At 36.7% G+C, this 133,210-nt stretch overlaps 14 protein-coding genes and 1 pseudogene across 40 annotated transcripts; 5 read left to right on the top strand and 10 right to left on the bottom strand.

Annotated features, from left to right (window-relative positions):
* Positions 599-5,669, bottom strand: LOC109707302 (acetylornithine deacetylase-like). The gene is made up of 10 exons (XM_020228471.1): positions 5,116-5,669; positions 4,775-5,019; positions 4,540-4,648; positions 3,345-3,483; positions 3,155-3,212; positions 2,263-2,280; positions 2,004-2,126; positions 1,708-1,864; positions 1,587-1,620; positions 599-992 (listed from the first exon to the last, which is right to left on the bottom strand). The coding sequence occupies exons 1-10, from the start codon at positions 5,491-5,493 to the stop codon at positions 871-873; spliced, it is 1,383 nt and encodes a 460-aa protein (XP_020084060.1). The 5' UTR covers positions 5,494-5,669; the 3' UTR covers positions 599-870.
* On the bottom strand, positions 8,841-9,278 carry LOC109707867 (transcriptional regulator TAC1-like). The gene has a single exon (XM_020229393.1). It carries the CDS (start codon positions 9,276-9,278, stop codon positions 8,841-8,843), a length of 438 nt encoding a protein of 145 aa, XP_020084982.1.
* LOC109707303 (AP-2 complex subunit mu-like) lies at positions 11,177-19,067 on the bottom strand. Of its 2 annotated transcripts, XR_002215461.1 has the most exons (15): positions 18,795-19,067; positions 17,782-17,959; positions 17,203-17,293; positions 16,452-16,546; positions 16,195-16,284; positions 16,071-16,119; positions 15,795-15,933; positions 15,254-15,370; positions 13,663-13,753; positions 13,448-13,590; positions 13,095-13,209; positions 12,911-12,955; positions 12,744-12,826; positions 11,857-11,939; positions 11,177-11,369 (listed from the first exon to the last, which is right to left on the bottom strand). XR_002215461.1 is itself a non-coding variant. In XM_020228472.1 (14 exons), the coding sequence occupies exons 1-13, from the start codon at positions 18,875-18,877 to the stop codon at positions 12,746-12,748; spliced, it is 1,317 nt and encodes a 438-aa protein (XP_020084061.1). In that variant the 5' UTR covers positions 18,878-19,067; the 3' UTR covers positions 11,623-11,939; positions 12,744-12,745. The 2 variants fall into 2 exon arrangements, 1 of the variants encoding a protein (XP_020084061.1); XM_020228472.1 differs by lacking the exon at positions 11,177-11,369 and having other exon boundaries at positions 11,623-11,939.
* On the bottom strand, positions 21,349-23,139 carry LOC109707868 (BOI-related E3 ubiquitin-protein ligase 1-like). Its single transcript, XM_020229395.1, has 4 exons — positions 22,761-23,139; positions 22,530-22,618; positions 22,083-22,435; positions 21,349-21,984 (listed from the first exon to the last, which is right to left on the bottom strand). The coding sequence occupies exons 1-4, from the start codon at positions 22,808-22,810 to the stop codon at positions 21,349-21,351; spliced, it is 1,128 nt and encodes a 375-aa protein (XP_020084984.1). The 5' UTR covers positions 22,811-23,139.
* Positions 36,552-38,972, bottom strand: LOC109707869 (annotated as a pseudogene).
* Positions 44,421-46,726, top strand: LOC109708144 (E3 ubiquitin-protein ligase ATL4-like). 4 transcript variants are annotated; one of them, XM_020229765.1, is made up of 3 exons: positions 44,421-45,748; positions 45,865-45,967; positions 46,188-46,726. In XM_020229765.1, the coding sequence occupies exons 1-3, from the start codon at positions 44,696-44,698 to the stop codon at positions 46,217-46,219; spliced, it is 1,188 nt and encodes a 395-aa protein (XP_020085354.1). In that variant the 5' UTR covers positions 44,421-44,695; the 3' UTR covers positions 46,220-46,726. The 4 variants fall into 4 exon arrangements, with proteins under 4 accessions (XP_020085354.1, XP_020085353.1, XP_020085352.1 ...); XM_020229764.1 differs by having other exon boundaries at positions 44,421-44,716; positions 44,750-45,748; positions 45,865-46,726; XM_020229763.1 differs by having other exon boundaries at positions 45,865-46,726.
* Positions 50,138-64,799, bottom strand: LOC109707240. Of its 5 annotated transcripts, none has more exons than XM_020228378.1 (23): positions 64,660-64,799; positions 62,696-63,722; positions 62,288-62,403; positions 61,735-61,943; positions 60,881-61,000; positions 60,560-60,688; positions 60,336-60,461; positions 59,575-59,630; positions 59,381-59,480; positions 58,788-58,905; positions 58,463-58,675; positions 57,039-57,363; positions 56,193-56,286; positions 55,267-55,375; positions 54,844-55,112; positions 54,604-54,731; positions 54,126-54,360; positions 53,218-53,406; positions 52,559-52,839; positions 52,250-52,481; positions 51,549-51,788; positions 51,090-51,160; positions 50,138-50,864 (listed from the first exon to the last, which is right to left on the bottom strand). In XM_020228378.1, the coding sequence occupies exons 2-23, from the start codon at positions 63,517-63,519 to the stop codon at positions 50,717-50,719; spliced, it is 4,332 nt and encodes a 1,443-aa protein (XP_020083967.1). In that variant the 5' UTR covers positions 63,520-63,722; positions 64,660-64,799; the 3' UTR covers positions 50,138-50,716. The 5 variants fall into 5 exon arrangements, with proteins under 5 accessions (XP_020083967.1, XP_020083969.1, XP_020083966.1 ...); XM_020228380.1 differs by having other exon boundaries at positions 52,250-52,457; positions 62,696-63,778; XM_020228377.1 differs by having other exon boundaries at positions 62,696-63,778.
* On the bottom strand, positions 66,311-71,492 carry LOC109707963 (phosphatidylinositol glycan anchor biosynthesis class U protein). 2 transcript variants are annotated; one of them, XM_020229510.1, is made up of 14 exons: positions 71,244-71,492; positions 71,071-71,118; positions 70,537-70,597; positions 70,297-70,329; positions 69,816-69,940; positions 69,587-69,721; positions 68,586-68,662; positions 68,232-68,491; positions 67,778-67,834; positions 67,492-67,660; positions 67,242-67,299; positions 67,081-67,166; positions 66,945-67,001; positions 66,311-66,725 (listed from the first exon to the last, which is right to left on the bottom strand). In XM_020229510.1, exons 1-14 carry the CDS (start codon positions 71,383-71,385, stop codon positions 66,651-66,653), a joined length of 1,383 nt encoding a protein of 460 aa, XP_020085099.1. In that variant the 5' UTR covers positions 71,386-71,492; the 3' UTR covers positions 66,311-66,650. The 2 variants fall into 2 exon arrangements, with proteins under 2 accessions (XP_020085099.1, XP_020085100.1); XM_020229511.1 differs by having other exon boundaries at positions 69,816-69,920; positions 71,244-71,260.
* Positions 72,752-74,104, bottom strand: LOC109708217. The gene is made up of 4 exons (XM_020229864.1): positions 73,908-74,104; positions 73,331-73,434; positions 73,090-73,243; positions 72,752-72,953 (listed from the first exon to the last, which is right to left on the bottom strand). Exons 1-4 carry the CDS (start codon positions 74,073-74,075, stop codon positions 72,831-72,833), a joined length of 549 nt encoding a protein of 182 aa, XP_020085453.1. The 5' UTR covers positions 74,076-74,104; the 3' UTR covers positions 72,752-72,830.
* LOC109707268 (ras-related protein RABH1b) lies at positions 79,267-82,329 on the top strand. Its single transcript, XM_020228420.1, has 6 exons — positions 79,267-79,540; positions 79,872-79,942; positions 80,342-80,430; positions 80,840-80,951; positions 81,251-81,341; positions 81,801-82,329. The coding sequence occupies exons 1-6, from the start codon at positions 79,424-79,426 to the stop codon at positions 81,945-81,947; spliced, it is 627 nt and encodes a 208-aa protein (XP_020084009.1). The 5' UTR covers positions 79,267-79,423; the 3' UTR covers positions 81,948-82,329.
* Positions 82,735-84,527, bottom strand: LOC109707266 (probable purine permease 11). 2 transcript variants are annotated; one of them, XM_020228415.1, is made up of 2 exons: positions 84,316-84,527; positions 82,735-83,969 (listed from the first exon to the last, which is right to left on the bottom strand). In XM_020228415.1, exons 1-2 carry the CDS (start codon positions 84,359-84,361, stop codon positions 82,846-82,848), a joined length of 1,170 nt encoding a protein of 389 aa, XP_020084004.1. In that variant the 5' UTR covers positions 84,362-84,527; the 3' UTR covers positions 82,735-82,845. The 2 variants fall into 2 exon arrangements, with proteins under 2 accessions (XP_020084004.1, XP_020084005.1); XM_020228416.1 differs by having other exon boundaries at positions 82,735-83,957; positions 84,316-84,524.
* Positions 85,479-91,725, top strand: LOC109707267. Of its 2 annotated transcripts, none has more exons than XM_020228419.1 (4): positions 85,479-86,017; positions 86,104-86,157; positions 86,765-86,890; positions 88,361-88,621. In XM_020228419.1, the coding sequence occupies exons 1-4, from the start codon at positions 85,634-85,636 to the stop codon at positions 88,532-88,534; spliced, it is 738 nt and encodes a 245-aa protein (XP_020084008.1). In that variant the 5' UTR covers positions 85,479-85,633; the 3' UTR covers positions 88,535-88,621. The 2 variants fall into 2 exon arrangements, with proteins under 2 accessions (XP_020084008.1, XP_020084006.1); XM_020228417.1 differs by lacking the exon at positions 88,361-88,621 and adding an exon at positions 91,280-91,725 and having other exon boundaries at positions 85,481-86,017.
* Positions 96,151-100,091, bottom strand: LOC109707009. Of its 2 annotated transcripts, none has more exons than XM_020228039.1 (9): positions 99,655-100,091; positions 99,020-99,135; positions 98,825-98,896; positions 98,540-98,685; positions 97,991-98,105; positions 97,839-97,919; positions 97,127-97,264; positions 96,718-96,805; positions 96,151-96,459 (listed from the first exon to the last, which is right to left on the bottom strand). In XM_020228039.1, the coding sequence occupies exons 1-9, from the start codon at positions 99,899-99,901 to the stop codon at positions 96,332-96,334; spliced, it is 1,131 nt and encodes a 376-aa protein (XP_020083628.1). In that variant the 5' UTR covers positions 99,902-100,091; the 3' UTR covers positions 96,151-96,331. The 2 variants fall into 2 exon arrangements, with proteins under 2 accessions (XP_020083628.1, XP_020083627.1); XM_020228038.1 differs by having other exon boundaries at positions 99,008-99,135; positions 99,655-100,089.
* LOC109708319 (DNA replication ATP-dependent helicase/nuclease DNA2) lies at positions 100,649-117,166 on the top strand. Of its 5 annotated transcripts, none has more exons than XR_002215709.1 (35): positions 100,649-101,200; positions 101,327-101,497; positions 101,704-101,919; positions 102,046-102,108; positions 102,210-102,407; positions 102,496-102,549; positions 102,633-102,694; positions 103,913-104,045; positions 104,207-104,317; positions 104,410-104,506; positions 104,737-104,819; positions 105,348-105,413; positions 106,109-106,264; positions 107,394-107,449; positions 107,549-107,612; positions 107,685-107,795; positions 107,882-107,938; positions 108,984-109,118; positions 109,191-109,430; positions 109,883-109,957; positions 110,134-110,255; positions 110,373-110,445; positions 110,530-110,634; positions 110,767-110,934; positions 111,525-111,594; positions 111,673-111,824; positions 112,420-112,497; positions 112,592-112,684; positions 112,803-112,940; positions 114,168-114,207; positions 114,287-114,360; positions 115,418-115,552; positions 115,698-115,817; positions 116,333-116,554; positions 116,680-117,166. XR_002215709.1 is itself a non-coding variant. In XM_020230028.1 (35 exons), exons 1-35 carry the CDS (start codon positions 100,859-100,861, stop codon positions 116,752-116,754), a joined length of 4,005 nt encoding a protein of 1,334 aa, XP_020085617.1. In that variant the 5' UTR covers positions 100,649-100,858; the 3' UTR covers positions 116,755-117,166. The 5 variants fall into 5 exon arrangements, 2 of the variants coding, with proteins under 2 accessions (XP_020085617.1, XP_020085618.1); XM_020230028.1 differs by having other exon boundaries at positions 116,333-116,404; XM_020230029.1 differs by having other exon boundaries at positions 116,333-116,404; positions 116,755-117,166.
* Positions 124,168-129,663, top strand: LOC109707506 (two-component response regulator-like APRR2). 11 transcript variants are annotated; one of them, XM_020228812.1, is made up of 11 exons: positions 124,168-124,281; positions 124,617-124,905; positions 125,607-125,686; positions 125,764-125,830; positions 125,933-125,979; positions 126,115-126,192; positions 126,278-126,889; positions 126,983-127,126; positions 127,537-127,806; positions 127,936-128,079; positions 128,947-129,663. In XM_020228812.1, the coding sequence occupies exons 2-11, from the start codon at positions 124,776-124,778 to the stop codon at positions 129,115-129,117; spliced, it is 1,743 nt and encodes a 580-aa protein (XP_020084401.1). In that variant the 5' UTR covers positions 124,168-124,281; positions 124,617-124,775; the 3' UTR covers positions 129,118-129,663. The 11 variants fall into 11 exon arrangements, with proteins under 11 accessions (XP_020084401.1, XP_020084404.1, XP_020084398.1 ...); XM_020228815.1 differs by having other exon boundaries at positions 124,194-124,224; XM_020228809.1 differs by lacking the exon at positions 124,168-124,281 and adding an exon at positions 124,308-124,535.

Raw genomic sequence — 133,210 nt, forward strand, 5'->3', positions numbered from 1 at the left:
ATAAAGTTGAGAAAAAATATATGGAAATATACTTTTGCGTTCTCCAATAGGACCGTAGAAAATTCTCCGATTAATCGCAATATTACGTACAGAAACACAATCTCTCCTCAATTCCAAGCAAAGCCTTCGTAGGCTCGGCCAAATTCCAAATATATTTCCTTTTATGATATGAAGCCACAATGATACGGGGACTCGATCCCGGGTCTACAGGTTGGCACTCGTCGTACCTAACGACCATGCACGTAGGTGGTTGGGTTTACACCTTTTCTTAAGAGAAAGCGAGAACACACGTGTAAAAGTACAAAAAGTTTACTTAGCTTTTCATGTGATTTGGCCTGCACCTATTTAACCAGCAAAAACCACTAACCAATTTGTAAACCGAACTCTGTTGTATAGATTTTAATAAAAAGTTATTATTTTACGCTTCTTTCTAAAATTTAAACTAATTACTTATTTTAATGTGAAAATTATCTAAAATATACTAACAAAATTAAAAATACCGTTAACCGAGTCAAACTAAAATTTTGAAAGATTGAGTATCTAAATCTAAATGCCAACACCTCAGATAAGTTCCCTAAAGTTTTACCTTTCCTCAATGTACAACGACATTGTCAACTTATTTCACCAAATTTGTTCATACCATACTATCTCACAAGATTATGTTATTTTCCACAAGGTTTCAATAGTGTTTTCACAACTGGAATCAAATTACTAAATTACGAAAAAGGAAAAAAAAGAACTTACATTCCACAAGTTGATTCAAGGTGAAGATAAGAGTATTTTCCGAGTAGTAGTTAATTTATGCTGGACACATAAAACTTTATAATTCATGGAATGAGGCATTTGCAGTGTATCAGAGGATAAACCGAGTTAGTTTTGTCGGTTAATGTCCTCTTCCAACTGGGAGATGATGCTCACAAACACTTGAAAGCCCTGGCACATATCAGAGAATAAGCAGTGCTCGTTCTTCGCATGGTACGTGTTCATTATACCTGGTTTTGAACAAAAAGGGAAAAAAAAAAAAAGTATGTGTTTAACAGGATTACAATAGTTTAGGAAATGAGAAACATAACACTCAAAACTTTTCCTGAACAATGTAATCGGATCATCTTCAGCTAGGTCAAAACTGCACAACTTTTGACCTTCTCCTTCCAATTATGCAGATTTAGCCAATTCGGCATTTTGAAATTCGTTAAGTGAAAACACAATTTAAAATTTAGGAGTTGAGCTATTATACTATAGATAGTAGATGAGTAGTGTTTACTAAAGAATTTTTAGCCTCTGGGTCCATACTATTACCATAACTAAATAGTAAATTCTAGGACTAGAAAAATATATAGTAAACACTATTCCTCCATTATTTATAGTATAGTAGCTCAATTCTAAAATTTAGTTCCTCAATTTTGGGCGCTGTCCTTTTTTCTGTGGTTGTTGGAAAGAGAATGACTATATTAAAACTTTCTTTCATTGCGAGAATTAGTCCTTGCTGGTCGAAAAAAGAAAAAGAAAAAATCAATTTCCTAATTATGATGGTACAGATAAAGGAATCGATATATGATATTCGCTGTGGATGAGATGTTTCTTACCGTAACCAGTGGTCTGAACATCAAATCCTTCATCCTATAGAAATGACAAGAAAATAAAGGGATCAATTGATGAGCTAGGTTTATATACACCATCAATACAAGGAGATAAGCACTAATAAACCTGTAATTCTCGAATCAAGGGCAAACTTCCAGTGATTGAATAAGGCTCTACATGACCAACCACTTCCTTAGTCGCCTTGCATAACACTTGAAAGCCACGAGAATCAAGATTACAAGCAATTCCCGACATCAAATCTCCATCAAAATTAATTTCAAGCCTGAAAATCATCAAACACAATAAGCACCTTTAACTAGCAAAAAGTTAACAGCGTTCTAAGAAAACTGCACAATAGAGGAAAACAACAGAAATCTTAAAATAGAAAAGAAAATATTCCTTTCAAGCAAGGGAAGTGCTACCTTCCTCTAATATTTTCATCAGGAAGAACATATTTTGAAACTGGGCCGCGTGTATCTAGCTTCTCGATATTAGCGTTTATATCATCAACGTACTCTCGCAACTTTTTGACTACATCAGTAGGGCTGCATGAAGAGGAAATGGAACTTTAAATCTTCACTTGCTTATAGTTAAGGGCAGACAGGGGAAAGGTAATATATAGAAAATGAAAAAAAAAATAAGAAGAAGAAATTACATAACCATCAAGAGACGTGAACTCACCTATAGAAAGGAGTCAACCTGTAAGAAATAAAGAGTATACATTCAGTAAAAATCTTTAAGCAAATCAAGATTATGCCAAAGAAGTAACTTAATAATGCAGGAAACAGATTTACTGTCCACCCACTTTTCGAACAGAATCGGTCATTTTGATGGCTTGTCATGTCCAAGAGTCAATTCAAAGTAGTTGGAGACCAAAAGGATGAATTACATGAGTCAATACTTACAAAAAAAGCAAAAATGTGTGCCATAATTAGGTATGAGATAAGAAGTTCCTATCTAAGGCACAGATTTCATTAGATAAGGCCCTGATGAACAAACAAAACAGAATGCACACATTTGTCCCTGATTGGAATGTGCTTCGAATGAGTAATATAAGTTTAAGATCTACCTTGGATCGTCTGACTGACAAGAGAAGTAATGACTAACACCCTATTATCCTTTTGCTCTTAAAGAACCTTACGAAGTTCCAGCACACTCATATATACGCAGGAGAATTATGACAATTTCGCCATGAATGAGTACTAACTCCTCACTGCTACCAATGGAAAGCATCATACTTTTTATGCTCGATTAAGAACTTTTAAGGCACAGTTGACTACGAATGTCTACTGAAAGAAAGTAATTTCATGAAGAATGAACTGTACTGAATCAAAAACACAGAACTCGCGTATTTTATCCTTCAAAATAGGACAGCAGTAAATCAAATAAAACTGTTTTTCCGTTGTGGATGCTAATATGGAGTATACAATAGGGGCACTTTCAAGAGAACAAACAGAAAAGGCAGAAGTAGAAGAATGAAACAAAAGGAAACACTCACTGGCTCCCAAAAGAGAAAGAGAGTAAATTGTACCAGAGAATTTCTACGGATACTAAAATATGACAAACAGTGTACCTTATGTCCCCTGATATTGTACATTCACCTGGAATCTGGTTTATGCCACCACCAGGATCTGCAACACAGTGTACATCAGAACAGTGTTGAATAATTTTCAATAACTGAATTTTTTTGGTTGCTGCTTGATTCCAACAACTCTAATTTAGACTCGTATAAGGACATCAGAATACGTATGCATCAAACTTACAACTCCATTTAGTTGGTTTCATAGTTGATGGTGTAGCAAATTTGTAAACTGTTTCCTTGGGATGCGGAGGGAAGTCTTTGTAAAATCTTGTCTGAATCACTTTGAGTGCTTCCATTTCCAACTCCATAGCATTGATTGCCTGTAGTTTGACTCATCATATTTATACGAGTCAAGGAACTAAACAGCTATTTTGCTTATGCCACAACTAGAAAATGAGACTTATATGCACAATTAAAGTAACATAAGTTTCTGCAAAAATCTCCAGAACTAAATAGTACTTCAATATCTCCACAAAATGCCACCATGACGTAATCAGATAGAATTCTTCTACATTTCCTACAATTGCTTAGCAAAATATAGAAATGTGTCTCGTTTTATGCAGTGTATGTTCTCTTATCTTACCGCACAGAAGTTACAGTATTTTGATAATTTCATGAAAATACTGAAGCAGACTCCTTGCAATTTGTGTAAGAGATTTCCCTCTTTTATCAGAAATTCCAAAGTAGAAGCAGAAATTTTATACATTTGGGTTTAAATTTTGCTTCAGATGTTTCAGCTTCATTTCTGGAGCTCATAAAACGTCTATTTATTATTTCCCCCTCAATTAGATATACCTACCTTTCAGCCTTTTTTGGCCCTTGTTGCAGGATGTAACAACTATAATTACTTTCTCACCTAAGTAGTTTGTTAAGCGACAAGATTCTTCAGGAGGTTGGCTGGACAGCAAAATAGGCTCCCCGACAAATGTACTGGGAGAAGCGAAAAGCATTCGAGGAGAGACATTGTCGAGAAATCAGTTCCCATGAGAGAGGAGGAGAAAAAATTGAGCAAAGGCCGCGAAATATTCTTATTTATGAGATCTTATGTTTTGCTTAAGAGATGATTTAGTCTAGCCTCAATTCCTAAATATAACCAGAAAAGCATACTGGTTGACCAATCTTTTCCCTTAAACCATTACTAACCCTTACGAAGTTACGATCGTACATCGAGCATCAAAATTTAACCACTGACAGTATGATGAAAATGACTAAATACGTTTCAGAAACTGCTAACGACAACACTGCATATAGCAATTCAAACAACGCTCAGAAGAAAGGCATTTGCTATTGGTTCAATAAAAACTAAATTTGGCATAGCAACATGAACATTATTTTTTTTTTTTTGTGGGCAATACCAAAATGATTAAATTGAGTACCTTGTGAGCAAGACCACTATGGAATAGCTTCCCTGTAGCCTTCAGGGTCCACGGAATCATCCCTCCCGTGCCGATGCAAGGTTGCTTATCCGCTGTGTCAATCCAAAACCTAAATATGCAGCGCAAAGAAGAAACAAAACAGTTTCGTTTCAATTAAACAAATCTCCAGAATCCAATTGCAAAAACCTAACCATCCTACAAAAAGCAAGCAAGCCCCTGTATACAAATTGCTTACAAAGGTCCCGCCTTTAGCTTATCGAGCAACCCATTCTTCACCAACCCGTCCACACCGATCCCCACCACCGAGGAATTCTCCTCGTTGGCGATGAACACCGCGACCACCGAGTGCTTCAGCTTCGGCTTCGTCTCTCCCAGCCTCCGCATCAGCTCCGTCACGAGCGCCACATGTCCGAGGCAATCCGTCGTCCCCCGCCCCCGGAGCTCGTCCCCCTCCACGCCGAGCGAGAAGGGATCAAAAACCTGTCGAACGAGTAAACCCTAGATTAGATATCCCCCCATCGCACGGGCATCGGATTCGAGAGATAATGGAGGGGGTGAGAGATGCGGAGGGGGAACCCAATCACGGGGGTCGGCGGTGACGACGTCCATGTGCATGCCCACGAAGGAAACGACGCGGCCGGGGACGGTGCCCGGGTACTCGACGATGACGTTGCCCCGGCCCTCGGCGTAGCTAACATGGGAGACGATGAGCGGCCCTCCTGCGCCGGCGCCGGCACCAGCGCCGGAGGGGGTGGTGGAGAGGGGGAGGAGCGCGTCGAGCACGTGGCGGGCGACGCGATCCTCTTGCGGGACGAGGTCGGGGGGGTTGTTCTGGACGTAGCGGGACTCGCCGATGAGCTTGGAGAGGAGGGAGACGAAGGCGCCGCGGTCGAGGTCGCCGATCACGTCCTTGAGAGGCGAAGAGGGACAAGGGGAGGGAGACGACGACGCCATGGACGGGGGCTTCGCGTGTCGCCTTGGTGCTTGTAACGTTGCGTTAGCGCTTATAACTGCAGCGCCGAATCATTAAAGCAAAGGATTCTGAGTTCTAATGCAGTGCACGCAAAGAGTGCTTTGAAAAAAAAAGAAGCGCTTTTGGCTTCTTCGTGCAAGTGGCGTAGCATCATACGCACATATTTGTTTGGGAAACCTCAACAAATCAGCGAATTTTTTTTCAAAATGGGAAGTGATTTTAACATGAAATATTGAGTTTATTGTTTGGATAGGTTAAGATCCGGATGTTATAATAAACAAAAACAAAATGACAATAAATGAATCATTTTATTGACAAACGGGACAAGTTAATTACTATAAAAAGGATTTTAATATTTTTATGATTTGAGATTAATTAACGCGCAGAGAAAAGTATATGAACAAAATTGCAACATTTAGATGGTACGTGAGCTATTCACGCATTTTATCTTGTATTTTTTGGGTGATTTTATTGACAGAACTGATGTTAAGTTTAAGAGGTGCGTCGACGGAATATGATTAGTTTTCATCATAGGTGATCTAATAAATATCCCCAGAAGTATAATGAAAAGTTGATACAAATTTTGATTTGCTAATTTCCATTCTATTTTCTAGTTACTTTTGCATATTATTTCGAACAACTCTTTTAATTTTATTTTCGTAAGAAATTCTTGTCTCTTGGCATTTTATATATTCCGGGCACCAAGAAGCACTAAAATGTGCCGCATCTTATCTTCATGCGTGAATGAATAGATAGTTGTCAAATCCATCTAAGAAATATAGAATATCGTTATGATCTAGCAATAATAGCAAATACCACCTCACAATATCCTCTGATATAGAGCATTCACAACGCAAGGTTCATGACACAAAGTCTCACCCTATTGGTGGCAATTTGGTGAGTGATATGGACGGAGCGTAATAATACTATCTTCCGAGACGCGAGTCCCAATGCTTTCCGGGCTCTTGAACGTGTCAAGTGCTTGACCAAAGTTTGGAACGAGGTCCTTTGATCAAATTCTGTCTTCAGCATTCGTCTTTGATTTCTTTACTTCTTTTAGTTAGTTACTTCCTTAGTTTGTTCTGTACACTATACTGTTTTTTAGTGATTTTTTTGTTGCCTTCGGCTTTTAAGGAGGCTTCAGCTGCCTTCATCTTGTACGCTTAGTTCATTTTCCTTAATGAATAAAGCAGGTAGCTTGCTATCTATTTCTCAAAAAAAATATTCTCTGATATAGTTGCATTTGGTCGATTGTATCTTGAGACATAGATATATTATCACTAGCACAATTAATAGCTTCTGCAAAACAAAGTTCAAATTAAAAAACAAATCTTTACAAGGCGCATAACACAACTTTGAGAATTTTAAGTCTATTTAGCGTCCGTTTGGTGTTGCACTATCTAAACTATTTTCCGCGTGGTATATGTTTGGTAGAATTATTAAGACCTTGTGGTTGATATATATATGAACTTGCACTTTATTTCGGCCCTACCATCATCTGATTATTACTCAGCAGGTAAATATTATCACTGAGCTTTATACGAATTACAAATCAATGTAAATAGTAATACAACAGGAAGAATTAAAAACGCTAACAAGCCCATGATAAACTAAACATAAAAGAGAGAAGAAAATGGATAAATACCCAAATAATATAGGCACGATAGCCTGTATGTAATTTTAATAGCGATTTAGTCATCTTTCTCGCAAACGAAAAAAAAAAAAAAAAAAAAAAAAAAAACTGAATCCAACATTATAAGAAAATTTAAAAAGAATTCGGTAGGTCAACATTACGGAACATTAATCCTATTCATGCGCCAAAATCGTTTCACGTAGTACTGTAAGATCTCTGAATCTTGGGCCTAATTTAGGATTCCGGTATCTTAAAGTATCTGTTTTTGGCCCATTTGAGAAATGCTCGTAATCCTTTTTTCTCTAATGCTACAAAATAACAACGAAAATTATTGCTAAATTAATATTATAGCATTGAGCGAGAAAAAATTAAAAGCGTTTTTAAAATTTTTTAGGTATAACAAAATATGAAATAGGTATTTATAGATTTTGCATTTTCAAATTAGGCCTTCGGCTTTTTCTAAATCCATTTTTGAACTCTCCCAATTACCCCGACAGAGCTCTAGATAGTCAAACGGATCGAGCCAATTAATTTAGGCCTATGGACTTTTGAACCCCAAACGAAAACGATGCATTCCTCTCCATATCTCTTATAACTACTTTAAAGTATGTACGTAAGAATATGATGTAAGACCGACCGTCCCTAGAGCAAGTGGCGAAGGAGTTGGTGGTTAGTACCCGAGACCCAAGTTCGAATTCTAGTTGATTCATATTTCTAGCTAAGTTTATTTCTAAATGAAATAGACGAAGCGGGTAGCGTGCTATCTATCTGTCAAACAAAAAAAAAAAAAGAAAAAAAAGAAGAAAAGAATATGACGTAAGCATGTATGTATTTATGTGCAGAAATATGCGTACGTGCTAAACAAATGAGAAATTAATATTCCTTTCGCATGTGTATTTCAATCGATCGATCACGTACGAAAAAAAGATATCAAATCGATTAGGTCGGACGCTCAACATAATTATGTAAAAAAAAAAAACAAGAAAGAAAAAGTAAGCATAGATTATGCAGTAAACTAATGCAGTTTTTTAAATATCATAAAAACGAATCGTGATGGCGAAATCTAATTAAAACCACTCTACACACGAATTAAACATATATGCATCGCAGTATACAACAAGCTTACATGTATAAAGATTAAGGTAAAAAAGGAACATACAATAACTAAGTTACCTACATATATATATATCCATAATGCCTTACTAGCTAGGTAGGTACATAGTCCCTCATTAATTTCTTCGCAAGTTTCACCTTGGTCCCCAATCTTTTTACAATTTTCTTTTTTTAAAACACTTTCAAATGCATAAGATGTTAATAAGAGGACCAAGGTAAAACTTAGCAAATTAAGAGTTTGGGCCACAGTAGTTCATACAATTCACCCACATATATATATATATATGTATGTATGTATGACTACTATATATATTTTTTAAAGTATAAGAGAATCGGTGTTTTCGACTTTTTGATTTTTGAATTAAGAATTGTAAGATCAGAATGATAGTAGTTCTTTTTAAAATTGAGTCGTCTCCACAAAATAATAATATTAATTCAAAGATTAAAAAATAATCAAAAGAGTTGATCAAAGCATTAAAAAGTTAGAAGCACCAACTCTTTTATACTTTCGGAAGTACGATAGCTCTATTTTATATATAAATATATATATTGTGTTGAAAGTTTCTGAACGATGATCATCGATCACCATCCAAGTCGAAGCTCCAAATCAATCTCTTCTCCTTCTTTAACCCCGCCGTCGTCTTCGGCTCCTACTTCACCACGTACCAATTCAGTAAGATCGGGGCAGCGGAGGCGTCGGACGTCGGAGAAGACGCGAGGGTGCAGTGGCAGCGGTTGCGGCGGAGAAGGATTGATGTGGCATTGGTGGCGGAGCCTGGCGCGGTCGCGGCGGTGGACGTTCATGTGGCCGCCGAGGGCTTGCGCGGACCGGAACTCGCGGCGGCAGAAGGAGCAGGTGTAGGAGCGCGGGGGCCACGTCGCGGCGGCCATGCGGTCCTGCATGAAGGCTTTCACTTCCCACGAGTCGTCGGCGTCGGCGTCTTGTTCTACGGCGTTGTCGTGTCGGGGGAGTTTGTGGGGTTGGGTCGTGGAGAGGAGGTTGAGCTCGGCAGGCGCCATGCAGGACTGCATTAGTTTGTGTTGAGAGAGAGAGAGATCGAGAGAGAGGGATCGAGGATGATGTAGAGGGAGTAGGAGAATGAAGAAGTGTTTATATAGTGATGGGTTGTGTTGGGTTGGCGCATGAGGAGACAAAAGAGAGAGAGAGAGAGAGAGAGTGAGAGACAGAGAGAGAGGTGCTTGTTTCTGGAGTGAATAAACTAATTGAGACGAGAAGCAAGTTCACACACAAACTGAATCTTCATATTCTTGTCCTTACAGTAATAATTTCTATTTTTTGTTTGGAAAATGAATGCGATGAATACTGTTCATACTTATAATTTCTAAAAATTAAGCAAGATTGTGACATTCTAATGGAAAAAATTGACTCGATTTCCGCCTCTGATAAAGGTGTTCTTAGTTGGAATGATTTTTTTTTTTTTTTAGAGAAAGGTATTATGTTATTCATCGCATTCATTTTTTTTAAATGAATTTAGTAAGAAAATATAAAATAATTAAGTTTCAAATCTGAAATTTTGAATACCAACAATCAAATTTTTTACCAACTATACTAGATATGGTCGGTTGGACCGAAATATTAAGAAACATATTTTATTGAGTCCGGCTATAATGCTATCAATAGCACGAAATACTTGATGTTACTATGTTTTCTACCATTAAATCTACCATTTGATCATTTTTACTTTTTAGATCATACTATTCTACTAATAATCTAATCAATTCTAAAAAATTATTATCATTCTAACTGCACATTCCTGCATTCAAGGACTGAAAATATAATAAAACTAATAACTTGTGTTATTAATAAGATTCTAGTCTAGTTCTATTATATATAGATATGCGCGCGCGCCTCTATATATATATATATATATATATATATATATATATATATATATATATATATATATATATATATATATATATATATTCCGACAAATATTTCTAATAGCACCAAACCCTTAATGCTGACAACTTTTTCACCATTAAATCGACCGTACTATATATTTATACACTTTGGATCATACTATTTCACCAATATCACTTAATTTTAGGAGACCGTTATCATTTTTAACCCGACAACCCTTCAGTCAAGGGCCAAAAGCCCATAAGAAACAATAATTTGTGCTATTTGAAGCATTCTAATTCAGTTTTATATATAAATAGAGAGAGAGATTTTTTTCTTCTAATTAACTAAAAGTCACAATTTTTTTGTGTGGGTCCCCCAACATTTAGTTTCACTTTCACATGAAGTCCCCTTCATAAAACTTTGTTCAACTCAAAATTAACGCAACCAACTGCACGCAAAGCCTGAATTAGAGGACTCTTCCACTTAACCTCTAAATAGTTTAATGCCACACACATCAAAAGCGAGAGAAATTTCCATTAGCTTGGGTCCTAGAGAATAATTAACTACTCCCAGTGAAAAGGGCGTTTGAATTTTATATTAGAGATCGTTTAGAAAAATATAATTTTGAGGGATAGGCAATGGATGATACAGCTCTAATTAATGACTACCAGTTAGGTTTAACAGAGAGAGACACCCATGCATGTGGAATATCCCCCCAGCATGAGTACAAATCCATGCATTGCCATGAACGCCTCCTTTCTGGTTTATTAATTTTACTCTCTTTCTCACCGGAGATGGTGTTGATTGTTATAGCTGGTTTATAATTATAGCGTTCTACTATATTTTATTTATGAAAAAACTTCAAATACTCCCTCTGTGGTTTCGAATTTTTTCACTTTAGTACGCTATGATTTAGAGTATATCAAATTAGTATCATGTGATTTCGCACTTTCTCACTTTAATACCATATAGTTTAAAAGTATATCTAAATTAGTACCATATGTAATTGTGCATGTCTAATTTCTCTTGAGTTAAATATATTATTGATCACAGTGAGCATTTTAATTTTCCCGGATGGTTCATCCAAGGAAACAAACAAACATAGAGCGGAAATTAGTAATGTTGCTTGAAATAGTAGTATATCTCTGTGAAAGCAATACACTGATAATGCATAGGTTGTTGTTTCCCACTTTCCCCGAGTGGTGAGTAATGGAAGCCGTGATACTGTGGACAAGTGTGATAACCTAAGTAAACGTATAAAAATGAGAGAAAATAATATAATCAAATGCCCTGCTTTATATAATATAACAATTAAATCAAACATAATTGGTTAAGAGAAATAGAGAGAAATACTGTTTCAAACTGGATTGAATTAGCACTCTAATTGCTGTGTGCTATTTAAATGTGTTTCGGAATCATTTTTATAAATAACAAACTAGAAACAAATCGAAACAATAGACTCATACCACCGATAACTATTTCAATTTAAAATAAATATTTAAATTGAAAAATTTTTATCCCAGAAAATACCTAAAAAAGAGTTTTGTAACCAGACAACAGAGTGTAAGTTTATTTTTATACTACAATAATCACCCTGATGGAGCTGTTAAGAAGTGTCTCCGTTTTGATCCTTCAGAGGTTTTCTCTGAAAGAGTTTCGAACTAGCTACAAACATACCTCTTTCTCATCCAAAAAAATAATAAAATAAAATAAAATCCTAAGAGTGATTACCATGGGCTCATCTCCGAAATATTGCCGTGTTGGATAAGCCTCCTAATTCAAGTCCATTGTCTTTATTCACTGTCTGATAGTATCTGCAAAATCCATGAAAATGAGAGCATACAAATACACACAAACTAGGGGACAGTAGCAGCACCCTTTCTTTGATATAATGAAAATTGACTAGCAAGGATGAGTCTACCAGTCATGCAGGTAACATGGTCAAATTGAACTCCTCTAGTTGATAGAGGTGTTTCCTTATTAAGATATCGTATAATCAACCAAAAAAATAAAAATAAAAAATAAACCTACTACATTCTTAGGAGCCCTCACCAGTCCATAGGAATCTTTTATATTGTTGCTTATATTTTCAATTCATGTTTATCCGTTCATTGTCGATCGTGTATATATTATATGTTCTTCATGAACAAATTATGCACACTACATGCTCGACATCACCTACATCTGCTATTGATGCCCAAAATTTCAAGGTGCATTTGCTTTCATAACATGCGCAGGTACAGTTAGCAGAAGGCAAGTTGAAAAGAATCTCACACTTTTAGTAGCTCTATGTTTAAAAAAAAAAAAAAGGGAAAAAGTTCCACCAGCAAATTACAAATTATCCTAAGATTCAGAAATATACCATATAAGAGTATTTCTAAACATCTCATAAACAGAACAAGATATACTGTAGCAGACAGGCAACGGGACTTATTATAGCATTTATATACAAAAGTTTCACTATAACACACACAAAAGTTTCACTATAACACACACAAAGGGCAAAAGAACATCTTTATTAAGAAAAGTTTAAACATCTATTAAGAAAAGTTTAAACATCTATTAAGAAAAGCCAGCCCCCTTATTCTGGTAAAAATGTACAAGAATAATCTACTTACCCTTAACATCTGATCTCATATGATCCAGCTTTCGTAATGTAGCGAACCCATTCAACTGTGTTATATCCACTCTTCTCCCATACCTGAGTAACGTTTAGAGATAATTAATAAGAAATTCAGGCCCATTAACTGTGGGATAACCCCACTACAATAGTTTAACAACATACCTTCAGAAATCTGACACGTAAACCTGATGCAGTGAACATCGGCACCTACAAATATTAAGTATATGGACACCTTTGTTAATGGAAGCATTAGTTGAAAAGAACCAGCAGGAAAGAAGCACATTATTCAAGAAGACCATATTTATAAATGAATATAGTACTGCTAATGATTTCAAACAGGTAGAACCTGAAATTCCATTTGAATTGGTGGCCGGGTCAAAGGCTTCTTCTCACCCATTGTGGTAATCAACTCAACCTCTGCACTCATGGTTGCTTCAGTTTGTCCTGGAAATTTTCTTATCCTGCAAAGTCCAAAGCCCGTTACATTTTTCGAATTTCAAAACACCCAACATTACCAAGTTAAGCAAACAGTATAAACATATCTTCTAATAGTACCTTGTTTAATAATCTGCTAAGATGAAACAAGAACAGATTTCCAGTAAGCATGAAAAATGGCACATCTTGCCATTGAATATGAATAAAAGAAGAAAAAAGTAATCACTGAACTAATTCAGTTAGACCAAAAACAAAAGAACTTACTTCCAGACGATGGAATCATTTGGCGCATTATATCTGGCTTTACCAGATGTAACTTGAAAACTTGTCTTAGCTGTTTGCTTAGGAACCGGAACTTTGATGACTACGCCAAGCGCAAACATTTTAGCCCCAAAGACACTCTTCACCTGAAGAAAACATTCTTTAGCATCCGCATGCAGACATATAAGTTTGCACCCTCAAATATGTTGGTAACCAACCTTAACATTGACTTCCATGCGTGTTCTGCCCAGTTCCTTGATCGTTGGCAACACCCGAAATGGAAGATTTACACCCTCAGAGATACGATACCTAGAAAATCATATAACTTAGAAAGAGAGACGAAGTTTTCTTTCATGTTGATAGGTCTATATAGTTGCTGATACTACATGCCAACAATCAACTTTGCATTGATCATACTAATCTGAAACAATGCAAAAAAGAAAAGAAACAAAATGCAAGACTCTGCGAAATCTAATAAGACCTTATTTTTTTCACCCTTATGAGGAAATCTAAAAGAGCACCATTATTATTATTATTATTATTATTATTATTTTGAAAGAAAGGTAGCATACTATCTGCTTCATTCATTTCTTTTAGAAATGAACTTAGTTGGAAGTATGAAGCAACTAGATTTCGAACTTAAAACCTCAGTTACCAACCATCAAGCCCTTACAAGGAAATCTAAAAGAGCATTATTTTGTTTCCCTATCTTATTAGGAAAATCACAAAGTGCAAGCAGAAAATATCATGAGTTTAACCTGCTAATTATAGGTCAGAAGGCCTCTTTTGTTTTGAGATGGCTTCTGCTCCAATGGTAGAGAAACTTGCTGGAGGAGCAGTGAGCGGTGCTTAGTGGTAATATTATTTTATAACTTTCAGACATACTCAAGACTTGGCCTTTTGGTGTCTATCTTTACCGCACTACCGTTTCATTCAAAGTGCCTAAAAATGGGAATATATGGAGAATCAACTTTATGCATGGAAAATTTAGTTGCTAAAGGTTTGTGTATAACTAAATCTAAATTCTAGTATGCAGGATACAACTTATAGTTAGATATCAAAACAACAAAAAAAATTAAACACTGCCAACAAAGAAGTTCGTGAGCAAAAGCTTAATGAGATGAGATACGGCAAGTATTTAACTGCCCTAATTAGCTGGGGTATAAAGATCTCTTGAGGTTGTCATTGCTATTCTTTGATTTGTTAATTGTAAGCACCACAATAAGAGTTTGAATATTTAACCACGAAAGAGAGAGATTCTTTCATATAAAGCAATTCTACTTCTGGTTCCGCAACATGAAAAGCTTCTTTTCCTGTGACCTACAAAGGTCTGAAATGATTTAATGTTCATTCAGCTAGGTTCTTTAAATAGAATAAAGAACTGGATATAAATAAAGATTTTTCAAGCAAATTCTTCAGCACTTTTTGAGGAATAGGAATGCGATGTTGATAGAAAACTTTCACCCTTCAAACAAGTGAACATACCTGTCAAATTAGCATATGTCAAATAGAATATCACCAAAAAGGCAATGCTACAAACACAGGAATTTGCACACATTCGTAATGATTTATGTCATGTTTGTACATGATTCTTCCTTGGTTCACTCCAAATTGAGCATTATTTGACTGCCGTACCGAGTGATAATTACTAGGCCTAGACTTCATTATGCACTAAGCAGATGCAAACGAAAGTTACGAGTACTAATGTTTTCAATATGTTTAACCTCGCTTACACAAAAAATTTATAGCAATTAAAAGTTAAATCAAAAGGAAAGGGGAGAAAAAATTGTAAAGGAGCTGCAGAATTACTTCATCAGTTCAAATTCACCATCGGGTGGCACAAAACTGACCGTCTTTTCTGAGTTGAACCTCGTCAGATTTACACACTGATGAAAAGTGACATCATCAAGTTCTATAGTCTTTCCACTGAAAAGAAAAAAAGAACTAGCCAGCCAATTAGTTACAGAAGTTGAATACAACATATCATAAATAGTTTGTAACGAAAAATAAAGCGTGCAAAAGCACAGGAAACTGAACTGGAATCTGCGAAGAATAACCAAAATACAACTTTTCATAGTTATAATCATCACAGATGATAAGGAGGGAAGAGAAGAGGATATGATACATGGTCATAAACTTGTAATTGGATGCTATTGAAGAGTATTACCAGAATTAGAAGGCCAAGATGATGCAAAGAGAAAATTATGGGCTAATATATATCTTATGACAGAACATGATAGTCTAGTCCTCAAAGATAGTGATTTTGAGCACTTAGTGAAGGATTATCAGAGATGTGAACTAATTTGTTTGTATTTAGATTAACCACTACGTAAACAAGGCAGTATAGCACCTTTTTGTAGGCCTCGCCTTTAGTTGGGCTTCCTTTTCAAGACCAAGTTTATCGTTTAACCCAAGTTTCAAATCAGGCATCCCAGAAAGGAAGCACTTCATCAAAATCTTTCCAGTCACGTCACAACGTAAAACACTCCCTGTAAAAATGTCAAGAAATTTGCAGAAAACTAATTACATACTTCGGAGAAGGAAAAACAGAAAAAAAAAAAAGGAAAAAAAAAACATCGATAGATGCCCACCCATCAGAATGAATACATATCAAGAGACTATGTACCTTTAGAGGACATAAGAAGATTTACACTTTCAACTATATCCAGGAAAACCTGAGATGTATTACCATGAGTAAGCTTACTTTCTCATAAAATTCATAGAAAGAAGACTAATTAAAGAAGTAGCACCTCATTTTTCTTGTAAACAAGACCCTCACGCCTCCAACCAACAGCACCTGTAACTTGTAGAGTAGCATTGGGTACAGGCCTGTCTGAGGACTTCAATTGCAGAAAGAAAAGGTAGTAAAAACATGTTAATATATTCCTTAACTGCAGAACTAAGCCAATTAAGGTAAAAGTGTTAAACTGCGGATGGATGTGGTGTTATACAATGCAAGCTCATCTCCAGTGCAAAATTACAGAATCAAACATCCAATATATCTAACCTTGGAAGAAAATGGTGAACGGAATCCTTGTTGAGTGATGTAGAGCTTCAATATTTCAGGTGAAAGATTTTGTGGGTATCCAAAATCCATGATCTCTGCATATTAAGCAATGGTATCACATAGTGGAAGTTTTAAATTAAGTACACCAAATACACCCTAAAGAAATAGATTTCTTTTTGAATGTGCGAAGTGGGTAAGGGGGCAAGGAATACTTCAGACATTAAATAACATAAATTGCGAATTCACAAAAGACTCTTGAGGTACCCAAAATAATCTCTGCATATTAGGACAGTGCACATATTGAATGATTAAAACTGTACAAATTTTACCTACTTCTCAGAATTTTAAAACTAATAAAATAAAACAGACAAACAACAACGGGTATGTAAAATTAACAACAAATGAACCGGGCAAATTGGTGAAACATAGTATTATGCACTTAAATTAACTTAATTCAAAATTAATGTTACTCCACAAGAATGTTAGAAAGAAAAGCAGTGACTCTATAGTATCTCTCAACATAAAATATCCACAATTCCTCGCCTATTGGGTAGTTGAATATTGTTGCATTCCATATGCTCAATTTGGGTCCTAGATCTGGAGCCTGACAAGATCAACACCATGAAAAAAGAGGAAGACAAATTGTCCAAAGAAAACAAGCAACAACAATGAGCATCACTAGAAACAGAAAGAGGATCAAGCACTCAAACTATTACAGTACATCATGAGATTCATAAGAAAGAATGCATACCATCAAGAAGCTCATAAATTAGAACAAAGTTATTCTTGATGGCATCTTCATCAAAAGCCCCACCAAAGTAAGACTTAAACAGAGAGACAGCCTGGCCATGTAAAAGAAGTCTCAGAAATGAGAGTTGGAAAGGAAATAGAACATAGCTTCTTATTACAGAAATAGAAGGGTTCAACGTAAATCTCAGCAATAAGATTGAAATTTGAAATCACTATTGAAATAACAAACTACACAACAAGAAACAAAATAAAACAGAGAAGTATAGGTCAATATGCACACCGTCAAATGCATAAACCACTTATAAAATCATTAACTACAGATAACAAATCAGGTGAAACAATGAGAAATAATGGCTGTTGGGGTGTATAATTCTTCATGATCAAGCTGAAGAAAGGTTATGCCCTTGATTAAGTCAAGTGGTGAACATAGCTTCCTAGGTGTTCACGGATTAACCTTTCCAACCAGCTGGTAACTTAAGAAAACCAGCTTCTTGCCTTAAGTAGTTCGAATCGGAATCTTAGGGCTGATTAAAACATATAGTAAAGAAGAGAAATAAATTATATCGCATAAGTAACATACCTCAACGACAAACTTGAAAGCGCAAGCAACATTAGCATTGCTACTAACAACGATCACAATATATACATTGCTAATTCTCATGTAAAGAAATGAGCAACCTCCAATCTGACGAACAGGACATGTGCCGAGATCCTTTGTCTGCATTATATGATTTCTAAAAGCATCCACCATGTTTCCACTGTAAGAATACGAGTAGAAACATCACAAGATCATCAACATAAGATGTACATGAATTTCGATAAAATTATAAGCCTAAAATATTTACAATGTAAATTTAGATAAAAAGGATACAATAGCCAAACAACTCTTGTAAAACAAGAGTTCAAGAACCGAGAACTAGAGACACCTAGTTGAACATATAGGGAGGCTAGCAGCAAAACCTAAGAGGAAAGATTCATTTTTAAGAAGGGAAAACAGCGTAAACCTAAAGACAAAAGCGTCCAAGAAGAAATTATGGTTAGACGTTGGTAGATGGTTCTAAGACAGATCTATGGTCCTAACGATGAGGACAAACGAGATAAGTTGCATTGTTCCAAGCCGAACGCATGACACCGGGAGTAGGAACCTAACTTTGCTGATCTTGAGCAAAATATTCTTGTGGCCGCATGTGGGACGCATTCAACTTATCCACTAATACAAACTTATTCCAGTGATTAGAAATAGGAATGACACAACAATTAGCACATGATAATTAAACACCTGTTCTCGATAACTAGGATATGCGCTTTCAAGCAAGGTTCAAATGCAATAACAATAAAGTAATCCAACAAAATCAAAATTCCTGTAATCATAAAGCGCTTAGTAACCAATATTGATGTATAAAGAACCTTCACAGAGGATAGCTCATCAAACCCTAAACCTTCGATCTATCACCTTGCGACATGAATTTAAAGAACACAAGCATAACGATAGCATCAAACACTGAGATCATCCTCTCGGCGTTGCTAAAACTGTGATCCGGTGAAAGATTGGAATGAAGAGGAGGTCGGAGAGAGAACAAGAATCGATCATACCCGACATCGTCGCGATAGAGGCGATTGATGAGGACGTCGCCGCGGAGGTTCAAGAAGTATATCGCCGACGCCGCCAAAGGCATCTCTCACCGCGCCTCTCCAAAGAAGAAGAGGCTTCGAGCTCCGAAATCTAGGGTTTGTGGGCAGAGAATCGTCGTCGTCGTCGGAGGAGGTGAGGCGAAGCGAGGAGGAAGACGAAGTTCGCTCTCTCGAATGGTAATCTCTCCTACGTTGATTTCTTTCTCGTCGTCGTTGGACTCGTTATTTTCTTCTTCTCCCTTTTTTTTTTTAATCTCTTTTTCGTAAGCTGGTGATGGCCTTCAATAAGGCCCAAATCTGATTAGGCCCATAATTATTTTGGTCGATCTGGGCCTTAATGAGACAATGCTTAATGGGCCAAGCCCAGAATAGGCCCATCTTCCACAGTTGACAATTAATAGAAATCTTACTATTACCATTCATTAGTCTATTACTCGTCACTAATGACGTAGTAAAACACAATAAGAAAATATCTATTATAACAAGAAGTAATAACAGTAAATAAATAATAAGTCTAACAGTTGAGGTGGTATAATTAATAGTTTTCAACACGCAGTGCAATAGTTCTCTTGTGAAGAAGATATTTTGGGTGATATTAGCCAAAAAAAAAAGAAAAGAAAAAAGAAACAAGCAATTTCGCACTCCAAGCGAAATGGAAACTAGTTCCCTGGAGAGCCAACCACCACATCATCATGTAGTCATTGTCTCTTACTCTCTACTTTTATGTTCCATGCGGGGCAAGGCAACTTCGAATACACCACTTCAATTTCCTGGATTCGATTGATCTTTGGATGGTCCGGGAATTCCGATATTAGGTAGATGACGACTAATTAATGCGAAATTGGCGTATTATAACCTTTACTTGTGGGAAAGCTACCTAAGTAGAAAGAAGCGACGAGAGAGTATTTCGCTGTTACAATGAATAGTTTCTTCGAGCTAAAGATAACCACGATTCCCACTTATTATTAAGTTAAAAAAAATATCGAAAGAGATGGAACAATTCTGATATCCAATACGGAGTAATGGAGTACGATTGTAGGTGGGGGTTGCGCCTTTGAAATTTCGCGTAATTCAACTACGAGGAGTAGTTTTGAGTTCTAGCTTTGATTAGACACCCTCTCCTTGTCTAATCTAACACAATTAGCTGACTAGTCAATTGTTTTAATTTGTGGGCCCACTTTGACAACAGGCATAATCCATATCCAAAAGGAAAATGGAGGTTACTAGGTGACACACACAAGTATTCACTTGTCCCCACAAATGAGGGGAAACTTCTAACTTTTGAGTTCTTGTTGTTTGAAAGTTTCCCTTGCCTACTCCTCAATCTCTCTTGGTGAATCCACCAGAAATTTTAGGTGAGAATTGTAGATACGCATTTCCGTACTGAAGTGTTGGTTTAACTAGCACTAGAATATTTCTTGGTTCGGAGTATAAAAAATCATCACTGTTCAGAGCAGTTGACAAGTCCGTGACAATATTCATCTTCAAAGTTTGGAAGCAAGTAGATGTTTCGAGAAATTCTTGCTTCATGCTTGAACACGCGACCGACCGCGAAGTGAAACAAAAAAGCCCAGCCAAAATGCCCTCCAATATATATTGCTGCCCTGCAAATTTTTTTTTTTTTTAAAAAAAAAAAAAATGGTGGGGACGGGCGTCCATCAATAAACTGCCACATCCGTTGTTCACGCAACTTAAAATTTATGCTATTCATGAGATGGACGGTAATATAGCGTCCTCACCTTGTGAACTACCCCCACCAAATTTATGTTTTCTGCAACTTGTTTGGTTGCACCACAAATCCGTCCCACACAAACAGGATAGCAAAATCCACCCGTACCCGCTCAGCCTCCGAACCACATTAATATTTGATAGTAGCCTTACATGGGCCGGTCCGTTTCACCTGCCCAGCCCACGTAAACTTCTCAGACGCTGTTACAAACCGCTCCACATGTGAACGGACAACAACAGCAATGGGACGGTCCATACGGGCTCTCTGACCTCGCACGTGCCACCCAACGCACGCCGCGCGGCAAGGAGGCTGAGGCACGCACATGCCGAACCCCCGAGGCCGCTCGGGAATTGAGAACCGCAACCGCGGGTTAAAAAGCCGACGCGTCCTCCGGTCCACGCGCGCGCGCATCGTGCTCGGCTCAAATATCAACTCTACAGTACAGGTAAAGCCAAAAAAAAAAAAAAAAAAAAAAAACGAGATATCTTCGTTCGCCAGCCAAAATAAACGAGATATCTTTGTTCGCCGCGACGTACGCTTACCGCTGAGCAGTAATAATCCCATATTATTTATTTACAGCAACAAATAATAATAAATAAAATTATAATAAAAATAAAAGAATTCGATTAATATATTTAATTGAATTTTTTTCAAAAAAAAAAAAAAAAGAAAAACTGAAAAAATACTGATGATGGGTAACTTGCTAATACTTTATCCATCCCACCCCCCCAACCCCACCAAAAAAAGAAAAAAAAAAAAAAAAGACTTTTTTACTTGTATTTTTTTTCATATAATTTTTCTCATTTGGAGGGTGGGGATTGAGTGAGGAGGTGAGGGATCCGATGGGGGTGTGGTGCCGCGCGGGCGGGCGGCGCGCGCGCGCGGGCCGCGGCCGCGCCGCGGGGCGCCTTGGCGACGAGTTGTAGAAGAAAAGGGACTGCACGCTTCCCGGTCGGCCAAAGCCACAGGGGGGCAGGAGGAGGCGGCGAGGTCGCAGGCGTGGCAGAGGCAGAGGTGGCGGCAGGGGAGGAGCACCACGGAGGCCGGCCTGAGCCGGCAGGCCCGGCAGGCCCGGCCCGGTTCCGGTTCGGCCCGGTCCGGGTCGACGTGCGCCGACTCCGCGTCCTCCGCCCCGTCGCCGCCGCTGGGCAGCTCCGCCGGCGCGGCCGCCGCGGCGCGCTGGAGCTGGGCGTGGAGCGCGGCGGCCTCGGCCTGCTCGGCGAGGGCCTTGGCCTGCCACGCCATCGACTCGGCCCGGAGACGCGCGAGCCGGTCCTCGAGCTCGGCGCCTTGCCGCGCGGCGCGCTCCGCCTCGGCCTCCTTCTCCCGCAGGCGCCGCGCCGCCGCCGCCTCCGCCGTGGCCAGCAGCGCCCGCTGCTGCCTCCGCCACCTCTCGCCCACGGCCCGCCGCAGCTGCTCGGTCTGTATATGAATAAGAAGAACCGGCCATTTCGCATTTCAAGGACGAAACAGAGAACAAGGAGAGGGGCGGAGAGGATCGCCAATGCGCTGCTACCTACCTGGGCGCTAACGAACTGTTCGATCTCGTCCTTGTGCTGCTTAATTTGGGCCGCGACCTCGTCAGAGACGAGGGGGGAGGCGAACAAGGAAGAAGAGTTAGAGGACGAAGTGGAGAGGATCGGATTCGACGCTTGCTTCGCGCTCTGCTTCTGCTTCTGTTGTTGTTGTTGTTGTTGTTGTTGTTGTTGGTCCTCGAAGGCTAGGCGGAGCCCGGTGGAGACGAGCGGCGGGGGCGGCGCCTGGTTCTGAAGCTGCGCGAGGCTCATCATCGTCGCCGTCGCCGGAAAAGGAGGCGGAGCCGCGGCCCCGGCGGCGGCGGCGGCGTCGTCCCTCGCCCTCTTACGACCTCGCGCTGCCCAAAACAGCGAAACCCACCTCAATACATGAAACCGCAAGCAAGGAAGAGGGTTCTTCTGTGGGTTACGCTAGCAACATGGATTAATTACCTCCGTTGGAGAAGAAAACGGTGGGGGATGGGTCGAGGAAAGAAGAGGGGGGTTGGGGGAGTTCGACGCCGTTCTTCTCACGCTCGCCTCTGTGAATCGAGAACCCACATACCCCGACACACACACACACACACACACACACAGAGGCAGTGATTAATCGAACCCAACTCGCGAAATGAGGAGTGCGTTTGTATACAGTAGCAAAAAGGGAGAGGAGGCGATGTTACGTACCTGGTGAGGAAGAGAGCTTCGGATGGGTAACACTGGGCTTGAACCGCCATTAATGCGGAATATCCTAGAGAGAGAGAAGGAGAGGAGGAGGACGACGACGACGAGGGCGAGTAAATGGAGGGAGAGATAGATAGATAGAGAGAGAGAAGGGGAAAAGCCAAAGCTTATGCGGTGGCGACTTGGCCCGCTCCGCTTCTCCACAACGCACCAGAGATTTCGACGTCGAGGAGAGAGAGCGAGAGAGAGAGAGAGAGAGAGGAGGGGAAAAGAGAGAGAGACGCGCTCGAAACGAACGAAACAGTCCAAAGACGTCCCTTAAATGCTCTCTCTCTCTCTCTCCTTCTATTCTCGCACGCACTACTCAGGAGAGAGAAATGAAGGAAGGAGAGAGGAATTATTATTATTATTATTATTATTATTATTATTATTATTGCATATTTAATTTGTGGAAATTAATTAACTTGCCTTAAAAATGGTGGATTTGATTTAGTTCTGATGTAGTTTTCCTGATTCCAATAAAAGAAAATAGGACTATTTCACCGGCAAAAAAGAAAAAGGAAAAATGGGCCCATTTTCTTTCATTCTATAATAACACCTTAGTTATGTATTTTCCTACTCTTATTAAAGAGTTGTTGGATAAAAAAATTTAGCAAATATTTTGCTCAATTCCTTTATTACAAGATATGGTAGATTTTTATGGTTTATTATTATTATTATTGCCATAACTTTCATTCTTTGTTTGAATTGTGCTATATTCCTCCTAAATAGCACCAACTATCTAATTAAAATATTCCATCTCCAGCAAGTAAGTATAATAATACTGTAAAATTTGTCAATGACATTACTCTAAAATTTTATTTGATACATTTCATTCAGTCACGCCACAATCTGAATCTTGCATGATCACGTTTGAAATCTAAAATATTTGAATCATGCACACAGTTTAAGGCTCAGTTCATAGGATACTTAGCAACTTCTAAATAGGGCATTAGACCTACATAATTTCCTTTTTTCTCTTTTGTACAAGGGTGTGTAACCTTTACTCTGATCCTCAATATTCTTTTTTATAACAATTGGCCCCAATTATACCCATCGCCTCTAATGCAAGTAATAAACAACTTAATCGTTAATATGCGAGGTTCTAAAATTAAAAATTTAGTTATTTTACGTTTTCGGTTAAGTTCATTTTTTTAAAAAAATATTAATGAAGCGGTTCCAAATAATTAACCCTTTCTAACACAAGTGATAAAACGTTTGATAGTTAATACCGAATGTTTTAAATTAGAAACCTAATTTTTTACATTTTTTTGGCGCACTACCATTCTCTCCTTAGAAACAAAAACAAAAAACAATGGGCCCTAAATATAGTATTTTTATTGCAGTTGTATTTTGTCCACCAAATAATTAGCTTTCATTTTTTTCGTTATCAATCTCTATCTTCTGACTCCGTAATGAATTGGGTACAAAAACGAAGGAAACAAAGATAAGTAGTTAAAGAAAACAATATAAATTTGTAGATTTTTATCCTCTAACCTCTAAATGATATAAACAACTTGGACAAAACATTTTACTTTCACGTCAATATCAAAATTGAATTGTTATTCACACAAAAGAATAATCCTCCTACATTGATAACAATTTGAATTGCCAAATATTTTTGGTTGGATTTTTAATTAATTAGCGATAGTGTATTAAATGACCATTATGCCAAATTCGTATTCCTCGATTCCATTTCGTTACAAGGATTTTTTTTTTTTGTAGAATATTGTCTTTTCGATGTGTTATTGTTCTTCACGTTTCGAATTTATGAGTAGTAATTATTTTATGCTATTCAGAAAACAAATTAACGAGCTAGTGTTGTTGATGATGTGGAATATTCCTCATGCCGACGTGTCAAAATATGATCTTGTTCCATTTGCCATATTCTCGATCATTTGAGAGCATATGAAGCGTATATGTGTTCATATCAAATATCTTTTATAAAGTTCTATAATTTTCCACAGTCAAATATTCATTAGAGTCACTCACCCAATTAAAATTCTCCATTTTAATTAGAACAGTATCAGAAAATTACTTCCGCGCAAGCTTATTCGAAAATTTAATTTTTTCGCCATCGTTGCGGATCAAATTAATGAACCAAAATGATCGGTATTTGATTTCATTGTTACACAAATCATTAAATGATAATTGATAAGATGATTTTACATCTTGAAAGATGAAAGATGTACCAGGTATTCACATGAATAAATTCAAAAAGAAAAGGATTGAGTAGGAAACGTCTCATGCAAATTTTCAAAGTTTATGCAAGCAACATCATCCATAAACTTTTATATAAACTAAATAATAAACTGTTTCCAAGCATGTAGATTTTTTTTTTGCACACATATATGGCACACATATTCGAAAATCTTTTGGATTACGAACCATGATATATTCGAAAATCTGAGGACCTAATTGCACACACATATATATGGCACATATATAGGAGAGAGCAAAAGGAAGGACAAATGGGATCTATCTACATATGATTCCCACTCCCCTCCCCCTCCAACATTATAAAGTGTGGACAAAGGAAAAGGCAAATGGGTACAAATGGATCTCATCTCTTTGACAATTTCATAAGAAAGAGTTTATTTGCATTAAATAAATAAATAAATAAATATATATATATATATATAGNATATATATATAATGCTCCTTCCTGATTTATTACAAAATTGTTTTCAATAATGCGGCTTCCTGATCGATGATCGGATCCGTTAGATATGATCTACGCTATTGAAAATATTTAGAAACTAAATTTTATACTTTTTCGACATTATTTGACTAGTGTTCAAAAGGTCTCAAAATTGACAATTTTAATGACTGATGTAATGCGTTTGTAAATTTAACGGTGTAAAATAATTCAAATCTGATAAAATTCTTATAGAAAACTCTCTTTACTATTTAGAGTAAAATCAGATCTAGTATATCTGATCTTAAATTTAAAATTTTTTATCATTATTTTTTATAAAATCTTTATTTTCAGTTGTTCATTTTTAAATTACTCGTTTGATAGGTAAATGATGTCGAAAAATTATAAAATTTTGTTTTCTAATACTTTTAATAGTGCGAATTGAATCAAGTCTAACGGAGTCGATCGTCGATTTGAAAGTTGCATCATTAAAAATTATTTGGTAGCACAGAAGTCTCCATGCTACTAGTATACCAGTCGGACTCTCTCTCTCTGTATATAAGGGGGCCAATATTCTTGGCCATAATAACTTCAATTGAGCAATCCATTTTGAAAATTATGTATCTCTCTCTCTTATGCACTCAATAATGACTATGTTAGAAAAGGAAAGAAGAGTAGATAGAGAGAGAGAGATAGGTATATGGGGAAGGAAAAAAAAATGAATGGGTCACGCATTTCATGGGGAGTTAGGAGTTAGGACCCCATGAGGGGGAGCTCTCTCATTAAAAATCTCTAGAGTGTGATGGGTCACTGCGTCTCCTATTTATAACTTACCACTTCCAAACACCTTCTCTACATAGAAAATTTCCTCCTTTTGAAATTGTGTACGTCACTAATTAATACAAGGGCTAGCTAAGTTTTACTTCAAAAAGCCAAAAAACAAAAAAGAAAGAAATCAGATGAATCAAACTTGATTAGTTATTTGTGTTATAAACCGTATAAAATATTCTTTACTTTTCTATCCTGATTTACTTAACATATTTTTCCTATCAGAAGCAATATAAAAGTTAAAACCAAGGATTGTTTGTACGCAAGTGGTATGAAATGTGCAATTATTTCTATGCACGATAATACAGACAAAATTTGGAACAAAATCTGACGAGATAATGGATAATTTATAATCGATCATAGCACAGTATTAGAAAGTTTGACGCGGATAAACATAGACTTTTGCTTATATCGGCCCATTACACGTCAGTTTAGTGACAAATTAGGTCGGAAACCATGTGTGTATTAGGTCGGGTGTTCATTAATTCTAATCCAAATTGACCAGTTCTAAATTTTTAACAACATTTTCGACGCCAAATTAACAACACACGCATACACTGCTGGCCATGGCAAATTGCAGAATAAATTACGCATCGATCCATCATCAATTTCCTTCAATAATTTAGGTAGTGTAGTTCATGCATGTGTAACATCTTGGTTAATTACTTCGTCATGCTTTTTGAAAGATATGTTACCTTTTGAATTTTATTCCCTAACACGAGATTAAAATGTTATCCAGGCGAAACGTGGCGTGATTATTTATCATTTAGGTCGAAGAAAAAAAATATATATACATATATGCGGTGCTCTGAACTTGGCAATGCTTGTGATCCAATGGTCACAACAATTGTGATGTAGTTTGGTATTATCATTTAATGCACGAAGCATGATGACATGGGTTCCACATGAGCTCATCCATGATTCCATTAACATTCTATTTCATTTAGACTGAGCTTAAATTGATTCAAATCTCCATATATATATATATATATATATATATATATATATATATATATATATATATATATATATNTATTTTGTTTTAAAAATACCCTCAGGTCATTTTAATCTTAGTTATATAATGGTATATTAAAGGTTAAGAATAAAATTATCTATTTTGCCTCTAAATATAAAAAACTGGTGAGAGGCATATAAATGTATGTGGCCCATTTCTTTTTTTAAAAAATTTTTATCCATTCAAATTCCGTTTATTTGATTTTAAATATTGTAATAAGTTAAATAAAAAAATTCAATTAATATGTTAATTAGCTATTAATAATTAACTATTAAATAAATTTATGTTAGTTTCAATTGAAAATTAGTCAAAGATATTAAATTCAATGGAATAATTATTTTACTTTGTGAAATTTTTTCATTACCTAAAATTTTTATCTTTTCAATTTATTATTTAATACTATTATTGGTTCATGCAAAATCCATTGATTATAAAAATTTAGTTTGTATTTTCATAATACAACTAATTTTTTAATTTGAGGTTGGATTTTATACTAATATTGCTCTCAGTTATAATGTATTCACAACGACAAATTTTCTCTACATTAAGTAATCAAATAAAAGTTTTTTATTACTTTACAATCGGTGTAGTGAAAAAGTTGATAACTAAAATGAATTATCCTCTCATTTTGACAATAAAGCAAAATAAAATTTAATTTAACTACAATTTATTACAAATAAAAAAAATTATTTAATTCAATTGAATAATATTTAATTGATTTTACTAAATTTTTAGTCTAAATAATATTTAATTAATTTTGAAATATAATAAGGGAATTTATGAAATAGAATTAGTAATTGACCATTGAATACTTAAGAGGGGTAAAGTTGGAATATGAATACTATTAACTTGTTTAATATGGATGGGCACTTGATGACAAGATGATTTTTAAAATTTTCTTAAATTTGAAGGATCCACATGATATTTCAATTTTTAAAGGAGCATTTATGAAATTAAATGTTTTTAGAATAGCACAGAGGAAAATTTTCCTATGATCTATTTTTGTTATTTTTCTTTCCCTTTGACAATCTGATATTATATATCAGAGTGTCATTTTTTATTTATAAAGCAGATACATTATATCTAACTAGTAAATAACAAAATATACTAACAATAATCATCATCCTTATCATAATAATACACTAAATAATATTTGAAAATGTACTAATAATAGTATCAACTAATTTATTAAATCAATGTGATTGGGTTGCATACATTTGGATCCAAGCATTTGGTGGAGGTCACCTCAAAAGAGCCGCTCCTAATCCCTAAAAACAAAACCATGTAAAGTCAATGGCTCAGCATTTTTTTCTGGGTATTGGAGACCATCCTTGATATTAAATACAGAGAGAAACTAATAGTGTTAAGCACAAAAAGGAACAACTTTTTGGTACATCCACTATTCCAACAATTTAGATGGCAAATACACCTTTTTTTAATTGGTTAGGGAACTGGGCAAGCAAAAATGGAGAGGATACATCTCCTCACATCTGTAGATAGTAAATGGGGAAATAAAATTCCTCTCTTATTTTTCAAACCATAACTTTTCTTAGAAGGTAATGAAGATCCCCTCCCACTGCATCATCATTTTGCTTCAAATAAAAGAAGGAAACTATCTTAGGAAATTTCTAATATTCACATACTTCCTAAGAAAAGGGAATCATGAAATTTTATGGCTCTTTATTAATGTGGAGAAAAGATTAGGAAAATTGGAAGGGCCATTTAGATCAAAGCAGTTCACATGCAATGCACCCTCATCATGAAACCATTCATTGGGTATGAGAGAAATTGGAGATAGAGAGACAATAGTTTAGATTTAAATATTTTAAAACATGCAACTTAAAAACAAATATATTTCATCACACATTATCTAAGATGCTATGATGATAAAGACTTCAATAAGACACCACCACTCTTCATGTGCCATATTTTGCGCCAAATGCATAACTCACAATCTTCTATATAAACAAGGGCGAATATTATTTACTATTCAATTTTCATGATGTATATAGCTTGAATTGGACTTGAAGAGAAAGAGAGAGAAAATATACATATTACAAACACTGCTATATGATAATTTAAGTTAATAAAAAACAACAGTTTTTTCGTCTAGTTCCACAATTATTGGCATCTTAATGGAAACAACTACTTCAGTGAGCTAAACCCATTTTTTGTGCACTTTCACAAATTTCCAACCATTTTTACTCAGGGAGGGGCCTCCCCATGCACATGCCTCATGTGGTCATGTGACCTCTCTAAGTACTGAAAATTCAATTGCCATGGAGCCCAATTAATTTTCCCAACATCTGAATGCACCGCAGCTATAAATTTCCGAACAATTGGTCCAATTGGAGCTTCAAAGCAACTGTTGTTCGACTAAAATTGTTTAAGAATCGTTTGGACAGGGTGATAGATTATAGATATAAATAAGAATATCTCTTCTTATTTCAACTAAACACTCTTATAAAAATTAGAATTGTTACTTGAAAATAGACAGTTGAAAGACGCACAGGTAGCATTACTCTATCTCCATAGGCTATCCAATTCATGAAGATAACAATTCCATATATCCGTAATCTCTGCAGTTTCTGCTCCAACCAAACACTAAACCAATACTTAAATTCAAAAATAGAAAAAAATTTCCAAACACAATAAATGGTGACTTCAACTGTATATCCTCATTTCAAAATGGGTTGGAAAACATTTCCATCATTAGTTTATTTCCAGGATAGCAGCAATTCATAAGGCACAGTGGAAGTGTATATTATCCATGTAGCTACTAGCTTTATCTCAAATGATTTTCACTATCTTTTTGGCCAAACAGAGTTGACAACAACCTTAATTAATTCCACATCTTTTCTTAATTTTCCTTTAAAAAAAAAAAAAAAGATTTTGGGATTTAACATGGGTAGCTGAATTGTTAACATGGTGGTGTCAAATGCCAGTGGCTTTAATTAATATATATTTTTAGCTAGGCCACCAACACCAAGGCTCCAACTCCACCCATGACCCAACCAACATTAATCCAACATTATTAAGGAGACCATGCATCTCTTCTCTTCTTAAACAGTACAAAGGCCAAAGCAGGGCAAAGGGTGTATGGGTGTGTCAGATCCTCTTTTCCTTTGCCTCCACACTGCCTCACCAACTGTTCCATCCTCTCTCTCTCTCTCTCTTAATATTTATCATCATCATACTCTCCTCACCCACCTTGCAGCAGCAGTACAATACATACACACCTTCCCCTCTACCCTTTAACCTTTTTTTTTTTTTCCCCTCTGCCCCTCTTCAGTCCCCTCATCTTAATCATATAATCCTTTTTCATTTCTCCTCTTTTCCTTTGTCCTTTCTTGGTTGGTGTAACCATTCTTAGGATTAAGTTCTTGCTCTCTCTCTCTCTCTCTCTCTCTCTCTCTCTCTCTCTCTGTGCTCACATGGCTTACTCTATCCTATAAAGTTGAGGAGGAGAGATCATGTGAGTGAGGAGGCCAACTACATATGAGTCTCTTTTGGCTCACTCCCCGATTCTTACATGACATATAGATACCTGCAGGACCTGCACCCTTTATTAAGAAATGTGAAAATAAAATACCTTAGGTGTGATGCCTACACACTCAGACCAGAATGGGCCTCCCAAAGAATCAGAGACACAATAACTTAAGTGGGACCCACATTTCTTTTCCTAACCAATTTTTGGTTTTCATTTCTCATTTTCAGGTGTAAAATATTTTGCTAATTTACAAAAATTTTCCAATCTTCTGTGACTGTTAATATAGCTCCTGAACATTAACTCATTATCTGATACCAGTCACCTAGAAATTTTAAATTTTATAAACAAATTGAATCCCTCAACAAAAATCTAAATAGCAAATATATATATATATATATATATATATATATATATATATATATATATATATATATACACAAAATATTAGTGGTGCAACATTGTTGTCATGTTGTGTGCCCTAAACCCTCCTACATTGTTGTCATTGTTGTCATGTTGTGTGCCCTAAACCCTCCTACTATATATATATATATATATATATATATATATATATATATATATATATATTCACAATAATTAGGCATAGTTTCTCATGGAACATTCTTTGAAATGTGCTTCATTTGCAGGTATTAGTGAAAGGGTTGCTGACATCAAAACTCGTGCCCATGCGATGAAGTGCCTTACTGCTTTTGCCGAGGCAGTTAGTCCTGGATTTATATTTGACAGAGTAAGTTGATGGCTTTTGTTGTGTTTTCTGTAATTTTTTAAATTTTCTGCTTATGGAATGTAAATATGGTTTATGACTTTATGTTCTAAAATAACGAGTTGTTGGTGAAGCATCCTTATAAAACTTGCTATAACAAGTTTGGAAAGCTCTACAGAGTCAGGGAAGTCTGCAAAGTGCCACTGGTGGACAACTNGAAGAAAAGCCAACCATTTTAACATTCTCCTTTAATGGTGATTTGGAGAAGTTGATTCTCTCTCCCTTTTCCACCAAACAAATGAAAAGGGGCTGCTTTCATTTTCAATAAAATTTGAACTCGTTCACAATTAAACTTCCTTTTTCTTTTCTTTTTTTTTTTTAGAGAGAAATAGGTAGCACGCTACCTGTTTCGTTTTATTTCATTTTAGAAATAAACTTAGCTGGAAATGTGAATCAACTAGAATTCGAACTTGGGTCTCAGGTACCGACTAACAAATCCTTTGCCACTTGCTTTAGGGACGGTCGGTCGTTCACAATTAAACTTCCGAATTTCTTAAACTGAAGTTACTGTTATATATTTGACGCGTAAGTTCTAACCAAATAAACAACTTCAATCGTGATAAAACAAATATATAATAATAATAATGTAAAAGAAGGAAAGCAATAAAAGTTGTCCTCTATGTACAGAAGAGTAAGTTGGCAAATTCAACCAGTATAGATCAGTATTAGTCTTATCATCAATCACGATGGCATCAGGAAGATCCATCGAGGATCCGATAGAATTTGAAGCTGTTTTTCATGGAAAGATCCAAAATACACATATTAGTAGCTAGAATTAATAATAGCGGTGCTGTCGATGACAGATCTAATGTTTAAATCATCAGCTTTCTTTCGAACTGTTTATTTACAATTACATCTACTCGAACGCTCGAAGGAAAAGGAAATAGATGCTTGCGTGTTGCTTTTGGATGGGTTCTATTATGATCTTTCATATGCTCACAAATCCACACCCATTTTGTTGCTGTGCATGATGCTCGTCCTTTGTGTTGCTTTCTACAGCCTTCGGTGCAACCCGCCTTCCATTATTTGACTTGGTGAGCAAGACCAAGTCATGCTTAGCTTATGATGCTCTCTACTTAGATGCCCACCGCTCTTTTTGGGGTTTTTTTTTTTTTTTTTTTTTTTTTTTTTTTTTTTGGCATTTGCACCCCACCCCCCTTAAAAAAATTTCATAAGTAGTCCTATCAATTTTATAATTACAATTTTGATCCTATTCCCTCCACACAGGCGCTACAAAAGCACCATACAAGCTGGTTGTAGAGCGGTGTTAAGTTGAACACAGTGAATGGTTCACCGTATTTCATACTTATATTCCCCTTATATTCTCCTTTTCAATATTTATATTGCGTATTCTCCTTTTCAATACTTACATTTTTTCGCAATACATATATTTTTTCTAAACACTTAGACGCGACGAATGAATTACCATATTGAATTTATTCCAGCACCTCCATCCTTATTCGCGTGATGCTTACATAGCGCCTGCGTGGCAGGAATAGAATCAAAATTATAATTATAAATTTGATAAAATTATTTATAAAAATAAGTTTTTTTGAAGGGATCACATCCAAAAAAAAAGCCTCTCTTTTTTTTTCTCCTTTAGAAACATGAGAGAGAGAGAGAGAGAGAGAGAGAGAGAGAAAGAGGGGTGTGTTTGCAGATAGATGCCTGAGGTCGCCACCCNCCCCCCCCCCCTCATCTGATTCCTCTCTGTGCCTTAGACTAGCAAAAAGCTCTCTATCTCATTAATGCGAGTTTGGATTTAGCCAAAGGCAAGCCAACCACAACCCACCAAATTTAATTAATGTGTCATGAAATGGCAAATGGGCTCTTCAGTAATAAGCTTTTGGTTCTGTGGAAATTACACTTTGGTTATTAAAATTGCATGCTTAGACCCTGGCTGAAACTTCAATAACTATCTAAAAAAGTACTAGTATTTTTTTAAAAAAAAAATTACTATTATTGTATGTTGGAACTCTTCAATAGGGGATTAGAAACTCATTTCAACATGTCCTATAACATAAGTTTGTATTTTTTTACATACACATGCATATACTTATTTATTATTTTTTCCGACCAAAAAACGCTACTGAAACTCTTATTGCAAGAAGCGAACAACAAATCTATTCTTCTCTGTTTAGAGATGTGAATCAATTAGATTTTGAACTTAAACTTTCAGATACCAATTATCAAATCCTCTATCGCCTATGTTAGGAATGGTAGGTAACAAATCTATAGTCTATTCACGAACGATGATAAGCTTATCTCATTGACGGAGGATTGAAAGCACTGGCATAATTAAAAAAATTACCCGAGCTCTGCCACGTAGACAGCAGACATGGGGGGCTAGAACCTTGTCATGGTGACACCGTGACAAAGCTTGCTTTAATTTTAACAGCTACTTGAATAATGGATCATAAGCTAATTTAGTGAGCATCTTGTTAAATAGGAGGGTGGGGAAAGGACAAATGCCTCTTGGGCAAGTTTCATCAGATCGGATCATGGTATGAGGAGATACCATTTGCCATGTGGATGCATTGGAGTATTTAATGCGAGTAAGCTACTTATAAACACATGGATTTCCAACTCTCAAAGCATTACTCAACCAAACTACTACTACTACTAATAATAATAATAATAATAATAATAATAGGGTGAGATGCTCAAATTGACCCTAAATTCATAGGCTCAATAGGAAAAACACACACACACACATACAAATGTATCCTCAAAAAATTAAAAAAATAATAATAATCAAACTTGATACCAAAGTTTATGCTGGCCACTTAACCTCTCTGCTCATAAAAAAAGTTATAAATAAATAAAAAAGGGTCAAGATAGGACTGGCCAACTACAACTGCAAATAAAAGTTCTTTAGCTCCTAACTTACTTTACTTAGCCGCAGGATTGATACCAAGCTCTGATACCAAGCTCTGATAAAGAAAGAGGATTGCCTTAGATAGCTTCCACAACCAACATAGAGCTTTTATTTTTTAAATCAAAAAGTAATAAATTTATCTACAAAACTCAAAATTAAAATTTTTTTAAAATTCAGGGATGCCAAAAAGATATTTTGGATGAGTGAAAATAAATTTAGGAAAAACTTCAAAAAACCCCCCGTGGTTTCGCACTTTTTCATTTTAGTACCCCGTGGTTTAAAGTGTATCAAATTAGTACCCTGTGGTTTCTCACTTTATCACTTTAGTACCCTGTGGTTTAAAGTGTATCAAGTTAGTACTCTGTGGTTTTATTTATATCAAGTTAATACCCTGTAGTTTTATTTTTGTATCAAGTTAGTACCCTGTGGTTTTTAAACCACAGGATACTAAAGTGATAAAGTGCGAAACCATAGGGTACTAACTTGATATACTTTAAACCATAAGGTACTAAAGTGAAAAAGTGCAAAACCACAGGGTACAAACTTGATACACTTTAAACTGCAGGGTACTAAAGTGAGAAAAAGTGAAACCACAAGAGGGGTATTTGAAGTTTTCCTACAAATTTACATTAATTTAGGTTCACATAGAATGTTATTTTTCTTCTGTCTTGATCATCTTCTTTTTTATTTTTGTTTCCAGTCTCAGCATTCTACGAGTTAATTTTTTGTTTAATTTTTTAAAATTATTCAGAGTTTAGTAATCTAATGGTGCCAAACTTGGGATTCCACTGTTCCAGAGACAATTAGAAACTGGTTCAATTTGGTCTTGCTCAATTGTTGGAGTTTTTACCTCACATTTTCTCCGAATCAAACCGAATTATTATTCAATTTTCTCCAACACAGAGTTTAACCGAACTGCGCACATCCCTATTATTCACAAAAAGTTTACGAAATTATCAAGGCGGAATTTGGCAATTGTAATAATCTTAATCAGTAAGCTTCCCACACAGGGTTGGCAATCTCATAGTTGCTAATGAACAAGATAGATGTGAGAAAGGCATTATTAAGTCATAGCATGATTGAGTCTGAAGGAAGTAGGAATTAGATGTGGGAGAATAAAGCAGAGGAGACCAAGCACATGAAGAAGCAAGCAAAATGGTCTTAAAGGTAACTTTGATGCACTCAGCAACTTGGAAATGATTTCCTTTTACACAATTATTTGTCCCCCCTTTCAATAAATATTTGGGATTCTAGATGATGAGTGCACCACCAACTACTCAAATTTACTTTGCATGAAGCCACAAAAGAGAAAATTCAAGAAGAAAAAAAAAGGAAATTAAAGAGAGAAAAATGACTCCTGTGTAGCTTCCTAACAACTACTTGTTGCATCCTTTTTGATACCCAAACTTTGAAGCCATGAGGAGAAGTCTTTTTTCCTTTACCATTCAAAATGGCAGAGGATGTGGACATGCTTAATGCCTCATCACACCCACCTAATTAATTATGTCATCTTATCCCACTACTCTTATTACTGTAGGTTTTCTGATCATGACTCTACTGAGAGATCCATATCTTCTTTGTAAAGTAAGTTCTAATGTAAATGGTACAAGGACTACAACCCAATAAAGTTAGCACACAAAATATTTCTCCTTTCTGTAAGGAGATTCTTTGGTCAATAAAAACACAGTAGCTTACTCTGGTGACACCAAGTGCCATCATATTTCAGTGAACTCCATGTAGGACAGCAATAAACTGAAGAGTGCTGCTCAGAGCTCTCCTTTCAAACTAATATGAAAGGTGAGATTTCTGCGAACATCATTGAACTCTAAGAGTCCTTCAAATAACAGAGTCACCCTCATATAATACAAGTTTGATTTCCCATAAACTCCTAAGAATTTACTGTTCCCTATCCTCCCTCCCCGCTCTTAATATTCTCGAAACTGACAATAGGAACTGTGAGATAACAAGGAAGACCCAAAGCTAGCGCGAGATAAATTATATTGAAGTCATACAAACTTTTTCAATCAAATATGTAGAAAAATACCAATCTCTTTAATGAGAAAGTGAAAAACTCCACTACATTTGAGAATCACCAAATGTTAAAAGATGTGCACGATCACGCAAGTTTTAAGCACTTGTAAGCAGCTCAGAAACACGACTCCATTAATTTCATCTATTCGTACAAAGATACTACAGAAATGTACACCAAGCTCTTTGAGAGATATCTAAACAAGAAGAAACTTACCAGTCATGGAAAAGATTCATGCTTCAAAAACAAAAGAGAGGACAAATCATGATACTTCTAAACAAATGGCACAACTTACTTAACTTTCTTTACCCATCTTGTCTGGCTCGTGCTGAGTGGGTGTAAAGCATAAACAAAGTAAACCAGATAATGCAGTATTTAGTGCACTGTGAACATCTACGCTATTTGCACCTCAGCCTTCTCCAAGTCGGTCGTGGCAGTGCTAAGATTCTGAGTGGAATCGGCGAGATTCTCTTGAACCCAGCTGGGATCAATATGGTCCACAGGAAAGGCCTCGACTTGGCTACAGAGTTCCCATGGATGAAGGCGAACCTGCTGCTAACAAGGTACTTGTCGCTTCAGTTCTGCAATTGTGGCAACATGGCCATCCATTTTGACCCCTCGTTGCCGGTTTTATAACCATATCAATCTAAAAAAACATACTAAATTAGTATTATGAGTTAAAATGGAAGCTCTAGATTAGAACGTAACAGTATGTGTAGCCCAGCTTCAAATACAGCTTCTCTTTTCAAGAGAAGCAGAATCAATTGGCAAGCAAAAGGACGGTAGATTTTTTTTTTTGGGGAAAGGGAAGAAGCCAAAACATCCGAACGCTTTGAGATTCATCAAAGTTAAAATTTGCCAGTAGCATTGTTTAGGTGAGGCATGTATAGCACACAGTGAAAGGATAGAATAGTTTCAGAACTGGGACACTTAAAGACAACATTACGATCAAAGGCCAACAGGTGAGTCAGTTAATTTTTTTTTTTCTTTTTAGCAGTAAAATACGAAATCCAAACACAGTGCGGAACAATTGCCCAATTATAGACATTAAAACCTATATATAATGCCTTTGACCACCGCGAGGCAAATCACCTCGCTGTTTCGCCATGATTATGGCAGATGAAGTGCAGAGTAGCACCATTGGTGGAACAACTCGGCACGCCGAACATTTTTGGTTTCTTTTATGAGATTTTATGGCCTTTACAGTATCACATTTCTCTCGTCTATAGTGTTCTCACAAATCCACCAACTCTAAGGTTACCCATAGCTGTGGTGGATGTCTTATCTTAAGCTTAACCCATCAAGATGCAGCTTTACAACAATAATCTAAAAGAAAAACTCAATTATTTTGCTAACAGATCAATTCATGCATGAGAAGAATTTTGGTCGATAAATTCGAAAAGAATTACCACAACCGAATAAGAAACACAAGCAATGCTTAGTTTTTGGAGACAAACTTTTATCAATCCAAAGATCAAATTAATAATCTAGCATACACTTAACAACCACACCGCACCACCAAACATAGAAACAATAGATCGTATCGAAACGAACCAAGTCGAGCGATGGCAGAGCTAGGGCAAACAAAACCTAACCTCCTTGTTGGTGATCTCGGATTGGTAAGAGAGGACGAAGATGAGGGTGAGCTCGGAGGGAAACGAGGAGGAGCGGCTGGATGTTAGGGTTAGGTCAAACAAAACCTAACCTCCGAGAACGCCGACTCCTCCTCTGTCGCCGCCGACGCCGCCCGAGATTCGCCTTCGCCGGAGGAGAAGCGCCGGGATGCGGCGGTGGAGGAGCGGATCACGGGGGGCGGGGCTGGGCGGTGCATATCGCTCGCTTCGTAATTGAGAGTGGGGCGGAGTGAGCGAGCAACACCAGTGAATCTTAGCCGTCCAATAATGGACGGTAGAGATTGGACGATGCAAATTTGCATCGTCGATTAAAACATTGGGCCTTTGTGGGCTTTTTCTTTTCTCGTTAAGTCCAAATTTAGGCCTGTTACTGTTCCCACCTACAGGCCCATAAAAAGGCCACATATATATATATATATATATATATATATATATATAACTATTATATATATGAATTGAGCTCATATGCTTTTAAAAGTACTAAGTTATTGGTGCTTCTAGATTTTTAGCTATTGGATTAAGAGATGTGCCGGTTAGGATGATGTGGACCCCTAGGGTTGAGTGGGTGGTTGTTGAATAGTATAATCTAATGTTGAAAATGATATTGAAGAGTAAATCTAATAATTAAAAAACTACTAGCACTGAGTGCTTGGTGCTTTTACAAGCACCATAGCTGGACTATATATATATATATATATATATATATATATATATATATATAATTGAGCTAGAATACTTTTAAAAGTATCACTCCATTGGTGCTTTTTAGGTTTCTAGTCCTTGGATCATTCTTGATTGCTAATAGCCATTGGATCAAACACTATTCCACCTGACCACCACTACCACCGCCTATCACCATCATCACAACCTTACATTTCTCCATCCAATGGTTAAAAACTCAAAAGCACCATCTCATTGGTGCTTTGAGAGTATTCTAGCTCAACTGTTTATATGAACTAGGCTAATATACTATTAATAGCACCAAGTTATTGGTGCTAGCAAGTTTTTGGCCATTGAATTAAGAGATGTGGGGTAGAATGATGTGGGCCCCCTAGGGTTGGAGTGGGTGGTTGGTTGAATAGTATGATCTAACGGTGTGAAAATGATCAAAAGGGTAGATTTAACGGTAAAAAATTTGGTAGCACCCAAGTACTTCGTTGCTATTAATAGCATAGTAGCGATTCTAAATATATATATATAATATAATTATATTATCCTAATTTATGTTGTGGGCGTTTAATTCCCGGCCAGCCAAACTCCATTTACCTCAAAATTCACGAAATCGCAAATTCTAAATGCCTAATATGTAAAATCCAAATGCAAAATGTTTGTGAGGTTAAATCAATTAATGCCCCGTTCGCGGACACATGGCAAATTTTATGAAGAATAATGTATAGAAGATATAGAAGGTATAGATGTAGATATAGATATTGAAACCCATCAAACACAAAACTTAACACTATATATTTGAGCTGGGGCGGAACCAGAACTTTTGTGTAGGAGTAGGAGTGGTATAATGGATGGTCAATAGAATTTTACGCTCCTCAAATAGCTTTATTTTGTTTTAGATATTTATAAATTGAACTAAACTATAATTCTATCATATAATTTTATTATGAGATATAATATGAACTAAAATATAGTAAGAAAAACTATTAGTAATTTTTCTAACTAGTTGGTTAGCTAAAATATTTTTTCTCAAAATTTTTTTGACAAGGTGGGGTACTAAATAACAATTTACATTCTTTTCAGTATAGGGAAATTTGGAGGACATGCCTCTGCTTTAACTTGAGCATATTAGTATGTATAGATTCTTTGAAATATTGAATTTTCTATTATCTGCGAAACTACTCTTCTGAAAATATATCCAACATAATATGGTATATATAGGTTAATATGGCGATTCAGAAATGTTAGCTTAATTAAGGAATCTGTATACATTAGTTACTTTTTACATTATTGTCATGTTGATATAGGGAGGTTCTGATACCATTCTAAGTAAACAATTCAACAGCAAAACAGCTGTGCCTAGATTCTTTATTCCCTCCTAACTCATTATAGCATCTTTTCCCTCTAACCTATTGAAACACATTTTTTGTTTTGCATTGTCCATATTAGCTATATATATATATATATATATATATATCAAATATCTGAGTTCAAAGAACAGCTTTTACCTTTCAGGGTTCCATGCTGCCCCCTTGGTTGCTAGACAAATGGAAAGTTCTTATTCCATTTTGATTTTGACTTCAATCCAAGTTCCCTTTCCCTTTTGCTTTAATAGGCAAAGTTCAGATTCCTTTTTTTTTTCCCCTTTTTTTTGGTTGTGTGTCACGTTGAAGACAATCTTGTAAGTACCATGTTGGTGCTCACATGAATATCAAATCAACAAATGCAACGAGCATTAATGCTAAGCAACATCTGCATGGCTCTCTGGTCCTGCTAAGTCACATCGTTTCTATATACTTAATTTGCAACTCTATTTAAGAAAATAATGAGAGTTAGAGGAGAAGAGAAATTTCTTTATTTATATGAAAGAGCAAGAGAAAAAATGCACGATGAGAAACAAACTTGTCCTATCAATTGCACTTGAAATACACGCAGATGCTCTAAAATATTATCAAAGAGTATATATATATTTGTATTACATGCAATTTGGACCATCCCATTTGACCGTACGAAAAGATGAGGTAGGGGACAACTTTTAAGATTTAAAGTTCCTCTTGTGACTGTTTTGGTATATCCAACTATCAGCATAGTTTCAACAACAAAAAAGAGAAAAAGAGAAAAAGAAAAAAGAAAAGAAGCTAGAACAAGAAATAAAATAAAATAAAAGAAAGAGAGAAGAGAACACTATAATAATTCAAATTGAATTCTTTTGGCACCTTCCATTGCATTTCCGTATATAGGTAGGGGACCAACTAAAACAACCAACATGTACAAACACCAAGGCGTGTCCCAAATTCCCCTAAAAAGGACAAATTTGTAGGGCTGGTTTTGCATAGAAGCCCTTTTGTAGTGAGTGAGAGTGTGATATGCAATTGTCATTTGTTTTATTTTTAGGTCCTTAATTTATTAACTAGTCCCTGAAGAGTCAACAAAATTATCCATAAAAGGTGACTCAAATCACTAACTGTTCCTTCCCAACTCAATCAAACCCCAAGCTACTCAATCCAAGGATATATTACTTTAATTTGGTCTCCGGATTTAGTTAGTAGAATCAGACAATAATTTAAACAATATTATCTTATTTGATGAAAAAAAAATGCTTGGTAATAATCAAAAAGGGAATTGATCGATAGTAATATCACATTAATTATTAGCAAGCGCACTCTACCATGAAAGCAAATGAGTACTAATTATCCTAGAAAGTTATCTAACAGAATTTTAAAAATTTAACATCCGATGGGTTTTTTAAAAATTTAACATCTTATTAATTACTTTTCGAAAGATTTTTTTTTTTCTCATTTTAGCCAATTTTTATTAAAATTTTTCTAAACAAACTTTGCTCAAACAATGATGATGAGAGAAGATGCTTAAAAAATGACTTGATTAAGTTATGATGTTAATATTCGTTCTCAATTCATCATGAGTCGTAGATTGACGCACAAAAAGAAATGAGAGAAGGTGCTTCTCAATTTGAGAGACCCATAAAATAAATTAAAGCCATTAAAGAAAACAAGAATAAAGGGAGTTATGTGCTGGTCAATAAATGTATATATATATATATATATGTACAAGTTTTTTAAAAAAATTAAAAAACAAAAACCCACTAACAATCCCAAGGACATAAAAAAGCCTCTTCGGCAAAGTGCAGGGTAATGATGGGTTTCATTTGGTAATAACATGACATGCCATGTGTACAAGACAAGCAAAGGTGTTCATGGTTTCTTTTCAGAGTAATTTCCAAAAAATTCGTGATATTAGGCATGCAGCGTGTGTGCTCTGATCATATTTCTTCTTCTATAAATATACTTTGAAAATCAAAATATTGCACAGTTGGTGAAAAGTTAGTATAAGTTTTTGAACTTACTTGTCACTAGCTAAATAAAATCAAAAAATTATATTAAAATTTAATTTCTAAATAATTTTAATAGCGTAAATAATGTCTAACGAAGTCAATCGCCAAACCAGATGCTCCATCACTGAAAACAACTTATAAGTACGGAGACCTCCGTACTTTCGAAAGCATAGGAGCCTAGCTCTATTATATAATATAAAAGTATTTTATCATTCTAAACTTTCATAATACAAAATTAATAAAATTTTCATCATTATAGAGTTAATATTATAAAGATTATATATTTTTTAATTTAAAAAATATATATACGGGTATCAGTAGGCATCCATGAGTTGCCCAAATATCCATCACTTACCAAATACCCACCCATTTTATTCATAATTTTTGAATAAAAAAATTTAGTACCCATACCTGCAAATTTACGAATAACCCGCAAATATCCGTGTGCATGGATAGAAATTACTAGATTTATGTATAACCATGCATTTCTCTAATTATATAAATTTGGCGAGAAATTTACAAACAGCTCCTTACAAGAAGAAAGCCTTCTCTGTCAATATTATTTCCTACAAAAATTACAACATCAAATCAAATAATTTAATATTATATAAAAGTATAATAAATTCTTTTAAAAAATTTATTTCAATATTCAATTATCATAGGCTCTATTTTATATCATTTAGCACAAAATAATTAGTCTGGAATAAGTCCTGTACGGAGTAGTTGGTACAAGAAAACACTCTCTCTCTCTCTCTCTCTCTCTCTTCTAAGATGGTCAGCAGGTCAAGGTAGTTACGGGACATTTTTTTTAAAAATTTCTAAAATACCCACATTGGGATTCACCCTATTTTTATTTTTTTTTGACAAAAAAAAAATTAGTGGACTATCTAAGTCAACAGACTCATCCAACCTAATCCAATCAACCAAGTCACTACTCGAAAACTTAAATTATTAGAAACAATAGCTTGTTACTATTATATAATTTTGATTATTCGAGCGCTATTATATATTTTTATTTGTATTTTCTCAAGTAGAAGACAAAACAACAAAGACCGTACCTTGAGCTCACAAAATCTAGAGCCACTCCAATTTAATAATGTTCAAATCCAAGCTATATATGTAGCATTTAGTACTACGAACTAACATATATAACGAGATTAATAGTTAAGGTACTTTGTGTATATTCAACTTATAAATACGCGTAAATGGTGATCATCACTATTCAGTATAATTGATTGATATTTCGATCACCCATAACTTGTATTTACCGCTCGTCTTAGACCAGAGTAACAAAACCAACCACTTGCGACACTCATCATTTACAAACATTTGCCTCGTAAGTCGTGTTAATCTATATGTGTCGCCCTCATCCTCTGATTAAATGTACCCGTCGCATTAATTTTCACAAATCTAAAGGCCTCGGTACAAAATTAAGGACTCGCTTAAACCATATAAGAAGTTACGCAGCGTTACACTCACGGGGAGTTAAATATTTCGAGGGAGCCAAAAATTACTCTGCCCAATGTATTAAACATTCTTCTCTGCTAGCGTGAAAGCCTCCAAAAGCAATGCAGTTTCTGTTGTGTCCGTACATTCCTCTTTCACTCTCTCTCTCTCTCTCTCTCTCTCTCTCTCTCTCTCACTCACTATATATGCTTCTGACAAACTCTGCAGTACAGTTTCCCAGTGTGTGGATGCGTGGGATGGGTCCTCTTTTACCAACCTAGTGTGAATTAAGGAAAACAAAAAAAAAAAAAAAAAGGAAAAGAAAAGATATTTGTGTTTTCCTTTATTAAGGTTGTGGATCTTGATCTCTATCTTTAACGCCTAATAAATTTAAGATAAAAATATATAAAATTTATTTTAATTATTACTTATTTGGATATGATCGGTTAATCTTTTAAATTTTTTTTTTTATGTTCTAATTTTTTTTTTAAATTTTTATTATTTAATGTTATGTATTTGTTATTATATAAATAAATTAGGAATGCGAGTGAAGGTCCTAAACTTATTGTAATCAGAAACTTGTGTTTTTTAATTGGTTCAGTCATGTGTTAGAACCTTGTGACTTTGCCTTCTAATTGGGTCCAACAATAAGGGGACTGTAGGTACACTAGAGTATATTAACAGTAAATTAAAGGGCGATTTTCACTGCTCTCTTGTCACTATATTGCTAAACTACAAAGAAATGATTCGTATTATATATGTTGTTATTATTATTATAAAATCGACCTAGCAGTGCTCTTAAAAATATCCTATAAAACTATAATTAAAAAGAAAAAAAAAAAAGAGAGAGACAAGAACTGTGTGTGAAAGAGATAATATAAAAAGAAACAGTGGAGAGGACAAGAAAGGTTAATGCAAGAGAGACAAGGATCATACCAACCGAGAGAGACTGAGATACAGAGAGCGCTGGAGCGAGTGACTCAGCCGAGCAGTGAGACAAAAAAATTAAAAAAATTTAAAAATAAAAACCCCCACCTCAATCCCTCTTCTTCTATACATTCCAAAACCCCCCATCATTAACTTGAATATGTACTGAAAAAAAGAAAGAAGAGACGCGTAGAGCCCGATCGAAGCACCGCATGGCTTATTCTCCTCCTCCTCCGCCGCCGCCGCCGCCGCTGCCGCAAACCCTACCGCCGCCGCTCCAAACCACCACCCTCGCCGCGGCCTCCTCCGCCTCGGCACCGTCGTCGCTCACGCTCTCCCCGAGCGTCCTCATCATCCTCGCCATCCTCGCCATCGTCTTCCTCGCCTCCGTCGCCATCCACCTCTTCCTCCGCTTCCTCTCCCGCTCCCCGGCCTCCTTCCTCCGCCGCGGCAGCCGGAACCACCACCACCACCGCGCCGCAGCCGCAGCCTCCGCCGGCGGCGGCGAGGCGAAGGAGGTGTCGGAAGGGGAGAAGGCGACGCTGATCGAGAGGCTCCCGCTGTTCACCCTGGCGTCGGCGCTCTCCGCGCTCCCCAAGTCGTCCCCGGACTGCGCCGTGTGCCAGGAGCCCTTCCGCCCCGACGACGAGCTCCGGCTCCTCCCGGCCTGCCGCCACGCCTTCCACTCCCGCTGCGTCGACCCCTGGCTCCGATCCACCCTCCTCTGCCCCCTCTGCCGCTCCTCCATCGCCCTCCCCTTCCCCCCACTCATCCTCCCTCCCCTTCCCCCCACCACCGCCGCCGCTACTGCTGCTGCTGCTGCTGCTGCGCCGCGGATGATCGACGACGACGACGACGACGACGCTGCGCCCCGATCCGGAAGCTTCCGCATCGAGATGGGCACCGTGAGCCGGCGCCGAACCGCCCCCGAAGACGTCCCCGGGGCCCCGTCGCCGTCCCCGTCCCCGCACACGATGAGGTCCTACGCCATGGAGTCGTACGACTACGTGGTGGAGGAGGAGGTGGAGGCGGTGATCTCCGCGATCCCCCCGCGTCACGGCGTCGGCGTCGTCCTCCTTCAACTCCGTCCGCCACTCCGGCCGCTGGAGCTCGCGCTGGAGCAACCGCTACGACGACGGCGGCGGGTGGCGGGAGGCGTCGTGGTGGGATTTGGAAGGGAGCCTGCAGGCGCGGGAGGGCGACGACGGCGGCGGCGGCGGCGGCCTCTACGCCTTCTACCGCTGGATTACTGGCGTGTAGCTGCAGTATAATAACTCCTCCATTTAATTAATTAATTAAACTGTTTATTGTTTAACACGCGGCAGCTCCGAGGGCAAATCCGTCCCTCCGCAATTCTTTAACCAAACGCCTCCACCCGCAGGCGCTCCTTCCGAACCTTCCTTCTCGATCTCTTTCGATTCGAATAATAAAGCCAGCCAGCCAGCCAGCCAGCCGCGCCGGGAAATGCGGGACGACGTTCTTCGGTATAATTTTACCAAAAATTGACAGCTGGCTTACTACTACTACTACTACTCGCTCTTCTACTTCTACTTTTGTGTGGGCTATTAATTTGATAGAGATCGATAAATCGTTCTAAATTGGAGGCCTCTTCCCTTCTTTTTTCTCCCCTTTTTTTTTTTTTTTTTTCTGAATATGTTGTTGTTGTTGTTGTTGTTTCTTCTTGCTAATCCACGACGGGGCAAGTGATGATGATGGAACAGCTGAGAAGAGGATAATCCGGAGGAATGAATTAAAATGGGTGGTAGCAGCAAGAGAGAGGGGGAGGAGAGAATGCGAACAAAAATTCGAGCGTCGCAGCGTCATTGTCGTCATTAATAGTTGTTTAGCTGCCTAGTGGTGCAAGTCGCTCGCACTACACCGAAGTTTTGGACGCACGTACTCTTTGTTCGGATTGAAGTGTGGGCGATGATGTAAATAAATGTATGTTACGTTGTCGATTCTAAACATCAAGCCTCGTGCAACTAAAATAAGAGGAGGAAGCAAATTCTGTATAAATTCAACAAAATTTCATTGCTTTTGCTTCTTCTTCTTCTTTTTTTTCTCCTCCTTTTTTTTTTGTGTGCGTCTTTGGGTTCTCTCTTTAGATACAATATGTCGATCGTGGAAGTTTTCTTATTAGCTCCTGTGATTATTAACTAATTGTTTTGCGACCAATTTGGTCCTACTACTGTAAGCTTGAAAGCAGTTTAAGTGAAAAACTTGGTCCTTTCTCCTCGTATTAATTGCTGTCAGAACTCGGAAACATAGGCCCACTTATCTTTTACAAGCAAGACTGACATTTATTAAGGTTGTTAGTCAAATCAGGCTGGATATATCAAAGTGTAGGTTCGAGTCACAGACCTGACACCATATATATATACTTTATATTTAAGTCTGAGATCCCAGCCATGTTTAATTTCGCCAACTAAAAGGCCCGGTGGATCAGGTTTGCTCAGGCACGTTGCAGAACGGGACTAGGATGGATTTATTTACCTACAATAATCTAGTTCTTATTTAGGCTCCGGTATTAGTTGAAACTATTTAAGACCCCTATATATATCCAGCCCCAACTGTGCTCATGGTTTCTACTTCTAACCCAACACTTTAGTTCCCTGTTTACAAGGCCACTTTTCCAAAAGAGTCCCCACGAATTAAGAATTAAGATAGAGAAGATGCTTGATGATATGGTAGTACTAAACCGTATATAAAGAGAGCCTTCTTAGCCTCACATGATCACATCGTTTGTATGGATGGAGGATTATTGTAAGGTCCTAGTCATACATGCGCGGTGTGGCGTCGCTACCATACATACAAACAAAAATTCCCCTTGAATTACTCGCACTCAAAGAAAATAAATAAATAAATAAATGAACACGAGGCATTAGCTGTGCAAACACTCCGACGCAAAATTAAATATCATTTCACATGAACTTTTTACCTTTAAACTGAAGCCTAAAAATTCACATAAGCAGCACTTCACGAAAATATAGGCCCTTTTAAAAATATATAGAACAAACGTGTACAACCAAGAAACAGGAATGTCACCATAAATGTTTTGTGTCACGCTGCTTGCTATGAACAGAGGTAATACAACAGTAGTAGGTACAATAAATGTTTCTCATTTGATAAGCTATACTCCACATATTGATCGTGACCGTTTACTAATTAATGAGCAAACACATGATCGACACGGAATATTAGAATAAAGATTAGCGCAATTGGCTAAATACTTAATGGTTAATCCTTGATTTTTCAATTTCGAAATTTAGTTGCTTTATTTTTTCTAGTTGAGTTCATTTTTATAAGATTAACAAAGTGGGTACCTTTCTACCTTCCTGTCAATTTTTTTTGTTAAAAAAAAAAAATATCAAGATTGAAATGAAATCTCCGGACAGGACATCCCTTTCAGAGTGTCAAGGCCGAGTAAGTTTATTAGACCAATTCATACCTGATGCTTCAACACTATGCACTCAAGCAGTACCTGTCCTGCACTGGTGTCTATCCTTTTTCAATAAGATTATTGTGATTCTCCCATCAATCATCAATCTAATCTCCATGCTAAATCTAGGAAGCGATACTAAAATCGCGATTGAGTAGACGAAGACCAATCTCAGTCTTCGTTCAATGATAAAATAAGGATTCAGCAAAGGCGGCGCATGCGTCCACGTACTAATTCTACCATCTTTCGATAGGAATGCATAAGCTAAGCTAAACTAACAACAGTCAAATGCTTAAGCTCTAAGAAGTTGCTAACTGCTGATGCATTGGCTTACGTACTATGAGAGTAGAGTTAAACGGAAGATAGTGTGTTGCACAATCATCCACTTGTTTATGAATCAAATATAAACTTCATTGCTTTGTAGTCGGTGATGTGGCAGCTGCTTCATAATGGTACAAGTCAATTACAAGTCTCAATCCTTTCTTCTTCTTCTTTTCTGAGAGAGAGAGATAGATAGCACACTACCGGTTTCGTTTATTTTATTTAGAAATAAAATTTAGCGGAAAATAGAAGTCAACTAAGATTTAAACTTGAGACCTCGAATACCAACCACCAAGTCCTTTACCACTTGCTCTGGAGCCGATCGGTCTAAAAGTCTTAATCTTAACCCTACACACGCAAGAGTTACTTGCACCTCCCCAATCTAGGAGTCCGTACTTCTACTTAAGGTCGATTAAGGGATATTTCCGACTACAACAAAATTTTAGTTTATCAAAACAATTAATTACTTCCTTCTAATTTAGGGTGCACTTATTATATTACTCGTAATTGCCTATTTATTTGGTATTAGAGGTGTCGAGGCTGAGTAGACTCCAACAAATTTGAATCATCATTAATAAAAAAAAACTAGCAAGGTCACACTTGAAAAACCAAGTTAGCTAATTATGATGCTCAGATTTGTGGATGGGACAACAGCAGCAAAGGCGTAAGTTACTCACCAGTTGATCAAATGAGCGGTTTATTTCCCGAATGGTGCACATTAGCAACTCGTGATTCACGAATAGGATGAGGCAAATTTGGAAAGCTGAAATAAGCACATAAAGTTGGTAATAAATAAAATAAATATAAACAAAAGCTAAATACAGTCATAAGATCGCGTGCACAAAGAAAAGGCTCTTGAGCCAAATTTCCATACACAGCCATCAATTCAACTACTGATTTTAATCCGCTAAACAAAGCCCTTTAAGAAAATAAGTTCTGAATCAGAAAAGCAGTAGCAATTTTGACGGCTTGGATTGAAAGCACACATCTAGACAAGCTCCCCACAAAAATTTTCGCTCAGAGTTTAAAACCGGCCAGGAGTATAAAATATTGGTGAGGGCATTTGTGTTTTCTCACCGAAGACCATTGACTAGACCTTAAACCTGGAGTTAGTAACAAGGGTTCTATCTATTGTATGGCTAAACTCGCAGCAGGAAACTTCTAATTGCACAATAATTATACCTTCTTAGTATTCCGAAACCTTGCAATATGATACATGGCTCGTAATAATCTGATTGTAAGAAGCTTAAATTTGACTGTAAACATTACCAAAACTGCCGATATCACTCAGAACATCAAGATACCGAGTACAAAGAAGAATCAGATATGACACTCCGAGAGAGCAAGCAAGATATCTAAAACATGGCGCTTTAAAACTTTATCAAAACAATGTTCACAAGAGCATCAAAAAACGAATGAGGATTCCAACAAGCGTGTCTCCACAGGGGAAGGACCTATAGGCTAGAAGGTGTTCCCTATATGCAAACTTTCAGATGGTTCAGTATTTCCAATAAAATCCAAAAGGGCTTTGAAGTTCCGCTCATTCAATGCTACAAAGTAGCAGTCGAAACCTCCACTGGAGAAGCATCCAGCACGATGCCTGTGGAGGTTCTGACCGCTTTTTTAACACCAATGCAAGAACTAGAGAGCATTTTTTAACTTTTTGAGACTAAAGCATCTAGTGCCCGTGTTTGGAGAATGCACCTCCATACTAGGCCTTAGTAGTCTTAACTGCATTAACAGAGGCTGTTCTATAACTTGGAGCAGACAACTTGGGACGAACCTAAAGGTCAATCAGTTTTGATGGCATGAATATAATATTAAAGTAAAAAACAAAACAGTAATAATTACAATAATAGCAATAATAACTATTCAAAAGAAGAAAAAAAGGATATAAGAATAATACGGTATAAAGAATGGCCATCTTTAATTTCCAGGTAGCAACAATCATGAAAGAGCGCATTTCAGTGATGGCAAAGTCACTAAAAAGATAGCCCGATAGTAAAAAGATAGGGCATCATACTGCTACTTACCACATCACCTTCAAAAGTATCTGAAGTACGACTTCTGTACACATACATGGTCTGGAAATCAAGTTCCCTGCCTAGTAAACAACAAATACCGGAGAGAATACTAGAAGGTGGTAGGCACACAAAAGCCAAATACCTCTGCTATTCTAGATTAGCTATACTCCACAAAGATCATACCCAATTTGGCTGAAGATAGATCCCGAAAAATGGGGGGATCCCTCACCGCTCGGCAGCAACTTTAGACAGCTTTTGCTATTTCCTGCAACAGTTGCAATACAAGCAAAAAAAGCCCACGCTATCGAAGAATATACAATGAATCAACATATATACAGCTGACTGAGACTCTGACGATAATTGTACTCTCTCCAGTTTTGATCAACATTGCAAATTTCCAAGCTGTACTATTATGCACGAGTCCAGAATGCTTTTGTCTAATATGGATCTCACATGGCCCAGAATTTGTCCGGATTAGGGCTAAACAAAGATAGATCTTGAATCTCGATATTTGCTACGTGCCAGTTGACTAGGCCAGCTTGCAGTGACTTAACTAGAAGAAGGACGATTGGTAAAATCCACCACTCATTGTCTTCCCTATCCACGAAAACACAGCTCATGAAACTTTAATATCCATATTTATACTAGAAAAAGATGTAATAGATATATTAATGAGTCTTAGGACAATTGAGGAACTCTAAAGAGAATCAAGATCTTGACTTGGATCTTTTTCCAATCATCAACCTAGTTGCATTTTAAACAATGCAATAACAAAGAGCAAATAAGCACAAATCAGGCATCAGAAGGAACAAAGAGCCAAACCTTATCAAGTTTGAGGTCATCTCCGAGGAAGGAAGTCCACAGTAAATAAGTCCACAAACAATTGCCATGATCTGCAAGGAACCCAGAATCATTCAATGGTGCAAAAGAAATCATTTAAAATTTTTCAGAACTGGCCAATTAGACCTTCAATTGAATATGTGGAGACCAAGACAATCTTTCCTTATAAGATGCTGATAATATTAACATGAAAATTCCAAAAATACATAGTCACAACTTGTCACAAAAAATAACCACAAAACTCAGGGAGAAGGCAATACAAATATTATTAATTATTTCACATATGGGAGTTATACAAGTCTAGCAAGAAAGACATTACTTGTTGAACTAACATGTGGCTGGTGTAGAATTAACATGTTTCAATAGGTTCCCCAATTCTATAGCTACTCACATGAGAGATAAAGAAGACTTATTAAATAAGAAATAATAAGAAGAGCATACTATGTTAACAATGGAGGTGGCATTCCACAGTGCATATATACGAGAAAGTGAAGATCTTTTGGGTCCTCGACTGAAAAGTGCATTGAGACCAGCAAGAAAGGGAGAAAGCAATGACAGTGGAGGAATAAGGAGGACAACAAGAAAAGCGCCAAGAGAGATCCAATAGTACTGTACGAGTGTAAGAAGGGTGATTGCAAAATCACCCAACAGCATGATACATATGAGCAGCTGCAGTGTTTCCTAAAACAGAAAAAATACACTCAATAAGCAAGTATTATGTTTTGCAATATAGTCATATTGATACATACTTTTTTTAAAAAAAGGGTACACTTCAAATACCACCCATGTGGTTTCGTACTTTCTTACTTTAGTACCATGTGGTTTAAAGTGTATCAAGTTAGTGTCATGTGGTTTCATTTATATCTTTTCGTCAGCTTTTCCGTTAATATTTCGTTAAATTATATACAAAAAATTTCAGATACCCTACCTAGCTTTATCAAATACGCACTTTAGTACCCTTTAGTTTTTCACTTTGTCACGTTGATTTAACGAAAAAAATTAGTGGAATCGATAATAAAAAGATAAAAATGAAACCACAGGGCACTACATTGATACACTTTAAACTACAAGGTACTAAAGTGAGAAAGTGCGACACTACAGGGGTGGTATTTGAAATTTTCCCAAAAAAAAAAAAAGAATACCTCGAATCCAATAGGCCTAGTATTTTGCAATAAAAGAGAGAAAGGAAAGAGATAGTCCCTCTTATAATCCAACGACTTCAATGTTCCTTCATTAATGATTCCACCATTTACTCCTCCAGTCAATCGCTTCCTTGAAGTTGCATAGCTGATGCTAGCCTGAATATGCTGCAGCTGTTTAGGGCATCCATGTCGAACTGCAACATTTCTCCTGGAGAATTTTTCGAAGAGACATCTGAGCTATCAAAGATAACATAAGCAATACATTTCTCCAGAAGAATTTATCATTTAATTGAATTTATCTCACCATACCTTGAACGGTCACTTGAACTTGGATTTTCCGACTGGTTGGCATTGTTGAATAAGTATTCATTCACTGATACCACTATCCCAAGCTGGTAATAACCAGAAGCTGTAGCCTGGAACCAACCCAGTTCGACTCTGACACCATGGTACTCGAGCTGGGGATTCCCATGACTGTTGATCCAAGAAATAACAGGGACTAGCCCCGACTGGATGCTTCTTTGCGTTACTGTTCTTAACTGACCATTCAACCCAGCAACCAATCTCTTCCAGATTGCTGTGGAAACATACTAGGAAAGAGAACTCCCTGTCAATGTGGGTCATTAAACAACGGGAATTTTGCATCCCTGCAAAGCATATTTTTTTACATGTTTACCCTGTACAGCCTATATACTCATATATGGCCCTCAAAAATTCACTCACTCACAAAAATATTCAGACTTAAAGTAGGAGACTTCAAATTCATCAGGAGAAGTTTTAAAGAGGAGAATTGTTGTAAGTAGAAGGGTGTATACGTAAAGAAAATAAGTTTTTGAAGGGCACCAATGAAAATTCCGATTTTGCAGAGATATGTTTGTAAATAGATAGGTCTGCAGGGGTATATTTGTAAATGCATCTTTAAAAGATGTATTTAGGTAGAAAAAACTGCTTGTTGGTAACACAAGTACCTGGCCGAGAAGGTTTGTTAACAAAGTATCGCTGTGAAGATAGTATGGTGCCATATAACTTCCATCCCCACCAAAAATAATGCACATAGGAAACCTCTTCTGGATGGTGGATGCTACATCGAGCCGTTTCTCATCACCACCAAGAAAGAAATCAATGTATGCAACCATCAAATCAGGTGTTGAACCAACCTGGATATTCAGTAACCTTATATTAGTTATCTGATAAGATGCACCACATTTACCAGTCAGAAAACGTCTATAGATTAGTAAAGGAGCAGAAAAGGAAGAGCATTGGTTTTATTTTCAGAACATAAGACAAAGATTCCATGTACAAAGATTCCATGTACAACATTGAAAAGAAATCTCATTTTCAACTCAGGGAACAGAGGTCTGCGCTGCTAACTCTCTAGTTTGTCTAGTGATAGTTTGACAATGAACAGCATTTGAAGGTCAACAACTGACTAAGAATGGCTACAGAAAAGCATAGATTCAGGCAATAAAAGAGAAAGAGAAGGGAACTAATCATTTTGATTTTTTCAGCATATTCTGCAGGTGATTGCATAACTGCTTCAACAGCACACCTTCCCAATAGGAAAACAGTGATAGTAACGGAAACAGAAAATGATTCTTATCAAGTTATAATAGCTTTATCAGAACCATTGCTTTCTTGATGATAAATAACAATTTTTCATAAACTTTTACTTCTTTATTTTCCACTCACCGCCTAATAAGAATCCCTAAGCACCATAAATATTAATATTTCCTTTCAGAAATTTGTTCCTTATTTCTACACGTGAAGTGCTTTAATCAAATGTCAGCATATCAGCGTTTATGTTGCTTATAAATACAGTGATCTGTCTTACATTAATTTTTGAATTTAGACTTGTATAAATGAAAAGATGACAGACCTTCATTCCTTTGTAAAGAGCTCGTGATCTGCAAGATCGAAGGCATGAGTGATCATACTTAGATTTGACGTACTCTTGAAGACGATGGATCTTCTTTCTTCGTCGCCATTGTTTCCAAGACCATGCACAAGGATACGCAAGTACTGAAAGTATACTATGCACAGAACCTTCCCACCACTCGTATGCAGCTATTAAGTTAATCTCATCAATGAATCGGTTGAAAGCATCTTCATACCTGGAATGCAAAGAAAATTTTATTCCACACCAATATATAGTAGTTCTTCGAGATAAAATATTGAAGTACTAAGGATTCTTGTACATGGAAAACCTATGAAAACAACATTTATTCATGTCTAACATGTGTTCAAAAAATAAGTTTTACTTCTGAGTGCGGAAACTTTAGCAGCACTACACAAGCATCATGCAACATGAATGGTTACCACGAGGATATACAATTCTTTTTGGAAGTATATCTTACACAATTCCAATTATAGCATCAGGTGGCGAGTAAGGAAGATGCCACGGTTCTCTGAAAGTATTGGGACCCATGAAATACATTCTGTGGGCATGACTCTGGGTTTCTTCAGCCCTGCTTGTCCCAGGCACCTGTATAGACGATATTAATCCAGTAAAAAGAACTGATGACGTGTAAAAGATATTCAAGTCCAAAACCACAAGATGCATAACTCAAGTACTTCTACTGGATCAAAAGGATTACCTCTGCCAGGGAGAGCAGATATGGGAAAGAATCAGAACCGTCATGTTGGATGGAATTCGTAGACTGATAAGAATAATCATTCTTACCAATTTTGATTCTCAAAGCACTTAGAATAAGAGCTAATAGAATCAAGATGAATGATAGGAGAATAGCAAAGGGCCATGGACCTCCAAAAGCATATACCAGTTCTTCAAGGGGTGTATAGCATTTAGGCATCCTGTACTTCTCAGAAAGACATCTGTATGGACAAGATGGCTGAGTAACACCACCTGCGAAAAGTAGTTATCATTTATCTGTTTTCAAACAGCAGGGTGTTCCCCTTTCATTATCAGAAGGATAAAATTTCGTGTATCTAGTCGGCTTTGATAATGTAAGGTAAGTTCATGAAAATAAATACAGGCAGTTTTATCTCAAAGGACCAACCTCTTACATAAATGAAATCTGCACGGTTAGGAAGAATATCAAGTGAGCAAGGAATGCAGAGGGATGAGTTGGATCCGACAGTATCTTTATATGTGCCGATTGGGCATTCCTGAAAGCATATTAATCACCAGAACATTCAAAGGCTGCGAAGTAACATAACTAGCAACATAAGCTCTTGCTGCTTTGTTACAACAAAATATCATGAACACAGCCTAAATGCATAAAATAAGGCATTACTAGGATTTCTCTTTTTGGCTCTTTTTGTTTCCTACAACAGGAAATCTCCTTTTTAGGTGCCAAAACTCTGAGTCTTGTTTATCTAATTTCAGCACTACTTCCGAACACCTTTCAAAAGTCCTTTTCACTCATTTATTCTTTATATTTGGGTATTATCATTTTCGGTCACTCCCCAACTCCAGTAAATTATTGCTTTTCTCTAAGAATTAACTAACGTATAATTATTTTCATCTCCAAAATATATGCATGTCTGTTTCTCATCTTTGACAACACTCGGAAAGACCTGTCCAGCTAGATTTGTGGTGAAAATGCAACCTCGATAAGCAAGATTATTGTCGCATACTAAATATAAATCTCTCGCTTTCTAAAAACATAGGCACAAACCAAAAACAGAGGGACATCCCAGTGATAGTACTCATTTCTTCCGTTATTTGAAGTTCATAAGATACAGCTAATTTCAAAGTAATCATTAAGTAGATTCTGGAAACATACGAACAACAGATGGTAAGCACGCAATTGAAGAACTTTGAAAATTACTATTTCTTCATTGTTTGTTTCTACTTTTGCAATTTCTTCTAGTTTCAGATTTAGAGCATTTTAGAACTAACATAGAGTTTTACAGCACCAAGTAGAAGTTGAGATCTAAAATATAAGTTGATATAAAACCAAGATGGTTCAAGCAAGCATACATTGCAAAATGTTCCATAAAGCCCCTTGGGGCATGTCTTCCCAGTGATACTACCTTCACCCCCATAATAACCACCACCATTACCAGCTCCTCCACTGCAATGATTGAAGGAAAAGAAGCTCAGAGGTACAGAAGGAATCTAATTGTGGATGAAAATTTATCAGATAACACTAGTTCCTGCATATGCTGTGCTTGTCCAATATTGATTGAACTACATATCAATGACAAGAGTGCATTACATGAGAAAAGCATTTACAAACTGATATGAAATAATATTTAACACAGCTCTTGAATGCCAGAGCTGAGAGAAGAAACGGTAAAACTGAATGCAAACACCAACAAATTGGACTTCAAATTGTTGCACTAATCTTGTCGAAAAAGAAGTCCAGGATAAAAAAATTAACAGGCCGATTAGATGAGTCTGAAAATCTTGTCTAGTATGGGCCTGTTCAGTGTCAACTTTGTTGGATAATTGGACGGAAGTATTCTTTTGCGATTATACTCATAAGTTTCAGCATAATCTCCAAAATTGAGACTCTCAGTATAACTTGGTTCCAGCTTGGTAACTGATGACATGGCGGCCAGCATGAAAAGGGGACAGCAAGCAAAATAAAGACAATATGAGCCCCAAATACACATGGATGACCAACTAGTTAACTTCGTAAATTTTTATAAAAGGACCAACCAAGGAACTGCAAGGCACTACAAGGCTACAAACTATGCTGCACACCAAACTATTATGAAAATAGAGAACAGCATTTTGTACCATGAAAGCATGAAAAATCATACGCAAGGGCAGACCACATAGAGTCATAGACCTAGGAGCATGTTTCCTTCTTATACATACCTTGAAATTATTGTCCCATTTACAGAAGCAATCTGCACATATTCATCTCCCACAGCAATATTTGACCAATCAAAATGAATTCTCCCACCGCCACCTCCTCCTCCACCAGTCGGTCCACCAGTACCACCGGCAACCGATAAAGATGAGTTTTCCTCTAATATAAGGGATTGTAGAAACAAAAGAATCGTACCACCAGAGCCGCCCCCCAACCCACCATTTTGTGTGCCATTTGATTTTATATCTGTCTTTCCATGACTTTGACCATCAGCCATTAATGAACCATAAATTTCCAGTCTCGAAAGAGGCCACTTCATGGATCCCATTACTAGAACAAATAGTATGAGCATCAGTAGTAAAAAGGCATAAGATATATGTGAATGAAGAAATTAAAACTTATTAACATATGATATAATAGTATAATTTATAACTGTCGATAAGAAAGAGAAACTATATATTAAAATATTCATGAATAATTCTACAAAAAAAAATCCACTGACCAACATGCAAGAAACACAGTTATTGTTTCTGTATTCACATCAAAGATTTTTGCTGAAGGAAATGGAAGTTAGGCAAATTAACGACAGCTTGTTCATTTTCACACTACTTCTTTGCTAATTTATACTTCTTTGTTTGACAAATTAGATGAATAAATTCCAGGCAGATTCTGAATTTGAAAAACAATAAGAAAATATCCTGCCACCAGTCCCAATATTTTCTATCACTAAATCATAAATTTTTTAAGATCATAAATTTTAAAGGTGAAAGGAATGATGACAAACCAAACCCTAAATTACTGAAGCTAGGTATATCCAAAAATTAAAAATGTGGGGGGTCTTTAGATTGACAACTCTTTATCATTTTTTCAGATTATTTCTAGCCCAAAACAAGAACACAAGTGGAAAGAAATGAAACTAAAAGAAAAGAAAAAACCTAGACTCTGCTTGATAGCATTCACCATTTTTGTGGAAAGCTTGTGATTTGATTGGGCTCACAAAGAAGAGATGGACACACTTCAACAACATTGATGGTGCTTAAGAGTAATTGTAAGCTAATCAAGTGGTCAGTAAAATCGTTGACAGATGAGATTACTCAACCATAACTAAGCCAGAATTATGAATCAGTTGCTGCCAGCACACAAACTAAGGCAACTGCTATAGAGAATCATCAAAATATAACAGAATCGAATCTTACAGGGAATCATCTTTAAAAAAAGAAAGGAACTAAACAATTATAAAAATTTCCACACACTATAGATAGAAGACTACCATGATCATGCAAGCACCTTGCTGTCGTTATATAGAATGGGGAAAACATTATAATGACAAGAAACGAGAAAACAATTGTTTACGGTCCAAGCAGGCAACAACTATATGCTAAATGATATTTGTCAGATAGAAATGTATTGAGATGAAAAAAGCACTGACCAATCATTCCCCCGCCAACAACATTTTCAGCTGAGTCGCTAGGCCCAACACTCCCACTTCCCAGCTCACAAGGGAGATCGGCATCACCGTACTCTGGGCCACCGTCAATAAGCATTCCATTATAAAACCCTGACCCACCCTTCCCTCCATGCCCAGCACCCCCTCCAGCTCCATGTATTAGAAATTTCCCTTCACCGATGCCCTCTTTGCAACCTTTAGTGCAAAATTTCACAGCAATTGCATGACACTTCAGTGAGACCAGAAAAACAATGTTTAACTACATGCTACTTTAGCTTTATTCTTCAATGAAGGAATGCTGAATCACCTAACTCTGAGGCACTTATAGTGCCGTATTTTTTAATGTTGACAGTCCTTGCTCGATGAATGTGAATGATACTTCCTTTAACCACACCACTAACTGTGATATCCTCAACACGACATATCTGCAATAATTACTCGGTTGTAAGAAGTAATCATTGGCAATTATAGAAAGAAAATATCAGCAAGCAGTATTCTTCATAAACATTAACTGGCTTATAGAAGAAAAGACATAGTAGCATGGTATAGTGATCTACTACACAAAATTCAACGAAATTGCACAATACATGGTTATGAAACATCAGGCATGATGAAAAGCAAACATATTATGAGATCGTTTACTTATGGAACCTAAAATTATTGGACCATCATTTGCAATATAATGTATAACATATCAAACCACAGATGCTTTCAGCGCGCGCACACACACACACACACACACACACACACATACACACACTCTAGCGATTCAACCTAATGTTTAAGCGTAGAGGGTTTGTTATCCAACAGCAGAGACCCCTCTTTTCTTCAAAAGATATTTTTCAATTTGATCATTTGCAATCATGAAAAAAAAAGAAGCCTTGCTTGATAATCTCTTACTTGAAGTGTGAAAGACAAGGAACTATTCACATGACAATCATCAGGAGGCATGATTAGCTCGTTTGGGCATGTCTGACTCTTACAACGTGACTGATCAACCCTGAAAGAGATATGTTTAAGCTAATATGAAATCATAAGCATTCAAAGGAGGATTCATAGGAAGGTATGCATTCCAAGATCCACAATGAACTTACAAGTTGCTCTCAACTTCATCATGTATTGGAGCCTGAAGCAAGGAACCAGGTCCAACCTGCACAATGATAAGAAATAGTGTAACATTGAATATATAACAGAAAACTAAATAAAGGCTCTAAAAGTTTTCTACTTCCCAATTTTTATCTATAAACATTCCACAAACTCCTAGTTAATGTCATCACATCATACATGCATACACATGTACAGCATATACGAGGTATTAGTCCTTAACAACATTTTTTTCATTTCATTTCACTCTGTAGTTATCCTTGAATGACTTCTTGAGTACTCAATTGATAGATTACATCAAACCTAGAATGTGAACACTAGAAGTATTAACTTCAAAAGTTCGCAATAAAAGCAGCTTTACTACAAGGAACCTTTTGATGCACTAAGTGCGAATAAAGAACCTGAAATAGTTTAGTAACAACAGATCCTAACGTCCTGTTGTTTGGACGAATCAGCACCCATTCGACAATTGATCGGCACGATACGCCTTTAGCTTCTATTCCAGTTTTAAAATAGTTCACTAAATTCACAGCCGGCATCCACCAACAGAAGCATGTCCTGCTAATCTCTTCAATTGATTTTTGCAATCTAGACTAAGGTATTTACTGGTATAGACAACTAGAGCCTTTGGCACATGACAATTGCACAAGTTAAAGAAACAATAAACTGATAAAGTTTCTAGAAGTAACAGTATACAACTCTACAAAGTCTTCATTAGCAAGTGATGTAAGCTCTGATACAATGATCTTACTTCAATGTTATAAAATAGTGACAGGAAAAGGCGCTGAGCTCTGATTCCATCACCAGGACCTGACAGGTTGAGAAGCCCTTGACCATAGACACCCAAGTCAGCATTTGAAGAAATGACGGAATTATGCTGCGACAAGCACAAACAGTTCATTTACCCAACTTCAAAGCAAAATAAGCAACAAAACCAGTTTAACAGAAGCAAGATGCTATTACTAACTTCCATACCCTAAGAACAACTAAATTTCTTGCTTCAAGCATAGATGTACTGACATCACTATTACCACCACCATCTATCTGAATTGTGGAGTCCCACATCAGCAGCATTTTAACATACATCCTAAATGCGCCATAAACCTTCAACCACAAAAGAAATTGCTTAGAGATCGAAGAGCTTTTATTTATGAATGTGCTAAGGTGACTGCCTTATCAATTGAAAGAGTGCTGAAAACTCCGATGCATATATTCTGTTCATACATATGGTGCATATATGTTAAGTCTGTATACAATGTACCAAGTGATTAGGAAGTTGTCAGCAAAGAAGCTTGCCTTAATGACAGAATCACTCATAAGAAGCTCTTCAGCAACCAGCTCAAACTCAGAAACTGGATACTCAGACAGCCCAAAGCATATGCTCCCCCCATCAAGGAGTTTGATTTGGCCTTTTACCTAACAATACAGAATAGAATAACAAAAAAAAAAAAAAAAACAAAGGGACAAGCTTTTAGGTGATTTAGCTATATATTAAATACAAGTGTTTAGTATTGGAAGCAACTTAGTAAAAGACAACCCAAGAGTATTTGAGGATCAGATAAGATATTTGCAGGCAACCAGCAGAAAGAAGTGCAAAAATGAGTAGAGGATAAATACTGTGCCTAAAACCTAGGAAGTGTACTTCAGCACAAGGAAGAAACAATTTAATGATTGTTAAAAACAGAACAGTACATCATGATACAAATCATGCAGCACCTTTTTAGTCCTAGTCAAGTTTATTATTATCATATGCAGTAGATATGAACCGAAATGAATATTAATGCAGTAGTAACTCTTATTCCTTCCAAATAATGTCTTCGACCAAGAAAAAAGAAAAATGAGGGATTCATTTTAATTCAAACTTAGCGTGTCTCAACATATAAGTGAATCTGAATCACAAAAAATTTAATAGCCTAATTGGTCACTATTTTTAAAATTTGAAACCACCACCACAAACACATCCCCCCCCCAACCACCTCCCTCCGGGCCACTGCAGAAAAACACACACACACACACACAAAAAAAAAAAACTAAGCATAGATAGACCAATCTTAAGCTCCCAAATAATGTCTTCAACCAAAAACAAAAAAGGAGATAAAACCTGCAAGCTAAAAACTGTCAGCGGTAACAAAAACATATTGAATAACAACCTGCACTCTGGACCACAGCAAAGGAACTAAAGCTCTCGCATTAGATTCCACATATACATTTGACCACAGTATAGTCACAGGAAAATCCAGCAGCGGAGTGTCAGTCCTTGTTGTGAAATTGTTATTGCTGACCTTAAGAGTCTGCAATGATCTATCATATACAGTCCCAGCAGCACCACCATTATCAGGACAGCCAAAACTCTCCCCACCTGCTCACACAAAAGAAATGGTAATGTTCCAACAAAAAATAGTCAAAATTTCAGGTATAATAGAAGAAAACAAGGAGAAAAAAAACACAAATAAATCCCGACACTAAACTTTTGAATGCTTTAAAACATCAAAATTATCATCCATGACGACCGGCACAATCAAAAGAACCATTCATTAAAACACAAATACTGACACAAAACTTTTGAATGCTGTAAAATATCAAAAAATATCAAGTCCATGCCTACCCAGACGGCTAGCAAATGGAAAACTCAAACACAAAAAGTATATCAACTATAAGGAGAAAAACAATGCTTCCAAGGAACAAGTCCTGAATAGTACTAACCATGAACAGTAATTGTTACATCTTGCTGTATGCTATAACAATCCACAGATATCCTACCGCCACCTCCTCCACCCCATCCATTTCCACCAGCAGCACTAATAGTACCATTTCCAGTCCTAAGCAGGAAGGATAACGACCATAAGTATAGCAACAAAAATTGGAATAAGCATTGAAAAGGATCTAGAATGTTTCTGGAAGTGCAACAACGGTCCCACACATCAAATGTGACTTAGGCATCTGTAGTATTCAAAGTCACATTCCGGCCTCCTTTATTTCAATTGTAGAATTTTCAAATATAGATCCTTGAGAGGGAAAGTAATATACTGAGAGGGAAAGAACAGAGAACAGAAAAATAATGAAAGAACAGATAACAGAAAATACTATATTGAGAGGGAAAGTGATCCTCACAGCTTAAAAGCATGGATAATAATGCTTCCACCAGATCCACCTCCTCCATTAAGACCTCCTACGCCTCCTTCTGCCAGTATAGATCCATCAATAAGCAAGGATTTATCGACTTTGAGCATGACACGACCCCCACCATCACCTCCATATTGGTTTTCCAAAGATGAATTGCCTCCTTTGCTCCCATAACTCCATGGGTGGGACAAAGTTGACCAGGCATACACATCCCCACCCCAATTTGTCTTGTTCGACTTCACACAGGAAGCACCACGCCCGCCATGCCCTCCACCAGCTCCGTCATGGCCAATGGGCGTCCCACTAGTCTGTGATGGTGGCAGCCCCCCTAAAGATGTTGTGTTTATTGTCGAATGGTGATCCAGCAGAACATCTGTGGCGTCAAAACTAACAGATCCTGCAATAATTTCTGCATGTGCACCAATTTTAATATTTCCTGAAACATTAACAGTGATGGAGCAACCTTTGACCAGGCACATGATCTTAACACGTGAAGATATCTCCACATTTCCGTTTCCATATATACATAGATCATTGTCTAGATACAAGCTTGAACTCAACCGGCATGTCGTGTTAAATGATCCAATACCATTCAAGTCCTCACAAGACAAGGAATTCCCCAAAAAGGTTTTACATGATAGCTCTTCAAAGTAGATACTTTCTTTTCCACCGTAATTTTCATCCAGAACCAGACCTAAATATTTATCAGACAAGGACGCAAAGCTCTTGACCAAAAGGGTGAAAATGAAAAGAAGTCCTGGAGTAGAGAACCGGAAAAAGTTCCCATGTTTCAGCTCTGAAGGCATGACCATTCACAAGAAAGCAAGACATGCCAGCATACTATCTCCCTCCATACAAAGAATAATGCAGATTAGTTATCATCACCATTCACTCATTACTTTCAAACACTTTATCTGTTCATGAAAAAGCTTTCAAAGAATAAAACAGTCTGCATCTGCTGCTTGAGCCGCCAACTGTTCTTAAGCAGGATCTTGGACTCCTTAGGTTGAAGATACTGGCAAGAGAATCGATCAGTTGTAAGCTGAACATCAGCATGTAAAAGACCAAGTTCTGCGCATATACTTTTGTTACTATCTTTAGACAACAAGAAATCACATGAATGAGGAAGAAAGGTGCTTCCAAAAAGCCAACTTAATGCAAATCACAAGAACATATTCAAAATCTTTTTTTTACAAAATAAATTATTCCTTTTTTTAGGCAACCAAGAAATGGTTCTTCTGGCAAGAATAGGATTCTCTGAAACTTTATTACATAAAGCGGAAGATCCATAAAACTTCAGCATACCAACCAAAAGAGATTCCTGTGAAGTGTGAACCAACTATAATCATCTTTTCTTTTCCTATACTTCAAAATGCGAAGTAGAATAGCAGTTAAAAAAAAAAGATCCTTCGAATCCTGCGGTGCGTGTGTAGTGGCCTACGGGCATCTTCAAAAGAATAAATAAATAAAATAAAATAAAATAAAATGAAAAGGAGGCTCTAACAACTTTCCTGCTTTACCAATTTCAGGACTTATAATGAATGCGCTTGCTTTTGGTTACGATTTAATTGGATATATTGAACACGATCCTCAAGAACCGTGATAAATCAACTTGCAAGATCCAAGAAAACTCAAGAGTCACAGATTCAGTACGTACTAATCACTTGAGTGACTAAAAGAATCGCAACATGACATCAAGATACTCTTTCAAAGCAAGAATCAGTGAATTTAAAAAAGCAGAACATCAAATTCGTGGATTACACTAACACTATATCACAGTAGAACACTCAGAAGACGATGCACATCCCGGAGAGAGAGAGAGAGAGAGAGAGAGAGAGAGAGGGAGAGAGAGAGAGCTGTTTGGATCAAAAAAATTACCAAAAAACAAAAAAGAAAAAGGGTAGAGATCCGAGATCAAAAAAGAGTAAAGCAAAGCGAAGGATCTCCCTCACCTGCTCGGAGAATTTGGGGAGAAATCCGCAAGAAGAGGGCGACAAATCGAATGAAGAGAGAGAAAGAAGTGAGAAAGAGAGTGAGTGACAGGGAGAGAGGGAGAGGAGGTGAGGGGTCGGAGTGAGTTTGCTAGGGTTTGTCTCGGGCCGTAAATCGTAATCGAGCTGAGCCGATGTATTTGTAGACCCGTTTGCTGTATGAGTTAGACTGAGTCGGAGTCGGAAGCGGTTCGGATTTGGTTTGGTTTTAGTGGGTTTTAAAACAAGGCCGAGTCAGAGTCGGAATCGGATTGATTTGCGTTTGAAACTCACAAACCGAGTCAAGGTTCGAACCGGCCGGGTTTGATTTTTTTAGGAGGTTTCCACGAACTGAATAATTTAAATACTTTAAAGTTTTGTTAAATAAAACAGAGATCATGTTGCATTCATTAAAAATTTTGCTTTTTCTTAAAAACTAACAAAACAAACAAATGGACATGTCTTTTTTTTTCTTTTTTTTTTTCTCGTCGGCTCTTACGCTCTCGCATACTCCCCCACTTAAACTCAACCTAGCTATACTTGAATTAAGATTACCTATTGGACAGTTGGTAGAAATAGAATTATCAAGTTGGATGAATCAAAACAATTCAAAAATTAACATAATGCTAATAAAAAAAAAAAACCTCGGAGGGTTTTTTTTTCAAAATAGTATATAATTGAGTGGTTTCCTTACATTTTTACCTTCAATTTTTTTTAAAAAAAAAATCAAATTACTTTAGAAACCCTTTATTAGGTGTTAAATTGAACTCAATTTAATACGTTTCCCTTCAAATTAGTGAGGCTTTAGTGGCCAGGTGCAGCAGTTCGTGCCACAACGCGAATTATATTTTGTTATCACGCTTTGAACGTTGTCCCTCGTATTATGGCCTTTTCCTTTCGAATCTATCGTACACGTCAACAATTGTATAATATGAGGTGTCGCCCTCACACTTTGGACTAATGCGTACGTGGCAGGGTTCGAAATTAATTAGTTGTACAGCATCAATTTTATTATCACTGGGTATTCAAAGACCAAGTTCAGAGATGCTTATTTTTGTTAAAATAAAGCTTCCTAGCAGGAGCTTCTGCAAAATGTACTTTAAATAATAATAATAATAATAATAATAATAATAATGAAAGATCCTTTGCTACGATCTAGTGTGGAAGGGATCAAGCTATACGGCTCTTTAACTTATTTGCCAAAGAATTACCCTTTCTTTTTGTATAAAAGAAAAGCCATTGGAATAAAAAACTCTTTCAAAAAGCCAGGTATGGAGATAACAAATCTACTGCACTCGCGGACAAATTAGAGGAAGAAAATTGTAAGGCATCAAAATGATCTTACACAGAAAAAAAAAAAGAAAAATACAAAAAACCTTCTATAATCTCGATTAATCAATTTGCATCTCTCTCCGCCACAAAATCATCAGATGTGTAATAAAAAAAACAGCTTCTTAATTACCTCAATCACGAAACTGAATATAGTTGAATGCAGTATATCGCATTCAACGTATTTGATTGAATGCAGTATATCGTATTCAACGTATTTGAACTTATACAAAGGTACATAAATATCCATCTGTACCAAAAATAAGATATCCAACTCACTGGCCTGAACTAGTGTACAAAAATAAATTAACCATCAATTTATACAGAAGTTTGTTTTGACTACAGCAGAAAGCATATCCAAACGTTTGTTAACAATAGGAGAAATCAGTTGTTGTTTTCGGACGCAAATAATAACACATAAACTGGACCATAACTTACTGCTTTTAGTTGTCAGGAGCGAAACAAATGGCGGCATATTCTCAAAGAGAACTACACCAGCATCGGAAGGATACACGATCGATTTCAGTATTTTGGCGAACATCTGTTAGAGCTCAAGCGCTGTTAATCACGTTGCAGGCACGAAATGGCAACCTACTTTTCATCCAAAGCATCCGAGCAGTACAAATAGTGTCAGAAAAACGATGTCATGCTATGACGTGCTTTCTTAGCATCCTGTCGTGCTTCAACATCGTGCTCACACTCTCGACGATCAGTACGGTCTGTCAATATGCGTTGCAAAGCATTTCATAATGTTTAATAAAGTTTCATCTACGTCAAATAGATCTTGCAAAGAGGAATACAGCCATACAACGAGAAAAGAATGTACCATGGTGAGATTCAGCTTAAGATCTTTCTAGAGAGCAAGTTTTAGTAAGTCGTGATTTTTCTGTTATAGACTGTGGTTTCAGCAGGGATGGTAGAAAAGATAGAAAATTTACCTGCAGGCACGAGTAAACTAGTCCGGTGGCAAAATAGAAATTTGCATTACCAGTGCCCTGAAATTTTGTAATGTCAATGGTATATAAATATGAGAGAGAGAGAGAGAGAGAGAGAGAGAGAGAGAGAGAGAGAGACCCTCCAAATCCACAGGTTGTGCATAACAGGGCTAAGAAGAGAAACTCCAATGTATCCAAAGAAAAGGAAGAAAGAGAATTGCATATCTGCATGTTGCAGTGATAATAACATCAGCATCATGTTAATTATTATTACAAGCAACAGCAAACAATGAACAGTACCTGCTAATTCATTGGCAAAAAGCCCCAGAAGACCCAAATATAAAGCTGAATCTCCCACCTTCAAGAATGAACAAAGTTAAAGATATACATATGATATATAAAAAAAAACCTACCTCTTTATAAATCCATAGGCAGGCCTTTAATGCATGAAAATTACACTGATGCAATCTCCAAGAAAAACTAAGTTTCCCAGAGTAGTTGGCACTAATACATCAGACTTCTGAAACATGGTGGAGAAAATAATACTTACAGAGGGATAAGATTTCAACATTGCGGAGATTGCAGTATACACAAAGGCAAGGAAGCATGGGCGGTGTTTCAGACGAATGGCCAAGGGTAATATCATAAAAAGGATATTCACATGAAACACTATAAGAAAAAAATTTCTGAAGAACTCGAACACTTCTGCAAAGAAGTACCTGCATTATTCACCACAGGCGTAGGAAGAATAAGAAGGACGAAAGTATGAATTTATATAGTTAAAGAATGAATTTATATAGTTTGTCCATATCTTTCAGGTCCTGAGAGAAGCTTACCACAAAACACCTATATTCGGGGATAGATCCCCTACAGTCAAAATAAATCCATATGTCCTGTAAAATCCAAACAAAAAGGCAGGGAAGGTGATTAACAACAGCGATGAAAATTATGCCGATACTCATCCAGAAGAAAAAAATCAAGCATCTAACAGCCCTATAGTATTCGAAAGAAAAGATCAGATATTATCAAAACGTCATAATTCATAGGAACAGATTTACATGATAAATTCTTGGTAAACTTTGTTCAAGTTCACTCAGGCATAAAAATCATCCCCACATACGTATTATAGTAATCTGGAATATATTAGATATAAGAGTTTTTGTAAATCCAACTCCCAGCGAACATGACAATATGAGGACACGGCTGAGTAAAATTTCAGAGCAAATTAATGGGAACACAGCCCAAAAAAAAAAAAAGAAGAATATTTGCGAACCGATGCTTGTGTCTTACTTTTTAAACATCTCCTGCAGGCCACCAAGCCCCTTAAGGTAAATGCTGCACAAGAACAACACATAACATGACCAGATAGACACCCATATCATGAAGTGAACAACAGGCCTCCGTGAAAAACACCGGACCGGTTTATGAGTTGTTACAGCACTTCTACTTTCGTCATTATTTGAGGGGTCTTTTCCATCTGAATTGGAGCTTTTATGAAGAAACAACTTGGCTGGAGGAGCATCTGGTCCATATCCCAATAGAAGAATAACCTGAATTAAAAGAATTGAAGTAATAATTACATTAGAACTAATTGTAGGTTATTGGAGATGAGCAAGAACTAATTCATAATGTTAAAACACACACCGGTAAAATTAGGATTGCAGGATAAAGAGATAAGTGTGTTGCGAGGACATATCCAAAAGCTGCCAAAGGAGCTAGACCTGCAAACAAGTAGGACAATATCCAGTAAATTTCAGTGGTGAAACCACCGCTCAGAGCATAGCAAATTTCCAAAGTGAGAATTTTAATTAAGATATAACTATATTTTCAATTGAGAAAACTAGAAGAGTCTGTATCCCAATAGTTGGACAAGTAGGGAATAAAACTAACTAGAGGCTCTGTTCCCTTTCTCTTATCTTTCTTTTCTGCCCAACAGCCTCAACTTCTCTATCGTCCTTTTTCCTCCATCAACTACTATTGATTCCTGTCCATATTTCCTTTCTTTCTATATTTTTCCCTTCCGTTCAATTCTTTATCTGACCAATATTACAGGTCACAGTTTCTTCTTCTTTTTCCTTCTCCTATCTCCCCCTTTTCCTTACTTTCAATCACCACTGCAACCAAAAAGCATGTTGCAATGTCAGTAAATATCACTGTTGTTGTTATGCTCTTTTCTTTGCCCTTGCACAAGGTCCCCAGCCCTCTTCTATCATTTCATTTTAGCGAATTAAAACTTAAAAACATTACAAAAACCTTCCTTACTGCTGATTACCTAATGTAACTTGAAATTCCCATTTATAAAAGGCCCTGATCACTATAAACAAGAGGAGTCAGATACTAAACAACAAGATATGATGGAGTATTCTAAAGGTTCCATCTATTGAAACTTCTAACATATGTTTGATCCACTTATTTCTCCAGAGATTGAGAGGCCTGACTAGATTAAATTGCCGTAATTTGTGTTTGAATCTCTAATTTGTGTTTCATAATTACAAGATAAGATAGCTAAAAAAAGAAAAGAGAGAATAGAAAAGACATGTAAAATCTTGAGTGAGGTAGGAAACAACGATCTGGTATGCTAATTTACCAACCGCAAATTATTAGCATGAAACAAAGACTGATAAAAACAAGTCACTTGTTCTTACGTGAGCAGGCTGCATAAATCGTCAGCACAACCATTAAATTATCGATTGGTGATGAACACAATCCAAGGCAAGTGACTATCGTCAAGGGATTCCATAGATATATAAGAGATGCCAAATCTCCAGCATTTATGTTGGCTGCAATATAGAAGAAAGTAAAAGTTAACAATGTTTTTTCTGGAATTACAATACTACAAAACTGCCCATAGTCCCCACAGTAATTGCAACATACCTGAATTTTTTACCAATTTAGGAAGGTTCAGATATTCCAAGCTCTGACGACGTGATAACAGAAGCTTCTGGCCAGTTGCACGAATAAGCATGGCAGTAACGAAATCTACAACCACAAACAGCAAACTGTTGCAGTGATAAGCAACAGTTGGAATTCTCAAATAATACAATAAAAGCATGAGAAAAATCCGGCAATATACAATAGTATATTAAGCTAAAAAAGGAAACAGAAGGACCAACAAGTAAATTTCTTGAAAGGATGGTTTAGCAACGAGCCCTCAAAAAACTCTTTCAGGAAAGCAGTTTCATGGGAGGATAGAAATGACAGCTTCCACGCATGGAGAGAAGAAAGAAGAAAGGATGAAGCTTTCAGTAATGAATGTAGATATGGGTCCAATACTATGAACACGGGAAACAATCATCAAGATAGGCCTCGCCGTAACATCTTTAAGCCGTATACAAGAGAGAGCACAGAAAAGTACCTGCAATAAAAATGAGCAGGTTGGCCATCTGTTCTGCAATAGGAAGAAAACAATTGTGTTAGTGTTTGACGTGTTGTAACATACATAGGTAGCTAATTCGAAACTTCAACTTCGTGAATGTTCCAGTGACCGAGCTAGAGTTCTCCGCAGCATGTTTAAAGTACTTTTGATAAAGAAGGCGGCTTCCGTCTAACATTAGAATCAGATTAGGAAAAAAAAAATTTACTTCTTTTTTTTTACCTTTCAGCAGTTAACGGACCAAGAATCGGTAGCAGCAAAGGAGAACCATGATACATGGACCCTGAAAACCAAATGCTGGCATCAGAAAAACACGAATGATACTTTCCGAATCAATCCGAAACAACCAGTCCGACCCAGATTCGACCAATTTAATTTGGCCAGGAGGACGAATTTGAGCACAAGTTCCGGTCTTTGAGAGAACCAATAATACTAGTAGAGATAACACAGGTATGGGAACTTTCTGCAATCTACAATTTTTCTTCCTTACATGCTCAATAGAACTATACGAGTACAGACTTGATTAATTTTGCGGACTTCGGAGGCATCTGAATTCGAAATACAACTTGCTGCAGTCTCTACATTTCCAGCTTAGTTCAGAAAATGAACGCTGAGGCAGTTATGTCTCTTCTTCTTTTTTTTTCTCTATCTCTCTCTCTAAAGTATTTGAGTTTTCCGAACAACGAAACAGAATTGGCAGATGAAAACAAAAAAAAAACAACAAAACGGGAAAAAACTGGAATGGAGAGATGCGACCTGCGTAGGGGGACATGGAGGATTGCTTGAGCCAGTAACCCTCGGAAACTGCGGAGATCGGATCGTTAGCTCGTAGTAGTAACAACAATGTAGTGAGAGAGAGAGAGAGAGAGAGAGAGAGAGAGAGAGAGAGAGCGGGCGCGTGGGAAAGGGGGAAGGGTTTTAGGGCATACGGCGGCGGAGGCTGGTGAGAGGGGTGGCGACCTCGGGGCGAGAGCCGAGGTGGAGATCACCGGGGAAGAGGATCAGCAGGAGGACGCGGAAGCCCAGCGCCGCCGCCGCCGCCAACGCCCAGTAGGGCCGGATCTCGGCCATCGCCGTTCCAGCCAAAGCGCCTTCGTTCGCTCCGAACGGACGGACCACCCTCCTCAACTAAAGAGTATAGACTCGTTACCTGGGAAGACCTGAATCTAATCACACCTCATTACTGCACTCTTTCTAAAAATTATTTTTATTAGCTAGAGGCTTAATTTCGTTTTCTTATCGACGGTTGTATATCTTACACCATCGATTCAAAAATTTACACAACGCCCGTAGAATTTTAGCAAGTCATAATATATATATATATATATAAATTATTATGTTGGAATGCTTCTAATAGTAGAAGTCATTGATGCTATTAGACTTTCAGCTCTTTGATGAAAGGACGTGCAATTAAAATAATAATAATTTTTTAAAATTAAATGAATGATTGATTGAATAGCATAATTTAATAGATGAAAATAATTAAAAAGTTAAATTTAATGGTAAAAAATTTAATAACATCAAATACTTGGTGCGCTTAAAACAATATTTAATCAATATTTATTATATTAATATTAAATTTACTATTTTAATCAAAGGTAACAACACTGTGGAGATGTACATAGTGAGAAGACGAAATAACCTCCGAGGTAGAATTATTAAAAAACTTTATCAAGGCCACTTATTTTTAAATATATTTTTGCTAGCTATTTTATTTTCTTTTATCGCGGTGGGCTAAATATGCGCTCTACTACTTTCCAAACATATTTTTTAAGGAAGGTGTTAGCTTTCATCTAGATTATGGATTTATTATCTGTAGTGTTTGAATTTCAATAGTTTAATTGTTGTCCTAGAAAAAAATATTAGTATAAAATTCAAAATACTATTAAGCTATTATTTTTCCATCCGTCTCTGTATTATATCAATCTCTACGGTACTATGAACAAAATTTTTGGATCCTTTCAGCGTCTATACCGGACAACAATAATGAAAAGTACAATGAAAAAAAAAAAAAAAAAAACCTTGATTCAATAGTAGGAGCGTAGTTAATATTTTTTTTTTGAGAAATAAATAATAATCTATCTGTTTCATTCATAAAACAAGATGAATTAAACGTACAAGCCTCAATAATCGGCAAGCCTCCTCTGCCACAGTAACTCCAATAATCTGCCCTTTCCAGATTACAAATTTCGTGGCAAATGTTGTCTCCCCGGTTATTACCATTCACCATCAGAGATGCGGATTCCGCAACATCATCTATAATTGCTGTGCAGTTGATTCTTAAATATTATTAGATTCTGATAGTTTCTGCAAAGTTCCTGATTGCGGCAAATTTGAGATTGACCATAGTATCTTTCCAGAACATTTTAATTTTAATTTTAGTATCCAAATCTAACAACTATATTAAAATCTTTTAATTTATTTGAGATGGCAATAAATTGCAGAATGGAAATCAACTTAACATTAAATGTGAAACTAATTAAGATATGAATTGATTAAGACACGAAAGAGTTTAATCAAAACTCAGAAAAGGAAATTTTGTTCATATTTAGCATAATTCCTTGTAATCGAGCTATTGTTTCCATTTTCGCAAGACGACTCTCTAATCTGGGCTGTTTGGTGGATAAAAGCTGCATCATCTGCATAACAAATCCAACATATATAAATATATAAAAAGGACAGAGTATTAATATTTGATTAAATAAGAAATTAGAACTTAGATCCTTAACACCAAGGTAAAGGATGAACAAAGTAGATAAATTTACTCATAAGTACCTCTTGGTTAGCCTCTGGTGAGATGGTGCATGAATGCTTCATGAACTTGTCGCGCAAAAGCTTGCTGATTCTAAGTAGCATTGGACACTCACCGCACCGCGGCGCAGCGTAGATCAAGCTCGCAACTGCTTCTCGGAGCTCGTTAGGACACTGCCTGTTAACACAAAAGTCGTTAATGATCGATTTTTCATATGATTTGTTGGGGGAAAACATAAACGAGGGAATTAGAAAATGGACCAACTTGTTGGTTTGGATTTGTTGTGCTCGTTCATGCAAGATTCGTAGGATTCGCTCCACCATGAATAGCACGTCGAGCAAGTTTTGCTCCTTGATTGCACGTTCAACCTGCGGCATATATCAGCGCCAAGTTTAAATCAAACCGGAAATAGCTACATTTTTCTGGTGAGGGTGTGCTTTGATGGTGCACGCCATTTGGATAATGTAACCCACAATCCTTCGTATGGGCACAATCGTCAACTAGTTTCGACAAAATAGACTCTAAATACATTAATATGTTCTCGACCAGGTCTAAAATTTTGATTCTATAACTTGTCACAATCTTCAACTAGCCCAGAAACAAAATAGAATCTACAAATTTTGATCTCTTCTCGATGGTTCGGGCTCCAATTTTAAATTGATCTCTTCTCTGGACAAAAGGTTTGGATACATGGTGATCATTACAATGTTACATGGGCATTTTATACAATAAACAAACAAATTGCACCTGTGAAGGCTCAGTCCAAATCGCGCGTATGAATTTAAACTCATGGTGGGAAAAATCTAATCTAAAAGGCGCAGAGAAAGTCGAGCTTAATTACCCATAAGAGAGCTCGTTGTGTTTGCCCTGTTTTAAGCAGATCGGCGACGTCGGCCTCGGCTCGAGAGAGGCACTTTTGATGGGTCTTGACGAGTAGAGCCGTTTCGTCGAGGCAGAGAAGGATAAGAGCTTGAAGCTTACTGGTACTTGGTTTTCTAGCAGGAAGCATGATAAGGGGGGAGGTAGCGAGAGAGCAATAGTAACTTCTGAATTAACAGGGTAGTGATCATGATGATGATTGACTATAAATTGCGAGTTAGTGAGCCAATTTGTTCCCTAGCTACTACAGCAATCCATATTGTTTAATGTACACTTGTTGTATTTCCTTATCTTATTCCCTTGTCCAGAGTAATCTCTGGTCGGCGCATTATGAAACTCGCATTTGGACCCCAGCCCGTTAATGTCGTCTCTTTTTTTTTCTTTTTTTTTTTATTTTAGCCGTTAATTTAACTATTGGCCCATTCTCTGATCTGGAATGTTCCTTTCTCTCAGCAGCATCAGCAACAACAACAACAACAATGAAGCCCTCCGTTGATCGCTTTCAATATTATCTCTACTACGTACGTACGACACCAATGAAGCCTTTCAACGTACTCCCTCTCCCTCTATTCCTTCTGTCGTCTCTCCTCCTCGCAATCTCCTCCTCCGCCGACCTTTCTTCTCCTCGAGAACACGTGCCGGCGACGTCGATTGCAGGCCCGCCATCGGCTACGATGTCTGCGTGCGATCACTCCGATCGAAAAGAAAGCTTGCGGCTGGCGACTTAGCAGGCACTCGCCGTCTGGCGCCGGATCGCCACGCGTGCGCCGGCACTGAGTCGCGCATTAATGTATGATCGAGTGCGGAGCTAAACCTTCTAAACGAGACCGGCGGCCGTGTGCGACGTAGAGGTTATCTCGCGCCGGCATTGACCGATCAGAGACGCGAGTTGCGCGAGCATGCAGGAGGACTAAGCGGGCTATACTTCGGACGCCGTGACGTTTTAGCTGAGCGCGGCGCTTGACGCGGTCGGAGAATTGCGAGGACGCGTTCGGAAGAGGGCGCCGAGGGACGACGGAGTCGGCGGTCGGCACCGCCGTACGCCGCTGGAGAGGCCGAGGTGCTATGGGATGTACGGAGGTTGGCGAGATTGCTCTCGCCATATCGGATGGTTGGTGTTGATTTGTTGTGGGCGTTCATAATTGTTGCTACTGTGGGTTTGTGCTGTGATCAATCGTTGGTTGGTGGTTGTCTTCTTTTGTTGATTCCTGCTGTTGTAAGTTTTACGTTTAGTTTTGTTTGCTTGGGTGACATGCGAAGGAGTGGTAATACTTGTTGTGGCGTTTGTGTGTACGGATAGATTGCGTCCATACATGTAATCATGATGATTGTAAATTTTACAGTCCGCACGGAATAAAAATTTCTCACGTTGAGACGATTCCTTTTTGTTTTTATTTTTCTTGTAAGTGCAGCCAGTCATTGGCTTGCCATGTACTGCAACAGATAGAAAGGTTGTGTATATGGAATAATTGTTTTTGGTAATTTACTTTAAAGAAAAAAACTATCGGCTTCGTTATATATATATATAATATATATATATATATATACTAATACTATATATATATATTATATCGGCTATAGTTATATATATATATCTATTAAGAGTTAGGGTCCTCTATTTTAAAAATACGAAAGGTCTTCGTATTTAAGTTATTTTCGATGGATGGGACATACGATTAAAGCGAATCAGGTTTCTGTAAACGTTGACTTACGTGATTGGAACTATTAGAAACAAATTTTTCTATAATTTTTTTGATTCGTTTGTTAGTGAACGAAGTAGCCTCAAAATAAACGGCGATGACATCTTATAAAATAGTGATAAGGACTCAATTTCAAATCGGAAGGTATTAACTTGCAATATTGATATTAGAGATACAATTTTTATTTAAATTTTTATGTAATTGGTACTTTTCTCACCGTTGAACTTTAAAACATGATTACATCGGCCGTTAAATAGTTTATTTTTAGGTCTTATTTGATCGCTTGGTAAAATGATGCCAAAAAAATATAAAATTTTGGTTTCTAGATAGTTCAAATTTAGGTGAATGTATACTTTAATGGATGACGTCGATCGATAATGTTATCATCGAGAAACAATTTCAAAGATAAGAACAGTCTCAACTTTTCGAAGTAATAGGAGCCTCTAACTTATATAATATTTATTATAAGAAAAATTAACTATAATAATATAATTTTTTAAAAAAAATTAAAATATAAATAATTAAATTTAAATATTTAAAATGATACCATATCATCAATTTAGCCATGTAATAGATATGATAGGTGGCTTCTGTTTATGGTTATTGTTTACATATGGTTGCTTTATACTGAGTTGGTTAGGTTATAGGATTTTTCATGGTTGATCTCTATAATGGTAGCAAACGGAATTGGACATGGGGTGGAGCTTCGCTTGACCTGTCGTTAAATAGGACAATAAATATAAAAAAAATAAACGGATTGGCGAGTAGAAAATAGCGGGTATATTCTTTAAATCGAGAAGAGGATTCGGAAAGAAAACGAAACAAATTTGACCCAGCACCATAATTCCGTCGGAATCTGTTTGCAGAAAATTATTTTATTTTTAAAAAATATACTTAAAATAATACATATATTCATAAAATATTTAAATAAATAGTCATATGCTTTCTTTCTATGTATTTAATTTTAATTTGTTTTCGATTTGTGATTATATTTTTTATTTTTTATAATGATGTTGATACATTATTATATTATAATGATATATTACTTATTTTAATTTTTATTAAATTATTAAATTTATTTTTATAATATTAATAATATTATAATTTATAAAAAAAAATTAACAGTTTTTGGGGACTTAAGGGAGGCCATTTATTTTCGGACGCCGTAGGTTATTAAGGCAGGTAGGTATGGAGTATGGAATTATTTTTTTACATTTTCGGTCGTGGAATTCGAAGCAGAAGCAGGATGGGCCTTATCCACAGATCCGTTCTGTTTGCATCCCAATTTGTAACTAATGTTTGGGTTTCCATTAGGACTTCATTGTTATTTTTACTCAAATTATCAAGTTAATCCACAATATGTCATTGTCGTAGAACGGCCATGGCAGTATATGCTCAAGTTTGACTTCTTAGCGACATCAATCGTTATTTGTTAATTTCTAATCTCAGTCAAAAACATATTGTTATCTTCGGACCTAACTTTTTTCTTATTTGTTAATATATATATTATTATATATATATACTATATATATATACTATATATATATATATGCTATCTGGTATCGCTTCGGGAATACGACCGTTCCGTGCTTTCAAGTTATTTTTGATGTTTTGGGCTTTCGCAATGATGATCGGGTCCTTAGATTGATCTAAAGTAATTTGAGTGTATTAAGCAAATCAATTGTGATTTTTCGATATCATTTGCCTAGTGGATCGCAAGTGGCCAAAAATCAACGGTTTAAAATAAAATTTTATAAAATATTGATGATATTGACATTAAAATTTTGATTCAACGTTATTTGATATTGTTTATATGTATAAATTTTCTATAAAATTTCACGTTGATTTGAATAATTTCTACCGTTGTAAATTGCAAGACGGTTTACAACGGCATTAAAATTTTTACGATTTTTTGACCCTCCGTACAGGAGATAATATCGAAAATCAAAAATTTATTTTCTAGGTATTCAAATATCCGAGTCAACTCTAACGGGAGCTGATCGTCGATTCGAAGTCGCAACATCGAAAAATGACTTTTGAAGCACGAGACAAGGCTACGTGCTTTCAGAAGCATACGAGCCCTTCTCTTTCTCTAATTTTTCTCTTCTCTCTCTTCTCTATATATAATTTTATTATATTTATTATACATGTTGTACAATTACAACAAACTTCTTATTGGGAAATAAAGAAAAAACTATAAAGGCGTTGATTTGCTCTGATTACAACTCATGGAAGGTACATGTTGTGCATTACGACACCAATTCTCTACGGGAATATGAAAAAAAAACTGTGTGAGGCGTCGATTTGCTCTGATACCATTTGTTGGAGTACCATGTTGTACATTTACCAGCCAAAATCTTAGAAAATAGGGAAAAAAACTTAGAATGTACATGTTTGTACAATTACACACAATTCTTACGGAAAATAGGGAAAAAAAACTGATTAGAGCAGTTGATTTTGCTCTGATTACACTTATTGGAAGCGTAATTTTCTCTGTACTAATTAGTTGAATCAGATATTTTGTGCTGCATACCATATTATTAATAACAAATTTAAAATATGCGCAAATAATACGGAGAGAAGAAGAATATTGGGGAGGAAAGAAATAACTAAAATAATATTTCATTATTAAGACGATTATTAATTTCTGTAACACTATGCAATAGACCTGCCAAACTGGGGGTTGGGTTAACCCGCGGGCAGCGTTATTGTACCGCGGTGTTACTTTGGGGCATGGGCCGTTAGAAATTTACCCGTAAATTTTTTGGGTAGCCACATCTTTTACTCATCTCCCTCTCGCGGTGTGGGCGGTGGCGTATGCGGGTTACCGCAAATTTTTTTTTTGCTTTATTTTTTAAATGCAACACCACACAACACAATATATTAACTATATTATATATGATATATCTTATATATATACTATATATATATATATAAGTTTTAAAGTGTATATAATATTGTTTAAATATCATAGCATACAATAAAATTATTTAAAATCTTAAAGCAAAAATAATTCATAATATAAAAGACATGCAATAAAAAAATTAGGATTAAAATTTTTAGGATGGATAAATAAAAAATATATGTTACTTAAGAAAATATATTTTGTAATTAAAAAATATATGTGCGGGTATCCGTGGGTACCCGTGGATTATCCAAAATACCCATTGCTTAATGGGTACCCACTCGTTTTACCTGTAATTTTTTAGGTTAGAAAAATTGGTACCCATACCCGCAAATTTGTGGGTAACTTGCGGGTACCTGCGGGTTTGGGTCAAGATTGCCAGGTCTATATGCAATCATGTCTACCATGACTTATTCCTCTAATTAATTCATGCCTAATTATATATAGCCATCAAATTATAACAGATGATGAATCTAATTTTACTTTGGAGAATTATATATTATAATCATAATCAAATAAAAGATTTAAATTTATCTTTAACTATATTTTAATTATGTTTGGATTATTATTTTCAACAAAAACAATTTTATATTTAACCAAACGTTCAAAAATTTTCAATCTCATCGATTCACTATTATTATAAAAAAGATAATTTATAAAAATATTTTCTCCTCCTTGTTGCGAGTGCAGCGCCATTTACGTTGTTCCGGTGGAACATATTAACGCCCACATCAAGCAACGCGTCCTTAATCACTCTCTAGTGCGCAAAAACGGAGCGAGAGATCTCGCTTCGTCTCTCTCTCTCTCTCTCTCTCTCTCTCTCATTCGATAACTCCGTCGAATCGATCGATCTCCTCGAGGCGTTTGTGATCGATGGCTCCGGTGTCGGCGTTGGCGAAGTACAAGTTGGTGTTCCTGGGGGATCAATCCGTGGGGAAGACGAGTATCATCACTAGATTCATGTACGACAAGTTCGACAACACCTACCAGGTTCGGATCCGTAATCTAGGGTTTCGAATCTTCTTTTCCTTAGTAATTCTTTTGTTTAGATCTTCCTTTTGCGAGCTCTTGATTAGATGTGGATCTGATTTGTCTCGGTGTTGATTAACGAAACTGAGATCTAACTCTTAATCGAAAAAAGGATCGTTTGATCCGTTGTTAAATGAAATCCGAGTTGGTTGTGGTTTTTTTTCCTCTAATTTATTTGTGGAATTACAGTGATGTAGTTGGATCTTGTTTAATCTTCTGGTGTACGATGTGGAATCTTATAACATTTGCTATGATTCTCTTAATATCCACCATTTTTTGTATTGCTGTACAGGCTACGATAGGCATTGATTTTCTATCAAAGACTATGTACCTTGAAGATCGGACGGTTAGGCTGCAACTTTGGTAAGATTATATATTCATACTCCAACAGATGAATCCTCTTGTTTCGTTATATCTACTGTGTGGTTTCATTTGGCATCATTTCTTGTTGAGCTTTAAATGAACGGTGATGGCACATTTCTATTTCAGATCCTTCATTTGGTTTTGGTTAACTATAGAAATCTGGAATGGACATTGAGCATCTTTTTATTTATATCAATGAACTTGGAGCTTACTAATAACTTGTTTTCATGGTTATTGGGTCTCAAAAGTTCCTCTGATTAACAATTAATAGGATATGTATGCAATTTAAAATAGGGTTTTCAGGTTATCTTTTTGTTCGTAGATAATTTGTCTGTATGAAGTTTCTATTTAACATAATACCTCTAAGATTTGTCTCTCTTACAATTTTATCATTTATAGGGATACAGCTGGGCAAGAGAGATTTAGGAGTCTGATACCGAGCTATATTCGAGATTCCTCTGTTGCTGTCATTGTATATGATGTTGCAAGTATGCTTCATTGTCCTCTTGGTTAAATAATTTTACCATTCTGCATTTGTAATCTTCAAAATATTTTGAGTAAAACTTTATATTTTCTTGATGCTTTATCTGGCTTAGAGTGCGTGTGAGTTACTGACCACCTGAGGAGCACTTACTGTTGAAGCAGTGCTGACCTACTACTTCTGCTCCTCCACATTATTTTTGCTTTTGTGAGAATCCTAAGTGGCTTTTGAGCATCTACCAAACGTTCTAGATGAGTATGGAAGTGATTCCTGCCCAATCAGAAGTAGGCCGAACAGGCCTATAGATATCATATAAGAAAGTTTAACATTTGAAGATTTAGAGCTACTTTTTAATCCAATTTTGCACTCAAAACATATTAGCATGTTGAGATTTTAATCACTTTGTTTTTATGAAGGTCGGCAATCTTTCTTAAACACATCTAAATGGATTGAAGAGGTTCGCACAGAGAGGGGCAGTGACGTTATCATTGTCCTTGTTGGGAACAAGACAGATCTTGTTGACAAGAGGTGATTTATTACAAAGTTTTTACTCTTCTTAAATTCATTAATACTGTGCTTGTACAAAATCGTATTGTCAACTACTTGCCTTCCCTAAGGCACACAAATAAAGGCAAATATTTATTATTTGGAGTTGGGGTAGTAGAAGTTTCCAAGTCTTCTGCACGTTTTTCAACTAACTATTCAGTTACACTTGTTGTGCCTATGATTGTTATTAATTAGTCGCCGTCCAAGGTTTTGGTGTAACCTTGGATTTGCTCCTTGTTTAAGCTTATTGAGTTATTTTTGATTACTTGTTAATTCCACAGGCAAGTCTCAATAGAAGAAGGAGAAGCCAAAGCACAGGAGCTTGGAGTGATGTTTATTGAAACAAGTGCCAAAGCTGGTTTTAACATAAAGGTGTATTTCAGATCTCGATGGTTTTTATATTTGCTTTTCTTCTCCATCAAGTTGATGGTGACATAAAATGAAAAGTAGGTTTGCACTTAGTTCATACCAAAGGCTGCAATGGTAGTGGTGTTGACTGTTTGGCTAGTTGTTTGCCAGTTTGATTTCAGGTAGTGTATGAGGGTGCATTGATTATATGGGTATACCATGCATAGAGCTGGGGGCTTTCAAAGACACTGAATATTTATAACCACCCCCCACGATATACAAGGATAACTAGTAGAAACCTCTCAGAAAACAAATAAGAAACAACAGGAGCATTGTCTTCCTGTTTCTGTAACCCTGTTTTCTTTAAGAATACTACTGGTTGCACACATCAGAGATTCTGCTTGTAACACCCATTTATTCTTCTGGTTCTCATGCTTCTATTTTTCTTATGGCAACTACTAACAACTTCTTAGTACTCCTCAGGCACTGTTTCGAAAGATTGCTGCTGCGTTGCCAGGAATGGAGACACTTTCCTCAGCAAAGCAGGAAGACATGGTTGATGTGAATTTGAAGGCAACGAACGCAAATTCGTCCCAGTCACAGCAACAATCTGGTGGTTGCAGTTGTTAATGTCCACCTATGTTCTGTTGCGATGAGAGTTTTCTGCTGTCTAATATATTTCAATTTGGGTCCTGTTGAAAATATCCATGCTTCATATGGAAGGAGGATTCGTCGGAGATCGCAATGGTGGTAAATTAGTCTCATCTTATAGTGATTGTTTCCAGCAATTCCCTGTAGCTCATTATTTTGGTAGTGCTAGCTGAAATGGTTTGTTTTTGTGGCCTAAACTTTCACATTAGATAATTCAGTAGCTAAAGTGAATCTGTCTACAGAAAATATGGTCAGTAGAAACTTAATATAGAGGTTCTTATTGTGCTATTATAATCACGGTATTGTTGCAAACTTTTCAATCTATCAATGTTGGTTCTAGTGATACCTCTCAATCTTTTTATACGCTCTAGTTTCTGGATGTAAATTCATATCTCTAGGTGTGATGTTCTCTCTCTCTCTCTCTCTCGCTCTCTCTCTCATGTATCAATATTGGTTCTTGTGATACTCTCAATCTTATACACTGGTTTCTGGATGTATGCTCATGTCTGTAGGTGGGATTTTACTCTTCCTCTTTTTTGTTAGTATTTGTTGCTGCAGATAAGTTTCTCATACTATGCTGATTCATGAAGGCATCCTTTGGTGTATGAAGAAATTATTAGTGTGGGGATGTGAATATCTAGTTGATTCTTTTTGAGTTTCTCTGTATAGTATTATATGGCTGAGTTAGCTCGGGTTATCTGTGTGTTGCACACTTTCATTTAATCAATTGGTAATTTACACCTATTTAACTGGAGCAAGGTGCGAATTCATGTAAACTCCTCTTGCCTTCTTTATGTAATTAATTAATTATACAAGCAAATAAATCTCCCTACTTAGTTTCCCAAACATTTTAAACTTACATCCCATAATACCAATTTCATGGTGAAGTGACAGACCCATTGGTTGCCCTCCCACTGCTTTTCTTTGCAAGCTTCTTGGCTCTCAGATCGTCAAGATAATGTTGATAGATATAGGAAAGGAAACCCCATACGGCAATCAGCATGGCCACCACCTTCACCCCATCCATCTTATCATGGAAGAAGATCACTGCAAAGATCGGCACCAACGGAAGCGCCACCGTGCTCACGACATTAGAGAACAGCGACGACACCGCAAAGATCAACCCCAACATCCCCACAGAAGACACCTGCCAACTTATTGCTGTCCATATCAATGTCATTAGATAAGAAACCTTCCCTTTCTGATAGTTGTCCATCTCTTGCCCTAAGGTCCTCCACTCTCCGCTGCCGAAGAGCCCCACCACCGAAACAACAGCCGCCACGACATTCGTGCACATCTGCATCTCCAGCACGACGAGATAAGTCTCCATCTTTATCACCTTCTCGAAGCTGAGCTGCATCAAGGAAAGGATGAGAGAGAAGGTGCCTGAGGCGCCAAGGGTGACCACGAACCCTACTGCATACTTTTCTCCCGGTGAACCACTGGAGTCGGAGCCGACCCCGAGGAGGGCTGCGGAAAAGGTCAGGAGGACGACAGAGTTGAATATCAAAATAGTGAACTTCTGCGAGTTCAGAAAGTAGGAGAAGATTGCATTGAACGCAAGTTGAGTTGCGCAGATGAGGGAGTAGGTTGAGACCGGGAGGTATAGGAGGCCGTAGGAGTACATCAAGTTATCGCCGCCTATGAGAAGGCCGATGGAAATGTAAACAATGGCGAGTTTGTGTAGCGGTGGTCGGGCGAGGGGCGAAGCTTTAGTGAAGTAGCGAGAAAGGCAGAGGGGGACGAGGAGGAGAGGGGCTCCAGCAGATTGGACGAGGGTGGCCGTCCACTTGCTGTTGCCGCCTTCGTTGAAGTAGAGGCGGCCGAGGAGGGTGGCGACGGTCTGGCCGGCAAGCACCCATACGACTTCGACGGCGACCATGAGCCACCATTTCCAGCTTTGCTGGAAGATGGGATTTGTTGGGGTTGGATTTGAAGGTAAGCGGTAGTTACTGGCGGTTGGATCTTTGGGGGAGAGGGAGCCTTGAGCTGAAACAGCACCTATATGTCACAGATAATTATGGGAGAAATTTTTTCATGAACAGCAACTACATTAGGAAAAATTAAAGAATATTCCCGTCCACTTCATGTGTTTCCGCGATAGTCAATAATTGGTTATGTACTTCATGTTTATCCTTTCAATACCTAGATAGGGTGCATATCATTTCAATAAGAACTGTATGGAGGCCACTCCAGTTCTCATCTCCTCCCAGTTCCCAATATTCTTGGTTGGTGTATACTGTGGCGAGGAAATATCCACAGCAAAAAGGAAAATAGAAAGCAGGATCCATCTTTAACATCCACATGTACAAAGAGAGAGAGAGAGAGAGAGAGAGAGAGAACTAACCTGTAACATTAAGCTGAATTTCTTTGGGATGATCCATCTTTAGCATCCAAAAAATGGACTTGGATCAACAAATGAAGCTAGAGAGACACTTCCATTTTGATCTTCCTCAGAGAACCAGAGCATCCTCCTCTCGCAATACAGGGTATATATGTTGAACCCTCCGCTTCGGATACGGTCCATACGGTCCATCTCCCGATATTTTTTGGACTTTCATTGGGACTTGGGGAAAATATTTGTTTTATGTCCACATCAGCGTCGTAGAAATTCACATCTCCAAGGCACTCGGCAATAATTAGACACCATCTTTTACCAGATCAGCTGCGCATAAACAGCAAATTTGGATTCTTTTTTTAATATTTTTTGGCGGGTTTTGCTGAATCTAAGCTCGCATGAACCAAACCGTGGAACAAAACGTAGATATCAATCTACTTCGAGACTCTTTTTATGCGTGCAAGTCTCTTCGTGACCTCACGACACCCCACACAGTCAAAGAAGATGAAGGATGGTTAAAAGGAACAGCATGTGTAACACACAACTGAAGTATAATACAGGAGTCGGCAGAATAAAGTCCTCATGTACACACCAGTAAAATATTAATATATTACCTCCGAAACACGGAATTTTTCTGGTGGTTTAGAAAATAATATTATTATTAGTAACATAAATTGTGAGTGGAAAAGGAACTGCAAATGGTGCCTTCGCGAGAGTCTTACTGGGTCCAGGCGTAGCCTGTAAAGAGTTCAATTATATATCTGGCCCGACTTGTGGACTCTTTATGCAGGCCCCTTAGGCGTGGGCCTGCAGTGAGGTGGTGCGGCCGACAATAAAATAGTAAAATTTGCAGTAGCTATTGATCTAGAGCATATTTGTGTTTATGGACCTGGGACGTGGAACTCATAGTTTTGAAAGAGTTGTAGGCGTTTGATTTTATTTTGACACCAAACTTGTGAGAAAATTGGTTCAGATATCGAGCTTTCGACTTTGGTGAGAGACTGTGAGGCGAAGTAGAGTATGTGAAATTTACAAATTTACTGCTTTTGAATTTTTCACTCCCAAACAGCTCTAAAAGCTTCACGCGGACTAAGAAGATGGGCTATGGAGATTCCAAATTGATTTGCCTTAACCATTTGGAACGGGATTTTAATTGTTTTTTTTGACACAAAAAGAGTCAGAGACCGAGCAACACAGTACACGCACTCTCACACGTCGCAACACGCACCCAAACCCTAAGTGGCCCAAATTGCTCGAAGCCCACGTACCAAATTTCCCCCTTCCACTTTCCTTTGGAACCTTCACCAATCGCGACCCCCGCGTGGCCATGGCGACGAACGTGCGGTGGCTTCATCTCCTTCCTCTTATTCCCCCTCGTCACCACCACCACCTCCTCCTCCTCCGCCGCCGCCCTCCGCCGCCGCTCGCCGTGCGCGCCTTCCGCCGTAGCGACGTCGACGGCTTCGTGCGGCGCGTCGCCTCCGGGGAGGCGCTCCGCGACGCGTGGCGCCGCGCGAACGACGGATTCGAGCTTCTCGCCTTCGAGGCGCGCGTCGCCGCGCAGCGCCTCGACCGCCGCTTCGCCCTCTCCCGCCGATTCGACTCCGCCGCGCGCGCCGCCGCCGCCCGCGCCCGGGAGGTCGACGCCGAGCTCGGCATCGGCCGCCGGTGGCGATCCTTCTCCGTCGATTTCTCTCGCAATTGGCCTAGGGTTCGCCCTTGTTCTCCCTTTATGTGCCCCCAGTTTTTCTACTTCCTTTGCTTCAATTGCTTATTTTTACTGATTGGGTGGTGCAGTACCGGAAAGAGCTGAATGATTTTGCGGAAACGCCATTGGGGAGAGGTTTAGTTGTGAGTTTCCCATCTCAATTTGCTGTAGCCTCTAGCTATTATATTGCTATTTTGCCACTTTTCTCGATTTATTATGTCCTATATGTTTACAACGTAATGATGTATAACACTGTGTTTTTCCCCTCTTTTTTTTATTATTTCTTGGTTGATTAAGTGGATAACTGAACTTTTCGGCATTACAATTGTGTATTTTAAGATATGTTGATTGGCTTATTATCATAACTCTGGTTTGTCTATGTTGAAATCCTTTTCATTTCTCTGCGGGGAATAAGAACATAGCACTTGTACTGGTAAGAAGTAGTCTCATCTAGTTAGGTCCTAATATATGACATTGTAGATAGGAAAGTAATTTATTGTGTGTGGAAGAAATGGACAAACTATCCTAAATGGGGCTCCTTTTTCTTGCAATTTTCATCAATTAAATATATTAATCCGATGCGCACTTTCTGATGTTGTATTCATTTCTCTCAAAATCTCTTCATCAGGTCCTACATAAGTTTTCCCTTTTTTTTCTAATGAGATTATCTCATGATTTGTGCTAGTTTTCTTTAGATCCATACTTTGTCTTGCTAGTCAGTTTGTTTACAATTCTTACTTTCCTGTGTAGACAATCTTTTTCCTCTGGTTTGCACTATCTGGGTGGCTTTTTAGGTTCTTCATATTGGCTACATGGGTGCTGCCGTTTGCTGCACCTCTTCTTATCGGGACATTTGCCAACAATTTTGCTATCGAGGTATTACTCTTCTGCTCTTAAGTTGAAATGTAGCACTGGTTTTAAATGTTGTTTTCTCCATCACATATCTACCCTTTTGGAAATGGCGTATACTTTCAGTTGATTATTAATTCATAATATGTTGTATACTTACTGTTGCTCTGGTTCATATTCTCAAACAAAGCTTATACTTTCAGTTGATTATTAATTCATAATATGTTGTATACTTACTGTTGCTCTGGTTCATATTCTCAAACAAAGCTTAGTTGGTATGAATTCTTTGCTTCTGCAATAGAACACGCGAGTACTTTTTTTGGGCTTTCATTTTCTTGGTTAACCTCTCTTTTATCTGCTTTCCCTCTGGGAAGCGTTCTGTGTGTAGAGTGCGTGTGGGTGAAGTGTGAGTGCGGGTAGAGTCAGTGTCGGTACTAAGTGTATACGCGTGATTTTTTTTTTTGGCTCCTCCGTTGAGGCCTGGCTGCCTCATTTTGTAACTAAGTTCATCTTCTAAATGAATAAAGCGGTAACAAGCTACCCATTTCTCACAAAAAAAAAAAACCTTTCTTATCTGTTATATTAAATATGTTTTTTTGATATTTCATATTTATTCATTACATACATAGTTAGAATTACTTTGTACAAAATGTCTACTTCTCTACGTCTGGTACTCTAGCATATTGATACTTGCAATTTTTTGTTCGGTAAAATTGCAATGTAGCATTACTGCTATGAACCTTTTACTGGTAATATCTGTTCATTTACTAAGATAAGAGCATTGTGTCAGAATTATTCTAGCATCTGAGCTTTTAAAATATTTAATGGCTAATAGAATTGGTTCTCCCTATTTTTTAACCATGGTTTCCCAACCCTATGACCAACACTTGAACCTAAACTTATTGAATAAAATTTTGGGCTGAAAGAAAGTTATAGATTTGATTATAAAGAAATAGTCCCTACCCCTTCAAGCTTGCCTATCTTAAGATTGATGTCGCCGAACTTAAATCTTGGAAATATATATTCTGGTTCTGGAAGATTCTTTTGGCTAAAGTGCCAACAGTATCTTGAAATTTGCTTGCAAATTTCATTTAAGGTCTAAATTGTTTAGTTGATGTTTAACTTCTGTGTACATCATTTAGTTATATTATTGCAGCGTAATCAAACACGCGGCATGACATAATTGCTTTGCATTTGTGATCATTGTTTTTAGTAGCTTTGGGAGGTAGGCTTTTCTTTTTTCGAACCGATTGTAACGTTTGATTACGCTGCCTTTGTATGCATCTCAAAGTATGCTTATATGCTCGTATGAAATCTAGGCTCGTATGCTCTTGAAAATAGAAATAGCAGAACTTTGTATGCATCTCAAAGTATTATAGCACGTATAACTCAAATGTTAATTTAGAAGCTAAACCTTTGTGCCCAGCCCATTCTTTTACTCGGAGTATTAAACACATCTTGTTTCTTTCATGATTGTTTCGATTGGTAATGGAACAGGGAACGTGTCCGGCTTGTAAAAGGCGGTTTGTGGGTTACCGCAACCAGGTGATTCGATGCATGAGCTGCCAAAACATTGTTTGGCAACCGAAGGACAGCTCCAGAGGAAGTGGCGGTGGTTCCTCTGGAAACTCATCCCCAGACATTATCAACATTGAGATCGAGGAGAAATGAGTCGATTTCTTAAATCAATGGGAAATTTCCTCGTACAGCTACTCTGCTAAAATTCTCGCCATGTATATTCTTCCGAGCAGTTTAGTCTCATTGTGTTGTTCTTTGTGTTCCTGTTGTATATGAGAGTTTATAGAGTTTTCGATCTAGAAACAGTAAACACAGTAAACAGATATACTTTTTTTGGTTTACTTAGATCTGTTGCGTATGATAGATGCGTGCATAATTCCGACTTTCCCAAATTTACAAATGATGAGTTTTTTTTTTTTTGGCTTTTTGGAGTTACATGCAGATTTAGGGCCAAAATCTCACGAGTCGTTATGTACTTGTAAAAGTTAAAGAAAAAATGAACAATAGTCTTTTTCAGGCAAAAAAAAGGAAAGTTTTCACGAAAACCAATTCTTGTGCCGGAAAAGGTTTGTCCGTTTTGTCAACTCAGCACTATTAGAGCGCGACGCTGCCTTCCTACGGTCATTCTCTCTCACGGCGAAGAAGAGCGGCCACCTGCTCCGGCTTGAGTCCTGACTCCAATACGCCGGCAACAATGGCGTCCAGTTTCTCCACCTGAACCTATTTCTTAATCAACCTTTCAAATTGGAATCAACCTTTCAAATTGGAGCTGCCTTTTTCGCGTCTCCGGTCCTTGCAAGTGCTTTGGTTTCAGCTGCCCGGCAAGCGGCTATCTCTAGTGGACAGCACCCTCAATCTGCGCAGTTGCTTCAGATAACAAAAATCTCGAGCACTTGAACTTAAATGCACACTTTGATCAACCTGATTTGTTGGGCATTGCTTTCTTGCTCAAGCACTCCCCTAATCTCATAACTCTCCAAGTACACTGTTGTGTTGATACAACCTCACAACCTATGGTAAGCAGTTTTTCCTACTTGTTTTTTTAAAGAAAAAGAAGAAGAAGAAAAAAAATCTGTTTAGGTTTCTGAATTTCTTCAATTTTTTATCTTATTTAGGTGTTTGTTGAGTACTTCAATACTGGTTTTGGCCCCGGAGGATTCTGGGATTCTTATGGCTTGACAATTGAGCGGTTAGAGAAAGTAACGATCCATGATTACTCGGGACAAATATATGAAGACAGCTTTGTGAAATTCCTACTTCGAGCCTCCACTTCATTAAAGAAACTAACATTATCGGAAGATGTTACTTAGCTCTTGTGGCCATCATTTATGGACTCGTGGGCTTTCTAGTGGTTAGAAATATAGTATTAAGAAACTAATTGGTGTTCAAGTTTGGATTTCTTTTCTTTTTCTCATTGGTTTGTGCATTGGTTTCTTTTCCCATTAACCTCTTGCCACAAAATGGCTGTTGATAAATATATTGTCTATCTTATTCTTTCATTCATGTAAACAGAAATCATGCTTTTGAAACAAGCTTCTCTATGCAGGGCAATTAACTACACTTCTTTATTACTAAAAATTGGAATGTTTCTTAGAATCAACCAAACTGCACCAATCTTCCTCTGCAAGGCCACCCGCTTTAGCCATTGACCTAAAACTGAAAAAACAGTAACTCTAAAAACAGTAACTCTCCTTTTCTAGACGGCAATTCAATAAAAAAGAGTGCATTCAAAAGTGGTCTCCAGAACGCCAAATCGGTTTTCTTCCCCGCAGCATTTCCCTTCCATGTTATTTTATCCAATTCAAATAATAAATACACATGATTCTATCTATCCTATTAATCCATATAATTATATAATTATACAGGACTCGGTTCTTCTGACAATTATCTTTATTACTTAACATCAGCTGCATTTTCTACCTATTATGTATGGAATGCCAATGCAGTAGCCGAATTAGACATTTTCTGTAGAATTAGAACAACAAATTAGGAAAAAAAGCAATTTTTATGCAAATAAATTTAAATATTATTTTAAAAAAACCTTGTAAAAGTCGTCACATCTTATGTTCTCTGAAAAGACCATTTCCTCCTTCATCCATGTATGATAATGTTTGCTATGAGTATATTGGTTAAAATTAATTTTGTTGGTATATATATTTAAAAAATAAAGGTTAGTTATAAAATAATATAAAAAATNTCTAGCATCTGAGCTTTTAAAATATTTAATGGCTAATAGAATTGGTTCTCCCTATTTTTTAACCATGGTTTCCCAACCCTATGACCAACACTTGAACCTAAACTTATTGAATAAAATTTTGGGCTGAAAGAAAGTTATAGATTTGATTATAAAGGAATAGTCCCTTCCCCTTCAAGCTTGCCTATCTTAAGATTGATGTCGCCGAACTTAAATCTTGGAAATATATATTCTGGTTCTGGAAGATTCTTTTGGCTAAAGTGCCAACAGTATCTTGAAATTTGCTTGCAAATTTCATTTAAGGTCTAAATTGTTTAGTTGATGTTTAACTTCTGTGTACATCATTTAGTTATATTATTGCAGCGTAATCAAACACGCGGCATGACATAATTGCTTTGCATTTGTGATCATTGTTTTTAGTAGCTTTGGGAGGTAGGCTTTTCTTTTTTCGAACCGATTGTAACGTTTGATTACGCTGCCTTTGTATGCATCTCAAAGTATGCTCATATGCTCGTATGAAATCTAGGCTCGTATGCTCTTGAAAATAGAAATAGCAGAACTTTGTATGCATCTGAAAGTATTATAGCACGTATAACTCAAATGTTAATTTAGAAGCTAAACCTTTGTGCCCAGCCCATTCTTTTACTCGGAGTATTAAACACATCTTGTTTCTTTCATGATTGTTTCGATTGGTAATGGAACAGGGAACGTGTCCAGCTTGTAAAAGGCGGTTTGTGGGTTACCGCAACCAGGTGATTCGATGCATGAGCTGCCAAAACATTGTTTGGCAACCGAAGGACAGCTCCAGAGGAAGTGGCGGTGGTTCCTCTGGAAACTCATCCCCAGACATTATCGACATTGAGATCGAGGAGAAATGAGTCGATTTCTTAAATCAATGGGAAATTTCCTCGTACAGCTACTCTGCTAAAATTCTCGCCATGTATATTCTTCCGAGCAGTTTAGTCTCACTGTGTTGTTCTTTGTGTTCCTGTTTGTATATGAGAGTTTATAGAGTTTTCGATCTAGAAACAGTAAACACAGTAGACAGATATACTTTTTTTGGTTTACTTAGATCTGTTGTGTATGATAGATGCGTGCATAATTCCGACTTTCCCAAATTTACAAATGATGAGTTTTTTTTTTTTTGGCTTTTTGGAGTTACATGCAGATTTAGGGCCAAAATCTCACGAGTCGTTATGTACTTGTAAAAGTTAAAGAAAAAATGAACAATAGTCTTTTTCAGGCAAAAAAAAGGAAAGTTTTCACGAAAACCAATTCTTGTGCCGGAAAAGGTTTGTCCGTTTTGTCAACTCAGCACTATTAGAGCGCGACGCTGCCTTCCTACGGTCATTCTCTCTCACGGCGAAGAAGAGCGGCCACCTGCTCCGGCTTGAGTCCTGACTCCAATACGCCGGCAACAATGGCGTCCAGTTTCTCCACCTGAACCTATTTCTTAATCAACCTTTCAAATTGGAATCAACCTTTCAAATTGGAGCTGCCTTTTTCGCGTCTCCGGTCCTTGCAAGTGCTTTGGTTTCAACTGCCCGGCAAGCGGCTATCTCTAGTGGACAGCACCCTCAATCTGCGCAGTTGCTTCAGATAACAAAAATCTCGAGCACTTGAACTTAAATGCACACTTTGATCAACCTGATTTGTTGGGCATTACTTTCTTGCTCAAGCACTCCCCTAATCTCATAACTCTCTAATCTCATAACTCTCCAAGTACACTGTTGTGTTGATACAACCTCACAACCTATGGTAAGCAGTTTTTCCTACTTGTTTTTTTAAAGAAAAAGAAGAAGAAGAAAAAAAATCTGTTTAGGTTTCTGAATTTCTTCAATTTTTTATCTTATTTAGGTGTTTGTTGAGTACTTCAATACTGGTTTTGGCCCTGGAGGATTCTGGGATTCTTATGACAATTGAGCGGTTAGAGAAAGTAACGATCCATGATTTCTTTTCTTTTTCTCGTTGGTTTGTGCATTTGTTTCTTTTCCCATTAACCTCTTGCCACAAAATGGCTGTTGATAAATATATTGTCTATCTTATTCTTTCATTCATGTAAACAGAAATCATGCTTTTGAAACAAGCTTCTCTATGCAGGGAAATTAACTACACTTCTTTATTACTAAAAACTGGAATGTTTCTTAGAATCAACCAAACTGCACCAATCTTCCTCTGCAAGGCCACCTGCTTTACCCATTGACCTAAAACTGAAAAAACAGTAACTCTAAAAACAGTAACTCTCCTTTTCTAGACGGCAATTCAATAAAAAAGAGTGCATTCAAAAGAGGTCTCCAGAACGCCAAATCAGTTTTCTTCCCCACAGCATTGCCCTTCCATGTTATTTAAATAATAATTACACATGATTCTATCTATCCTATTAATCCATATAATTATACAGGACTCGGTTCTCCTGACAATTATATTTATTACTTAACATCAGCTGCATTTTCTACCTACTATGTATGGAATGCCAATGCAGTAGCCGAATTAGACATTTTCTGTAGAATTAGAACAACAAATTAGGAAAAAAAATCAAATTTCATGCAAATAAATTTAAATATTATTTTAAAAAAACCTTGTAAAAGTCGTCACATCTTATGTTCTCTGAAAAGACCATTTCCTCCTTCATCCATGTATGATAATGTTTGCTATGAGTATATTGGTTAAAATTAATTTTGTTGGTATATATATTTAAAAAATAAAGGTTAGTTATAAAATAATATAAAAAATGTTAACGAATCGATCAAGTTGAGATATGAAAATCTAGCTGTCTTTAAAAAGATTCAAGTTCTCTACCTAACAAAGCATTTAAGTTCTCTACCTTACAAAGCCTTTGAACGAATACAGTAGAATACTGATTTGTCTCCTCCAAAATACGACGGCTCGACTCTTGTCGTATAGCTTTATCAACTCTGCACAAATCGGTGAGCCCATTGCTCCGTCAAAAAACACATTTTCTTATCCTTCCCTCTCTCACAAATATGACAGAAATAGCTTTTTAATTTTTCTTTTTGTCGCATATTGAAGAATGAGCTATGTCGGCTTATATAGGCTTCACAGGCCTAGGGATTACAAGTATTAAGTAATAAAAGATTACAATAAATAATTGGCTAAGAGTTTTCATACTTTAAATCACACTTTGGTTGTGATTTCCAGTAGGCATAAGTTTATAGGTATTAATTCACGATGAATGCAAGTTAAAGTAAATGTAACTTGCATTTCATTATGAACTAGTGTAGGGCCCGCGCTTCGCAGCGGATAGATCATATTTTAATCAAATTTAGAGTTGGTGCACGATGTAATTAAAACAGAAGTGCAGGATTCTAATTGAGTCTTTCTAAAATGTGGCACAACTACTAATATTGAATGTTCTATATCTTATATAATTCTAGCCGCTTAATAGAATTAGTTTCATTCATTATAAAAAAAGTAACGCTCTCTCTCTATATATATATAAGTAAATAGACAATAATATTAGTATTAAATAATTAAAATAATTAATACATAATTTGATATATACATATTAATAATATTTAATTAAGCAATTTGATCACAATATTTGCTTAAACAATATTTGGAATAATTGTCACTGGTCTTAGATTTTGTTTGAGATTGTAGGGAGACGTAGGGTGAAAAACTATGATTGAAAAATACTTTATTTATTTCCGTACGTATATTGCGTTACACATAAATATATTTTCTACACATAAATGCTTTTATCTCAACTATATTTTATCTAATAGAATTATATGGGCCTCAGTNGAGAGAGAGAGAGAGAGAGAGAGAGAGAGAGTTGGGTCGGGAGAGGTGAAGAGAGAGAAGGCCACCTGAGAGGAGAGGGAAAGAGTGAGGAGCTACCATGTGGAATGGAGGAAGGGTAGGGGTGCCACGTGAAGAACTGTCAAATTATATAGTTTAAAGATGTACGTTCAGTGAAGTTGTAACTTCACTAGCATAAATTATGACAATTAAAGTTTTCACATTTAATAATAAAAATATTATAATGAATTTAATACTAAAATAAATAACAAAATTTATTAATCAATATGAATTCCTAATATTTGTTGCTATGTGGCAAGTTCTTCTTTACCCTCACTAGTATGTGATCCTTCTTCTTTCATCCACTAAACATTCAATATGTATTTTAACGGTTCCACTAACCAAACTTTCAATTAGTGCATTTAAATGATCCACTATCATCTACAATTCTATCGTTTCTATTTACAATTATTCATCATAACCCTTTTCCTTTTCTCTACTATACTTTCAATTAATGCAAACGGGTCCACTACCAAACTTTCAATTAGTATATTTAAATGGTCATCTCCAATTATTCATCATGGCCATTTTTCTTCCCTCCATCGGACTTTCGATTCTTTATCTCCAATCTATTCATCAATTTTCTATCTCTTATCTTTTGCTATACACCATCGCCTCCTTCCCTCGCTCCCTCCCTCTCTCTCACTAATGCGCGCCCACTTTCTCCCTCCGTCGCAGTTGGAAGGATCGTCGTCGCTGTTACTATCACCATCGCCGGAGAAGACATCGTCGGGCCCATATCCGCTGCCAACAGTGAAAGATCTTTGGTGGATGTACCAAGTGAGATATATATAAGAGAATATTTAATATTTTCTTATTATTAATTACTATTACAATTTCTATTCGCTGCAAAATGCGGGTCCCTTCACTAGTAAGTACAATAACTGAATACAATTAAAAAGAAAAAAATAAATATATACAGTTTTCGAACAAATTTTTTATTGGGAATCTCAAAAATAAATATATACAGTTTTCGGACAAATCCTTTCTTGAGAATCGGGCCTCTCTGAAAAGACTGAAATTCAAAAATTCCAAAAAAACCCCAAGATATCCACAAGAAATAATTATCTGCTTTCGTATATTGATCACTGAAATCTTTTCGAAACAGAAAACATCAAAATAAGAAAGATCAAATCTTTTCTATTTGTTCTTCATTGTAAAGTAGCAATCATAAAAACAGGAAATGAAATTTAAATAATCTTCATGACACGTGCAATATACTGGGTGGAGGCTAGTTAAAGTTATGTAATCTTTTATCAATAGAGATGATATTTGATGAAGATAATAACAACTAATAATTTTGGTTTGCATGGGAGAGCGGAGCGATGAGATGCCACCATAATTGGTTTTCTTTGTTGCAGGAGATGATGAAAGATTGCAAAATGAGGGAATGAACATTAGCAGCGTTTTATGTGAAGGGGGATTGATTGTTTAAAAGAAAAAGAGGGTGGCATAAAAAGGGTAATGCAATTTAAAATTTTATTTTATTTTTTACTTGCGATCCTGACCAGAATTTTAATTAGGACAAAAAATAATTTGTGTAACAGACCTTTCTAAAGAAATCAATTGTTCTAATCAAAGTATTATCAAAGTATTTTTCTGCCTGGGTCGAAGATTCTGAATAGGTTGATACTTTGTAACCCCAACCCCAGCTTAATTAGAAAATTTCTTTTAGCTCTTCTTTCATTTGCCCAGTGCGAGTGCGAGAGAGAAGGCATCTACCTCATCCTTTCCATTTCTACACTGTCAAGAGTGAAATAACAAAAAATCATGTTCGTTAAAGCACAATATTCAGTAGATGTATCCAAAATTAGGTAGTCAAATACATAGTTCATAGTTCATACAACAACCCCACTGGTAATGATACAAATGCCATCAAAGATAGGAACAGTGTATTATGCTATAGCAAGCCTCGTGAGCACTTCTTCCCGATTCTATGTAACTTGCGGTTCACCAAGAACAGATCTCATTCCATGATCAGAAGATATGGTCGTTCGGCCACTGGCTTTTGCCTTATCAACCAATCCCATCCTTTTGATATTTGAACTGAGCGAGCCATCAGCTGTAACATAATAGCATAGTCTCTAAATAAGCCCACTGTAAATTTGAAAAGACGACATAGCAGTTTGAACTTAAGATGCAGTCCAGTTGTTATTCTCCTCAAAGACTTCAAAAGGTAAATGCTATGCAGAAATTCACTAAATAAACGAATGTAAACTATGTTTTCAGGATGACTACATAGAGAACCTAGCAACATTGTTTTGAAGCTGGTGATAAACATGTTATATATGACTGCCACAAAAAAGATGTACTCATGTACCTTGCCACTCCAAAACGATTTTCGACTCTCCCTTGATCAGCTTAGGATATTGATCAATGCGAGAATCTTCAAGTATCAATTCTTCGACCTACAGTAGAAAGAATTAGTAAGAGTGCATCGAAGAAGAAGCAGCAATACGCAACAGCAAGCATTAACAGTGGCAAAAGGAGTGAAGCTCCAGAAACCATTAGTCACTCATGAAGCAGCATATCTAATAAGAAAACACAGTTAACCAGCCAAATAGCAATTTGACCAGCTAGATGAAATGATAATAGTGTAGTAGCTTTTCTTTGTATGAACTGGCCATTCTGACAGGATACAAGTTTTATAAGTTATAAAAGATGCTAATTCATATAGAGTGGGGGGGTGGTGTGGGGGTGGCAGGAGACATCAATACCGAGAATAGTACCTTCTTCCATAATATAGTGTCCTTCCTTTCTCTTGGAAGTAACAGATGGTCCCTTAACCAAGAGGCTACCACCCAAGATTCACCTTCCTGCTTTTCCATCTTAATCCTCATGGCAGTATCTTCAAGAATTTCACATACCTATTGAAGCAGCATAAGTAGCAACATACAAAAAAAAACAAATAAATGACTTCAAAACTGAATTAACAAGGAAAAAAAAAATATCGATTGTAGAGATTTATCACAATTGTCTACAGTAGCTAACATGAAATATTACAGTATAAACACCTCCTCCTATTTCACCCCTTTTCATCATGAGGAAGTCTACTTAATCACACATGCACCACATCATTAATAACAAGTCAATCACATATCTTTTTTTTTTAAAAAAAAGAGGTACAACACATTTTTTTATAATCATGATGGGATGGATAAACCCAAAGGAACCATTTGATTGGTTGGGGACGCCACCTCACCAATATAATTGATGCATTCTAGAATTTTTCCTTCATCATGTAATGCACAATCCAATACATAAAGAGTATCAAAATCAGGTTGTTTGCACAGGCCTCAGAATTCAGCCACATATTTTGTCCACACTAAATTCTACAGAAAATCAAATCTGTATGCATATAGACAAATAGAAAACATGGAAATCTCACCAGCTAAATGTAATTGAGAAATAGAAATCAAGTTCTCATATAAACTCGCATACCTGTTGATACAGTTGTTCAGCTCTGTTTGAAAGAGCTCGTCTCTGACGCATGGTCCACAAAAAATATAGCAACCCTGCAAGCTGTGGATACTATCATATCAGCTCAGAGTTAGATAAACACAGGCTTAAGAATAGTAGTTTAAGTAACATACCAGAACAAAAACCGTCACAACGAGAAAAATGTTTCTGTATATCCATTGACGAATACAACAACTGAGGGGCTTATGGAGTTCTGCTAGCAACTCAGGGCATTTAAACTCTTTATTTCTGAATCAATAAAAAACGACGGCAATGAGAGAAGAAAAAAGAGATGCAAGAGAAAGAAGAAGAGAAAAACATAATATACCTAAAGCAATACCAGTATCCAGGCGAATATAAGAAAAACTACTGACATAACTACCCTAAAAATTATCTATTCACATATATACCCTTGCAAAATCTGATTTTCAAATATGCATTCAGAACCTTAATTTCCTGTATTTCTATGTTTGTGCTTATAAAAAGATTCCTCGTAGGAAAACTTTTTCATAATATAGAACCAAACTTCATTACATGTATTGAACGAGCCTACAACTCATGATCGGCATAACTTTTGCAATTTCAAGGAGTATGTATGGGGATTTATATTTTTAGCAAAAAATATATAAATATAAGATTCTACAGTGATTGATATGTAAAAGTCCCAGAGGAGAAAGGCATACCCATTAAAAATCACCCTGGCTTCTAAGAAGCTATCTGCAAATTCCATTGCCTTACTCTTTGCAAATTCTAAGCCATCATCTTTTAAGCCAGTAAATTCCTTGATCATTTCTTCATCAATTATCTTCCTAATATCCTCCTCTTGAAACTGAAAAGACCACTCAAACCACAAAAATTATGGAGTGCTTTCGGAAATACACTCAAAGTTACAGCAATAATATATCCTCGACCAGAAATCTCTACATACAATTTGGATGTAAACCATGAAGATGGTCATGATAACAGACCCAGTATTTTCCAGCTTCACCGCATAAAACTCTAGCATATGAACCACATACAATTCGCTCAAGTAACTCAGCCTGGATGCACAAAAACAAATTTCATATACACCAAATATCTAGAAGAAAAAAACTTTATATTGCAAAAGAATAGTCGATCCTGTTTACAATGAACAAGAAAGAGAGATGTACAAGTTTCTTAGCTGTTTGGTTAATCATGCGATCTTCAATACAAATCCTTCCATGCTTTTTATAGCCATGCAGACATTCCAACTTGCCATTATGACATTGACCGTGATCAGGGCAACGTTCACAAAAATCTGTAATTCCATATTATTGGTTAAAATGGTTGAACTACAAAATTGAGAACGATTAGAGATATAATAACCAAAAACGCAGTGCAAAATTCTAGCAGTATCGCATATGAACTTGTGATAGCTAACTAAGAAGGCAATGAAGAAAAAACATTTCTGGATAAGATACTGTAACTCTTTGTATCTTTAACCTCTCTCTACTGCCCGATATGTAAGATAAGAGAGTTTGTTTCTCAAGTAGGCTACTTTTCCCCAAGATAATCAATACTTTCATTTCAATGAAAACGCAAACTAATATTTTTCTCAAGAAAATAGTGATACCTTTTTTGACTAAACTACCAAGAACTTCGTATTGTTCACTAATAATTTATAATTTGTGTAACAAATAACAATCTTAACCCAACAACAATCGACTCCACAAGAAACGAAATTTGATCAGAACCCTGCCCAAAATTCATGCCCTAAATCGAACGAATTAAGAGAGAGAGAGAGAGAGAGAGAGAGAGAGAGAGAGAGAGGGGCTACCCGGGACGGGATCGAGAGGATCGCGACCGCTGTCGCAGAAGGGCTTCGGACGGCGGTTGAAGAGGGCGGCGGCGTAGTTGCAGGCGACTGCGACGGAGGCGGCGATGGCGACGATGGCGACAAGCTTGAGAAGCTCCGCCTTGGAGGGGAAGAGAGCGAGCGAGGGCTCCGGCAAGATCCCGACCGGGGACCGAGAAGGGCCTCGCGGCGTTGCCCTCTTCGCCCGCTTCTTCGCGGCGGAGGACATGGGAACGGCGACGGCGGCGGCGGCGGCGGCGGCGGCGACGACGGTTAGGGTTTGGGTTAGGGCCGCTCCGCCGCGAGGAAGGGCGGTGACCGTGTGCCCGCTACATGCGAAAAAAGGAAGCTCCTTTTTATAAAGCTCGCAGCGCCTCAGCGGAGAAGCAAGTCAGCAACCCCTATTCTACGGACTACGGAATACGTCGTTGGTTATCACGTCGTTGCAGCAACTACGCGACTATGAGATAGAAAAGTCGGCAAAGAAAGACAACGGCTTGCCGGTTTCTCTTAATAAAGATAGAACAGCCCTCATTCGGAATTGCAATTCCTCATTTTTAAGAATAATAAAGGAAATAAAGATACAACAGCCCTCTGGAACAAGGTTATTTCCAAATGGAGACAAACCTAAATTAGTTTACTTATCTCAGGAATAGGCTATTCCTGTTAATTCTTGAAACGAACGAATCAATTTTTTTCTTTGTCTTAAATAGTTTAGTTAAAAAAGATATATGGGATTTGAATTTTAAATTTGGATGTGTTATATGTCGAATTACTTTTTCCTGAATTTTGGTTCAGAAATCAGAACCGAGTCAAGCGCGGTCGGAAATTCGGGTTTGCGCCAATCCGATTTTAACCCCCTTTACATTGTAGCAGCTCGTTTATGGGCTTATAAAAAGCCTTTTAAACGCTGCAGCCGACAAATGATTCTGGACCCAAGTCCATCGACCCATCATCCCATTTCAAGATCCGCACACTTTTTTCATTTGGGCGGGAACGCCATTTTCCGCATTTCTCCGGCTATGTTTTCCCTCCCACTCCCTCCTCCCTGCTCTCCGTCTCCCGTCATTTTTTTTTCTTTTTTCAAATTTTCCGCTCTCCTCTATCGCTTTCTCTCCCAGACCCAAATCGCTGCTATCGTCCCCGATCTCGATTCTTGAAACCCTAACCCTAATCCCGGGCTCCCATGGCTCCAAGAAAGCGCTCCTCGTCGTCGTCTTCCTCCTCCTCCTCCTCCGCCTTAAGGAAGGCGAACAACCAACCTTCCCAACCCTCTAAGTTCGGCATCCAACACTTCTTCGAGCGCCACTCCCAGGCCGCGGCCTCCTCCTCCTCCTCCACCTCCCCTGCTCCTTCAATCCGTGACCCTAACCCTAATCCTAACCCTCCTCTCATCCATCTTTCCACCGCCGATCCTCCGCCGCCTCCGCCCACTGTTGCAACGAACGGAGAAGGGACCTCGTCCGAGATCTCGCCAGAGGCCACCAAATCGGCCCCTCCCAAGAGATTCAGATTCTCCCCCGGGATGGTGAGATCGCCTCCCACCTTTCTCCTCAACTCCGTTTGATGCGCTTCGTTTCTTGTTTGATGCCATCGCCTGTTCCTCTTTTTTTTTGTGTGTGTGTGTGTGTGTGTGTGTGTGTGTGTTCCTCAGCTCATAAAGCAGAGCCAGGATGATGGGGCTGATGAGATCACGTGGAAGATCTCCCCTGTGAATGAACGGCTCTGTTCGCTCGCTTCCAAGAATCAGCTGGGGATGGCGAGAGTCCTCGCAGATGTGTCAAGGCCGAAAGGCTCTACGTTTCACCCATGCTCTCGGAAGGGGGTTAGTTTGCCGATGAACTGATCCTTTGTCTCAATAAATGCTATCTTTCTAGAATTTTAACCATTGCTCTTCTGTTGAAAAATTCTCCTACATTTCAATTAGCTTCTTAGAAGGGGGTTAGTTAGTTATCTGATGAATTCATTCTTTACTTTAATAAATGCAATCTTTATACGGTTTTAACCATCAATAATTCTATTCTGTTGAAGAACACTTCTTCCCTGAACGGAAATATCAAAGTCTGCCTCTCTACGCCAAAAACAACATCAGAGGATAGGCCTTTGATGTCATCAAGAAAAACCTCTATTCAGTATTCAGAGGTTTGCGAGAGCCGAGGGAGTAATTGTGATGCGAAGAATGATGGCACGGTAGACTTGAAGAGCCCGTTTAGGACTCCCCCCTCCTTATCTTATATTACGAATGAGGTTGTTATGATCTTTCTGTTCGTGTTCAGATACTTTAGTCTTTGCTGATTTGTATGTCATAATAATCTTGCGGATTAGATTGATGTATTAATATGTAGGTATTTGAACTCTCTTCTAATGTAACAGTTAGTTAACGGGGTCACCTGCAATGGAGGAGCGAACCAGTTGGCTCTTCGTCAACACAAAAAGGTTTTAAGGGCTAACCGCTATATCCAAGAAAGTATTCTATGTATTTCTGTAGTTCTTTAAACTGATGCAGTCAATGAAAATTTCTGGTGAATTCTTTTTAGGCATTGCTTGAGCTACTGGATCAAGTGGAAGATGCAATTATGGAAGAACAAGTGCCCAGCGATCCAAGGCATCATGGAGAGAATGGTGGTAATGAGGACAAGATAAGGGAAGTGCCTGATTTTGCTGAAATAAGTGCTAATACTTCATCTAAGAAGCTCAGTGATGCTCCTCCATATGATACATTTCTTGTTTTAGAGGTCTGTCGTTTTTCCTCTCCAATTGCTCTTAATAAACAATATCCTATGTTTCTCGTTGTATAAGTATCTTATGTTTTACCCTCCTCAGGTATCAGAAAAACATAGGAGTGGAGATTCACCATGTGGCCGTTATCCTGTTAAGGTGCCTTTTGATTTGTAGAAGTTTGCTTTATATTTTAGTTATACACCTTTTTCTACACTAACATTGTTGTTATTTTTATAAAGGTACTGCGTTTATTAAATGAACAGCGTGGGGAAGAGCGGGCTCTTTATTTATACGATGAGTGGTGAGGATGCAAAACTTGGATCGTTTCATCTGGCTGTATCTATCAGTGCCACAAATGTTGAGAAAGAAACAACAAAACGTTGCCCACACTATTTAAGACTTATTTATCATGTATATGACTCATATTGGCCGTATCTTTCATTTGGCTGTCATCTTATGGAGTACAAAGAGAACAGAGGAGTGCTACTCTGTGCTCCATAGTTTATGTCTTACTAACTTTGCTATTGAATACTCTTACTCAGAAACCTAGAGACTTGAACAGCAGGGATTGTCTAATTTTCATTTTATTATTTTTTTGGATGTTACTACTTTGAGCAAAAACTGCTCAATAGACTAGATATGATGGCAGTTTCATTATACACTGGATAAAGTACACTATACTACACTGTATTTTAGGGATTTTTTCATTTCCTACACTGTATTTTTTTTCTTCCGCAGACACCACTATACTATATATATATATATATATATATTTTTTGTCAGTCTCTACATTTTAAGCAATAAATCTATAATTTTAGATGAAAGCTAGTAGCTCTGTGAAAAAAACAGTGGCTGAAAATAGTAGACCATATGTTATGCTCATTTTGATGAGCAAAGAAAAAAACTAAACAACATAAAAATAGCGAAAAAATAATTGAAAACAACTTAGCAGAAGCTATCTTGGAGGTTCATTTTGCTTTTTCCCTACTATCTAATCAATGACTCTTATTAGAATTGTTAGCTTTTGTCTAAAACAATAGATTTGTTGACAATATGTAGAGATTGACGGGAAAACACCAATGTAGTGATGTCTTTGAGAGAAAAAGTAGTACAGGGTAACAAAAAAAAAAGTACAGTGTAGACATTGATTAAAAAAATGATATCAATGGTATCTTTGAAAAAAAAAAAGTAGTACAGTGTAGGAGATGAATAAACCCGTAAAGTACAATGTAGTTTGGTGTAATTACACTTTAGAATATTGAATTTTGATTCTGGTAATAAACGCACTGCAAGTGTTTTAGAAGTACTGCAAATGTCTTAAAAGTAAATTTTAAGTAACTGGATCCTGTTTGTGTTACACCTCATCTTTCTGCAGCTAAAAAAATAGTTTTGATGATGCTTTCCTCAATTGCTAACTTATTATGAGGCCTATCAACTGTATACTGGAAGTTGCTGCATAAATATCTTCTTGCTCAAAACTACCATCGGATAACCCCTGAAACCTTTACTAATGTTTTAGGTTCTACAGCCTTATTGGGGCTGGTGATACTGTGAATGTCGTTGGAGAATTTAATGACCAAGGAAAATGCATTGTCAATCATACTAAAAATCTTGTCATTGTTCATCCAGAGATTCTTATATCTGGAACACGGGTGAGTATTCCTTTGTATTGATTGAAAAAGTACCTTATTATGGCTCACATGCTATGGATTTTTTATTAGCCAAAATATGCTTAGTGATTGATTTTGATTACATTTGATTAGATATTATTTATCTTCCTGGTCTAGAGGATCTTAATCAGCTAGTTTTTTAGGTTGCTTCTAGCTTCAGTTGTCCTAGAAGAGTTGTCCTTGATGAGAGATTAAAAGCAACAGAACATTCAATCAGTGCTTTGATTGGTACCTTGCTGCATCAAATCTTTCAGGTTTAATACTACTATGTTTAGTTATCCCTCCTTGTTTTGGGGGCAGATTTAAATGGTCCTAGTTCAGGGTCTAAGCATGTTTGTATGTACAGGCTGGGCTTCTTAAGGGTACGCCTTCGAAACTATTTCTAGAAGAGTATGCAGGAAAAGTGCTTCAGAAAAACATTGAGAGTTTATATGCATGTGGAGGTAGGATCTTGAAGTAAGCATGGCTACTGTTGAGTATGTTTTGTTTTTCTAACAGTTGTGAGTTGGTCTTTTTTTTTTTTTCTTTCCTTTTCAATGTGAATTGTCAAACATGCAGCTAGTGTGCATGATATGTGCATACATTGTTTTAACCTGGTATCTTTTGCATCGTCACTCTCTACTTCTAATTGTATCTTGCCGGCATATTAGAAAATTTTCATGTTTTGGTGCAGGAAATGAGAAAGACATGCATACAACTCTTTTTGAAGCAATTCCTCGAATATCAAACTGGTTGACATGCTTTAGCACGGCAGAGGTACTCACACGAGAATTATGAGATTCTCTTTCATTAACTATTATATTAATGATGTCACACTGTTGACCTTATATTTAGCTGAAGCTGGCTTCTTTGTTCTGTGCATGTGTAACTTACTGAAAAAAGAAGTCCTTCATCTAATCATCTTGGAACTCTTTTCAATTTTGAAAGAGGTCTCTAGGTTTACTCATTTAACAGTAAAATCTGTGAGTGGCAGAATTCTCCGTAACATTAGAGGATGTCCTCGTTGTTTCTTTCTCTTTGAAAACTCCAAATCCGTAAGCTTTAAAGTTCTCAAAGTAAAGATCATTTTCCATACATTACAGTAATACATTAGTATTTTCCACAACAAATCGTCTTGGCAGGCTGGTTCTATTTTCATTTGTAGATCCTTCGTCCTTTTATCCTTCGGACTGTAATTTTTGGTTAACCCTCATTTTCATAGATTGCTTTTACTTTACAGTGCCATCAAAAATTGTGCAGCAGTTTTCTTTACCTTGCAATTGGCTAATCAGTTCAGCATTTCAGGACTCCAAAATTGCAACTATTGATTTTGGGCATTGTGACGGATCAAAGGCTGTTGGGATAACTGAGGTAGGCGAATCACTTGGATGTGGTGCATTCAATTGCGTGCGTTGTTTGCATATGCTTGCGAGTTTTTGGTGCATTGAATTGAGTGTATTGTTTGCATATGCTTATGAGTTTTGCTTGTGAGATAGGGTGAGTTGCTTTAGCATCCGCATTTGTTGGAACTCTTTATAAGTTTGAGCCCACTAGTCCAAGAAATTAAAGTTAGGGATCAGAATGAATCTGATTATTAGTTCGGTGGTGTTTACCCAAAAGAAATGCTTCAAGCACTTCAAATCTATATTTAATGAATTACTTCTTATCAGTACATTTTCTTTATTATTTTAGTGGGAAATTTTATGATTAGTTATCATTAGTACAATTTTCTACTTTTTTCTGTCCCGATATTGTTTTAGTTTTGGAGAATGTTAATTTCACGCCAGTGCCTTCGGCGTTGGATTGATAGCTATGGTTCATGCTAATTACTGATAAGTGTATGCTTCCTGTTTTAGACTCTTCTTAACACACTATGCAGAGAATTCATACGTTGAAAATTACTAAATGCAGCTTAATTTGGGACAATTAACATGTTGTGTACTCAAAGTTTCTAAAATCTAATAGTTTTCTGGGTATAAAATCTTGTAATTGTCTTCCAAGCACTTAAAGATTTAATATATATTTCTTTTCGTTGAATACCATTTGTATGCTGTGGATCTTTTCAGGTTGTTGATATTGAAGAGATGGCATGGGCTCCAAGATATGGCTTAAAAGGAATGATTGATGCTTCAGTTTGTGTCAAGATCAAGTCAGACACTGGTGGTTCATATGAGAGACTGATGCCGTTGGAGTTTAAGACTGGAAAAGGAACTACTGGTCATGTAAGAGAGATCATTTCACTATCAAACAATAGTGAAGTTGGGTTTCATCTTTGATTTTGTTAATTTTCTATCATCGTACTGCACTTGCCTCTATCGTAGTAAGTTACTCATCATTGGTTGCTTTCAAACGATTTTATCTTTTTTTCTTCCTTTAGGTCCGACATTATAAATGATTAAATATTTTGAGTTCCTAAATTGTATTTTTCTGATTATTTACTTGCTTTACTAGGTAGGACTGTGCCTGACTCCAGAGATTACTGTGCAAGAAAAGATTTAGATGACTTTGAATTTTTCCAAATTGATTTGTTCTTTGAAGAATATAGTTTTTTATAATGCAGTCTTATTCTTTTGTTTGTGAAGTAAACACTGCAAGGATTGTTAATGTTCTTAAGTTGGTAAATAGTTGCCTGGCTTGAGCCTGAACTTTTCTCAATTCAAGCTGCACAAGGCCAATTTCCTGGCTTGGTTGGTAAAGAAGGCAAGCTTGAGCCTGGAATTGTCTGATTTTGAATGGGATCGTCATGATTTTAAAAGCTTAGCTTGGAGTTTGACTAAATTGGATATTTAATTTGTCTGTAAAGATCTTAGTTCCTGAATTTCAGCATACCTGACAATGGCTAACTGATGTATTGGCTATTATGTTAGTTACTAAGAATCATGTTGTGCATTTAAGGGGAATTCTTGAGTTTATAGATTTATTTTCACTAAAATTATCACTTCTACAGGTGTTATTGTATTTTACCTTTTTTATGATAGACCAATCACCAATCAGTTTCTTTCTTGATTTCTCATTTACGACTTGCCCTTTGTGCTCTATGTGGGACTCTTGATTTTTGTATTACAATAAAATGCTATTGAGCATTTAGTTGGTATGTTGATCTGAATTGGACGGTGAGCTAGCTAACGAGGTATATGGCATTCTTGGCTGGAGTCTAGTGTTTCTCTCCTTTGTTTCCAAATCAAGGACTACATATGATTACATCACTTAAGCACCGTCAATTTTTTTTTCTTAACTATCAGATTGTCACATGATTGATGTAGAAAAGTGCATGATATCTTTTGTTTATTTGAGCTAAAGGTAACTTATTTCTACAATTCTTCTTGTGCTGACTAAAATCTGCTTGGACAGTCTGCGATGGAACACACAGCCCAGGTCATATTGTACACTCTTCTAATGTCTGAAAGGTTGGACGGCTGTTTTTTTCCCTTTATTTTCTTTTTGGCCAATCTATCTTGTGCTCATAATTTGAGCAGTGTCTTTTTTTTTTTTTTTAACCACTATAGCAGATACTCGAAGAAAGATATTGACTCAGGTCTTCTGTATTACCTTCACACAGATCAAACAATGGTAAAACTTGCTACATGATCTATGAACAGATCATGCTATATGTTTTCTAATACTCTTGTTAATTTTGTGAAGGGTATCAAAGTTGAGAGATCTGATTTGGTTGGGTTAATAATGCGCCGAAATGAGCTTGCAACTGATATATTGAAGGCATCAAATACACAAAGTTTTCCTCCAATGCTACAGGTTCAATCGTTACTGAAATTTCCTTGCCTTTTCATATATAGCCGCACTATATGATCTAATGTAACTTTCTGCTTATCTGTATTCAGAGTCCAACAATGTGCAAAGGTTGTCGCCACCTAAATATCTGCACAGTGTATCACAAGGTACAATATTATTGCAATTTTCTAGATTGTAAAGCTAATTTTTTGTTTGAACTTATTGGTGAAAGTTTCTGGTCTTCCAAAAATAAATGGAAGCTGGTAAAAAAAAGTTATCTTTAACTCTCAACTGGTTGCAAAGTAAATAATTCTTGTTGTAGCCTCTTGCACGGCGAATTTCTTTATTATCTGCTTGTTAGTTTTCTACTATTTATCTATCACGTGTGGTCTTGCTCCACTACAATATTTTTATTTTTATTTTTTGGAGTTTATCTGATTTTGTCTTCTTGGTTCTCTTCCTGCAAATATGCTTTTCTTTTTGTGATGTTATTGATGGCATACATTTTGAGAGTTAAGTATACCACTGGCATCACAATTTATGTGCTTGAAGATTTATAAGAGGCTATCTTCTCCCATCGATTATTCCAGAATTAATTTGTATCTCTTGACAACCTAATTATCCTTCATAGTTATTTGGTATTTGTGGAAGTATTCTTAGCTGTTACACTGCCATGATGGAGGGGTAAGTGTTCTTCCTTGAGTGCTCACGAGCTGGGGAAGTGCTGGTGTAATAATCTTCAGCTATTAACCTTATGAGTGTAGATTGCACAAGTGCATTGCTCGATTTGGGCCTTTTCCTTTTTATGCTTTAGTTAAATCAATCCCTTTCCTTGTTGAAGGTTGTTGCTCGGTCTGCACTTGTCCTAGTTGGCTCTCAAATTCTTTTTCGCCTACTTTTATTAACCTTCCTATTAGACATACTTATAAACCTAGTTGTCATGTTGTTCTCACACTGCTTCAATCATTTCATGATTGTGAAAAAAACAGAAAATGCCTTGACTCGTATCATTTACTTTTTCCTTTTCCCACAGCCACTTTTCATTCAGTTTGTCAATAGGATTTCTTTTACTTAGATTTTTTACGAATTGGCTGTTTAATTATTGGTCCAAGTGTTAGTAGATGTGGACTCATTCATGTTCAACAATCATTCCTACGATCTGATTTTATCTGTCTAGATTTTATCTTGTTAACTACTCTTTGGATGCCACAGGCACAGGGAGGCAACAGTGAGAGCAGTGGCCTTGGTGATGCTTTTGATAGCCTTGTTAATCACTTATCTAGTGCTGACTTTAGTTTTCTCAAACATTGGGATCGATTAATTGATCTGGAAGCTAAAGCATCTCAGGTTGTTTTCATATTTCCCTATAATAATATAGAATGAATATAATTATTAATTGGCTGACTTTTCTAATTTCAGGTTGGAAAAAAAGGGTTCTTGCGACCACGTAGTTTAAATGGCGAGAGCACCAGCACCAGCTTGTCTTCCATCATCCTTGATGGTAGGAATGAGGTATCAGTAGATGCATCTGGTAAAAGTGACAGGTATATATATCATTTTGTGCGTCAAAAGTTGCACCATGAAGCAAATGATGGGGTGGATTCTCCTGGACCTGGAGTGAACAACCTGGATTGCGCCCTTCGTTCTGGAGATTGTGTGGTATCACATTTACATTCATATTGATGGGCACTAAACAATCTAGCTTAAACTTAACTTACAAGATTTTTGTACTTTTAAGTTTCCCTTCAGAAGGCTTATGATGCATTTGAAAGTTACAAAATATTCAAAGCTGACTTAATGCAATGGTCCGTACATGAGTGTCAGAGTAATATAGGTATTAGAAATAGTTGAACCTAGCTGATGAACCAGTATTTCAGTGTCATCTCAAGCAAAGAATTGTATTTATCTCATTTGAAATGCTTTACCATGCAAAATGCTCTTTCAAAGCAAATAGAATCGACATGGTACTTATGTTGTCAATTGCCAAGATTGTAGCAAATGCACAAACTCTCTTCAGAGATTGCTTTAAACCGGCTAGTCCTTTTTTAACGAAGCATATTGCTAATACTTTTTACAGATTTGTCCTGCTTAAAGTCTTTACTTTGTTTCAGGTACTTAGCACGGAATCTGGGCATATTTTAATTGCTCAAGGGGTCATAAGTGACATTAGTTGCCATCACGTATCAGTAAGAGATTACTCTTTTCTTTGCATTTTCAGATATGCTGTTATATTTTCATATCTATACCAAAGGTGACAATCAAGAAGATTATCTTCATTTGTATACTATCTGTTTAGGTTATCTTTTGGCAACTAACCTACTTTTAAGATGATCTCTATTTATGTTAATTGAGCATACTGTAGGTATCTTTACCCCGTCCTCTAAGGCTTCCAGGAGGTGATCCTTCATTAGAGATGAAAGATCTCGAACAAGTAGTCTGGCGGATCGACAAAGATGAAGTAGCTTCCTCATATGCAATTATGAGGTAGTTTGCACTATCAATGATCTGCATTCTTAAAGCTATCTTGATCCTGCATTTGCAAAAGAAGCATTCTAGTTGCTTATATGCTTTGCTTATTATTTGCGTGTCGGTTCATGAAAGGTTCAATCTCATACAACTGTTTGCTCAAAGGCCACAGAGTTCTCTTTTACGGCAGTTGATCGTTGATCTCGAGGTGAGTACTACACCTATACATTCCTTAACTTTCTATTTGATAGAATTTTTCCAGTTGCCTCTAGTTTCTATTGATTGTTGGCAGGCTCCCAGGTTTGATACTGGTGGACTCTTTAGTCAAGACCCTGCAATATCATATGTAAGATCAGAAAAGAGTCTAAATGATGACCAGCGGAGATCAATCCAGAAAGTAACTAATTTTCCCCTTCTTATACTATATGATGTTCTTTTCTTTCTTGTTTGTCTTACTAATGTGTTTTAGCTAAAAAAGTATAGTTTATGGTGTTTATCTAACACAAGTTTTTCATGCTGCCATTTTCAGATACTGACGGCAAAAGATTATGCTCTTATCCTAGGGATGCCTGGAACAGGAAAAACATTTACCATGGTGCATGCTGTAAAGGCATTGTTGATAAGAGGAGCTTCCATTTTAATTACATCATATACTAATGCTGCCATTGATAATTTACTTATTAAATTGAAATCTCAGGTAATTCCTGTTGCTTCTTATATAAGATACTTCTCCCAGTACAAGAGTGTTAATTTTTAGATTTTTTCTTTTTATAAACTTTATTTTGGAGTAATGAGTTTTCTTGTTAGTTTAGCTAATGCTATGTTGTGAAATTACCATAAATGGCAATGAGGTAAAGCCAGCAGGTCCTCTATAATTTTGTCACTATCAAAATTAAAGCTCTTTCGTGAAGGTTGCGTAGTTATAAGATAATTAGGTTCTGTACCTTGGTTCCTTGCATGCTGCAGATGCTTATTGATCATCAAAATGGTCGATTTGTCTGAACAGTGATGGAACAGCATTTCACCTGTATTCACCTGAATTGACTCCTCTAGCTCATCTCGTAATCCTTTGATGAATAAATGCTGCTGATGATTAAGCTGCAGTGACACCATTATGTACCATTCTACATTTTTATGCTTAACTTTGCAGACAAGTGCCTTTATATTTTGGTTAAACACCTTGTAATGGTACTAAGGAAACTGCATGTACCTCAAAACATATTTCCCTAAGTTGAGGTGGATTTCTCGAAATCCGGCCTTTATTAAGGCAAAACTTTGGTCATTCAGGGTATTGATTTTGTGCGTATTGGAAGGCATGGAGCCGTGCACCAAGATGTTCGTTCTCATTGCTTTTCAGGTTAGCTTTGACTTCTTTACCATTATCCTTTTTGTTCCTGCTCTTGTGATGCAAATTCAGAACTTTTCCATGATACAGCAATGGAGGCACAATCTGTAGATTACATTAAACAGCGGATGAAACACATACAAATTGTTGGGGTAACTTGCCTGGGAATTAATCATCCCTTGCTAGCTAAAAAGAAGTTTGACATCTGCATTATGGATGAGGCTGGACAAACCACATTACCAGTATGTTTTTTGTTTCTTTTTTTTTTTGGCCCTCTGTGAATTGTAATTGATGCTGCTGTCTTCTTTTTATTTGTTTAGTGTAGTATCTCATATAACTCAATAGTTTAAGTTTGGTCAAGAAGAAACAAAATTAACTCCATTTCTTCAGATGCCAAAATCTCACTAATTGTACAATTATAATTTTCCATCTATTGGAAATAGAAAGATTCTTGCCAATCTTAGATAAAGGTCAGGCTGGTGCAGAGCATGAAAAGATCTGGCTGAACAGCCACACTGGAGTTGGAGGCTATAAAATGGAACATTAATAACTCAAAAGTGTAATTCAGTTCCGACATTGTAGGACTTTAAGTCTGTGATGTGCCATTTTGGATAGTCAATGTTTTTTTTGTTTATGGGTGTATTACTAGTAAACCATGCTTCAAAATGGTGACACATCTTTCACCTTTGAAGCACGTAACTAGGTTTATTGTTGATTTTGACATACACAGTTTATTGCTGTTTAATTAGAAAATTATTGTACTTTGCTAATTGAGTTGATTGTTGATCTGTATGAGGAGCAGTTTTTCCATATTAAATGATTTTTTCCTGCTATCAGGTGTCACTAGGGCCGTTAATGCTTGCATCAAAGTTTGTTCTAGTTGGTGACCATTACCAGCTTCCCCCGCTTGTTCAGGTTTGCATTGCTTTCTTTCCATTGCTTTTGTTTCTATTTCAGTAGCTCTTTCTTCCATGATGCCACTGAATGCAAATTTCTTTGCGCCTTTTAGAGCACCGAAGCTCAGGAGAGTGGAATGGGCATAAGCTTATTTTGGAGATTATCTGAAGCACATCCTCAGGCCATTTCAGCCTTGCAATGCCAGGTTCTCGGTTTTGCTTTTTTATTGGTTCATTTTTTTACTACAACTAATATTACTATGACTTAAAAACTTGCTTGCTGGTGTAAATTCAAATTGGACTAATTTTTTTTTCTTCTTGCAGTACCGGATGAGTGCTGGTATTATGGAGTTATCGAATGCACTAATTTATGGAAATAGATTGCGTTGTGGGTCTTCTGAAATTGCAGATGCCAAACTGAAATATTCGAGCAATGAACCTGTGGCCTTATGGCTAAAGGAGGTAAATTAATCCTATAAGTACTTACATTCTGCTTTGAAACTGTACGTATACAGCTTGTACGGCATGCTTCTTTTGTGCTCAAATTCCCCCTCTATCGTAGGACTCAGCAATGTGTGCTCAAAGAATCTTAATATTTGATTGCTTCTTGAAGTGGTGAAGGCAGTGTGTTTATGAACTAAACCATGGTTCAATTGCAGTCTCTGTTTCAATAGATAATTTCCGGTACCTCTTGGCTTGGTTGATTCAGTTTTTCCCCTCAAAAACTGATTTGATCCCATCTTTTTACACCTATAGCCTCAGCTATTAAGCAAATACCTCGTGTGGCTAAATCACGACAATTTACATTATACTTATTGTTCAAGAATCTCAACAGTCTAGATTATGCTGCAAAAATGTTGAAACTCTTTTACTAGTTTTCTTATCTTTTTCAAATGAAAATGCCATTCACCTAGTGAAATCTTTGGGTAGACCAAGGTTTGACTGTAACTTTTGTATTTTGTAATTAAACTATATGTAATGGATGCTTGAATGGTTTCCTCTGTCAACAACTCTCAGCTTATAAAGTGCTGCAACACTTGCTGTTGTTGTGTGGCATGTAAAAAGTTTCAATATTCAACTTACGTCCACAAATTACTCTAGATGTGTGCATAGCAACTTCAACTGAAGTGACCAAAATTCTGGTTAGGTCTCTAGACTTCTGAGTTGATTTAGTTTGTTGAAACTGCAAATCGGTTTGCATTTTGTATTGTCATTCAATCAGCATTTCATACTGAAACAGAAACTGCTAATGTTTGATGTTATTTTATAGAATTTTAGGCAGAGCAGATGGTAAAGGTCTGGACCACCAGTGACAATGCACATGCTCATTATACGTACGATAGCTACAGACTAGTATTACAACTTGTAGAATTTTAGTCACTCGTTGGGTGAATAATATTCTGTCTTCTGAATTACACTTTAATGTTCAGCTGGGGCCTAGAAAGAATCTTTTCTACTTCATTGTTTCATACTTTTCTCTGCAAATATATGGTTAGTTAGACCAAGAAGTTAAATGTAAATTTTTTTACTTAAAGAGTCTTGCCCTCTTTGTCAGATCATCAAAAGGTAAGATGTTTTATTTATCATAGTTTAACCTATATTCCCTCATTAATTGCCACCTTGCTTAAATGGTATGCCTTCATCAATCCCGCTCTCATGTAACCATCACCTGGTTCTTTGTATCTGCAGATTATGGATCCTGACAGATCTGCTGTCTTTGTGGACACAGGTTAGTAGCACTTATATTCTCATATTTGGTATTTGTCTTCTCTATGAAATGACATTGAAATTGAAACTAAATCCTTCAGACCAATTGCCTGCTCCTGAGGAAAAAGAGCGTAAAGCTGTGAGCAATCCTACTGAAGCATATATTGTATCGCAGGTATGGAACCTTCCTACCTCATAACAGTGAACAAGGAATTCCAGCCTAGTTTCTTCTTTTGTTTACTAATTTTTCAGTGCACCTACAAAATGCAACCCTGTCACCTACATGCTGGTATGCGACAAGCCATACTAACAAATGCACGCAAACATATACTGTACCACACTATATGGTTCTCTGCGTAGAGGGATTCAATCCGTCAAAAGTGAAAAATAAAAAACATGTGGCATGCATTCTAGTGCATATTATCTCATGCATGAGAATAGAGGAGAGTTCAGTCAAGACCGCACTCTCTTGTTGGTCCACCTGCAGCATGGGCTGGGTAGTATTGCAGAAATTTGTCGAAACCTAATCAACATTTTAATTAAGCATGTCCACGGCTAGGGGTGTAAACGAGCCGAACACGAGCTAGCTTGTTAAAGTATCGAGCCGAAAAATTCAGCTCGTGTTCGGCTCGTTTATTCACGAACTGGCCAACGAACAATAAGTTAAAAAAGATTAGATTAAATATATATAAAAAATAAATTTATAAAATCTTATCCATTAGACTTTGATCTAATAGTTGAAACTTTACATATAAATGAGTCTTTTTATAATTAAGCTCGCATTTATATTTTTATTTTGCTAAAATTTAAATAATAAAAATATATATTATATATAATTATTTATTTATATATAAAAATATAAATTAAATAAATTATATAAATATAAAATATATGTATTCGAGCTGTTATCGAGACGAACACGAGCGAGCTGACCCCAGCTCGTGTTCGGCTTGTTTATTAAACGAGCTGAAAAATCCAGCTCGTGTTCGGCTCGTTTACTAAACGAGCGAGCCGATCTCGAGCTCATTTCGAGCCGAACACGAGTTGGCTCGTGAACAGCGAGCTGGATTGCCACCCCTATCCACGGCATGCATACGACGTGGTGTTTATATTAGTATTAACATATGTGTTTTCTTATACAAATGCTATATCCTGCATCCATGTGACTTGTTTTCTCTCTTAACCATTTGGAAGTAGTTTTTCTGGTTGAAATTGTTCTCTTACATCTTTAGGTCACCGTTGAATTACTGAAGAGAGGCATTACTGGAGATGAAATTGGTATAATCACCCCGTACAACTCACAGGCCAACATCATAAGGCAACTGATTGATACTTCTGTTGAAGTTCATACGATTGACAAATACCAGGTTGCCATTTTACATCTCTTTTTTTGACCTTTAAGTTGATACATGATTGTTGGCTGTAGCAGGCATTATTTTGTGCTCCAAAATGGATTTTGGTTGGTTCTTATCTCATTATCTTTTTTATTAAAAGAACCTTGTATATGGGCAGGGAAGGGATAAAGATTGTGTCATAGTATCATTTGTACGATCTAGTAAGAATGTGAAAGCTTGCACATCATCCTTGCTTGGAGATTGGCACAGGATCAATGTTGTCCTTACACGCGCAAAAGTAAGTGCAGAATTATGTTTATCAGGCCTATGTTATCATTAATCAGTGCTGTTGTCAAAGGCACTAGATAGTACTTCCATAACGAGAGCTAAATAGATTATCTCTGGGTGTTTGTGCACTTAGGCCATGTTTGGATGTTGGAATAAGTTATCCAAGGATAAGTTATTTGGTATGATACTTTTCTAGTATGATTGTAACTAAGGAGTTTAATTTTTATTTCTTCAAAGGTCTTATTATTCATGATTTAGTAAAATAACATAATTCACCTACAACTTGATTTATATTATCCTGAAAAAAGTGACTTGAAGGAAGAATATGATATTCATTTTAAACATTTGATCACACTCCTTATCTACCAAATGTATAAAATTTTGAGTAAATCAGGTGAATATGCCAAATAAGATATGCATCCGAACAGGGCCTTACAATGCCTACTGATAAACTTATATGTTATTTGGATGTGTTTCAGCTGCTATTTCTGTTTTAACACATTTGTATCTCTGGTTGTCGTGCAGAAGAAGCTTATTATGGTTGGTTCTAGCAAAACTTTATCAGGAATTCCATTGCTGAGGCTTCTACTTGAGAAGGTAAATGAGCAAGATGGCATTGTACCTGTAACCAACAAAGATGTTCATTTCCTAAAAGAGCTAGGAAAGTGCTCTCAGATGAATGTACAGTGATCCCTTATATCCACAAGTTCATTTTGGAGATTCCGGCTAGAACTTGTGAGTTAAAAGGTATCATTCATTCAATTGCGCTTATCGTCAAAATCTGTATGTTAGTGTTGTCAGAGTTTTTCCCCTAAAAAAAATCTGCTCTAGGTGACATTCTCTTTCCCTAATCTTTCTCATGCCCATTGCAGAAGCTCCAAGTTCTTTCCTTTTCAGTAGCCTTGAACTTCAGTGCTCTGGTCAAACTAATGCGAGGTTTTACATAGGGAACTAAATGAGAAATGGAATATGGATGGAGGACAGGACAAGAGGCAGAGTTTGGGGCCAGGATGAGGCCCAGGTTTAGGCACAGCCATGGATCTGACAGAGGAATTCTTAGGCCTGACCCATTCCCAGCCTTGACTGTTTGGGCCGGAATTGCCCAGGCTTGTGCTCGCCACGCTGAAAGAGAGTGATGTTAATGAGCAATATCTCGGAACTTTGATTAGTATTAACGGATCAACAGTGCCATGCGATGGTAATATCCTTGTAGTTTTGAAGCTCTGTGATACTTTTTTACTGTATAGATAAACATCTAACCATCTTTTCCTCATTTATTTTCCCCTCTCTTAACCTTATTAGTTCTTGCTATTCCTTAATGAATGAAGTTAATGAATATCAGTTCTTGCTATTCCTTAATGAATGAAGTCAATGATTCTTATATTTTGGAAAGTTGTTTGTATTTTCCATATTTTTGAATTTTTTGATAACAAAGGATGTGATATTGCAACTAACAATACCTTTGTCCCTATTTAGAACGTTCTTATTTCTTCACTCGGCCATAAGCTAGGAGCAAATTTGCTTATTTGGTTTTCCTTCACTAGATGAGTATGATAATATGCCTAGCTAACTATTTCTAGTGTAAGTGGGAAAAGGCTTGATGGTTAGTACTTAAACTAAGTTCAAAATGAACGAAGCAGGTAGTATGTTATCTTTCTTTTGGAAAAAAAGATAATATGTTCATGTCTTTTAATTATTGATATTATATCTCCTTGTGCATTTTAACTTTGGGTGTTTCTTCTATAGAATTGTATAACAATGCTTACCTTCAAAAAGATTAACCTATGTTAGAGTTGATTTTGCCTACATATGCTACTTTTCTTTTTACAATAATGATGTTAAATTATTATATTCAAATGGGAGCAATTGCCTCCTTGTATCTTGAGGCCTTTAGACAGTTTGAAACTTGTGCAAAATTGAGATGTGGATGGGCAACTGATACTGCATAATTTTCGTCGAGCTCAGTAAAAGGGTTCTAGCAAAGGCTTGCAATCAGTTGATTCAATCCTTTCAGCCCATAGTTTTCTGCTTAACTAAATCCAAATGAAGATGTGTGGAGGTTTTCTCTGTAACGTCACTTTATTTTGAATTTTGCATCCGAGTTGGTGGTAGCATTCTTTAAGCTGAGTTTCCTGGCCAGTCTGAGTCTGGGCGTCAAGCTTTTTTTCCCTCTTAGACCAATGAAGGTGCGTATGAAGGTTTGCCACCGCAACTTTGATGTAATCTCTTTATCTTTCAGAGGAAATCTTGGACCTTTCTCCTGCAATTGATTGTCCCACAGGCAATGGACTTTTTGTCCTCTCGAACCAACAAATATGTGAGGACATCTATGTGTGTCCTCACCCACTTCTGTAAATAGGAAGTGCTACGACGCTCTTTACCTCCTTCTTAAAGCATTTATGAGAGCTGCGTTTCTTTTTCGTTCGTGATGATAAATTTGCACGCCTTTTTTACAGACAAGGACACCTGAAATAACTGGGACATGAAATGCGTAGTACGGCTACTAGAGTGCCATTCAGCAAGTAATTATAGTTCAAACAGGACAATTGCATGAGTACTACTTGGGAAAAACAGATAGTTAAAGAAGAAAACATCTATTGCAATATGTTTTCCACTATCTTTTGATTAGAAATTAGTGAATTATCTCTTGGTTCTATCTTATGACATTCTACGTAATACTATGGGTTTCTTGCACTCTCCTCTGCAGCTGATCCACCAACTTTCTATCTCAAGCAGGTCCATTGCATATTGCATACAACAAGACTTCTTTTGGGAAATTTCGCTTTACACCTTTTTTTCTTTTTTTGTTTTGTTTTGTTCTGTTTTTGTTTCTGGGGCGGTGGAGATTTCACTTTCAAAAGAGAGCAACTAGTCGCTCGGAAGATCGGGCAACCGCCAAAAAGTTGTGGCTGCAGAAGGCTGAAACACCTCAGGAGCGCATTGCATTTATAAAGCCATGGGCTCGCCCGAACCCCGGAATACGGATATATATGGGTATAAGGGAGCTTTCAGCTTCCGGCTTTGTTGTTTGGCACGATGAGCCCATGGGGAGCACTTTCCATTTCGAAGCCATGGGCTCCCCCTGTATTTTGTGGGTGTGCCGCAGTCACCATCCTTCATGCTGAAGCATCTAATCCCATCAAAGACTCTCCTTAAGCCCGAAAATTAGAAAAAAAAAAAAAACATTAAAAATTCTTTCACCTTTTGAGGAGATAAAAAAAAAAAAAAGGTGGTGTGCTAAATTGCACTTCTTTTGGTCTCCAAACTATAAGAAGAGTGATATTTTGATCCTCAAATTTGAATTTGTTATAATCTCTATTTCGAATTTTATAAATTGTTATAATCAAATTATATGCCTAGTGATGTAAAAAGGATATAACATCTTAATTATTGTTGTATTGTTAATTATAATATTGTTTTATTATTTATACATTAGCTAACTTATGTTGTATGACTTAACTGGAATAATTCAAAAAATTTGAATAAGAAGTTATATTGAATAAAATTTTGAGAATTAAAGTGAGTGGTGTTATAGTTTGAGAACTAAAAGTGCAATTTAAACAAAAACAAAAGAAGAAAAAGATATATACCACTCATACATTCAAAATTGAGTATATATTTTACACCACATCTATCTAATGATAAAGTACTTTTACTAATAATTTGATGTGACAAATGATTTAGTTTCACCCATTAAATAAATAGGACATAAGATATACAGTTATTTTAAGGTCTATGAATAACATTACTAAGAAAAAAAAGAAAAAAAAAGCTATTTTGGGGTACTAGCGCAATGAAAATTTTTAAATTTAATTAGAGCTGACCAATTAACCAATTGAGATCTGTCTAGCAAAAAATATATTATATAATTTTTTAAAATTTTCTTTTAAATTATGTATGGTCTTATTTTATTTAAATAAACCTTTGCTATCCAACGATTTTTTTGGGGGAAAAAAAAAATTGGAGCGTGCTTTCGACGCGATCATCATGCATTTATTGCACACCCCCCGGTCTAATAACTGCTGAAAACCATATGCTTGGACTCGTGACTCGTGAGCTACACAGCGATCTCCCCGTGAGGTCCATCCGTGTGGCGCGAGCATGGTGGGTCCCAATTCCTTACGAACAAGGGGATAAAGGCAGCGAGAGAAAGAGAGAGCCTAAGAGATTCTGCAATTTATATATTTCCATCGAACTCAAGTATATGGGGTGCCAACACTTTCGGAGCCCATGAAATTATTTATTTTTTTAAATCTTTCCTAAGGGGCAATTTGATTTTTCGGAAAAGCATTAAAAAAAACCTTTTTTTAAAACTTATATATATATATATATATATATATATATATATATATAAATATAATTGAGCTCTTATGCTTTTAAAAGTACCAAATCATTGGTGCTTGTAAGTTTTTTGGCCCTTACATTAAGAAATATACGATTAGGATGATATAGGTCTCCTAGGGTTGAGTGGGTGGTTGGTTGAATAGTATAATCTAACGGGTGAAAATGATCAAAGACATAAATCTAACGGTAAAAAACTCACAAGCACCAAGTGCTTGGTGCTTTTACAAGCATCATAGCCGGACTCTCTCTCTCTCTCTCTCTCTCTCTCTCTCTCTCTCTCTCTCTCTCTCTCTATATATATATATATATATATATATATAGAGAATTAGGCTACTATACTATCTATATTACCGAGCTCCGGTACTATAGTGTTTGTTTTCGATCTTAGGGCGTTCAAATCAACGAACCACACCGTTAAATATCATCTAGGGTATATAAATTTCTTAGGAATAAAATTTTAATTTTTTTCGATATCGTTTACTTAGTAAATAAATTATATCAAAATGGACGGTGAAAATTGAATAATTTTTAAAATTTGAGCATAAAACTTTTAAATTCAAAATCAAGAATATTAACCTTAATCTATATAGTTTAAAGTATTTTCTATCAAAATTTGAAGAAATTTAGATTCTTCTACACCGTTAAACTCCAAACTCGCCATAATAGCCATTAAAAATTGACAATTTTGAAATAGTTTGATCATAAAATAAACTATGTCGAAAAAATATAAAATTTTATTTCTAGAAACTTTAAATACCCTAGATAAGTTTTAACGGTGTGGATCGTTGATTTGAACGCCCTAAGATCGAAAACCAACACTATAGTACTGAAGTTCAGTACTATGGATAGTATAGTAGCCTAGCTCTCTCTCTATATATATATATATATATATTATAGTTTTCTAACTATTTGTTCTTTAAAAAAATATTAACTCGTTCGAAAAATCTTTTTTTCAATATTTTATAAAAAACTAATACTTTTATTTTTTAAACAATTTGGAAAAATAGAAATTCTAGTTTTTCTTAAAATTTACAAAAAATCATTGAAGTTAATATTTCTTAGAACCAAAGGGGAGAAAATTTGAAAAAACAATTTCTCAAAAAAATTTTCTTCCAAACACTTTTCCTCGTACTTCTTCCAAAAGTCAAACCGCCCATTAGATTTCATAATCCAGAATATTAATTATGATAAAAAAAAAATGGTTTGCTCTTATTTGAGATCTAGCTGGTGATCCAATCTCCACACTCGATGTCTTTGTCATGTAAGCTAAAATTCTTTGATCCAGCTTGTAATGCATTGCTCCATGTTCGATCCTTGTCTTTGTCAGGAAGGTAAAGTTTTCTTAGTGCCCATAAAATTATCTAAGCTTATTCAGCTTCTTGAGGCAGCAACTAGTATAATTTTAAGGTTAAATTGCAGAAAATGTTTCCGTCAATATTCGTATGTTTATCTTTTAATAATTCATTTAATAAAAATTTACTAGTTCATAACAGTCTCCTGATGCAAGTAAATTGATAAATTAGTGACAAACTTATCAATTAGAATAAAAAACATATAATTATTTTGAAATATTGCGTATCTTGAACCAAACGATCCCTTACGGTAATAGCACATTAGAATCGACAATCGATTTCATCAAATATATTCTACACTATTTAAATTTTTTATCAATTAAATTTTATAATTTTATAATATTATTTAACTAGTGATTAAGTAGGGTTCAATTTACTTATATTACCCATTAAAAATTACTTATTTTTGAACCACTTAAAAGACAAAACAAATATTACCGAAAAATTACAAAATATTTATTTTAAAAAATTTAAATATTATAAATTATATTTAATATATTGTTGACCATCATCGACATAGAAACTTTGAACTTTATAAAAGAAAAGAGTAAACTTCAAATATAACTTCTCTGATTTTACACTTTTTCATTTTAGTATCATATGGTTTAAAGTATATCAATTTAGTATTTTGTGATTTTTTTTTTTTTCATTAGCTTCTTTATTAACATTTCGTTAAATTATATACAAAAAACTTCAGATATCCCATCTGGATTTATCAAATATTCACTTTAGTACTTTTTAATTTTAACTTTATCATTAATTTAATAAAAATAATAATAATAAAAAAAATAATCGGATATTAAATTTATATATTTTAAACCATAAAATATTAAAATTAAAAAATATGAAACCACGGAAATGTTATTTCAAGTTTTTTCCAAAAAAAGACCATAAATGAACCGATAGCATCATTTTAGCTTTTAGCTCCTATAAGCACTCCCTATTAATCACACGTCACATTTTGTTCCTTTCTCTTTCTTTTAAAAAAGTTTACTGTATATATACATTTGTACCACATTATTAGTAATAAATTGATCATTTTTTTTAATAATATAATAAAATATTTTTTATTAATTATGATAAAATAAATAAATCAAAAAAATAATTTTATTAATTAAAAACACCTCCCTTCCCCCCTACTACTAGGGGTGGAAACGAGCCGAGCTCGAGCGAGCTTATGTCAGCTCAAATTCGGCTTGAAATTAATTTCGAGCCTAAATCTAGGCTCAAGCTCGGCTTGAAATTAATTTGAGCCGAGCTCGAGCGAGCCTAATTTCGAGTCGAGCCGAGCTCGAGCTCTAAACGAGCCGATTGAAATTCTCGACATTATATAATCAACAGTTTAGTTTTTATATAACATTACCTACAATTTGATGCAACATGTCCAATAGTTCAAAATACAAAATAATTGCAAGAAATGTGAGCTATGATGACAGCCTGACTGGATGAGGGTCTGAGGGAGAACGAGAGAGAGAGAGAGAGAGAGAGAGGGGGGGAAAAAAATTAGGGATTTGAGAATTTGAATGTTATCATGTTTTAGGATTATGTGTAATAGTGAAAGTCTGAAAGAGATAGTGTGTTATGTAAATTTAGAGTTGGGCTCAATTGCATGGTTGTACTTATTGGGTTTATTTTATGGGCCAACAATAATGGCTCAAATTAAATTAAAGCCTATATATAATTAAAATACATTATATATATATATATATATATGAGTCCGGCCGGGATACTATCGATAGTACCAAGGATTTGATGCTATCGAGTTTTCCACCGTTAGATTTAACCCTCTGATTATTTTTACCCGTTAGATTACATTATTCAACCAACCACTCATTCAACCCTAGGAGGCCCACATCATTCTAACCACCCATTTCTCAAATAGCACCAATAGCTTGGTGCTGTTGATAGTATTCCAGCCTAGTTCATATATATATATATATATATATATATATGAACTGAGCTCCTATACTTTTAAAAGTACCAAGTTATTGGTGCTTGTAAGTTTTCAACCTTTGGATTAAGGGATGTGCGGTTAGGATGATGTGGGCCTCCTAGGGTTGAGTGGGTGGTTGGTTGAATAGTATAATCAACGGGTAAAAATGATCAAAGGCGTAGATCTAACGGTAAAAAATTTACAAGCACCAAATGCTTGGTGCTTTTACAAGCACCATAGCCGGACTCATACAGAGTTGAGCTATGATACTTTTACAAGTATCACCATCATGGTGCTATTAGGTTTTAAGCTATTGGATCTATTTTTTGATTATTAATGGCCCTTGGATTAAACACTATTCCACCACCACCTACCCCCACTTACCACCATCATCTCAACCTCACATCTCTCCATCCAAGGGCTAAAAACACACAAGTATCACCCCCATGATACTTTTACAAGTATTCTAGCCCTACTCTATATATATATATATATATATATATATATATTCGAGCTTTTCGAGCCTAATTCGAACGAGCCGAGTAATACTCAAGCTCGGCTTGAAATGAATTTCGAGCCTTTTATTTTGTTCAAGCTCGGTTCATTTAATTTCGAGTCGAGCTCGGATGAGCCAAATATCGAGTCGAACACGAGTCGAACGCGAGCCGGCTCGCTCGTTTGCCAGCCCTACCTACTACCCGTTCAGCCCAAGAGAGAGAGAGAGAGAGAGAGAGAGAGAGAGACAGAAAAAGAGAAAAAGATTGAAATAGAGAGGCCTCCCCCAAAAGGTGAACCCACTTGGGCTCCTCCCTTTTCCCTTCATTTTGTGGTGTAACTTTATTTGGGTATATACCAAGCCTTTCTAATCATTCCATCTCCTTTGTTAATGACCTTCCAAGTTATTTTTTATATCATGCAGAATATCCCATCCTTCACTACTCTCTCCTTCCTTCCCTCCCTCCTCCAAAAGCTCTCTTTCTCTTAAAACAAGAATAATAAAGATTAAAAAAAAAAGGTTTTGAGTTGGGTTTCTGCAACTATTCTTTTTGCATGTAGTATTTCCCTGCTCTGTGTGATGTTTCATGTGGTATTTTATTGAGTATGTGATGTGGGTCCTGTTGCATTCTCCATGTTTTCAATGTCTTCTGATCAGGTTTTGGATCTGGGTTTGTTCCCACAGGATCTGTACAGCTTGTTTGCATAGCCTGGGGAGGGATCTGTTGAAGTGAACACACTTATGGGCTTCTCAAATGGTGGATTTGTGAAGATTGGGAGGAAACTGGATTGTCCTTTTGTGCGGAGATAAATTCCAATCGAGGGGAATGATGTGAACGCAGCAATGATCCCCTCTACCATCGACATGGTCTTATGGAAAGATTTTCCCAAAGGTCTTAGGGTCCTCCTCCTCTGCGAAGATCCGAATTCGGTGGCCGAAACTAAAATCAAGCTTGAAAAAATGGATTACAGTGGTATTTTTCTTCTTTCTTTTTCTCTTGGTTTCTAATCATTTACTGCCTTTTAGTTAAATCCCTTAATTGCTTTGAGAAGTTATTCCTGTAGTTGATCCGTAGCAAAGCCGAGAGTCTAAAGAAAAGTAGAGCAGAATAATTTAATGGTTGTGATGCTACCAAAGTTATTATGCACTTGAAAGGAGGAAAAAGATGAAACTTGTCCTATTATTGATATTTAGTGTTTCTGCCGCAAAAAGCCTAATTAAAGTATGCATTATACTTTGTGGTATCTCTTTCCCTGTCTAGGCTTTCTCCACCTAAGATGATAGTATATAAAAACAGTTAGTGTTCCGTAGTTCCGAAAATATGTAGTGATCATCTTAAAAAGGTTTTCCTTTTGTTCAAGGAAAATCAATATGTAAGCTAATTTTTATCTAAAACCAGAACGTTTATAACTTTTGAGATTTGCCTATGTCCCTAGTTACTCTTTCAAATAGGGTATATCCCTGTTTAATCAAAAAAAAAAAAACTTTTGAGATTTCATGTTCTGCTTATTCTCGTCATTCATGTTGTTTTTCAGTTCCTTCTATTCAATAAGCAAGCAATAAATGTGTTTTTAGAGGACAAGTTTCAAGCCTTTTCCCTGCTTTGATACTCATAGTTGCATTGATTACTCAGTACCACACATATAGTTCTTGAAATATCATGCCGATGTTCAGTTTTTTCTTATTCGGACATCCAAGATGCACTAGAAGCAATCCTTAGAAAGGCTGAGAGCTTTCATGTTGCACTTGTCGAGGTAATCTTTTTGAATTCTCACAACAACACCTGGAATAGTAAGGAAAATAGGCTCTAAGTAGCATCCAAATTTTACAGGTGACAGTTGATAACAGTGAACGGACCTTTGAATTTCTTGAAATGGCTCGGGACCTTCCGATTATTGGTAAACACTCTTCACCTTGAAAAATATAAGAGAGGCAGATCAATATTTGGGTCTAAAACAAGAAGTTAACTTGACAATATGCCTTCTTTTCCCTAATTGCAGTGATTTCAAATGATTGTTGCCTCAGTACTACGATGCAGTGTATAGCAGTAAGTGGTCTACATTTATTATTCAACTATCAATCTGATGTTATGCATCTGTGTGCCAGTTCTAATGTTTATGATTGTCATGCCGTAAGATAATTGTGACCTATGATTAGTTTGATTCTCGCATTTGTTTCTCAGCATGGTGCAGCAGAGTTTCTTCAGAAGCCTTTATCAGAAGACAAACTAAGAAACATATGGCAGCATGTGGTTCACAAGGTTCATTTGCAACTGATAAATTTAGTCTTCAGAACTACGAATTTTGTTTCATCGCGAACTTAGTTTTGATTTATAGCTCTAGCAGGCATTTAACGCAAGCGAAAGTGTCACTCCTAAATCTCTCAAGCCTATCAAAGAAACAGTTGTCTCAATGCTGCAGCTTGATACGAAAGACTCTGAGGAAAAAATCAAAAGCCAATCTAAAGCGGAAGACGCAGAGAAAAATCATGTAGATAATGATGAATATAAAACAACAACCGATAGGTATCCTGCGCCTTCTACCCCAAAGTTGAAACAAGTAGAAAGAATGGTAAATGATGAAAATTCTCAAGAAAACAAGTGCTTGACCGATGGTATGGAGGATCCTAAAGGCTTCTTGGAAGTTAGGAAGTTTGCTAGTTCTGAATCAAAATCTGTCGACGATGCTTGCACCAATTCAATTGGTGTACTGAATACCAATCGGGATGCCTTGACTTCTGCAAAGCAAAGAGAAGCTGCTTGTGAAGAAGAGGTCAACTCAGCTGATAGTTCCAGGCCTGATGAGTGCAGTGCGGTTAAAGCAAGCTCTCCAACTTCTTCAAATGTTAATATTGAATGCAATCTTCAGTCTAGTTTTGATGATAAAAAAAAGAATAAATCAGTTTTTAGTAGTGATTCATTGACACGGGGAAGCAAAGGGAACAAAAAGAAGATGAAGGTGCATGCCTTTTACACATGATTTTCTCCAATTATGTGATTTAAAGTGACTTGGGTAATGATTTTATTTTTTTTTCTTTTGATGGTGGTGAAGCAGGTGGATTGGACTCCAGAACTCCATAAGAGATTTGTTCAAGCCGTTGAGCAGCTGGGAATTGACCAAGCGATCCCATCGAAGATCCTTGAGTTGATGAAAGTGGAAGGATTGACTAGACATAATGTTGCTAGCCACTTACAGGTCAGGATTGTCTTTCATAAAGTGTATAACTCTTAAACTCGTGTATACATGTGAAGTTGAGAATCCCTATTATACATAGTGTTTCCTTCTTACTCTTTAAAAGATTTTAAGGACTGGAATCAATTCACTTTCTGAAGCAAAAATCTATTTGGTGAAAAAAGCTGCAAGAAGAAAAGCGGTGCATATAGAGGAGACCGCTACCTTTATATGCTCATAGAGCGTGAAATGTACTTTAGTGTTAAAATCATATGAAAAAAATGATTACATGTTGAGCAAAGAACAATAGAAAAACTATATGCTAGTTGCCTTCAAGTGGTGGATTAATGCATTAAAATATTGCTACAAGCAGTAAAAGAAATTTTCTCTCTTACAAAACCCAATCTTCGCCTGAAATGCTGTCTATCTGACAGAAATATCGAATGAATAGACGGCATATATTACTGAAAGAGGATGACAGAAAATGGCAGACAAAAGGAGATCCGAATTCATGGGGCTATATCCAAAGACCACTTATGGCGTACCCACCATTGCACCCAACTTATAGTGTTCCACCGGGCCATCTCTACGCACCCTGGGTTCATCCAAGTTATCAGCCTCACGGTGCACAAATGTGGGGGCATCCTGGATTTCATGCATGGCATCCTCCTCTGGAAATGTGGCATTGGAAAACCTATCCTGGGGTAATTATTTACTGCATCATCTTGTCGGTGCTTTTATCGTACATCTGTTGTTCGATCCAAGTAGTTTCCAAATGATTTTGCTGTTAATCGAGGAAGATGTTATGAGATTAATATGTTACTATGTTTCAGGTTCAAGCGGATGCATGGGGTTGCCCGGTGATTCCCCAATATGGGTATAGTCCGAACAGTCATCAGAGGCTACCTATGAACTATAACTTGGACACGATTAGCGATCGAAACAGGGAAACTAAGGATGCAAACGGCTTTCATCTGGTAATGTTGCTGCTTATTTCTATACACGGTATTCATTTTCTTGCATTAATTTGGCCAATTTCCTGCTTATATGTGAAAGAAAGATGTGATGAGCACATTGCCTATTTGGCTCTGCTTCTACACATGCTTTTAGCTACTGCTGTAGTGATGAGCTAAAATGAGATTCTCCGTCCCAAAAATAGTAGTTCCACTTTTGATCTTCTGATTCCTAGTACTCAAATCTGCATTACTATGATGAAGTTGACAAATTTAGTTCACTGTCAATTTATAACCAGACCATATGTTCTGAAGATCAAATGGAGCACCAAATTAGTGTAGTTAGTTGCACTTGGGGCCAGACCACACTGTTACCTCTTTGGTCTTGTTATTGTCACACTTAAAAGCTCTTTAAGTAGTAACAGGCATGCCGCTGCTGCAGTTGTTGGGGCATCTCTCTATTATTTCCAGTTTTGGCTACACAAAGTGACGTGTGTACTAGGCCATTCTGCATATAAATTAATGGTTCCCGAAATAATCTTGATTGATGATACTGTTGTTGCATTTATAGTAGTGGTCCACCTGGTGCCATTAATGGAGAGGAGTAACCAAGCCATACACCAATATCAGATGATTATGAGAATCAGATACTTTATTATTATAATAAAAGCACGCCTAATCATACATATGTTATTAGCCATGTATTCTGCAACCTCCTCTTCAGGGCATGTTTGGCATGTCGAAAGTTAAGTTCCCAACCGTATAATTATAAGATATTATTTAAAAAGTTCCTTTTAAAATGACATAGCTACATATCCTCAATCTAATGTTTTATTTATTTATTTATTTATCATTATTATTATTATTATTATTATTTTGGGGTTATTTTAGGCGGAGGAGGTGGCCGACGAGGTGGTGAAAGAAGCGATGAGCAAACCGTGGCTTCCGCTGCCGTTAGGTCTGAAACCGCCGTCAACGGACGCCGTTCTGGCGGAGCTGCACCGTCAGGGCATCCGCACCGTCCCACCGTGCGCCCGCTCCGCGCGCGCTCCGCACCGGTGAGGCGCCACGAGCCGCGCCACGTGGCCGCTCGCTGTTGGCCATAGCAACACGTGGCTGTAATTGAAAGGACAGCGGGGTGCGGGTGCGGGTGCGGGTGCGGGTGCGGGTGCGGAGCCTTTTCGGGTCGGCTTTGTCGGGTTTCGGGCGCGTCGAAGATTCTCTGTGTATTCTAACTCGTTCGTTGTCCTTTTCTACGCGAATTGGAGTACCCTCCCAGCGAGGTAATGTTCCATGTCGTCCACTCTTCTTGTCGGAGCTTCTTCTGGCTAATAATAATAATAAGAAGATGAGGTTAACTGTACGACTGATGGTGAGGGGCCGGGTATTTCGCGTGGGCTCCCCACAGTCATGTGACGCATAAGATGATGCAACAAACCACCGGAGAGCAGTACTAAGGGTCACAGTAATCCTATTTAATGAGCTAGCGATGTTATCCTTACATCTTTTTATAGATATAGATAGCTGTAAATCTTAATCTGAATCCGGCTATATATCCTCCTTTTAGTCCCAATTAAGTGATTTTTAGTGTTGACTATTTTAATTTCACTCAATTATTGCTGAAGCTTGTCTAAATATTTAAAATTTATTTTAAAAAATTTTTAAATTAAAAATGCTAGATCTTATCTTTCTGAGCGTTCAAGAATTTACAAAATTTTATTGGATTTTAGTGTAAAGAACAATTGATACACTTTAAAACATAGGGTATTAAAGTGAGAAAGTGTGATACCAGAGAGAAGGTATTTGAAATTTACTCCAAAATAAATAAATAAATAAAGTGATGACATGCTATCTTTCTTTTTTAAAAAAATTATTTTGTAATTTAGAAATTTTGTTGGACTTTTCATGTTTCACAGCTTAGATCGAGCCACTGAGGAATATTTCCTTTTCTAGCAGAAACTGGATTGAATGGACATATATTTTCCAATACCCTCCCCGGGACAATTGAGATAACCTCAAAATGGTTTTAATTTGTTATTGGTTTCGTTCATTAATTGGGCCCTGGTTGGTTCTTTGGTGTTATGTGCCCTTTCGAGTGCGATATAAGCGCTTAATAAAAGCTTAAAATGAATAGCTTTCATTATAAAAGGATAATGAACTGTAAAACAATTTTTTGCGGCTTCATTTGCATAGAACCCTCAATAACTTTGTTTGCATGGTAGGTATCTATCTATGAGTAACCCCAAAATCAATATGAATTCAACAAGAAGTAAAAAAAAATACATGCTTTACTTGATGCATGGCACCATAGCATCTATGAACTATCAAATGCTTTATATCATCAGTGCGCAGTTGAGACAATTCACATGATATCTATAATGCATATAAGCGGGAATACCAAGATTCTTCATGAGTCAATTTTTTTTTTTATCGTGTCGATATTTTTTTGATAACACTAATACAAAAAGAAGCTTTGTGTACCCCTACCTCTGAGATGCTGATCGAGCCAAACCTTTGGTATCCACTTTATAGATCTTCAATGTGATGCCCATATATTTCCACACTCTGAAGTTGTGGCATGCATAATTCCGTATAAATTAAGGTGAGCATACACTCCTTCGATTCATACAAGTTAGGGTTCAATGGAATGTTGTGGTATCTTTGTCTTTAGCTTGGAATATGTTGTTGGTAGTTAGCAAAGAATGGGCACTAACATATGCTATAGTCCTACAATTTTTTTTTTCCAACTTCAAAACAAAAAAGGAAAAAACAAAAAAAAAAAAAAAAAACTTGCTACCTTGCTGCTTGGAGCTCGTAGAAAGGATCTCCCTCTTCTCCGTCGAACATAGACCGGACATGATTCAGTGGCATTGGAGTGCGGACGGACACTTTTCGGTTAAATCGACCTATTCGGCTCTGACGGATGGAGGGACGAGAGACGCACGTGCTTCCAATATTTGGAAGCTCAAAATCCCTTTAAAGGTGAAAGTGTTTAGCTGGTTGGTTCTCTAGAAAAGGATGCTTACACGTGATACACTTGTTAAGAGAGGTTGGTTGGACGACTCTATCTGTGTACTATGCCGGTCGGGCGGGAAATTAGTGGATCATCTGTTCACCCGGTGCGTATTCTGCAAGTTTATCCTAGTATCAGGGGTGGACGATATTAATGCCAATGATCTGGAGAATGACGTGAATCTCGTATGGGATAGGTGGATGGACAGAAAGGATCATCCAAAGAAGCGAACTAGACTTACAGACCTAGTAGGTTGTTGGTGGATTGTGTGGAAGATTAGAAACGACACGATTTTTCGGAATATCGCCCCTAACCCTGAGCTAGCAGTTCGCAAATTCAAGCTTCTAATGGGGGAGTGGGACCCTCCCCTTGTTTCGTAACTTCTTCTTCTTCTTCTTCTTTTTCTTTTTTTTTTTTTTTTTTATCCTTCTTCGGGGCCTGGTTGCTCCACAATTGTAGTCTAATTTATCAGTCCAATGAATAAAGCGGGTAGCATGCTACCTTTTTCTAAAAAAAAAAAAAAAAAAGTTTGAATAATCGGCTACTCGGACTGATCGAGATTGGACAATTTTTTCTAGGTTATCCTCGTGAAGTATAAAGTATAAAGTATAAGATATAATATAACACTTTTATTAGTGGAAAATATGAGACCACTCCATGGAATCGTGTAGAAAAGTTTATTGAGATGAAGTGACACATGCATCTCCTTGTGATGCCATGTTTTATACTAGTATTATTCATTTTAAACATTTTGCTTTTCTTTTTTATGGGAGTGGAAGGGAAGATGCTAGAGTAAAAGCTCTAGTGGAATAGCATGAACATATCTATCTCAAGTCAACATTTTTTGCATAAAAAAAAGAGGGTGCTGATAAAGTATGAAAAAGGAGTGGTCGTGTCGGGACTTTGCCCTTAATCATTAATAAGGAAAAAGCAATAATTTTACCATTCAAAAGGTGATTCTTTTTACGTTTCTTTGGTAGTTTGATGTTGTAAAATATTGATATTAAAATAAAAGTATTATAGTTTAAATTTTTACAGAATAATGATGGTTACACCTTTTTTTTTAATATGATATCAAAATAGAGATACCGTATCCAAATTTTATCAAAATGTGAGGAAGAGTGTTGAATATAAATATTAAAAATATAAATTTACTATATATTAATATTGAATATAAATATTAAAAATATTATTTTTTAATAATTTAAGTGTTGTTTCTTATAATTTAATAGATGATATTCTCACACACATATATGTGAGTATATGTAAATGCATGATGTTCTCTAACAAAGACGGATATGCATAAATATTTCAAGGTGAATATATATAAATAATTTACATATACTCTCTAACAGTGTTTCTTATTAATTACTGCTGCATCAAATAAATTTATATAACACGTTCATAAATCAATCAAAAACTTTTTATATTATATATATATATATATATATATATATATATATATATATTTGTATTGTACGCCGTGGCTACTATACTTTTATGAGTATTGGAGTCCTCGTACTCATAAGTTGTTTTCGATGATGGAGTTTCCGAATCAACGATCCACTCCGTTAAATATGATCTAAAATATTTGGAACTTCTAGAAAATAAATTTCGTAAATTTTCGAAATCATAATAAAGCCCATCAAGCGGGCATAAAATGAAGGGTCAAAATCGAACGACGTACTAAAAAAGGATGATCGGATCCTTCAATTCAAGATCGGAGTTATTGATCTTTATTTAGGTAGTGAATAGAATTTTTCCTTAAAAATTCAACAAATTTCGATTCTTTTACACCGTTAAACTAGCAAGTATTCCATACCGGTCATTAAAAATTGTCAAATTTGTGACCTCTTGATCGTAAGGTAAATGACGTCGAAGAATTATAAAATTTGATTTCTTGAAGTTTTTAAATGCTGTAAATAACGTTTAATGGTATGGATCGTCGATTCGGAAGCTCTATCATTGAAAACGATTTATGAGTACGAGAGCGATCGTACTCATTATAGTATAGTAGCCGGACCCTTGTATTGTAAACCAATCAACTCAAAGGTATGCATTATTTCACTTAGTGGCCTTCTACATCAAAATGTTCTTTTAATAAAGATATTCGTTCTTGGACCGCGATCCAGAATAAATGAC

The sequence above is a fragment of the Ananas comosus genome, linkage group 3, assembly GCF_001540865.1.
Source record: "Ananas comosus cultivar F153 linkage group 3, ASM154086v1, whole genome shotgun sequence".
Taxonomy (NCBI): Eukaryota; Viridiplantae; Streptophyta; class Magnoliopsida; order Poales; family Bromeliaceae; genus Ananas; species Ananas comosus.

What these genes read in the sequence shown, in the direction of transcription:
- LOC109707302 (XM_020228471.1), bottom strand. Translation starts at nt 5,493, where the DNA reads ATGGCGTCGTCGTCTCCCTCCCCTTGTCCCTCTTCGCCTCTCAAGGAC. An exon ending in AAGCTAAAGGCGGGACCTTT is followed by an intron (nt 4,649 to 4,774) that starts GTAAGCAATTTG and finishes CTGCATATTTAG; the next exon opens with GTTTTGGATTGACACAGCGG. An exon ending in GAAACCAACTAAATGGAGTT is followed by an intron (nt 3,213 to 3,344) that starts GTAAGTTTGATG and finishes ACTGTGTTGCAG; the next exon opens with ATCCTGGTGGTGGCATAAAC.
- LOC109707867 (XM_020229393.1), bottom strand. Translation starts at nt 9,278, where the DNA reads ATGGCGCCTGCCGAGCTCAACCTCCTCTCCACGACCCAACCCCACAAA.
- LOC109707303 (XM_020228472.1), bottom strand. Translation starts at nt 18,877, where the DNA reads ATGCCTTTGGCGGCGTCGGCGATATACTTCTTGAACCTCCGCGGCGAC. An exon ending in GGTGAATTTGAACTGATGAA is followed by an intron (nt 13,754 to 15,253) that starts GTAATTCTGCAG and finishes ATGATTTTCTAG; the next exon opens with GTATCGTATCTCTGAGGGTG. An exon ending in GCATGGAAGTCAATGTTAAG is followed by an intron (nt 13,591 to 13,662) that starts GTTGGTTACCAA and finishes TGTTTTCTTCAG; the next exon opens with GTGAAGAGTGTCTTTGGGGC.
- LOC109707868 (XM_020229395.1), bottom strand. Translation starts at nt 22,810, where the DNA reads ATGGCGGTTCAAGCCCAGTGTTACCCATCCGAAGCTCTCTTCCTCACC. An exon ending in GAAGCTCTCTTCCTCACCAG is followed by an intron (nt 22,619 to 22,760) that starts GTACGTAACATC and finishes CTCGATTCACAG; the next exon opens with AGGCGAGCGTGAGAAGAACG. An exon ending in AACAGTTCGTTAGCGCCCAG is followed by an intron (nt 21,985 to 22,082) that starts GTAGGTAGCAGC and finishes ATTCATATACAG; the next exon opens with ACCGAGCAGCTGCGGCGGGC.
- LOC109708144 (XM_020229763.1), top strand. Translation starts at nt 44,696, where the DNA reads ATGGCTTATTCTCCTCCTCCTCCGCCGCCGCCGCCGCCGCTGCCGCAA. An exon ending in ATTACTGGCGTGTAGCTGCA is followed by an intron (nt 45,749 to 45,864) that starts GTATAATAACTC and finishes CTCCACCCGCAG; the next exon opens with GCGCTCCTTCCGAACCTTCC.
- LOC109707240 (XM_020228378.1), bottom strand. Translation starts at nt 63,519, where the DNA reads ATGGTCATGCCTTCAGAGCTGAAACATGGGAACTTTTTCCGGTTCTCT. An exon ending in TGAGTGATTCTGTCATTAAG is followed by an intron (nt 60,689 to 60,880) that starts GCAAGCTTCTTT and finishes TTGTGGTTGAAG; the next exon opens with GTTTATGGCGCATTTAGGAT. An exon ending in AGATTTCATTTATGTAAGAG is followed by an intron (nt 55,113 to 55,266) that starts GTTGGTCCTTTG and finishes TACTTTTCGCAG; the next exon opens with GTGGTGTTACTCAGCCATCT.
- LOC109707963 (XM_020229510.1), bottom strand. Translation starts at nt 71,385, where the DNA reads ATGGCCGAGATCCGGCCCTACTGGGCGTTGGCGGCGGCGGCGGCGCTG. An exon ending in CTCCATGTCCCCCTACGCAG is followed by an intron (nt 70,598 to 71,070) that starts GTCGCATCTCTC and finishes TTTGGTTTTCAG; the next exon opens with GGTCCATGTATCATGGTTCT. An exon ending in TAAATTGGTAAAAAATTCAG is followed by an intron (nt 69,722 to 69,815) that starts GTATGTTGCAAT and finishes TCTATATTGCAG; the next exon opens with CCAACATAAATGCTGGAGAT.
- LOC109708217 (XM_020229864.1), bottom strand. Translation starts at nt 74,075, where the DNA reads ATGCTTCCTGCTAGAAAACCAAGTACCAGTAAGCTTCAAGCTCTTATC. An exon ending in CACAACGAGCTCTCTTATGG is followed by an intron (nt 73,435 to 73,907) that starts GTAATTAAGCTC and finishes TATATGCCGCAG; the next exon opens with GTTGAACGTGCAATCAAGGA. An exon ending in CACCAGAGGCTAACCAAGAG is followed by an intron (nt 72,954 to 73,089) that starts GTACTTATGAGT and finishes TTTGTTATGCAG; the next exon opens with ATGATGCAGCTTTTATCCAC.
- LOC109707268 (XM_020228420.1), top strand. Translation starts at nt 79,424, where the DNA reads ATGGCTCCGGTGTCGGCGTTGGCGAAGTACAAGTTGGTGTTCCTGGGG. An exon ending in AGTTCGACAACACCTACCAG is followed by an intron (nt 79,541 to 79,871) that starts GTTCGGATCCGT and finishes ATTGCTGTACAG; the next exon opens with GCTACGATAGGCATTGATTT. An exon ending in AAGCTGGTTTTAACATAAAG is followed by an intron (nt 81,342 to 81,800) that starts GTGTATTTCAGA and finishes AGTACTCCTCAG; the next exon opens with GCACTGTTTCGAAAGATTGC.
- LOC109707266 (XM_020228415.1), bottom strand. Translation starts at nt 84,361, where the DNA reads ATGCTAAAGATGGATCATCCCAAAGAAATTCAGCTTAATGTTACAG. An exon ending in AATTCAGCTTAATGTTACAG is followed by an intron (nt 83,970 to 84,315) that starts GTTAGTTCTCTC and finishes TGTGACATATAG; the next exon opens with GTGCTGTTTCAGCTCAAGGC.
- LOC109707267 (XM_020228419.1), top strand. Translation starts at nt 85,634, where the DNA reads ATGGCGACGAACGTGCGGTGGCTTCATCTCCTTCCTCTTATTCCCCCT. An exon ending in TCTCTCGCAATTGGCCTAGG is followed by an intron (nt 86,018 to 86,103) that starts GTTCGCCCTTGT and finishes TGGGTGGTGCAG; the next exon opens with TACCGGAAAGAGCTGAATGA. An exon ending in CATTGGGGAGAGGTTTAGTT is followed by an intron (nt 86,158 to 86,764) that starts GTGAGTTTCCCA and finishes TTTCCTGTGTAG; the next exon opens with ACAATCTTTTTCCTCTGGTT.
- LOC109707009 (XM_020228038.1), bottom strand. Translation starts at nt 99,901, where the DNA reads ATGTCCTCCGCCGCGAAGAAGCGGGCGAAGAGGGCAACGCCGCGAGGC. An exon ending in TCCTCTCGATCCCGTCCCGG is followed by an intron (nt 99,136 to 99,654) that starts GTAGCCCCTCTC and finishes ATGGAATTACAG; the next exon opens with ATTTTTGTGAACGTTGCCCT. An exon ending in ACCAAACAGCTAAGAAACTT is followed by an intron (nt 98,897 to 99,007) that starts GTACATCTCTCT and finishes TTGTGCATCCAG; the next exon opens with GCTGAGTTACTTGAGCGAAT.
- LOC109708319 (XM_020230028.1), top strand. Translation starts at nt 100,859, where the DNA reads ATGGCTCCAAGAAAGCGCTCCTCGTCGTCGTCTTCCTCCTCCTCCTCC. An exon ending in TGCTGCATCAAATCTTTCAG is followed by an intron (nt 104,318 to 104,409) that starts GTTTAATACTAC and finishes TTGTATGTACAG; the next exon opens with GCTGGGCTTCTTAAGGGTAC. An exon ending in TTATTAAATTGAAATCTCAG is followed by an intron (nt 110,935 to 111,524) that starts GTAATTCCTGTT and finishes TTGGTCATTCAG; the next exon opens with GGTATTGATTTTGTGCGTAT.
- LOC109707506 (XM_020228812.1), top strand. Translation starts at nt 124,776, where the DNA reads ATGATCCCCTCTACCATCGACATGGTCTTATGGAAAGATTTTCCCAAA. An exon ending in ATGTTGCTAGCCACTTACAG is followed by an intron (nt 127,127 to 127,536) that starts GTCAGGATTGTC and finishes TCTATCTGACAG; the next exon opens with AAATATCGAATGAATAGACG. An exon ending in ATGCAAACGGCTTTCATCTG is followed by an intron (nt 128,080 to 128,946) that starts GTAATGTTGCTG and finishes GGGTTATTTTAG; the next exon opens with GCGGAGGAGGTGGCCGACGA.